Source organism: Mesoplodon densirostris, chromosome 2, assembly GCF_025265405.1.
Source record: "Mesoplodon densirostris isolate mMesDen1 chromosome 2, mMesDen1 primary haplotype, whole genome shotgun sequence".
In the NCBI taxonomy this organism is placed as follows: domain Eukaryota; kingdom Metazoa; phylum Chordata; class Mammalia; order Artiodactyla; family Ziphiidae; genus Mesoplodon; species Mesoplodon densirostris.
This window is the reverse complement of record NC_082662.1, coordinates 120,065,879-120,200,660: the sequence shown is the minus strand read 5'-3', so window position 1 is coordinate 120,200,660 and position 134,782 is coordinate 120,065,879. Positions and strand designations below refer to the sequence as shown.

Genomic DNA, 134,782 nt, shown 5'->3' with positions numbered 1-134,782 from the left:
AGCTGTGTATTAGGAGGCAGCTTCGACAGCTAAATTGCTAGTTAGGACCAGTTCACTCTGACAGCCTGGGAGGCCAGGCAGCCCTGCAGACACTGTCCATTACTTCCCATCCAAGGATCCCACTCTCATCATTCTACTGAGTTCCTGATTGAGGCTAGTCAAGTACAGCTGCTAAGTCAAGACTTGACTTTCCCCTTAAACACCAAATTATTTTTCTTGACACTGCTTTGTGACAGCTTTGTCACCCCACCAAATATCACCCTAAATCCCAGTCCCTGTAGTGTATGCTACAGAGAGGCTGTGCACTTCCCCTAAAAAGCACAGGCTAACCACACATCTTCATGTTGGCATAGACTTCAGATCACAAACCTCCAGGGGATGGCTTGAATTGCAACTTTCAGATTTAGAAACACTAGGGGGGCGTTGAACTCTAGACCTCAGTGAAAAGAGGGCAAAGAAAACCTCTCTTCTCATATTAGGGCTGAAAGAAGCAAAAGGAAAGAAGATTGAATTTTTTTTTCCTTTTCTTTCTTTCTGAAAGGCTGCTGTGGTCACAGTCACAACTATCTGAGGGACAGGAAACCACTTTAGTTCATCTGCAGCCCCCAGAGTAGCTGAATTTTCCAGGATAAACTTAGTGGACATGGCAAACAAAACATAGTAGTTGGCACTAATTGGCTCCCTGGGCGAGAGCTTTTGGTAGGAGCCAGCAGAGCTCCAACTAAAGATGAAGATCTAAACTGAGATCTCGGCTACAGGGTCCTACCCTTTCACTAACCTTGTATCCTTGACACTTCTCATGCTAGTTTTCTGAAATACTCTAAAATTAAAAAAAAATTAAATTTTAAAAGAGAGAGGGAGATAATAACAATATCTAACATACAATGAGTGCCTACTCTCTGTCAGGTACTGTTCTCAGTACTTGGCATATATTATCTCATTTAATCATTAGAACGACCAGTATTGCCCCCATTTTGCAGATAAAACACTGAAGCAGAGAAAGGTTTAGTAAACTTGCCTGAGGCCGCATGGCTAGTAAGCAGTAGAGCTGGGATCTGGCATATAGCTGAGATGTTGGATTTAACACAAGATCCTGGGCACTAGGAAAGGGGTTGCAGACAGCAAGCCTGTGATGTCACTGCCCATACTGACTTCACTTAGAAAGGAAGATCCTTGTCTCTGGATGCCTACAAATGCAGTCAAACAATGGAAGAGGTCTTTCCCAGTCTGCTTTGACCCCCACGGATGCACAGCGTTCTTTGAATAGAGGAAATCACAGTTAATGGACTGGGTCTGGCTCGGATGACCACGGACCCTGTGGAGACTCGGGGTGTAACAAGCACTGCAGAAGGAGGTCTACTCTTGAAGGGGACATCTCCCCAGGAGCCAGACAGGCCCCCACTACAAGGCTTCTGAATATCAGAATGGTCCCTCCAACGGTTGGTTCTTGATTGAATGAGTGGAGGGTAGGATGCCACCTTCCTAAAAGGGGCGAAGTGGCCACCCCAGGGGACGAGGGCTGGAGTTCTCCGTTGAATGCTACATAAGGAGTGTAAAAGCAATACAGCCCTAGGAGAGGGAAGACAGAAGCTAATGTTTTTCTCAGAAGTCTGGGGAGTGAAGGGAAGCTCAAGTAACTTCGGAGCAGTAAGACCTATGCAGAAGGCAGTATCCTGAGGATAAAACTTACGACCTGAGATCTCAGCCCTCCCATTCTACAGTCGATTCCAGTCCCCCAGAATCTCTACCGACAGTCAGGGAACTTAAAGCCTCCCTCTTCCAATCGCTCCCCAGCACTCCAAGGTGGGAGCTTTCCCAGAGAGGCAGGGGGCGTCCCGGGAGGATTCTCAGCGGCTCTGGGCTGCAGCACCCTCCCTCGCAGCCCTGGGACCCCGAGCCGCGGCCTCCCCGCGCCGCAGCCCTAGTCCGCAGCGGCGGGGCCGGGCAGCGCCTCTCACCTCGCTCATCGCGGCGGCCAGACGGGACGCGCGGGGCGCGACACGTGCAGGGGAGACAAGGGGCACTCAGGCTGCTCGGGCGACGGCCGCGAGTTGCCGGGCTCTGAGGCAGGGGCCCCGCTGACGAGGCGAGGAGAGTTAGTGCGGAGAGCCGCTGCTCCAGTGCCCGTACCCCAGCTCCAGGCGCTCAGCTCCCTGCTAGGAGTCCCCGTCCGACCCTGTCCTGTCAGCCGGTCCGCGAGCCTCCGCCGGCCCCACCTTTTATAGTCAGCTCCCTACCAGCCTCCAGCCCGACCAATAGGAGCTCTTCCTGCCGCAGAGTGACAGCCCCTGACATCCAATGGTGGCAGGCTCAGAGGTCTGCTGCATTTCCAAACTAGGGTAAGACAGAGAGCGGGAAGGAGGGGGAGACCGTCGGGGGATGAGAAGATGGAAAATGAAGCAGGGGGAGCAAAGAAGGAAGGAGAGGAAGGAGTAGTACACGAAGGAAGGAGAGAGAGAGGGAGGGAAGGAGTGTGTGAGTTTGAGAAAGTGAAGAAAGAAGAGCTGGAAGGAGATCAAGAGGGTGCATTGTGAATCAGGAAACTGAATGAAAGGGTAAAAGCCAAGAGATGTTACAGATTAAGATTTAGTAATAGGATGGCAGTCTGAATAAGAGAAGGACAGAAAGGAGGAAGGGAAGGAGAGGGAGAGATAGAGACAGAGAGGGACAGAGAGAGCAAAAGAGAGACAGAGAGATGCAAGGGGACGGTATTCTGTGGCAAAGAACAGGGAAATTTAGAAATGCCTGTTTGATTTGGAAGATCATAGATCTAAGGAGTTGAAAGACATTTTAGGTTTCATCAATTCTACCTCCCACATAATGCGAAAAATCCTTCTCCAACAAAATGATGGTCCCCTAGCGTCTACTTGAATAGGTAATGAGCTCCCCCCAAAAGTTAATTTACAACTGTTTACTCATTCAATCTCAGTCTGACAATTTGCGCTCCACTGTGCTCCACTGTGGTGGTGAAGCTATTAAAAAAATGAGAGACACACACACACACACACACACACACACACACACACGCGCGCACATTATGACCTTGCACCTATTGTTGCCATTAAAATAGATTTCAATATGCAAGTCCTATCTCCTAGAGTCTAGGACTTTTCTTCCTGCAATTCAAGTAGGAACCCATTTGATGGTATATGTTTGAGTACCAAAACTAGCAAGTGAATTCTGCCCAGATGTAGGGAGCTGATGTGTAAGATGAAGCCCACAGTCCAATCTATATAGATTACTTTTCAATAAGAAGGAACTTTACTAAATAATCACTATGTTGTATAAGTTTTAAGAAAAAAATATGATTAGAGCAAGATGAAAAGAAATAGAACACCTAGGTAAAAGTCAGGAACTTTCTGATAACTTCAACTGCTATTTCTAAATATCTAGCTTTCATTTCTACTTTAAAGAAATCCTTTAAATGCTCTTGCCTGTGATACTTCTAGGCATTGTAAAACCTTTTAGCCTACTTAAAGCTTCAGTCAGCCAAAGCCAAACACTTTCAGCTTTAGCTGTTACACCCTTTTGATAGTTTCTTTCATGGCCTGTAATAACTGAGTCATTAATAGCTGAGCTTCTCTCAGCCAGCAACCACTGATTCCTTCTCAACAACCAGATTCAGATAAGACCTCAAATACCCTTTCTCTAGCTAGACCTTCCGTGTGTTTACATTTTCTCTGCTACTTCGGAAACAGAGAAGATGGAAAAGAAGATCACATCTTTTCCCCCATCTACCTGGGATCTTCTGACTCTCACTTTCCAATGCGAATCTGGTTGCCTAAGTTACTAAATTCTAAGTAGGCTAGCTCCTACTTACTCTATGCAGCCTACTCTCTGGCTTCCCCCACCTGTCTAAGGAACAGCTAATTAGCCTTGAAAAGATTGTCTTTAGTGAAGCAGACCTCTCCAAAGTTCTTGAACAGTGATGCAAAGATTATACAGAGAATTCAAGATCCTAGATCAGAGGTTAGCAAGCTTTTTCTGTAACAGCCAGAGAGTAAATATTTTAGGCTTTGTAGGCCCTATAGTTAAACTACGTGAGCCTCCCATTATAGCTTGAAAGCAGTCATAGACAATATCTAAACAAAATAGGTGTGGCTATATTCTAATAAAACTTTATTTATGGACACTAACATGTGAATTTCATATAATTTCCATGTGCTGTGAAATATTCTTTTTCTTCTTTTACTTTTTTTAGTTTTTTGCGGTACGCGGGCCTCTCACTGCTGTGGCCTCTCCCGTTGCGGAGCACAGGCTCCAGACGCGCAGGCTCAACGGCCATGGCTCACGGGCCCAGCCGCTCCGCGGCATGTGGGATCCTCCCGGACCGGGGCATGAACCCATGTCCCCTGCATCGGCAGGTGGACCCTCAACCACTGCACCACCAGGGAAGCCCTTCTTTTTCATTTTTAATGTAAAAACCATTCTTAGTTCACAGACTGTGCAAAAACAGGCAGCAGGCCAGATTTGGCTTACAGGTCATAAACTGCCGATCCCTGCCATAGATGATTAAATGCCCAAGTATGCTACAACAGTAAGTTGTATAACAGTAAACAGTATAGGTCTAAGAAGAAAGACATTGTCTAAGACTGAAAGAATCAAAAGCTTCCTGGAGAAAATGGGATTTGGGTTGGATAAAGGAAGGGTAAAATTTAGACAAATGTTAGAAGGAAGCGGGGAAGGAGGAAAAGGTGTCAATCTGACATCTGGGTGATAACAAGAAAAAGATGGTGAAAGAAGACTGAGGTTTATGATAGGGAAGTGGCAGGAGATGTGTGAGGGCCTTGAATGTCAGAATAAGGAATTTAAACCTTACCCTTGTACAAATGGCATTTTTAGATTATTCTTGCAAGGAAAACATAGGACTGATTTGACAATAGAAAGACCAAGAGCAGGGAGAAAAAGATGGGGATGTCATAATTGTACAAAGTGCAATAGTCTGGGTGACTATAGTGACAGTAACAGAAGAAAAGGGACAACATCAAGAAACATAAGGCATAAGGAATCAATAACAAGATTTAGGAGAGGATTCAAAGTGACTCTTGGAATCGGGACCAGAAAATTGGGAGTTGTTCAATTATTCACTGGCTATTAAACACACATTATGGCCAGGACTTATGCTAGGTGTTGGGAAAAGAAGACCCACATGACATAGAACCTACTACAGTCTAGAAGGGGAGAGATGGGGAGATATGGTCATGTGAACATGAAGGTGCAATATTATTATGGGTGCTGTGGTGGAAGTCTGGGCAAGTGCAGTGAGAGTCCAGAAAAAAGAATAGAATGAGAATAATAATCTGAACAGGCATCATAAGAAGCTACTAAGAAGAGCAAGATCCCATGCATGGAACTGGAGTTAATTTGTGAAGACATTCACGTACTAGAATGAGGATAAATGAAATCAGGTATGTAAAGGCACTCTGTAAACTGTGATGTTAAAATGTGAGCTCTTTTTACATTTTAACAGAGCCTTGTGACTAGATGAACTATTAGGGAAGAACATAGAAGAAGAAAGGTGAGGAGGTTGAAACTGAGCCTTAGAGAAAAACCCATAGTTTTCCATAACCAACAGCCTTAGGAAAAATGAGAATCCAATAGAGGAGAAAGAAAAAAGAGCTACTAGAAGTACAGGTTGAGAATCAGGAACGCGTAACATCATGGAGGCTAGGGAGAAAGACATTTCAAAGAAGATAATGTGGTTGTCAGGGAGTCAAAGCAATAGGGAGGTTGATTGGGAGAAACATAAGAGAAAGCCCATTGAATTCAACAGGTCACCGGAGATCTTTAGTGAATTTAAAGATCAAAACCAGATTACAAGGTACAAAGGAAAGGAGGTAGCCTGAACCCTTCCTATTCAAAGAAGTGTTTGTGCCAAAACTTGGGAGGCCAAATAAGATAAAGCAGGCCCAGACTGGAAATTTGGCTCAGTGGACAGCTGAGTGAGGTTGACCATATGTCAACTGCAAACATGTCAGGTAAGAACAGCAGGCAACAATTTTTCAGAAGTCAGAAACGAGTGAGGAATCAGACTAAAAGACTAATGAGTATCCTGTCAGAAACTCAGAACAGCAAAAGATAATCAGCTATGAAAGACAGCAGCTAAGAGGGAAACAGGAAATGTACTCAGATGACATGAAATGTACCTTATTAAAAAATGCCTGGAAAAATAGATACCCATTAAGTATTTGTTTAATGAATGAATGCATTCTCAAATAATAACATGATGCCACATAGAATGAGCATGAGTTTGGAATCAGACCTTAATTCATATCCCAGCCCATTTATTCACTCTGTAAACATTTATTATCTGTGCTTGGAGTATTCAAGACCCTAAGGATCCAAAAATAAAAGATGCAGCTCTTGACTTCAACTCACAGGTGATTGACAGTCAGAAAGTGACAGTTGCTCTGCAATGTGATAAGTGCTGTGACAAATGTGTGAGCAGATGTGTAGCTCTAACCCACAGGCTCCCAGAGGTGATCTGCTGTACTCAGGCCCGAAGGGCCAAAAGGATCAAGGGGACCTGGTGGGGGCGATGTGTGGTGGTTTGGAAGTGGGGTGTGTGTGGCAATTCCAATCAGGTTGAATAATAAGGGCAGATGTTCAGAGGTGTGTTAGCATAGCTTGTTCAGGGAACTTTGAGTGCTTAAGCACAAAGTATGATGTGTTAGGTCAGGGGAGGGAAGTGGGATAGATGAAGGCAGAGTGATAAATAGGGGCCAGATCACAAAGCACTTTGTGTGGCCTGCCAAAGAGCTTGGATTTTATCCCAAAGGTGATGAGAAGCAAATGAAGAATTTTAAGCAGGGGAGAGACATGATCAAATTTGCATTTTAGAAATAGCAACAGCATGGAGGATGGGTTGGAAATAGATGAAGCTGGTCTTAGGGAGAATAATTTAATTTAATTATTTAATTCCACTACTTGCATTGATACGTGGAAAATGATGAGGGCCTGAATTCAGCTAAGAGGTAGTGGACATGTAGATGCCAGGAGACAGGAATGACAGGGCATGGCATCTGATCTTTTTTAGTGAGGGAGAGAAAAGGGGCTAGGTGACTCCCTGGCTTCTGGCTTGACATCAGGGAGAGGGTAGCAGTGGAAAAGAAGGAAAGGAAGAGTGTAAGAGAATGAATATGTATTGACTTCTTTCCACATTCCAAGCACTGTGTAAGGAAGTTTACATATATCACTTTATTTAATCTTCACAACAAACCCAGCTAGTGGGTATCATTAAACCCTTTTTTCCAGATAAGAAAACCAAAGTTCAGAGAGTTTAACCTACCAGGCTACGATCAACACAGTTGTTTTTCAAAGCCTGACCTAGGACATGTATGTTGGAAGAGGGTAAGGACATCAGTTAACCCTGAAAGCCTGTTCATCATGAATGCCAGGGGCATCCTGCAGCACATCCCCCAGTCTCAGTCTGCTCAGTGGGAGAGACCATGAAGCCTGGGGAGCATTTCTGTACATAAGAAGAGCAAGGTCAGAGAGGTGTGTTCCTAAGACAGCCCCATCTCAAAGAACTGCAAGGTGGACTTCTCCAAGAACAAGAAGGCTCAGGGCCAGGGAATTCCCTGGCAGTCCAGCGTTTAGGTCTCTGCACTTTCACTGCCGAGGGCACAGGTTCAATCCCTGGTCAGGAAAAAACAACAACAAAAAAAGAAGGCTCAGGGCAATCCCTGGGCCCCAGGTGAAGGGGCAGCCCTGGGCCAGAGCATCTCTCCTCTAGCCTGAACTTCTCCCTAATTCAGTACTGAGCTAGGAAAAGGAAGTCAGCCTCCCCTCGCCAGTCTGGGAATGGCCCAGTCTGATGATATCTGACTCCCATGGAGCTGGGTCTCAGTGACTTCAAATAATTAGGAAAGGAACCAAAAAAAAAAAAAAGTAATTCAGCTAGCAAGAGCTGGAGTCAAAATCTGAACTTAAGTCTGTATGACTCCAAGCCACACGCGCTTTCTATTGCTTGGCCAAAAAGTTCATTCGGGTTTTTCCATAACATCTTACAGGAAAACCCAAACGAACTTTTTGGCCAACCCAATACTTCCTCATGTTGGGATAGTCACCAAGTTAGGTTGTGTAGGAGAAATTAGTTTGTGGGAGGTGACAATGATTTCCATTTTGTTTTTATTTTTTCCAGTTTTATTGAGGTACGATTGACATGTAACATTGCGTAAGTTTAAGGTGTACATCATAATGACTTAATATGTATATATTGTCAAATGATTCACCTCACAGCTACAGTTTTTTTCCTTGTAATGAGAACTTTTAAGGTCTGCTCCCTTAGCAACCTTCAAATATACAATATAGTATTGTTAACTATAGTCATCATGTTGTGTACTACAACCTCAGAATTTATTTACATTATAGCTAGGAGATTGTGACTTTCGACCAGCTTCACCTCTCCCCCCACCTCTGCCAACCACCAGTCTGATTAGATCTGATCTTTATTTCTATGAGTTTGGGGTTTTTTTTTCTTGGCTGCCCTGCGTGGTATGCGGGATCTTAGTTCCCCCAGGGTTCAAATTGGTGCCCCCTGCAGTGGAAGCGTGGAGTCTTAACCACTGGACCACCAGGGAAGTCCCCGAGTTTGGTTTTTTTTTAGATTGCACATATAAATGAGATCATACAGTATTTGTCTTTCTCTTATTCCCTTAGCATAATTCCCTCAAGGTCCATCCATGTTGTCAGAAATGGTAGCGTTTCCTTCTTTTTTATGGCTGAATTAAATATATATCATATATTAAATAGATATTATATATCTATCATCTTCTTTATCCATTTATCTATTGATGGTCACTTAGGTTGTTTCCATGTCTTGGCTATTATAAATAATGCTGCAAAGACCATGGAGATACAGATATCCCTTTGGGACAGTGATTTTGTTTCCTTCAGATAGGTACCCAGAAGCAGAATTACTGGATCATATGGTCGTTCTATTTTTAATTTTTTGAGGAACTTCCATACTCTTTTCCACAGTGACTGTACCAATTTACATTCCCACCAACAGTGCACACAGTTTCCCTTTTCTCCACATCCTCACCAACAATTGTCATTTCTTTTCTTTTTTGTGTGTGTGTGTGTTTATTGAGGTATAGTTGATGAACAGTATTACATAAGTTTCAGATGTACAACATAGTGATTCACAATTTTTATATTTCTTGTCTTTTTGATGATTGTCATTCTAACAGTTGTGAGGTGATATCTCATTGTGGTTTTGATTTGCATTTCCATAAATATTAGCAATGTTGAGCACATTTTCATGTACTTGTTGGCCATCTGAATAGCTCCTTTGGAAAAATGTCTATTCAGGTCCTTTGTCCATTTTAAAATTGGATTATTTGGGTTTTTTGCTATTGAGTTGTATGAGTTCCTTATTTATTTTGGATATTAACCCCTTAACAGATGTGTGGATTGCAAATATTTTCTCCCATTCTGTAAGTGGCCTTTTCATTTTGTTGATCATTTCTTTTGCTATGCAGAAGCTTTTTAGTTTGATGCAGTACCACTTATTTTTTTTATTATGTTGCTTGTGCTTTAGGGATCATAAAGCTTCACTGTAGATATACTGAATTTGAGATGCCTATGTGACATCCAGGTGAAGTCATCTAATAAACTATTGGGTATAGTAATCCTTGTACAAGTTATTTAAACTCTCTGGCCTCAGTTTTCTCATCTGTAAAGTGGTGATATTACTTATGTTTCAGGGTTAACACTGGTAAGGATTCTTACACAGTACGCTGCTCATAATAAGAACAAATTAATGAAGCAATTAATACCTATAATATGATACATGATCTTTACCACACAATTTAGAGTTTGATTATATATTTCCTTGTAAGATCTCGGAGTTCCATTTACTTATGCAATCTCCATAATCAGACAGTAAATTCCTTGATAATAGGAACCCTCTCTTTTATGCCTTTCCATAGTGCCTCACCACAGAGTGGGTACTTAATAACTTATTGCTAGAGTAGATCTGCAACTGTGGAAAAGGATAAGGGTCCAAGTAGGGAGGGCCCTATACTCCTGCTGTAGTCTCTCTCCCTGTTGGTGGTACCACCATCCACTCAATCACCCATGCTAGGAACCTGGAGTCATCTTTAACTCTTCCTCTTTCTCAACCTAGACATTCTAGTTATCACCAAGTTCCAATTATTTCACCTCCCATGTATTTTTCAAAACCCTCTCCTGCACTCACTATATCCTACCACTATCCTAGAGCAGGCTTAATCCCTCACCTACTTTATGGCAAGAGTTTCTAACTGGTTTCTTTGCCTCCAGTCCTGCCCCCTCAAATCTATCTTCCAAACAGCCAGTAGTTGGATATCTAGAATAGATCTGACCATGTCATTTCCCATCTTACCCTTTAAAAGCTTCCTGATGGACTTAAGCTGCTTTCTCTGGCACACGAGGGCTCCCATGAACTGGCCCTGCCTACATCTCAGCCTCATACCCCATTTCTCTAGACTTTTCTCTTCCCACTCCAGTCTGAAATGTTATGCTCCAGCAAGAAAGACCTGTTCGTGGTTCTATCATATTTACTTTTTTGTATCTGGCTTCTTGAACTTCTCAGTTTGTACCCTCTACCTGAACTACCTTTTATTTGTATCTGGCTAACTCCTTCTTATCCTTTAAAAATCAACTCAGCTGTCACTCCTCCAGGAAGACTTTCCTGCCTCCTACTCAACACCTCTTTGCCAAAGCAGGATTATGTGCCCCTCTTCTGTAGTCTCAGAATGCTCTGTGCATAGCGTCATCAGTGATAGGATTATATTTCTTTTCTTTCTTTTTTTCAGCCGTGCCGCCCGGCATGCTGAATCTTAGTTCACCAACCAGGGATCGAACATGCACCCCCTGCAGTGGAAGTGCTGAGTCTTAACCCCTGGACCACCAGGGCAGTTCCTGATTATATTTCTTTATATCTATTTAAAGGTCTGTCTCTCCACTAACACCTTTAAACTCCATGAGGGCAGGAGAGCATCTTATTCATCTTTTTTATCCTTAGTGTCTAATACATAGTAGGTTCTCAGTATTTGTCGATTGAATGAGTTAGTATGAATTCTCACAGAGTCTCACTCAAGCAAAGATACCAACAGATGCATATGCATAAATATGCTCACCGACTCCCAAGGACCAGATGCAATCACCTGTGTTCTCTGGCGCTCAGCTTACTTCAAAATGCAGTAAGTTAGGGCCTCCCTGGTGGCGCAGTGGTTGGGAGTCCGCCTGCCGATGCAGGGGACGCGGGTTCGTGCCCCGATCCCGGAGGATCCCACGTGCCGCGGAGCGGCTGGGCCCGCGAGCCATGGCCGCGGGGCCTGTATGTCCGGAGCCTGTGCTCCGCAACGGGAGAGGCCACAGCAGTGAGAGGCCCGCGTACAGCAAAAAAAAAAAAAAAAAAAAAATGCAGTAAGTTATACATAGTTGGATGTTACACCTACTTGAGATGAAGGGGACCTAAACAAGGCTCTTTTAAACCCAATCTCTCCTCTCTGTCTCTGTCTCTCTAAGTGTATTTTTATGGCTCTAGCCTCCACTTGGGCTTTTAACTCACTGTTAGAGCATGATTAATTATAATTTAACCCTTAACTGAAGAAGCAGATGATATGCCGAAAAAAAAGAGAAAAAAACGCTGTATTCTAGTAGGAGAAGACTATATTAGTGCAGAAACAGCAAACACCCAGGGAGATGTACAGTGAGAAAGACCTTTCAAAGTGAAAGACTGGGATTTGGATCTTATTCCAGTGTGTGGGGGATCGGATTTATCCAACATAGATGTATCCAACATGTTACCCATCCCCAAAACATCCAAATAGCTTTTGAAATTACTTTTTCTGTTCATAAAGGTTGGGAGAGAGAGTGCATGTGTATGTGTATACACACATACCCACTTTTTCTTTTAGAAATTCCCACTGTTTAAATTTTTTTTAATTTTTATTTTATGTTGGACTATAGTTGATTTACAATGTTGTGTTGGTTTCAGGTGTACAGCAAAGTGATTCAGTTATACATATATCAATTCTTTTTCAAATTCTTTTCCCATTTAGCTGATTACAGAATACTGAGCAGAGTTCCCTGTGCTATACAGCAGGTCCTTGTTGGTTATTTATTTTAAATATAGTAGAGTGTACCTGTCAATCCCAAACTCCCAACTTATCCTTCCCTCCCATCTTTCCCCTTTGGTAACCATAAGTTTGTTTTCTATGTCTGTGAGTCTGTTTCTGTTTTGTAAATCAGTTCATTTGCATCATTTTTTTGTATTCCATATGGAAGCGATATCATATTTGTCTTTCTCTGTCTGACTTACTTCACTCAGTATGATAATCTCCAGGTCCATCCACGTTGCTGTTCTCCATAGTGGCTGCACAAATTTACATTCCCACCAACAGTGTAGTAGGGTTCCCTTTTCTCCACACCCTCTCCATCATTTATTGTTTGTAGACTTTTTGATGATGGCCATTCTGACTGGTGTGAAGTGATATCTCATGGCAGTTTTGATTTGCATTTCTCTAATAATTAGCGATGTTGAGCATATTTTCAACTGCCTCTTGGCCATCTGGACACATACATATTTTTTACACTTGAAAAATATTCTTCAGTGTCTATGGAGCACTAGACAACCCCAGTGAAGGCTCCTACTTCTGATTCTTAAACTTATTAATTAGATGTCCTTCATCTTGGCTCCATACAAACCAGGTACATAATTTGCAGGGCCCACTGAAAAATGAAAATGCAGAGCTCCTTGTTCAAACATCATTAAGAATTTCAAGACAGGACCTCCCTGATGACACAGTAGTTAAGAATCCACCTGCCAATGCAGGGAACACGGGTTCGAGCCCTGGTCCGGGAAGATCCCACATGCCGCGGAGAAACTAAGCCCATGTGCCACAACTACTGAGCCCGAGTACCACAACTACTGAAGCCCGCACGCATAGAGCCCATGCTCCGCAACAAGAGAAGCCACCGCAATGAGAAGCCCACGCACCACGACTAGAGAAAGCCCATGCGCAGCAATGAAGACCCAGTGCAGCCAAAAACAGATAAATAAATTTATTTAAAAAAAAAAAAGAATTTCAAGACAGTGGCAACATCAGAGCATTAAACCAAGCCCAAGATCCCTCTGAGCACAGAGCCTGTGTGACTGCACAGGGCACACTCCCATGATGCCAGCTCTGGTGCAAGAGCCCCCAGATCAATCCCATATATCTAATGTTTTATTTTTTAATGTTTTTATTTTTTTGCGGTATGCGGGCCTCTCACTGTTGTGGCCTCTCCCGTTGCGGAGCACAGGCTCCGGACATACAGGCTCAGCGGCCATGGCTCACGGGCCCAGCCTCTCCGCAGCATGTGGGATCTTCCCGGACTGGGGCATGAACCCGTGTCCCCTGCATCGGCAGGCGGACTCTCAACCACTGTGCCACCAGGGAAGCCCTATCTAATGTTTTAGAGGCCATTCTGATTTAATTCTCAGCCCTCCCTTGTTGGGAAGTGGGACCACCTCTTCTAGCTCTTTACATAAGCCCTTAATTAGACCCCAATCTCTTTTGAAAAACTTTCCTTTTGGGAGCTTTGTACAATTGTTATGCCTATTCTTTTACTGTTGACATCCTGCATGTGAAAAAGCTTGCTCTCTCCCTCTCTCCTCAGCAATAGGGAAAATCTACATGGATCTGATAAGGAGCAGTTTCTATCCTTGTTTTCCAGATACTGAGGGCTGTAATCCCTAACTCTAAACACTAGCAGCTCTTGAGCTCAAGGGGAAAGCAGGGTCAGAGTGGGAAGAGAAGGAGGTAGGAAAACTTTCGGGGCCCAGAGACTAAAAGCAATAAAGTGCAGATAATGTAGGGGGTCAGGCCGAGGGCAGGTTTGGGAAGAGGCTCTGCAGAAGGGGAAGAAGGTCAAGGGTGGTCCAGAGCTGACTGATAACCCCTCTGACATTCAGGGGCCTGTGACAGCCACTGCAACACCTGAAGCCATGGCCAGTGAGGAAGATGAGCCGAGGAATTGTGTGGTGTGCAGGAACTGAGCCACAGGCTATCACTTCCATGCCCTGACTTTTGAGGACTGCAAGGGTTTCTTCAGGTGAGAACCTCCTCCCCAACAGAAACGCCCTCCCAAACTGCCTGCCAGGCAGCCTTTAAGCCCTGGCACATGCCCAAGCTTGTCCAGTTACATCACTCCTGCCTCCTGAAGCCTAACTACCCTGTGGCTAGCACGCTGCAAATTGCCAACCTTAACACTTGTATAAACATGAGGCAAAATAACAGAGGGAAAGCTGAGTGCTTGTCCTATGGACACAACCCCTTAGTCAAGGGTACTCACTACCTGCAAAGCACCAAACTAGTACAGCACCAACTAGGCCTTCCTGACTGATTCTGTGCCCCCATGGAAATGCTTGAGATGCATTGTATCCTCTCTACCCCTAGGGACTTCTGGGCACAGCTCAGAGTAGCCTATGTCACCACAGATTTTTTTTTTTTTTTTTTTTTTGCCACTTGACTTGCGGGATATTAGTTCCCCAACCAGGGATTGAACCCCAGGCCCTCGGCAGTGAAAGCACATAGTCCTAACTGAAACGGTACACCTCAGATCGGGACTCGAACCCAGCCTAGACCCAGATCGGGACTTGATCCCTCTCGGCCAGGACTTGAACCTGGCCAAAACCTACGGTCTTCCAACTGAGATCACATACCTGGTTTCAGGACTTAATGAAGCTCAGGTTCTTGATGTCTCATCGCAGAAAGAATTCAGTGAGAGACAAAGCGATAGGTAAGAAGTGGATTTATTTAGAGAGAAGCACACTCCACAGACAGGGTGTGGGCCATCTCACAAGGTGAGAAAGGCACCAGGGTATGGGATTGTCAGTTTTTATAGGGGTGGGTAATTTCATAGGCTAAAAAGTGGGAGGAGTATTCCAGCTATTTCGGGAACAGATGAGGATTTCCAGGAATTGGGCCACCACCCACTTTTTGACCCTTATGGTCAGCCTTGGAACTGTTATGGCACCTGTGGGTTTGCCATTTAGCTTGCTGATGTGTTACAGTGAGCATATACTGAGGCTCAAGGTCTAGTGGAACTCGACTTTTCTGCCATCTTGGACCCATTTGGTTCTAATCAGTTTATGTCATGTCCTTGGGCTATGTCATTCTTTCAAAGGTTGTGCCCTGCCCCCTTCCCTCCTGTTTCATAACCACTGGACTGCCAGGGAATTCCCACCACAGTTTCTTTTTGACCATTTCATTTCAGCCCCTCACATACCTACCTGCTCGCTGCCATCCCCAACCCTCACAATGTCTCTGTCCTCTCAGGCGAACAGTCAGCAAAAGCACCGGTCTCACGTGCCCCTTTGCTGGAAGCTGGAAGGTCAACAAGGCCCAGTCTGCAGGTTGCAGAAGTGCCTAGATGCTGGCACGAAGAAGGACAGTGAGTTGGCCCCTTTCCATCCCGAGAATCCACTATGTCCCTCCAATGACTATGCTTTGCCCTTGTTCCCACAGCGTATTCTCCACAGGGCAGGCAGAGTAAGCTTTTTTTTTTTTTTTGCGGTACGCAGGCCTCTCACTGTTGTGGCCTCTCCCGTTGCGGAGCACAGGCTCCGGACGCGCAGGCTCAACGGCCATGGTTCACTGGCCTAGCCGCTCCGCGGCATGTGGGATCCTCCCGGACCGGGGCACGAACCTGTGTCCCCTGCATCGGCAGGCGGACTCTCAACCACTGCGCCACTAGGGAAGCCCCAGAGTAAGCTTTTTGAAACAAGTCAGACAATGTAACTATTCTGCTCAAAAACTCCAAGGGCTCCTCCTCTCTCTTATGGTCCATGATCTCACGGTCCAGCTCCTCCATACCACCTCTCAGATTTCACTTCCTACTCTTCCTCTTGCTCAACCCATCCCAGCCACACTGACATCAATGCCATTCTCAGACACGCCAAGCACACTCTTCTCAAGACTGTTGTAACTTATACTTGCACGTGCCGTTGCCTCTACCTGGAATGCTCTGCCCCTAGATGTTTATATGCTTTGCTTTTACTCTTCCATCCCTCAAATATAGTGCCTGTCACCTAGTAGGTACTTGATAATTGTTGAATTATTTTTTTTTCTCTGTGCCAGGTAATAAGGCTCTGCCCCCAAAAGATAAGGTAACTCGTAATCAACTTAAAGTAACAGAAATCAACTTGTCCAAGTCCACTCAGCTGAAAAGTTGTAGAGTCAGTATTCACCAGACCCTTGCTTTCTCCATGACGTCACACTGCTTTTCAATATGGAGCAGTGGAAAGGAAACTGTAGAAGTCAAAAAATCTTGAATTCAGTCTACATCACATAAGTATTTTGTGACCTGGGACCTGTCACTGGAATGTCAGTCTGTTTCTGAAAAATATGGATAATAACACCTGCCCTCTCCACCCACAGGACTGTTTCATTCAGTGAGACTTATCCTCAGAAGCTTTGAAATTATAAAGCTATGCAAACATAAGGTGATGTTTTTGGTATCACGAGCCCTCCCTCTTCAGTGCTCCCCCAGAAGTCAAACATCTCCTTATACTGTTCCCACTTTATTGTCCATCATTTTTTTCCTTCCCACAGTGCATTGTTTTCTGCTGCAGTGCCTCACAGGTCGGGGAAAGTGTACAGGAATCCCCTACCACCTGGAGCCCCTGGGACTTCAGCCAAGCCCAAGGAGCCCTCAAGAACTCTCCTCCCTCCCCGCATCCTTCATTACGCAGTGTCTGAGGGCCCCAGACCAGGGGCTGACAGAGAAAGGTGCTCTCTGCTAGTCTCAATAGTTTTGTCACATCCCTTCCCCGGGCACAATGATCCCATCGGCAGAAGCCCGGGCGTTGCGGTGAGCAAGACAGGCCCAGCTGCGGGCACAGCAAGCATCGATGCAGCTGAGGAGAAAGAGCTAGTCCAGACACTGCTGGGGGCCCAAACTCACCACATGGGCGCCATGTTTGACCAGTTTGTGCAGTTCAGGGTGAGCATTTACAGGATTCAAGTTGAAATATGACCAAAAGGGTGCCCAAGGAGGCTGGCCTGAGTGAGGGGGCTGTGTGCCACGCACCAATAGAGGACAGGACTTCTCCAGAACCCCAGCCGAGGCAGACTCCTTAGCCCGGAACCCTTCCAAGATAAAGCTGGAGAGGCCTAAAAGAGATCCCTAGGACCGGGGCCTCTCACCCAGGCTCTGATCTCTGCAGCCTCCAGCTCATCTGTTCATCCATCACCAGCGCTGCCCACCCAGTTCCCTGTACTGCCTCTGCTCACGCATTTCGCAGACATCAACACTTTCATGGTACAGCAAATCATCAGGCTTACCAAGGATCTGCCCCTTTCGGTATGTGACCTGCCCTTACCTTTCAGGAAGAAAACACTCCAGCAAATTATAATCCCACCCTCACCACCACCCCTGCCCCCCAAAAAGTCACTAACCAAACTAACCCATCCCTCAGCCTTTTCAAGTACCAGGTCTTGAATTCCCAGCTTTTTAAAGTGTCTCAATCAGAACTGGGAGTTCCTCTCCCTCTCTGAAGTTCAGACTAGAGTCTAAAGAGCAGGTTTCCTGCTCTGGCCCATGGAGGACCAGATCTCTCTTCTCAAGGAAGCAGCTGTAGAAATGTCACATTGCACTCAGTACCACTTTCTGTCTCCAAACACAAAACTTCCTCTGCGGGCCTCTTCGCTACACAGTAGAAGATGGAGTGCATGGTGAGATGGTGCTAGAACAGTAGAGGTCATGCATCCCTTCGGTATGGTATGTGGCGAGGTGACCTGAAGGCTCCTAAGCCTGGTGGTGCAGTGGTTAGGAATCCGCCTGCCAACGCAGGGGACACGGGTTTGAGCCCTGGTCCGGGAAGATCCCACATGCCGCGGAGCAACTCAGCCCGTGCGCCACAACTACTGAGCCTGCGCTCTAGAGCCCGAGAGCCACAACTACGAAACCCGCGTGACACAACTACTGAAGCCCATGTGCCTGGAACCCACAGTGGGGTTCCAGGAAGAGTTTTTGGCGTTCTCTTCGGCTTCCATAGGACACTGCGCCAACTGCAGCTCCAGGAGCCTGGAGTATGTGTTCATGGTTGCCATGGCCCTCTTCTCTCCTGGGAAGCATCCATCAAAGCCCAGAAGCTTTTGTTCCACCACCTCTGCCCAAACTCCCAGCTCCCTGAATCCATCCATCCAGGCCTTTTAGTCTTCAAACCTGTGGAATGGGTCTATCCCAGTCTTGGCTCCCCAGGGCACCATGCAGGCCACCCGCAACCTCCCACCTTGTCCTTCCCCACTCCCTATCTTATAGACCAGCCTGGGAGAACCCAGAGACAGGGGACTGATCAGTTGCAAGAGGAGATAGCGCTGACTCTGCAGAGCTATATCAAAGGCCAGCAGCAAAATCCCCGGGACCGGTACAGTGGAACTGGGCACGTGGAGGCTGCACCAGGGTGGGAAGGAGTTAGGGAGACACTGAACTCAGGATGAGTGCTTTTACTGTCCTTTCCTTTGGGAAACCAGGGCCCCTGGGGGTCTAGACCTTCCCTCCCATCTCATAGAGTTCCGGCATTCAAATTGCTCCTACTGCTGTTTCATCTCACTTTTTCCAGATTTTTTTATTCAGAAGAGATGCAAAGTAGTAGCTCACAGGCTCGGTATAATAGCATTCCTGAGATTGATGACATCCATCACCTCACCAATCCAACTCCTCCAGACTAAAACAGCCTTTCAAGAATCTTGTTCACTCTCTTTCCTTGGCCCTTCCCCTCCTCTCCATTGGTCCAATCCCTTTAATTTTTCATTCCCCTTGAAGTTATGGTCATTCAGTTTCATGGCCAACGCCAGTCCCTGGTTCAACAGTCCATGATCTAACCAGGCTCTGAAGTACACTCCACTTCTGTTTTGCTTATTCCTCAATGTGCCAGTTTGGCCAGAAGAGGGTTGCTTTATACCATAGAACACACCCACCTTCTAGAACCTGCTCTAGAAGGCCAGATCCTCAGATTCCACACAGCTGAATATCTGGCAAAGTCTGGGGCTTTCTTCACACTTGGCCCTCTGAGCTCTGGGTTTAAGAAAAACGGCATGGTGAGAGAAGTCAGTGTCAGACAGAGGCCCCACTGGGGACCTTTGGAACTTTTGATACATTTGTCACATCAGAGCATATTTTCCCTAATGTTCAGACCTAGCTTCACAGAGAGGCAGTTTAGGGGGTCAGGGCCTCAGGACAAGACTCTCAGCTGCCTATCTCTCTCCTCCTTCCCTGGTGACCCCAAAGGTTTCTATATGCGAAGCTGCTGAGCCTGTTGGCTGATCTCCGAAGCATTAACAATGCATGTTGGTACCAAATCGAGAACATCCAGGGGACTGTCCACCATGGTGCCACTGCTCCAGGAGACCTGCAGCTGAGGCCCAGTTTGCCTCCTTCCCCAGCCCACCTGGACACGCTGGACTGGAAAGGGGAAAATGCTCGGACCAGAGGCTGGAGCCAGTAAACAGGGAGCCCACTGGTTGCAATGAAAGATTAAAGCAATATCTGCCTCTTCATGCGGTAATGGGGAGAATGAGGGGTGGCCATGGGGACAAAGTTGTTCTCTGGAAGCACAGAAGATGGGGAAGGAGGAAGCCTCAGGGCTAAGAGGTAAAGAAGCTCCATCTGGGAATAGGTGGGCCCCACTTTCTGAGGTCAAAGATTTAGCCCTTCAGCCCTTCTTTCCCAGCCTTGGGAAACTCTGGGATGGAAAACAGGATGGGGAGCTAATCCCATGCAGATTTTTCTGCTCTGAAGAGGAAGAGGCTAGGAGCTTTAATCCATAAGGAAATGAAGGAGGTGGGAGTGAGGGGAGAAAATGCAGCCAGACAGACCCCTTAATCCGCCTCCCTTAGTCCAGAGCCATAAGAGTACGGGAAGATGAAACTGGGGCTGATGGCAGAGGGGGGAGCCTCAAACCACTGCCTCAGCAGCTGCCTCTGTGGCAGCTCCAGTTCTGAGGAGGGCATGTATTGTCCCCACTCTGCTCCTGGGACCTAGAGGTCACCCAACAAGGTGGGCTCTTGAGAGGGGCCTAGTTCCTGGCCCCAGGGCACCTGACTCAGAGGTTCCAGCTGTTCTGGGGGCTGGCTCTGGGACAACCTCAGCCCACAGTGATGCTGAAGCCACAGTGGAATCTGTTGCGCCAGTGATTAAGGAAGGCTCCAAGGGCCAGGGTGACAGGCAGGGGGGGCATCTTCTTCTCCAGCACAGCACCCACACACCAGTTACTATCCACCAAGCCTGTTGGGGAAGAGAATATACACTAGGTTATCTAACAGGGCTCGGAGAAAGGAGCCAGCAGAGGAAAGCGGAGCTTCCCTCCCGCTGTCGCCCACCCCAATCCCTCAGCACCTTCGAATGTCATCTGAATAACCCTCACCTCTAAATACCATGTTGGCCTGGGGCAGAGTCAGGTGGTAACCAAAGGAGAAAGTTGTGTCTTGTAGCCTCGTATTTGCTTCAAACTCCACTCCAACCTGAACCTGAGAACCATGGGCAAGGATGGGAGAGGGATCTGTCTCAGTGAAGACTAGAGGAGTCCTGACAGGGGTTCAGCAGAATGAAGGTGCATATGAAACGTATATGTAGCGAGGGTAGGAAGAATAGTGGGTCAGCAGGGCCTGTGGAGGTTGGGAGGGACTCGTTGAGGCAGGGGATGGGATCAGTAGGCTCACCTGTTCGTTTGCCTTGTGGTAATAACTTGCATGGGCCCCACCTGATCCCACATTCAAGGTAGCTACCCAGTGTACAGCTGTCAAAACCAAAGCACAAAAACACAAACACACACACACACACAAAAAAAAAAAACCCAAAGTACAAGTGAAAAGGAGCGTTACTGTAATAGAACACAGGCCAGGACCCCAGCCAAGTCCAGAATTTCCCTCCCTGTCACTATTCCTCCTCACCCCATACCCGAGTACTTCCCAGCCAGCGTCAAAATGGCGCCCTCTTCGCCTGGCCGCCGGTGATAAACTAGCTCTCCTCCCAACACCAGCCGATGAGTGAGGCTCTGCAGGAAGTGAGCGACCATGATCACTGTGGGGTGGGGAGACATGGAGTCACTCACAGAGACAGGCCCTCTACCTCACCCCCCAGCAGCCCCCAACCCCAGCCTGCCCCAGAAAGTTTCTTTTCTAATCCCTGAACTGTTCAGACAAGGAAGAGGCATAGCCAGCATTAGCAAGTGGGCAGCGAAGACAAAAAGAACCCTGTACCAATTCCTCACCCGATTCCCCAATCAGGTCAGGATTTCCTAGGGTCAGAGTGGCTGTGTAGTCATCTCCCCGATACTCGCCATCAAACTGCCATGTCAGGAACTTGGCCTGCTGCGTCTGGGGAGGGAGAGGGAGAAGTAAAATCTCCCTCTCTCTTTATGATCACTGTTGCCTCCGCTCCTCCCCCTGAGCCCCCAGAGCAGGACACTCATGGGGGAGAAAGAGGAAAGGCTTCAGTAGATGAAGGCAGGAACCATAGGTCACCTGGAAGACAGCCTTGGCTCGGAGCCGCTCTGCCAAGAGGAGCAGGACCTGGGCGTTGAGGCTGCCACTGCTGTCCATATCCCCGACCACAGTGGGGAACACCTGTTGAAGAGTGTCCAGAGTAAGACTGAGCTGGGTGGCACCACTCAGCCTAAATCTGAATGTAGGATTTCTTTAGCGGTACCCAGTGCCCCCTAGTGGAGCCACAAGGACAAACTCCCAGCTCATCACAGAAATGTTTCCCCACCCTCACCCAATTCAGCAGAAACACAGAGGAGGTGCCCTGCCCATTCTTCCTCATAACACACACATTTCCTCCTCCTCTACACCTGGGTCCTAGCTGGGCGTTTAGGGAGATAACCCAGGTGTGTGGAGCCCTCACCTCAGTTGGGCTAAGTTGCCAGTCCCCTGCATAGGCCGCATGGAGGTGATAGCCCGGCAAGCCCAGAGCACTCATGTGCACAGTGTGAGCCACCTGAGGAAAGAGAAGTTAATGGAGGAGAGAGCATTTCTGCTCTATTTCAATCCCCCATCCCACCCTTCATCCTGTCCCCATCCAGCAGGTCTTTTAAGAATCCCAAACATTCCAACATATACAGAGGGTCACCAGATTAAAAGCAACAAGTCCCAGAGGCAAAGGAAGTAAAGAGAGCCCCCATATTCTCTCTCTTTTGCCCCATATAGCCTGGCTAAGGCTGGAGCACAAAGGAAAGAAGAGGATCCAGAGACAGGCAGGGAGGAATTGAAAGGAGGGGCCAGAAAAGTGGGAGCACCTGGAAATGGCTGCTCAGAACCTTGTTGACAACGAGCTTCACTCCCTCCATCTGTGCTGGGAATACATCTGAAGCGGGTGGAGGGGAGGGGAAGGGAAGGAATAAGCACAGACAAGGAACCCCTACACCATGAAGTAGTCTCCCCCTTTCAATCCCATAGAAACTGCTTTGGAGGAATTGACCTCCTTTCAAGTCCTGTAACAGGAAGTGCTCCGCTCCACTGAGCACCTGATCCTCCCTGAGGCTGCACGCCCCAGCTGTGATCTTCCCTTTTCTGCTCCCATCACTGGACACCCACCATTCAAGACCCTCCCCTTCTCTGCCCCTTCAACTTGAGACACCCAGATGCCAAGTTCTCACCTTTGCATAGCCGGTGCAGCTCATCAAAGCTCCCAGGGTTGGGGAGAGGTTCCTCTCGACGGGGGCTCCGGCGGGGCAAAGCCCCCATCGGTGCCAGGCCCAACGTGTTCCCCATTTCAGTCCAGAGGTCAGGGGAGGGGCCGGGGTTCGCCTGGGAAAGGACGCTATTGCTCCCTCTACCCCGCACGGGCCCCACCCCCCATTATCCGGCTCCCCAGTCCCAGAAACTTCCACATGGTCCGACGCTAGACCTGGAAAAGGAAAAGTGCGGGGAGAGGGCACCGGTGGGGAGCTTGAACCCCAGGCACACTCCCATCCCATCTTTAATCCCTCACCCCCACCTGTCACCCCTGTACCCTCCCCCATTCTCTAATCCTAGCCTCCACCACAGACCTCACCCAGCTTCCTAGCCTTTCTGCTCTTCATTCCTATGCCTTAAGGCGAGGCTTGCAATGGAGCAATAACCCTTACCGTCTCATACCATCATGCTGCCCCTTTCCCCCGGGCACACCCCGGTCATCTTGATGGGGGCAGCCATCTTGAATGATGGCAGAACTGCGGCTTCACGTTGCATTCCCAGCGTAGTCATGAACACCATCTTGGAACCGGGCGAAAAAAAGATTTCAGAGACCCAACCCTCCCTTGATTGGGCTCCGCCCAATCAATTAAAAAAAAAAGCTGCCTGGCTGCTGAGCATGGGCCAGTGGGAGAGGAGGACACAAAGGAATGGCAGACCTCTCATCCTGAGAGCTCCAACCCCGGCACTGCAGAGGCAGATGGGACTTGTTGGTAGCTGCTTAGACTTACTCAAGTAGATGGCCTTAGATCGCCCTGCCTTTCCAAGGTCGGGAAAAACCTTCGAGCGTGCAAGACACTAGAGGGAGCATCTCGGAGCTTGAGCCACTGAAGTTCCCTCCATCAGATAGCCTGGAGACGCATTTTGTGAAGGGTGGCGGAGGGAACGACTGTGAAAACTTCTTTCGAACACTGCTTCGGAACGCCCCTAGGCGCCCCCACCCTCCCAGGCCCTGGGGACTCCCCCTCACAGTCCTGAACAGTACACAGTACACCTCCAAATGAGTTCGACGCACAGGTACAGCTCTCCGTAGGAAAATGGACCTACACTTCCCTCCTAGAGGTCTGCACCTCTCCAAGTTGGCGCTCTTGTCTTCTTGGTAGAATGGGAATGCGTGTGAGAATTTGGGGTAGAGGAGCAGGGTCTGCAGCCTTAATTCTAGCAGAACTATTCCCTGAAACAATTGACCCCTGAAGTTAATCCTTCCTTCCCTGGTTCCTTAGGCAGAGTTGGCAAATAAAATCGAGGAATATGGACTCCTGCCCTCAATGTGCTCCACTCCAAAGCTACAGACAAGTCAATGGAGTGCCCTTCAAGAACTAAGTGCTCCACAGGGGAATAGTTGAAAATAGAATAAGATTTCTTAGGCTCTGGTCGCCTCCCCACTAGCTCTCACATCACCACTCCCATCTCTCAGGAATGCTCTACATATACTTTGAGGGCAAAAGGATGAAAGATACAAATACTTCTGATATCTATTTAGCTGATTTCACCCAAATACCTTGGGCCTGGGGAATGCACCTCTGCCTTCCCTCACAGTCAGGGCTGGGACAAGGGTCAGGGCCTTGGTCAGAGGGATGCTATGGCTCCTGCTGATTCATATTGGCTGACCACTGCCTAGAACTGGTAAGGTGATCAAATGCCCAGAGACCTTCAACCTTTATCCTTGGTAGAAGCCTCTCATCCACCTCTTCTCTTGCCAGAGCACTCCAATTCAGGGGGAGGGCAGCGGCTGCTTTCTGAATTTGTTTTATTGGGGGTGGGCTGTGCTCACTGTTCAGCACTCAGGAAGGTCATTCTGGGCTCTAGTGTTTTCTCTCCCATCTCATTCATTACACATTAACTCAAAAAGGTACAGAGTCAATCACACCTGGCCTCTGGCCCTAACCCTTATTGTCCTAACCTGCATTCCCCTCACCCCTGTCTCTGATATTATGTCCTTTCTTCTGTTCCCCAATACCTCTCTGCCAAGTTGGAGTGATAGGAGATAGGGTTGGGAGATGAAATATACCCATAATGGGACAAAGGTTCCAAGGGCTGAGGGCTTGATATGTCAGAGCTTTCCAGGGAAAAAAAACCTAGGAACCCTGCTTCTTGAAGCATTCAAATCCAAGGACTACTGGGCCCTGGCCCCAAAGGAATGGATCTTGAATAAGCCTAAAGTATACCCCTTTGGCATCCATTAAGGCCCACACCCCCTGCCTCCTACTCCGTCACCGTGAGTCCTCTACGTGCTGTCCTTTCCTCCCCCCATTTCTCTAACTTGTTTACTCCAGTATAGCCCCTGCCCCACTGGACTCCAAAGTACTTGTCACCTGACAGGGGTGTGGGGAAGCATACAGATATATAGCCCCTGCCTCCCTAGCCAGGCCAGGCACAGACGGCAAGGACAGCAACGCTGACTAGGTAAAGTAAGGGAGTAAGAGGTGTGGGCAGCATCCAGAGATTTAACTGTAGAAAGGGAGGGAACCAGGTTGGCGTGGACATGTAGGTAGGGGTCTCTGGGGAGGGGCTGAAGCCCATTCGCTTCAGTGACCTTCCCTGCCCCCACCTGTTCGCAGGCCACTTTCCCTTCCATTAACACCATGAAGCTGCTTGCAATGACTGTGTTGCTCCTTACCATCTGTGGCCTTGAAGGTGGGTGTGATGTGAAGAGGGGTCCCAAGGAGGAAAAGGTGCTTGGGTCCTAGCTGCCCATCTGTCTGTTCTCCTATGCCCAGGTCTGGCAACCAGAGAGCTTAAAAGAAAAATAATTCCCTCTCTAAAGCCCAGAAAGTGCATCCAAAGACCTGGAGCTGGATACCTGTTTGGGGAGAGAGCTGAGAGCTGAGGCTGAATACTGGCAGAGATGTGGGACTCATTGTTGGGGACTCAGCTGAGGATGTGTGTGTGTGTGTGTGTGCATGTGTGTGTTTCTGTGTATGTGCAGGGGCTTTGGTTCGGAGACAGGCAGAGGAGCCGAATCTGCAGAGCCTGTTCTCTCAGTACTTCCAGACTGCGACCGACTACGGCAAGGACCTGCTGGAGAAGGCCAAGGGCTCAGAGCTTCCAATCCAAGCCAAGTAAGTCTCAACAAAGGGGGTTCATGGACCAGGAGGCTATGGAGAGAAAGAGGGGAAGCTGGGAGGTCCTACAGAAGACTGAGCTAAGGGGTGGGGGTTAGGGAGGATGAGGTTTAAATTGTAGAGGAAATTCCTTCATCACCCCACAGATCCCATGGACCTCTTGGACAGATGGGGGTAGCAGGAACTGGGCTTTGAATTTCTATCTCTATGGTCTGTTCCTCTGCCCAGCGGAGGGCTTGCCTCTCCTCCTGGGAGCTTTGCCATGCCAGGATAGACCAGGCACTAGAGTTTGGGGACTTGGGTCTCACCTCCCACTACCAAGAAGGCCCCTACCAGTCCCTCATCCTGACTTCTAATCCCTCACATACCCAGGGCCTACTTTGAGAAGGCACAGGAGCAGCTGAAGCCCCTGGTCAAGAAGGCTGGAACTGATCTGATTAACTTCGTGAGCAGTTTTTTGGACCTCAAAACACAGCCTGTTGCCAAGTGCATTGTCTAGACTGTTGTCTTCCATCCCCAGCTGGCCCCTGGAACACCCACTGGCCAGACCTAGAGCTCCTCTTCCTACCTACTCCTTGTTTTCTACAATAAATATTGAAGGAATCAAGTTGTGAGCCTGGTATGTTTTGGGGACTGGGAAAAGTAGGGGTAGTGGAGGAGGAGGAGGAGGGAGAACAAAGAGAAGTCTGCTTCTAACAGGAGAGGGGTTTTGGTGTGAAGAGGTGGAGAAAGGGTTGAAGAGACCAGTGATGGAAATGACAGGGTAGGGGTGCCTGTGACTCTTCCCCAAACCCCAGGAATTTTTCTACAGGCCTGGGAATGGCCCTGCAGGAGAAGCTAAAGAGACTTTGCCGTGGACATGGTACCTTGAAAGGCATGAAAGATTCATGAACTGAATCCCTAGACTCCTGGAGGTCACTGGAAATGAGAGCACCCTTCAGAATTTCCTCTGTCATACTATGAAGAGGAGAAAGTTTCCCAAAAATGAGCCCAAAGGGGTCACCCAAGGCCCCTCCCTTCCCTTCTGAGCCAGGGGAACACTGTGCTTCCCCCCATCCTGCAATAAAAGACTCCTCTCCCTGAAGGTGCTCTCATCTTTTCATTTGAAACCTCTCACCTAGACCCCCTGTCTGGGAACACCCATTCCAAGCCTCTCCCCCACTATTATCTGGGTGCTATTCATGGAACTGGCCCAAGTTCTGGTAGCCATCTTAGAGCCTGGAGCTAGTAGACGTGGTAGCCAGTTAAAGGCCTAACAGGTCTCCAACTTGATGGACATGTGGGACTTTAGAAATTTTGGTAGCTGTGATACCTGCATTAAATCAAAATGGAATGGAGGTCAGGCTGAACTGGTGCAGGAGGCTCACAATCCCAAAATGGGAAAATGGTCATTTTCCAATAAAAGTTTACTTCCACTTTATATTTAAAATAGTTACTTCTCTACCCTGACTCATTCCTCATATCTCATCTGAAATCACCTTTTCCCCAGATACCGAGATAGCTCCAATTTCTTCTGTATATATATATATATTTTTTTTTAATTTTTATTTTTTTTGGAGTTTTGTTGATTAACAATGTTGTGTTTCAGGTGTACAGCAGAGTGATTCAGTTATACATATACATGTATCTGTTCTATTTCAAATTCTTTTCCCATTTAGGTTATTACAGAATATTGAACAGAGTTCCCTGTGCTATACAGTAGGTCCTTGTTGGTTATCTCTTTTAACTATAGCAGTGTGTACATGTCAATCCCAAACTCCCAATCTATCCCTCCCCCGCTCTTCTGTATACTGATCAACCTCTTCAGTCTGGGCTTTAAGACCCTTACCACTCGTGATTATTTTCTTCCCCTTTCTTTCTCAGTATCTTTTTTTTTTCCTCATGTGATCTGTCCATCACTTGCAAGATGACATTGGACAGGTTAATTAACTTCAAAGAGCCTGAATTTCCTCACAGTGTTAATGAGTGGATCAAATGGTTCGACAGGATGGAAAACACATTGAAAAGTGTAAGTCACCATGCAGTACAAAGTATTGCCCAGCATAGGGGGTTGCTAGGAGTAAGCCTGTAGACTCTGGACCCATTTGGACAGGGCTGCTGGATCAGAGGTAGAACTGGCAGCATCAGATGGGATTCAGATACTACCAGGGAATCCTGCCTAAAAACAGGACAGGCACTGAGAAGGGGGATTCCTTCACCACTCACCCATGCAGTTGGAGGACCTGGCCTCCCATCTGGACCTGACTTGTTCCCCTTTGCCTTACCCTCCTCCAACCCAGACCTGGCTCCCTCAGGTCCCTCTTGCCCCAGAACACACTGAAAACACTGTTCCCATAAAACCTTCCATTGGGAGCATCACACAAGCTTTTGTCACACCATCCCTTCTGCATGTTTGGCTTTTCAGCTATGCTAATGCCCTTATGCATGTATATTGCGAGCTGTGCTCACACTGCTCCCTGAAGACCACTCTGATCTGGACTGGTGACTATTTGGGGTCGGACAGCCAGGCTTCTCCGCAACCCAACCTTGTTTCAGTTGTCAGACACAGAGGGCCAAGCTGGGTGCGGAAGTCACTTCTCGGGTTCAAATGTCTCTGAATGTGCCTAGACTCCCAACACCTTACTCCCTGCTCCAGCACCCTGTTAGAGAGCCTGGGGGTCAAGGGTCTCATCCTTCCCCCTGTCACAGTCAGCATTCATCCCTCAATCAAGCAGAACAGCTCTGGTCTATTAGACTATGAGTTATGGAAGGTCAGGAACTAAATTTGCCTTGTGATATCTTCAGTACCCAGCCTAGGCTAGTAGAGGCTGAGTAAATGTATGTTAAATGAATGAATGAATAGAGTCCAGTCTGTGGGAACTTTATTGATGTTAGTCCCTTCCCTTCCCATCGTTTAGTGGGAGTTGGGGACGGGGAAGCGGAGAAGGTTGGCATAAAGTGGTGAGACTAGAATATAAACATTAATGAAGAGCATCTGAGGTCTTTGACAGGGAGGAGGAACCACTGGTGTCTATTAATGGGGAGCATAGTGTCATTACAGGGATAGGGTCAGCTGGCATTAATGGCAGGGAGGCATGTGTGATGCCAGCTACGAGGGCTGGGAAGAGAGTGGAAGAAGGACGTGACCAGGGGCATCTGTTCTAAAGTTATTGTGGCGGTTTCTCATGCTTCAGGGTCTCATAAGTCTCCTGGTTCCGGGTGCTCAGGCCCTGGAGGTGGAAGTCAGAGGATAGTCAGGAGCTTGAGCCCATCACAGGGCCTCCTACCCACCCCCAGAGGCCCTACCCCTTCCAAAGTTCACTCAAAAGCCCACCCTCTTCTGCTGACTTCCTGGGACTGGGGTTGGGAGGCAGGTTCACTCACCGTGTAAATGCCATCTGATTTCTGCAAAGGTAAAAGGGGTAAGGCATTAGAGACCCACATCTCCAGGGCCCCTCAGCATCTTCTTCCCTACCCAGGGAGGTATGTGGCCAGGGGTGGCTGGCCCCCTTGGGCTAGAGGGCACTCCCATGGATACTCTGGGGCATGAATGCACATTTGCCCATATGGCTACCAACATACATATACACACAACATACAACTCTCTCATGTACTCCTTGTCACTCTACACTTGACTCTTCCTCGTCACCTGTTGAATATTTTACTTGTGATTTGGCTAGGTGGCAGGGTGGGTAGGATGAGGTAGGAGGGGGACCTCTGAAGCGTATACAGATCAGCACATGAGTCCCATGCCCCCCCAGAGACCGCAGATCCCAAGGCTAAAGCCCCAGAAGGGCTGAGAGACTGAAAAACTGTTATACCCAGTTGAGGAAGGGTCCATACCTCATAGTTGGCTGTAGCTGCCTTTCGCACCTGCAGCTGGAGTAGGGGAAAGGCCATTAGTAAAGGTGAAGTTAGTGGCCCAACCCCACCTCCAAACGTTGTAGGGGAACCCCTTTTATTCCCTCTCTTTGGAGCCATGCTGCCACCACCCTCCCACTTCTCCTTCCAGCCCTCACCCCACGCTGCCCAGCCTTACCTTGAGTCGACAGTAGAGCAGGGTGAGGATAATACCATATAAAAACAGGATCGCATCCAGGATATAGCAGAGCTGAGGCTCTCCCAGGGCCGCTGAGGGGACAGAGGGTACCCATAGGGTCAGGGGCAGCAGGAAAGATCTGGTGCTCAGAGGAGAGAAAGAAAGGGCTCTGGGAGGTAGGACGGGACTTGGAGGGGCACCGTCCCAGGGAAGAAACTTCATCTTCCTCTCTAGATTCCTATTTCTCTCACCTCTCCCTCTTCTTCCTCACCCTAGGGTAGGGGTAGGACAGGAAGTGTGAACAGTTCTGTTGTGATGGAACTTACAGGTTCTGAGAGTTGAGAGCTTGCCCCTCAGCCCCCAACCCTCTCTTTGTAGCACTGTGGGTTCCTCAGGCACCACTGAGCATTCCATAGCCCTCAAGGGACCCATTTGAGTTCACTGAGCCAAGACCAAAACCTCAGCCCAGGGGGGTGGAGTGGAGGCAGTGAGTAATTTCAGCGAAGAAACCACAGGGGTGTCTCTGCTAAGTCCTGTGACCTGTGGTTAAGGGCTGGACAGGAAGGATGTGAGCTGAGGAAAGGAGGGAAGGCAATCACTCTGTTATGGGTCATCTAGCCTCAGCCACATCGCTTTCTGTCCTCCCCAACTAAGACACTTCAATATGTAAAAACAAGGTGCCTGCTTTCCTTGGCCTTATAGATGCCGATGGCTCTGCACATAAGGCTGAGTGAGTGTCTTAGCCCAGGCTCAAGGGAATGATCACAAGCTGTATGGATTCCGGCTCCGGGTACTCTGCCCTGTTACTCACTCTGGGCCACTGAGAGAGGAAGTTTTGTGCAAGGAAAAAAATCAAATAAAGTCTGAGCTCCAGCCTCTATCTGCTCTGACCCCTATCAGAAGGGCTCATGGGCATGTGACATATGAGTGAAGTATGTTTTATTCTGTGACGCTCTTTCACACACGGTATTACATAAATCTCAAAACTACCCCGTGAGGGAAACATCATCGCCATTTTGTAGATGACGAAACCAAGGCTCAGAAAAGCTAAGTAATTTATTTAGGGTCATAGCGTGAAGTGCCAGAGCTGGAATTGAAATTCAGGTTTTCTGCTTTCCAGGTTTGTGCCCTCTTTTATGCCTCAGTGTCCCTGCTCCCTCATCCCATGGCAGCAGACTGGCCGCTCACTTAGTCCTTCCATCTTCACAGCTGGGCTGGTGGAACTCCATCCCAGTCCATCTCTTTCAATTTCCCCACTTTCCCTTAAGTTTCACTAACCTCTTCCTCCCCGAACCCCAGCTGTAACTATCCCTCTTCAAAACACAGACAACCCATGGGGCTTCCCTGGTGGCGCAGCGGTTGAGAGTCCGCCTGCCGATGCAGGGGATGCGAGTTCGTGCCCCGGTCCGGGAAGATCCCACATGCCGCGGAGTGGGCTGGGCCCGTGAGCCATGGCCGCTGAGCTTGCACGTCCGGAGCCTGTGCTCCGCAACGGGAGAGGCCACAACAGTGAGAGGCCTGCGTACAGTAAAAAAAAAAAAAAAAAAAAACCAAAAAAACCAAAACAAAAACCACAGCGCAAACAGAGTGAGAGTTTAGAGAATGCCTGGAGCCTCAGAGCTGCAGAGGACTTCCCATTTCTGCCTCCACTGACGATCAGCTCTCTGGAACTGGGCATTGCATGCTGCCCACCCTCACATCAACTGTGCCTTCGTGATGACCCACAGAAAGAGCAATCACGTGTTTGACTACCCTTACCTCACTCCTAAACACAAGGACAGGCCCCTGCCTTCCTAAAGGGGGCTTTATAAATATTATTTAACCAGCTAGAGATCAGCTCCCAATGGATAAGACCAAAGGCACCCCACAGAAAATGCTGATCATGGGAAACGGAATTTTTCCCCAGACCAGCTTTTCATGTCATACACCCACTCCCCTCCTCTGCCAAACTGAAGACTTACGTGTGTATCGGTCCTGAAAAAGTAAGAAGGGGACAAGAAAGGAGGGAACTACAATTCCTGCACCCTGACAGAGACTGGACAGGAGCAGCCTCAGGGTCTCTGTGCCCATCCTCCCAGCGCCAGCCTTCCTCTGTCTGTCCCTGCCTCAGCCCTCAGACACATGCCCTTGATTCCCACCCTGGAGCCCAGCTCACTGTCCCTCACCAAACCCTCTTACCTGCTTGTTCAACCAGGAGTAAGAGCAAGACCACTGCTGGAAACATCTTGTGCAGGGGCCGAGGGGCCACGGGCTGGGGATCGGACGCTCTGATGGCACTGTGCAGCTGTGCTCTGCGAGCGGCTCCCTGACCACAGAGTTGCCCCCTTCCTGCCACGCCTTCCTCTGAGCTCTGGCCCCTTCCCCTTCCTGCACTAGAGACCGGGCGGCTCCCGGAAGGGCCAACTAAGGGAGCTAGGAGATCTGGTCTCCTATGTCTCCGTCCTTCAGTTACCAAGCCCCTGCTACCATGGAAAGAGGCAACACCCGTGCTTGGGAAAGGCTATCTAAACCCGCCATCTCACTCTAGCCCTGTTCAGAGACAGAGCTCTGATAACGTGCCCCTCAAAATTCCCTAAGACCCCATGATAGCCCCTTTCTCTCCCACCTGGAACTTTGTACCCAGTCTTGATTTGAGGAGTTTACCAATTAGTGTGGGCAGCAAGGTTTGGGCAGGGAGGAAGTAAGGGAAAAAGAGGAAATGGGCAATGGAGAAGTGGAAAGGACAGGGTCACAAAAGGGGCGGAGATGAACAGGAAAAACTGCTAAGGACTGAGTCTAATGGAGAAGTAGAGAGTTAACACTCCTAAGTTTCCCATCGAAGTGAAAGACAGTAAGATACTGAGAAAGACATATCACAAGTTTGGGCTTGGGGCCAGAAGGCGGCTAATTTATTATAATTTCTCCTTTTCCAGTACATGCACAGAAAGCCTGACAGCTAAGCAATCATGTACGTGTACACACACACACACACAAACACACACACACACACACACAGAGTCCCATTCCCAACGATGGACAGGCTTCGCAGACGAAGCAGGTAGGTAGGGAGGTCCAATGCTGTTCCCGTGCTCACCGATCTACTTCTCCAAACACAATATCTTGGGTACCTAGGAGGTCAGAGGGAGGAGGAAAAAAAGCAATGTTACCAAGAATCTAGAATTCATTACTGTGCTCAGGAAACTGAGGATTTGAGTCCATGCCCATAGTCTATGTTGAACAGGAAGTGTTCAGTTTCTGTCCCCAATCAGAGTCTCAAACTCCCTTGCCTAGAACACCTCTACTACACAACAGGCCTTGTACCTATGATGGCAACGACGTCCGCCAACATGTGTCCCTTAGACATCTTGTCCAAACCAGCCTGCAGAGATTAAGACAGCAATAGTGTTAGGCAAGATTAGCAGGGCAGAAGGAGGAGGAGTGAAAGTTCATAAAAATCTCAACAAGGCCATTAATTACTGGATTCATGTATTAGCGTTAGAATCTTTGGGGTTGGTTCTTACCAGGTGGGCAAAACCAGGAGCCTTGATCTTGCATCGATAAGGGCGGCTGCTGCCATCAGACACCAGGTACACCCCAAACTCTCCCTGTCCAAGGAAGAAGGTTGGCTGCCTCCATTAACAGGAAGAACCCTTTCCTCTGCCAACAAAAACCTCTCTATTCACCCTCACATCCTCTCTCTCACTGACGAACAAGCATTTATCTGAACATCCATCTCCAGTCACCCACTCCACATACTGTCCTTTCCTTCCCCTTCCTGCCTCACCTTAGGAGCCTCGATGGCAGTGTATGTGGCCCCTGGAGGAACTTGGTAGCCCTCAGTATACAACTTAAAGTGATGAATCAGTGACTCCATAGAAGTCTGGAGAGAGGAAAAACGGAGCATCAACAAGCCAGATCCAAACTGTAATGGCAGGTGTACCGACACACAGAAAATCATCTCTACCCCCAGGGAGTCTAAAATCCCACATGTAAGTCAATGAGCAGAGAAGTTATAGAAAAAGAGAGGAGGCTACGGGAGGTTAAGAATCTTATACAGTGAATTCTTTGAAAAAGGAAAACTGAAAAGTAGGATTTAATCCAAAGATACTCCTCCCCAGGTGCTGCCCCCTTTCCCCCTTTTCCCTCCCCCTATAGCTAACCTTCATCTCTGCTCGTTTTGGTGGAGACACTTTGGCATCATCAACCTTGATCTCCCCGGGAGGCATCTTGTTCAGACACTGTAAGATGATTCGAAGGGACTGGCGCATCTCCTCCACCCGACACAGGTACCTGAAGTAGACGAGACAGACTCAGAGCAAGAGAAGGGCAGCCAGAGGATGAGATGTGAGGCTGGGAGGATGCCCTTGGCTGAATTGAAGAGTGCTAGGTAACTTTCCTCATTCTTTTCTCCTAGTACAGCATCTCTGTTTGGCCTGGCCACCCATATAAAACCTACAGTCTTCTGATTCGAGTACTGGGCCCTCTCCTAGTTTTCTCAGACCAAATCCTCTTCTAGCTTTCTCAGACCATGTCCTGTAGTATTTCCCTCTTTAATTACCCTCTTAAAACATTTTTTGGAGTATAGAACAGGTGAGAGTCAAAGTGACTCAATAAGAAAACAGTAGCAAATTTTTCTTGGGGTCAGTAAAGAGGAATGGAATTTGAAGCTTAGAATCTAGTGGAAATAGCACTGGATCAGGAGGATTCTAGTCTCAAGCACTACTAACAGAATAATATCCCAGGCTAATCTCTAACTTTTATGCTTCAGCTTTCTCAGCTATAAGATGCAGCCTAAACTAGTTCCATCTAAGACATAAGAAGAATGTAAAGGTAAAATAAAATGTCCCATATGTGCAAGTGCTTTGAAAAGCAACCTAGTTTAACACACACAAGAGCTCCAATAGATACTGGAAAGTATGAGAAAGAAGAAAGTAGTTAAGAGAAAAGTCAGACGGGGGAAACTAGCTGGACAAAGAGCTGAGAAGGGATCTGGGCCTCACCTATCATAGCAGTCCCCTTGAGAGCCAATAGGAACATCAAACTCCACCTGGTCATAAACATCATAGGGCTGGGTCTTCCGCAGGTCCCACTGGATGCCCGAGCCCCGGAGCATTACCCCGCTGTAGAGAGTATAATAATGGGACCAAGGGTCACTTATCACAAAACAAGAAAAGAGGCATGCTCTCTTCCTTAGTCTCCCCTCTCCCTCCCGCACGCTCTGGGCATGGGATACAAAGACAGCATGGCAAAGAAGGTGCCACACCTGAAGCCAAGAGATTAAGCTGGAACCCACCCGCCCCTAAGGAGAGAAGTCTTATTCCTCACACCTAAAACCATAGTTAAGTGCGTCTTCTGCTGTTACAACCCCAATGTCGACTGTCCGATTTTGCCAGATCCTATTGTTGGTCAGCATCTGTTGAGCAAGAGAGCTGGTGTGTGAACACTCTTCATGACATTCTTCAAATACTTCTGTATTTCTTTATAACTGGGGATTAAAATCCCACAGATGCTCTCAGGGTAAAAGAGGGCTTATTCCCACTGACTCCTATCTTACCTCCTCCAGCTCATCAATGCGAAGAGAGAAGTTCTTAGAAAACTCATAGATGTCATCCATAAGCCCCAGGGGTAGGTCCTAGACAAATGGAGAATCGATAGTGAGTGCAGAGTCTCCACTAAGGAGAGCCAGCTCTGCCTCAGGGATACAGGGTTAGCGCTTCCATCAGCCAGGGCTGCCCTCCAGTGGCCACAGAGGATACAAGCAAGGACTGGACATTAAGAGAGGCAGGGGAGCCTGCTCACCTGGTGCACACCTCCTGGCCGGACATAAGCAGCATGCATCCGAGCCCCAGACACTCGCTCGTAGAACTCAAACATCTTGATAGGACACACTGGGAATTAGTGACGAAGTCCTGGGCCCGTAGGTCCAACACCACGATGGTCTACTCCCCCACCTCCAGCCTTCTGGTGCCCAAGCAACCCCTCATGACACAGAGCTCCTCAAGAATATAACCCAGGTTAAATATACCTTCTCCCCCTAAATGTTCTCTCTCCTTTTACTCTCGTCTCCTTCATACCTTCTCTACCTCTGGCACTTCCTTCCCTTTTCCTATTCTTTCCTCCTTCTCATACCTTCTCCCTTTCTTCAAACATCCAGAAGAAAGGGGTCATGGCCCCAATGTCCAGGGCATGTGTGGTCACAGCCATGATGTGGTTCAAAAGCCGAGTGATTTCTCCAAACAGCACTGGAGAGAGGTGAAGACAAGAAGAGAAGGATATAGGAGCCAAGGATCCAGGCTGACAGAGCAGTTCTGGGCAGAGTCTGGGGTCTGCATACTAAGCTCCGGTTCGGCGCTCCTAAGATGTGGGGCAGAGGCACTATGCTGTACTCTCAGTGGGCCACAGGAAGAAGGGGATGGGGCGTACCTCGGATCCACTGTGCCCTAGGAGGAGGCTGGATGTTGAGCAACTTCTCCACAGCCAGTGAATAGGCCTGTTCGTTACACATCATGGACACATAGTCTAGCCGGTCAAAGTACGGAAGGGCCTGGGAAGAGGGAGGAATCAGGATCACATCTAACAGGCCAACGAACGCTCAGTCTGGCTGCTAGAAGCACTGCTCTCAGTGGGCATCAGAGGTCAGTGCTACATAAACCTTCCCCATCTCAGGAGCCTCAGAAAGGCAGGATGAAACACACGGAAGGGGTGAAGGTGGGGGGACCCCGATTTGTCGTGCTTGCCAATTTCCATGGTGAAAATACTAAACTACCAACATTATGTAACTGACCACACACAGCGCTGGGCCGAGTAGCACACCATTACACAATATTTCCACTACACAGATAGATACAATGGAAGTAAATACTTAAAGAGCACAGCGTAGAAAAATGTGGTAAAATAATGAAGGCATGGACTTTGATACTTCTTACCTTGATTTTTAATATATTAAAGCGCAAGATAGTATAATCTGATTTTTAATTAACAGCTGTGTTTAACAACTGGCTCACAAAATTCTTGAAAATTTAACAGTCTGTTCTTGTGAGCCAGTATGAGTTAGCTCCAGCACACCACTGCCAACCAAGTCTTCTGGGCCAAGTGACGCCTCTGTCAAAGAAGAACGCCTCTCTGAGATACTGCAGGAGAAAGGTAATCTCAGGAGGAAATTAAGAACACCAAGAAGAATGGGATTTGTTTCTGTAGGAAGAGTCAGGTAGTAATGGTTCTTCCCCAGAATACCAAGAAAGCTAAGTCCCAGCTGTATGCTGAACCAGCTTCAGCGTCCAGGAAGGAGGCGGAACTAAGACGCCTCTCTTTGGAACAGCCAGTTCTTGCCCTGATGTCAGTGTGACGTGGGATAAAGCTACAGGGGTTAACTCCATGGACTCTGGGACCAGAAACCATCATTGCCTGGACTCTTTGCGGGAATCACATGCTAGTCAGCTGGTTCTAAATCCTAACCCCATCGTCCTCTGTTATCAAGAGCTTTCTTCATGATAGTAAGAAAAAAACTTCAGATTCCTATCCCAGTTCCAATTTCTTCAAATCTGACCCTCATTATTTGGGTCACAGAGTTCTCCTAAAAACAGCAAACTCTGTTACAAACTCCCTCCCAGTCACTCTGACTCACTGAATATTTCGAAAACAAACTTAGAATGCTGGAAGATACAAGAATCAGCTGTTAAACCTGAGGAGTTGACGTCTCTCTCCTCTTTCCCTGACCCCAGGGACACCAGCTTTGACGTACTAGTATGACATAAGAGCAGGGAAACTGAGGCACTCGAGTAAGGATAAAGGGGTCAGCCAAAAGTCAGCCAGAGAACACCTAGGAGTGTATCTCCAGCTCCAAAGTATTTCTGTTGGATAAACCAAATCCACATGATTCAAGTCAAGCATCCCCTGCCAAATCCCTCCATCCTCCCAACCAAAACTGTCCTAATAACCTCCACAGGCTACTCCTCTCAACACCCTCCTCCCTTGGGGTTTTGGGGCAGTGAACTGGCAAAGTCCCAGGTTAAAGCATCCCCAGGTCCTGTCAACAGGTCCCCGTTCACCCCCCACACCTGCAGATAGGTCTTGTATTCTATGAGCTTCTCAGTGCCTCGGTGCAGCAGCCCGATGTGAGGGTCACACTTGCGCACCATCTCCCCACTCAATTCCATCACTAGTCGCAGGACTCCATGGGCTGCTGGGTGCTGGGGCCCAAAGTTCAGGGTCAGGTTCGACACCAACGTGTCCTTTGGAGGGTCCACATCTGAGAAGTGGGAAATAGTTGAGCCAAATGGTAATTCCTTTGAGAACCCCCAAAAGACAGCAAGGAGTTAGCATCTCCCTGGAGACTTTCCATCTCACCATTCCATACCCTGCTGATTTCCTAACCTTTATCATAACCAGGAAGACCATCAGATGGGAAAAAGGGAAGGGAGACTAAACTTTCTGATGAGAGGGACCATGAGCCTCACTCTTTCCATGTCTCTCAGGATACCTTTAAAAAAATAATAATGATAGATAACACTTATACAGTCCTTATTATGTGCCAGGCACTATTCTAAGCACTTTACTTATTTTAATTAATTTAATTATTTCAACAACCATATAAGTAGTTGATACTATCGTTATCCTCATTTCATTGGAGAAATTGAGGCCAGAAAGACTAAATGAAATTGTCAGTTAGTAAGTGGCAGAGTCAGGATTTAACTCAGCCTGGTCAGCTCCAGACTCCACACTCTTAACCACGAAGATACACTGCTCTCCAGATGTATCTGCTGAATGGACAACTAATTGGGAAATGTATACTGAATTCTTACTACTACTAATTGACAGTTTTTACCCTCAAGAGGCTCACAATTTAATTCGGGAGATAAGTACATGTGAGAAACTAGTAACACAGGTCAAATTTACAAGTTGCCAAGTAAGCTGCTTAGCCGTTAAGTATTTAAAGAAAGGAAAGGACACTGTGAAGATCTCGTGGAGGCAAGATATGAGCTGGTTCTTAAACACAGGGAATGATTCAAATAGGTAGAGAGAAGAGGCATCCCATGCTATGGAATGAACACATGTCAAATCTCAGAAACAAGAAAGTAAATATCTATGGTACTCTTGTTTGCCAAGAGACAGAAGATTAAGTGTTGGCAGGCAGTAGGGGGTAGGGGGTACTGGTTCAATTATCAGTATTATTTATTTATTTAAAATTTATTTATTTTGGGCTGCACTGGGTCTTCATTGGTGCACATGGGCTTTCTCTAGTTGTGGAGAGCAGGGGCTACTCTTCGCTGCGGTGCGTGGGCTTCTCTTGTTACGGAGCACGGACTCTATGCGCACGGGTTTCGGTAGTTGTGCTTTGCAGGCTCAGTAGTTGTGGTGCACGGGCTTAGCTGCTCCACAGCATGTGGGATCTTCCCGGATCAGGGCTTGAACCCATGTCCTCTGCATTGGCAGGCAGATTCTTAACCACTGCGCCACCAGGGAAGCCCCAATTATCAGTATTATTAATAACACTTAGGGAGGACTTAGCATGAGCCAATCACTACATTACATGGTTTATGCTACTTGTATCTCATTTAATCCTTACAATAACGCTATGAAGTAGGTACTTTATTCACTGGTAAATGGAGAGTTGAGATCTGAAACCAGAGTCTACCTATGCAACCAAAATTCTTCACCATGGGCTTTGGAGTCAGACAGACCCACGTACAAATCCACCTGTATCCTCGACCACATTTTAATCTCTCTACACCACAATTTCCTCAAAATTGGGATAATATTAGTATCACTCTCATAGGGTTGTTGTAACAACTAAGTGAAATAATGCATACAAAAACACTCAGCACATGGTAAGCACTCAGCTGTTGTTACTGTTAAATTTTTGAAAGGTTAACTGGAAGTTCCTTTGGAGGTTTTCGAGCAAAAGAATGAATGACATGCTAAAATGATGTCTGGGGAAGACAAAGGCATAGACACTGTATAGGATAGCTGGAGGGAGACTATATCAGTGGCAAGAACCCATCAAAGAGACTTCCGAAATAATCAAGGTCTAATACAAAATAAATCAAAACAACAAAGGGAGAAATGACCAGATATGAAACATTATTAAAGAATCTGCACGTTATTGGACATAGACATGCAGGGCAAGAGAGAAAAAAAGAGCCAAAGATGACTAAAAATTTCAATCCTGAGGGATTAGGAGAGTGAGGGAGTCACTGATCAAAATTAAAAATCACGGGTTTCCCTGGTGGCGCAGTGGTTGAGAGTCCGCCTGCCGATGCACAGGACACGGGTTCGTGCCCCGGTCCGGGAAGATCCCACGTGCCGCGGAGCGGCTGGGCCCGTGAGCCATGGCCGCTGAGCCTGTATGTCCGGAGCCTGTGCTCCGCAACGAAAGAGGCCACAACAGTGACAGGCCCGTGTACCACAAAAAAATAAAAAAAATAAAAAATAAAAATCACAAGGAAGAGCTAGTTTTGATGGGGGAGAAAATGTTTCGTATTTAGAAATGTTTCATTTGGGTGCCAGTGGGAAAAATCACCTTGTCAAGAGGGGGAGATGGAAATATACTGAACCTCTGGAAAAAGCTGAAGCTAAAGATATAAATTTGATAGGGATCTTCAAGGGTTGACTGGGACCTTCTCTTTCTTTTCTCTTGGAATATTCCACTTGACAAATACCTCCTATTATCACTATTGTCACGTTTGTTGAGTTGCAAGGTTAAAGAAGCAAAAAGAGTTGGCGGCTAAAATCTGCCTCACACGGAGAGGTCAAGAGCACTTAGAAATCAGCTTGGGGCATGGAGGGGTGTGGGTTGGGACAGTGGCACTGGGCACTCACCATTCCAAGGTGGAGGCTTCCAGTGGGCTGTTTCCTTGGTGGGGTACATGACAGCACCCCCAAACTGCTCTGCCCATTCCACATCTGGCTGCCATTGCCGAGCACCTCTGGGGAGGTAATGACAGATCCTAGACAAAGGGCCTGAACAGTGCTTGGTTCCTCTGTTCCCATTCACTTTCAGGTGGGTCCAGGGAAGGGTGTCTTGGATTCTTCAATGCCAAGTCACTGACACAGGGTTGTGTCGCTTTGGCAGAACAAACTGAACTCTAGAGGTTCCATCCTTACTAGCAACTTATTCCTGAAATCACTTCACCTATCACCCGTACGCATGCAAAGCTGGGGATCCCAGCTCCTTTAAATTCTGGTCATATTCATATTCCCATCCTGGTGAATATGAACTCAAGAAAGGTGTGTTTATTCAAGGTCAACCCAAGAGTAAGAAAAGAAAGGGGGGTGGGGCATGCTGGCTCCTTGGCTCTGCTCAAGTATGGCCAGAACAATGCACTGGGGCCAACCCGGGGATTCTTGGTTTATGTTCCTCCTTTAAGTCTATCGGGGTTGCTCTCCTCTTCTTCCACAGCGTCTAAGGAGACCTTTCACCAGTCGCGCCCACCCGTGAAGGGGTTTGGGAAAAGCAGCAGGACATAAAGGGAGGGGGACGTTATCACTAACTCTGAAGCGCAGAGTCTCCCTCCAACTGATTTCACCTCTGGCAGATCGAGCTCAAACCCTTTTTCCTCCCTCGGCCAAGGCAGGCACCACTGGATCCTGGAACTCGATAGAGCAGGCCTGGGCGAGGGGTCACGGGCCTGGGTCATTCTTTCCTATGGGGTCACAGGGCCCGTGGAATCCCCGGACTCGAGAAACCCAAGCCCTGGGGACAGCGCATCGAAGGCTGCCCTTGGTCTCACCTGGTGGGCTGAATCGGCAGTCGGGCCCCAGCCCCGGGCCGCAGCACCAGGGCCGCGACGCCCCGGAGGCCGCATAGAGACCTGAGCGTCGCCATCTTGCCCCGCCACAGACTGCGGGAGTGGGAACCGGGCGGAAGTGCCTCTTGCGCGCCTCCTTGTGGGCTTCTCGCCTATTGGCACCACGCAGCCGCCCTCTTGGAAGCTGGCGGGGTCGCCGAGCGCGAACCTGACAACATCCGGGTTCTGCACTCCGGCTTCACTTTCGCTTAAATACCGGAGGCAGGGGCCCTTGCTTCCCACCGCTCCTGGTGGGCTCTTCTAAGGCTGAGCAGGAGAAAATTGCAGTTACTTCTGTGGGCAGCGGCGCCCCTCGCGCATCGTCGCCGAGCCGCCTGCGCGCCTTAGGAAGTGCCCTGCCGCCCGGAGCCAGGCGGGCACTCACACGGGGGCCCTTCCCCACTCCTCGCCTGAGCTGCACCGCTGCTGTAGCCCTGCCCTTCTGGGGTAGACCCGGGCTTTGCCAGTTACCTCCTTAAACCCGAATCCAAAAGATTCGGAGCCGGGAGAGCTAGCTAACTTCCAGACGGCCTAAATGGGTTAGGGAAAAATGGGCCCAAGTGGGGCTGGGCGGGTCTGAGAGCTCCTGCCAAAGTAAAATGAAAAAAGAGTAGAATGCGAAGGCCACCAGCATTGGAACGGGCTGCTGGGGTGTGTAGGAGCCACCTCATGAGGAGAGGAGGTCCCCTATGGGTGACTCTGATATCTGCCAGGCTTCCAGAACCCACAGAATTACAGACCCAGGAAGTGCCCTTAGCGATGCCTCGCACCCCACTTCCATCCTGGGTCAGTCTCTTACCTCATATCTTTCTGACCCGGCCTCTGTACTGGCCAACGGCATAAAACTGTAGCACCACCAGGAGACTGATCCTAATCCTGTGTCGAAGAGACAAAGAGGAGTTCCAGCCTTGGAGCTAGTTCCTGTTCTCTCTGCTTCCAAGCCCAGCTCCAGCTGGGCCACCCGTTAACTCTGCACATCCCTCCCACTTGGGGCCTGGAAAGAGGCCTTCCCCAGATCTCCTCCAGACAGGGTGCCTGGGCCACAGCTCACCAGAAGTACAGCAGGGTGGGGCAGACAGACCAGGAGAGTGGCAGAGACAGGGAATTCTTAGCTACAAAGAAAGAGGGGAAAGCCAGACTTCTAGCCTGGGAGTTGACCTAATGGGAACTGTACCAAAGGGTGAGGCCATATCCCTGGCTGTGGGAACTGACTGGGACACCTGGGTGGGCTCGGCAGCCCTCACAGAGCCAGGCAGAGGCTGTGCCTCCCTGCCCCCCTCATTCCCCACCGTCTCCCTGGGCCTTCTCTCCCGGTATAGCTGAAACACAGTGAGTGTGGTGATAGTGAGGGAGGACGATGTGGGGACTGCATTTATTTGCCCTAATCCAGCCTAGGAGAAGTCAGGATAGACTCCCGGCTGCTTGGCCCTAGGGGCAACTTGAGCTGGAACTAGGGTGAGGGATCCTGGGGGGCTGCCTAGGACACTGCATCTTTTGTGCCTTCTCCCTGCTGCCAACACTCCCCCCACACACACTGCTGCTGTAACTCTAAGGCCTTTTGTCTTTCACTGCTTACTCGGCCCCTTTGTCCTAGTCTCAGATGCGGGTGCAGAGGGGCAGTAAGAGTCCTCTGGTGACAGCTCCTCTTGCTCCTGCCCCTTCTTGTCTCCCATCCTTTGTCTGACTCCTGCAGCACCAACCCCCTCCCCTTAGGACCAAGGTCAGGGCATGTGGTGGGTCAAGAGGTGGGTCCTGCAGTCAGAAGAGGGTGGGTGATAGAGGAAGTGATGGTCACCAGGGCAGGTATCAGCAACCTGAGCAGGAAGGGAGTGGAAAAGGAAGTATTCTGGCGGATGGGATGTGGAGGACAGGAGGTGACTAGGCAGAGAGTGAATAGAGGAATGGGGGCAGGGGCAGGTGGTCTGCCTCTGGGAAAGGAAAGTGCTGACGGTACTCTCCTTCCTGGGGATATCCTGGGGAAAGGAGTGGCCATAGCATGGGGTGAGCAGAAATCGCCCCTACTTCTGAACCCTTTCCTTCCTTGTCTTGAGAATCCACCCCCAAGACTTCTTTGCTGAGTTCTCTCCAGTCCCAAGCCAAGGGAATCATTCTGCTTCCTTTCCCTAACATTACCTCTTCCTCCCCAGGCACTCTCTCCATCCCAGGCACTGGGTTTCTGTTTCTCTCAGTTCCCTAATTTTCCTGTACACACAATGCTGCAACCACCCTCTCCCTGTCCCATGGGGAATGAGAAATAAAAGATTACTAGATATTCCAGGAACCACTGGGTTCTTAGGACAAGGTGGGGCCGAAAAGGGGAACCAGGTGGGGATTCCCTCTGATGGATTGACATAGGGTACTTCTGGGTTCCTGAGAGAGCATGTCTTTCCTGTGCTGGGGGCTGGCTGACTTAAGGCTGGGGGAGGGTTTAGGGCAGTTGGGAGTGGGTAGGAGCAGGGCCAAGAGCCTGGGGGAAGCTACTGGGAGCTGGGCCAGGGAAATGGGGAGTCAGGAAGTGGGGAGGGGGAGCTCTGGGGGGAGTGGAGGCTGGAGGCAGAATGGCTGTCTGGGCTTCTGAGGGGGCGGGGAATGGTAATTCAGGAAAGGGGATCCTGAGGGAGAGGAGAGACGTTAGGGAAGAGGAGGTGCCACCCTAGATCTTCCTTCTATAAAAGGAAGAGTCGTTAACCCCTCCTGCCTTGTCCTCTGCCGGCTCCATGTGCCCATTCTAAGCAGACTCATCCTACCTTTGGGCAGTACACTCCCTGATCACTGTCTCCTTGCCTGCCCCTTCTCCTTGCCTCCCGTACTCTCTCCAGCTTCTTGGTCCCATCCTGAACAGTGTCAAGCTACCTCCTTTCTTTGTTCTGCCCTCTTGATGCTTCCTTACCTATTCCCCACCCTCTTTCCCTGGCAGCTCACTCAGTTCCCTCGGCCCTGGAAACCAGCCTCTAGGGGCAGAGGGCATCATGAGGGATCCCTGAGAAAAGGGAGGATGTGCCAGGTTAGACAGTGGGAGCTAGAATTCTCCTGGGACCATGGTCCTTTCTTCACGTGTTGTCCAGGCCCTTTCCCTGACTTCCTACCCTTCCTGAGGCTCTGTCCCACCAAAAAGGGAAAGAGACAGCTGAGAGCCGACTGTGGGGTTTGGGAAAAGACTATGTCATCAGCTGGCCCGGTGCCTATGATCCATCCGGCTGCTAGAGATTCCCCTCCCCTGGGCAAGTCCCATTTTTTTTTTTTTTTAAAGGAAAACAAAAACTAGATTTTTGGGAAGCAATGAAACACCCATCTGAGTCCTACCACCAGAGCTCCTGGCTGAATGGCTTACAGCTCAGCCAATCATAGTGGCTCAGGATGCTTAAAAGAGCTGGCGCGGAGAAAGGCTGGGAAGAACTCACAGGGAGACCCACAGACACATAGACACGGGAGAGAGAGGAGGAGAAAGACAGAAACAAAGGCACGGCGGAAGGAGGCAGAGAGAGGACAGGCACAGAAGCGAAGCCAGACAGAGTCTGAGGGAGTGCAAAGGGAGAGGCCAGAGAAGCTGCAGAAGACACAGGCAGGGAGAAACAAAGATCCAGGAGAGGAGGGTGTGGGAGGAGAGTTTGGAGGAACCAGACCACTAGGCACCTCTCCTAAGCCTAAGGGCCAAGTTTTCTCCATCTCATCTCCTCTGAAGGTCCCCAGACCCTCTGAAAATTCTGCCTCTGACCCTGGCTGGAGTCCGAGCCCCCAGGCTGCAGAGAGGAGCTTTCCAAAGCCAGGGCGGGGAGGACTTGGTGCCCAGACGGCCTCAGTCCCTCCCAGCTTCAGCACCAGTGCCATGTCCCGGACGGACTCGCAGCCCGGGAGGGGCTTGGCGGACTGCTGCCTGTGGGGAATCCAACCCCGCCTGCTGCTCCCCACCGTGCCCGTCTCCGGGCTGCTTCTGCTGCTGCTGGCCTCCCTCCTGCCCTCAGCCTGGCCGGCCAGCCCCCTCCCCCGGGAGGAGGAGATCGTGTTTCCAGAGAAGCTCAACGACAGCGTCCTGCCTGGTTTGGGCACCCCTGCCAGGCTGTTGTACCGCTTGCCGGCCTTTGGGGAGATGCTGCTACTAGAGCTGGAGCAGGACCCCGGCGTGCGGGTGGAGGGGCTGACGGTGCAATACCTGGGCCGGGCGCCTGAGCTCCTGGGCGGGGCAGAGCCGGGCACCTACCTCACTGGCACCATCAACGGAGATCCGGAGTCGGTGGCATCTCTGCACTGGGATGGGGGAGCTCTGTTAGGGGTGCTGCAGTATCGAGGGACTGAACTCCACATCCAGCCCCTGGAAGGAGGCACCCCTAACTCTGCTGGTGGGCCTGGGGCTCACATCCTACGCCGGAAGAGTCCTGCCAGCGGCCAGGGCCCCATGTGCAACGTCCAGGCTCCTCCCGGGAACCCCAGTTCCAGCCCACGAAGAGCCAAGGTAGGCAGCCCTGGAGTCTGTGTCCTGCAGTGTCCTCCTGCCATGTCTGTCCTACTGACCCCTATTCACCTTCTCTCCACCCACTTCCACTTCTGGCCAGTCTGCTGCTTCCCTCCCTTCTGCCTGCCTCTTCTCTTTCCACTGGCCTCCTTTCCTGGGAAGGCTCTGGCTTTTCCCTGCCCCAACCCTTCTCCTAGCCAGACCGCTGATCCCAAGGGGATTCCCAGAGGTGGGTCAGAGACTCTGTGCTGGGAATGACCGCTCTCTTTCTCCATCCCGGCCCTGCCTGGTCATGGCATCCTACTGGCACAGTCCCCAACAATGAGGCCCTCCTGATAGCCCCTTGGCCTTGACTCTTTTCTGGGCCCCAAATTTGATTTTCACCACCAGCTAAAGGAGTGAGGTTTGAGGCCCAAGAGATTGGCCTCTGGCTTCTGATGCTGTCTTCAAAATTGTTCTGGCAAACTGCAAACTAGGGCAGGAGTGGACCGGGGAGGAAAGGCATCCTGAACCCCCTTCTGGTCCGTCCCCTTCCCACATTGTGGACTGACTGCAAGGCTGCCTGAGGCTCCATCCTTTCCTCCCTCCCACTCCCAGTCTCCCCCCTTCTTCCCTTCCTTCCTCCCTCCCTCTCTAGCTTTAATCCAGACCAGACGCTCCCTCCACACCCGCCACGCTGAGATCTGGCCCTGGCCCTAGCTGCTGACTGAATTGTTCCTCCAACCACACAGGGCAGACACGTTGCAGCCCAGCCCTCTAGCCCCAGTCCTGCAGCCCCAGACACACTCAGCCATGGGGGACCCCAAAGTCCCTCCCAGAGGCAGTCCCAGCTGCTTTTCACCTCTTGGGCCCACATAGCCCTGGGACGTGGCATCCCCATCCCCTCCCCTTCTCAGAACCAGCAGATGATTTCTCAGCGTTACCACAAAAGCCCTGGGATTTGGAGTTGGGGGGGAGGCCCCACCGAGACCCATCAGGAATCCCATGGGATGTATGTGGCCCAGCTGGCTCTGCTGAGTTCCAGACCCAGGAAGTAAGGGAGGGGAGAAGTGATCCATGGGTCTGGGAGGCTATTTCAGGATACTCCTCCCCTTTTTTCCTCTCCAGCGCTTTGCTTCACTGAGTAGATTTGTGGAGACCCTGGTGGTGGCAGATGACAAGATGGTGGCATTTCACGGTGCTGGGCTAAAGCGCTACCTGCTGACGGTCATGGCAGCAGCGGCCAAGGCCTTCAAGCACCCAAGCATCCGCAACCCTGTCAGCTTGGTGGTGACTCGGCTAGTGATTCTGGGGCCAGGTGAGGAAGGGCCCCAAGTAGGGCCCAGTGCCGCCCAGACCCTGCGCAGCTTCTGTGCCTGGCAGCGAGGACTCAACACCCCCGAGGACTCGGACCCTGACCACTTTGACACGGCCATTCTGTTTACCCGTCAGGTGAGGCCCCAATCAGCACCTCAGGCCATGCACTGCACAACTCCGAGAAGCACCACGGCACAGACTGTGATGTAAATGGTGCCCCTGGAGTTGTTCAACATGGTGCCTGGTCCCAGCCACACTGCCAGTGCTATCTGGGCCCTGACAGTGCTGGATACGCAGTGCCCAGGTCTCCACTAATCTGGATCTCAGCTCAATGGACGCTGGTGTCTTGGTTCCTCATGTGTTGTCTCTGATCTCCCTCTCCACAGGACCTGTGTGGGGTCTCTACTTGTGACACTCTAGGCATGGCTGATGTGGGCACTGTGTGTGACCCAGCTCGGAGCTGTGCTATCGTGGAGGATGATGGGCTCCAGTCAGCCTTCACTGCTGCTCATGAACTGGGTAAGGTAGGGGTGGGGTCATGGGGCACCTGTGATGAGTGAGAGAGCTATCAGGGGTGAGGTGAGGGGACAGTGAGCTCACCAGGGTACAAATGCAAGTCACAAGGTGTTTCTTCCTTTTCCCCAGGACTAGGTCCAGGGCCATTACCCTTCTCTGCTCCGGATGTAGACAAACATTTAGGTTTTTCTATTAAATGAGATAGTGTGTAGAAATCTACTGTGAACTGTGTGTGTGTGTTTGGAGGGAGGTGGCACAGTACTGAGAGAGATTATTCACAAGAGTCAGTGACAGAGTGGATGGAATCAGGGTTGGGAATGTTGGCTATAAGGAAAAGTGGGTAGGGAGGGGCCCTGAGTGTATCATGGGGAGAGGGGAGACAGAGCAAGGGGGGCTACATATTGAGAAGCCCTTGGAGCACCAGAAAGACATTGGGGGCAAGTTGGGATGGGAAATGGATCTGACCATCCATAGCTGCAATCAGGCTTATGATGGGCCTTCAACCCCTTGAGGGCACAGGGATGAGACCCTTGGACCATAACAGGGCCTCTGCTCCCACAGGCCATGTCTTCAACATGCTCCATGACAACTCAAAGCCATGTGTTGGTCTGAATGGGCCTGGGAGTACCTCCCGCCATGTCATGGCTCCTGTGATGGCTCACGTGGATCCCGAGGAGCCCTGGTCCCCCTGCAGTGCCCGCTTCATCACTGACTTCCTGGACAATGGCTATGGTAAGCAGATGGCACTCGCCTTTCCCTGTGCAGGACCCAGTTCCTGCCCCCCACTGTACTTTCTCTTCTGCCGCATTTCACATGGGCCAAATTGACTCCTTCCAATGTGCCTCCTCTGCAGTGTGGGATGGGGTGAGAAATGCTGCTGCCTTTGTGTGGTTCCCACTTCCTCTCAGAATAAATAGCACAGCTACAGGAGGCAAGTTTTGGCTCAGTAGAATTAGAACTGACCTTCTAAGGGCCACAACTGTCCAACACTGCAAGGGGCTAGTTGTGAAAGAGGTGACTGCCTTGTCACTTGAGGTGTGCATGCCTAACAGTATGACTATGATTGGGCAGGGCTGTTGATGAGAAGCAGACTGAAGAATTCTGTAGCTGGTTAGAATAGGTAGGAAGATCTAGTGCTTTGAGTTCCTATCCTGATCCTGTTCTTTAGATGTGGGTAGATGTGTGACTGTAAGTTACCTCACTTCTGTGTAGCTGATCTGTAAAGTATGCCTAATAACGGTAACTACCTCATAGGCTTTGGCCATGATTAAACACGATACTGTTGGTCAAGCAGTTAGCCAATGTTCATCACATAATAAGCATTGAATAAATTTAGCTACTATTTAAAGCTTCTTCCAGTCCTAGAATTTGGATTTGAGGATCTGTCAGGCCCTGGGGAGCCCAAGGCTGGCACCCCTTCAACCTATTGGTGACTTCATACCCCTACCTCTTTTCCCAGGGCACTGCCTCTTAGACAAGCCAGAGGCTCCCCTGCATCTGCCTGTGAGTTTCCCCGGCAAGGACTACGATGCGGACCGCCAATGCCAGCTGACCTTTGGGCCTGACTCACGCCATTGTCCGCAGCTGCCGCCGCCCTGTGCTGCCCTCTGGTGCTCTGGCCATCTCAATGGCCACTCCATGTGCCAGACCAAGCATTCACCCTGGGCTGATGGTACCCCCTGTGGGCCCGCACAGGCCTGTATGGGTGGCCGCTGCCTCCACATGGACCAGCTCCAGGACTTCAATGTGAGATCCCAAGGGCAGGGGAGGGGCAGAGGGCCTGGGGGAGGAGTGAGTGGCCCTGAGCCCAAGAGAGGATATTTATCCCACTCTTCCATTCTGTCCTTCTGCAGATCCCACAGGCTGGTGGCTGGGGCCCCTGGGGATCATGGGGTGACTGCTCTCGGAGCTGTGGAGGTGGTGTCCAGTTCTCTTCCCGGGACTGCACACGGCCCATCCCCCGGAATGGTGGCAAGTACTGTGAGGGCCGCCATACCCGCTTTCGTTCCTGCAATACCCAGGACTGCCCAACTGGCTCAGGTGAGGAGTGGGACGGATGGGAGCCTGGGGAGGGATTGGTAGGACAGAAAGGACTGTCCCTTGAGTTCAGGGACCAAAGAGGTGTTGACTGTCCCTGCTGTTGAGGGGCGTGACTCTACCCTTCAGGAAAGTGACAGGTAGTCTGTGGGGGAGAGAGCTGCCATGCTGTCTGGAGGTCTGAGAGGCTAGGTGGAGGGGCTGGTGGGGCAGCGTGAGGAGAGAGGGGCTCTGACTGTCCATTTTAACCCTACAGCACTGACCTTCCGTGAAGAGCAGTGTGCTGCCTACAACCACCGCACTGACCTCTTCAAGAACTTCCCAGGGCCCATGGACTGGGTTCCTCGCTACACAGGTGTGGCGCCCCGGGACCAGTGCAAACTCACCTGCCAGGCCCGGGCACTGGGCTACTACTATGTGCTGGAGCCACGGGTGAGGACCAGGATGCCCCAGGGCCCTGTCTAAGCTCACACACTGCCCAACCCGCCCTCTACTTTCTGATGGCAGAGATCCAAAACAGCACTATTGCTGGCGTTCCCACAGCCATGCCCGGCCAGCCCAGGGGTCCACTCAGACTTCTCTGTCCGTGGGTATTTAGAAAACTAGCCCTGGACTCTGGATAAGTTGCCAGTCAGGCAGCTCTAGCCTGTCCCATTTCCCTTGGTTTCTTTCCCTCTCTCTCGCCCATCTTCCAGTGCTCCATTTTGTGAGAATGGAAGTGTGTGGACTTTTGGGCACTTCTCTGACCCTCTTCCCATGGGCTCCTCTGGCAAATTACAGTGGTGGCCTCATTGAGCTCATGGATGGCCAGTCCCTCACTGGACCGGCCTCCTGGAGACAGCCATGTCCCTGCACCCCCTCTCTGTGATAGGGCCCTGGGTTGAGGCTGAAGAAGGAAGAACAAGCCTAGCAGTTTTGCATCCTTCACCCCTGTTCTGGGGAGAATGCCTGCAGGTTGACTGCCCTCTAGTGTCCAGCTGGGACGGTACCACCAAGATTTAGGGCTTGGGATTGGGACTCAGACCTGCAACTCCCGTGTTGGCTTCTCTGCTTGCCAGCTGTGTAACCTTTGGGCAAGCTCTGAATCTTTCTAAACCTCAGTGTTCCATCTCTACAAACCTCAAATAGTGGTTGTGAGATTTATATAGCACTTAGCACAGTGCCTAATTCATAGTGAGTGCTCTGAAAATGTTGGCTTTTATGATTATCATCCCTTACAATGGCTGGGGTTCCCTCCACACTCCATCCACATCCCCTCTCTCACCCAACTTTTCTGGCATCCCCTCCCTGATGGGATATGGGTCTTGTTCGACTTACCAAGCCGTTTTGACTAAGGAAGACCCTTTCATCACTCCCTCTCTTCTCCTCAGGTGGTAGATGGGACCCCCTGTTCTCCAGACAGCTCCTCAGTCTGTGTCCAGGGCCGCTGCATCCATGCTGGCTGTGACCGCGTCATTGGCTCCAAAAAGAAATTTGACAAGTGCATGGTGTGCGGTGGGGATGGTTCTAGCTGCATCAAGCAATCTGGCTCCTTCAGAAAATTCAGGTTCATTCACTATTTATTTCCTCCTCCCACCTTCCTGGACGCTGCTCTGGGCCCTGGGGATACAGAGGTGAATGAACTCAACACCGCTTCTCCTCTCAAAGAGCTGATGTACAGTCTAGTAGGGGAGACGGACAAGTTCACAGTTACAGCACAGTGTCCCACCTGCTCAAAGGTGTCAGCCTGGGCTGCTGTGAGGGCATTTGTGGGCATCAGGAAAGGCTTCCCAGGAGGTGACCTCCCTTCTGGAGGAAAAATAGGAATTGGACAGGCACCAAGGAGGCGGAGCTTAGATGGGCACCTCAGTAAGGGGGCAGCAGGTGTAAAGGCCCAGAGAGAAGAGGAAGGAGGGCACATTTGCATGTAGCTCAGATCTAGGCTGGACAGCTCACGTAGGTCTGAGGAGACAACCTTCTACACACATACAGTCATACAAACACAGATAAGAAAGGCTGAGAGGATTCAGGAAGATGCTGAGTTCTCCTCTACTCCTTGCACACAGGTACGGATACAACAGTGTGGTCACCATCCCCGCAGGGGCCACCCACATCCTGGTCCGGCAGCAGGGTACCCCTGGTGTCCGGAGCCTCTACCTGGCCCTGAAGCTCCCCGATGGCTCCTATGCCCTCAATGGTGAATACACGCTGATACCCTCCCCCACAGACGTGGTCCTGCCCGGGGCAGTCAGCTTGCGCTACAGCGGGGCCACTGCAGCCTCGGAGACACTGTCCGGCCACGGGCCCCTGGCTCAGCCCTTGACGCTGCAGGTCCTGGTGGCTGGCAACCCCCAGAACGTACGCCTCCGCTACAGCTTCTTCGTGCCCCGGCCAGCCCCTTCAACGCCACGCCCCCCTCCCCAGGACTGGCTGCACCGCAAGGCACAGATTCTGGAGATCCTCCGGCGGCGCTCCTGGGCGGGCAGGAAATAACCTCACCGTCCCGGCTGCCCTTTCTGGGCACCGGGGCCTCGGACTTGGCTGGGAGAATAAGGGGGCTCGGCAGCTGCCTCGCACCGAGACACAGTTGGGGAGGGGCTGTGAGGTGAGCCCGCCCCTTCTCTCTGCCCTACCGAGCAGGCTGGCCCTGCCCGGGTTTCCTGCCCTGGATGGCTGGTGGATGGAAGGGGCTGGGAGATAGTCCCCTATCTAAACTGCCCCCTCTGCCCTGCTGGTCACAGGAGGGAGGGGGAAGGCAGGGTAGACCCCGGTTGTATTTATTTAGTATTTATTCACTTTTATTTAGCACCAGGGAAGGGGATGGGGGCTAGGGTCCTGGGGAAACTGACACCCTGCCCTCATAGCCCTCACCCTGTCTAGGAAATCCAGGGTGGTGGTGATAGGCGTAAGTGATCTGTGTGTGTGTGTGTGTGTGTGTGTGTGTGTGTATGAGGTTCCTCCTGCCTAGCTTTCCTCTCCCTGAATTTTCTTTTCTGGGAGAGGAAGAGTCAAGGGTAGGATAGGCCTTCAGGGAGTAAGGGATTATCATATTTTTAAATATAAATTGAATTCTGCTATTTATGTGCTCCTTTTGGAGTCAGACAGATGTGGGTTGCACCCTGGCTCCACATCTCTGAACACTAGTTTCCTCATTTGACAATAATAATACCTCCCTTGGAAATTTGTTATAAGGATTAATGTAAATAAAGAACTAGCATAATGCCTAGCACTTGGTAAGTGCTCAACAAATGTCAGCTGCTGTCAGTTATTATCACCACCACCTTACCGTCCTCGGCTCCACTGTCCATGGAGTCTGCAGTGCATTTGAAGGTGGCAAAGATCTGCATCAGTGGTGCCTGCCCTTGGCCCCCAGGCCCAATTCCTTTGGTTGGCAGAACCCTAGCCTGGCTTTTGAAGGACTGTCAGAGAAAGGACAATTCTGTCCCTGATCTCTGGAGGCTCCCATCCACATGGAGGCGTAATAAACACTTGGCTACAAGCACAATTGACAAGAACATGAAAGTGAAAGATAACTAGAACACTACCGTCAAAACAAACAAGCGCTTAGTAATGAGAGTGCTAGTTGAGGGGGTTGCGGGGAGCTGTTATAGAAAGAGCACGGGAGCGGGAGCCGATGGGTCTGAATCTCAATTGGGGTTCAGCATCTTCCTAGCTGGTAGTGGTGGGTAAGTCACGGATGCTGAGCCTTAGGTTGCTCATGTGTGTAATGGGGCTAAAACATACCTGTTCCCACAGGGTTGTTCTGAACAAATGTTACAATATTTTCAAAATAGTGAAGGCTGCACCCATGTGAGAGGTTATCCTCATGACTACTGAGTGACTGGTACAGGGTCCCCAGAATCAACCAGTGTAAACCCAGCAGACTTCTTTGAAGATGTGATGTTAGAATGGAATTTAATAAGAGGAGTAGGGGAGAGTCAGGAGGGCAAAAAAAAAAAAAAGCACAGAGAGGGAGCTGAGGTGAGGGGGAGCCAGGTGTTCAGTGGTGCCGGAAATCAGTTCTACTTTTCCTTCTGAGCAGGTGACTTTGCTTAAGGGAACAGGGTTGGGAAAGGGCGGCAGGTGGACCCTGCAAGAATTTAGAGTCTTGACTGGTAGTAGCAGGACTGCTAGGGATTGGGGAAGGGCTGAATGTGGAGGTGAGGAAGGAACAATAGGTAAAGAAGACCCTGAGGAGGGAGTGGAAGAGGGGGAAATGGGGGAACTAGGGGTGCTTCACTCTGCCGTAGTGGCTCTTAGCTGGGCTGCCCAATACTGCTCGGGATATAGTGCTGGGACTAGGGGATTAAGGCAAGCCATGGAGAGTGTAGCAGTTGTGTGCACTCTGCTCACTGGGGCTGGGCTTCGCTGCTCAAGTTCTGTACGAGGCAGCGCCTTACACAGTGCCCTGGACTTTGTACCACCAAGTATGGCACGTACTCCCTTGGCAGCACTGGGAACAGGGCAGCCCCCTACTCTGCTCAGCCTCTTTTCTTCCATATGCGTGGCCCCCACCTCTGTGCTTGGGCCCAGGCCCTTCCTCCTGTCCTCCTACCAACCAAGCTAGAGGAGGGAGAAACAGGAGAGTGGGACAAGGCCAGAGCGATCTTCAACTATTTCATCTGATTAGCAAAACTGGACCACCAATAACATGTTTATAGACAGACCTTAATACTATGAGCTGATGGTACAATAAGCAGAGTTCTGTGCTAAGTAGATGTAAAGTACAAACGCAGACAATACACAAATAAAGATGCTCACTGCAATCTGGGAGAAGGTTCTGTACTATACCTCCACAAAGAGAAATATTGGGTGGTACAAAGAACTGTATGATAAGGGCAAACTGAACTGTACAGAGGTTGATGCCTGGGCTTAATGGGCTATGAGGGTTAAGGAAGGTGAGTCTTGGGTTGGACCTTGAGGAACAGGTAATCATGATAGCCCTTCTTACGTTTCTTTAGTGCCGACGGTAATAAAACACTTATATACATTATTTTAAGAGAAAGCCCTTTACTCACTGAGAAGGCTTCTGAATGCCATGAAGCAGTTTTTCCCAGAAAGTTACTGAGTTTAGAGGCCACCTGTGTGATTGGATGGGTTGGTGGGGGGGAGGCATACAGTGAAAGAGAAGAGAGAGCTGCTTGCTCCTCAAAGAGAATTGATGGGTATCCTGGCCCTAAATCCCTAGCAAGGCCTCACCCCTTCCTGGAATGTTCTCGCCCATACCACCCTTCCCAGACCCAGGCTGTAGACTGCCTAAATATCCTGATGTCAGGGGTCCAACAAGTTCTTGCTATGGATGTGGGGAGGGCATACCTCCCTCAAAGAGCCAAGATGAGCTCTGATTCCTCAGTCGGCCTACTTATTGCCTTTATGGGTCTGAGCTGGGGTGTGGGTGTACAAGCAGGAGGAGAAACGGGAATAACAGGAAGGAAGCAGGCATGGAGACAGTTCAAGTATCTGGTCCTTAAGGGAAAAAGAAGGGTGATGAGCTGGAGGAAGAAGAGTCGGTGACTGCTGAGAGGGCGCCATCCCTGCAGAAGTTCAAGGAGAGATGGACAACTATTTTATGGGATGGCAAGTGTGCCTGTGTGTTCAAGGTGGGGGAAGAGGTCGAAGCAGTAACTGTGAGTTGGGCCAATTTCTTTAAGTTCTTTCTGTCCCTGAGATTCTCGACTTCAGTGATTAGAGCGGAGGAAATCTGGGCATTTGTCCAACCCCTATTTGTGTGGTGGGGGTGGGAGAGCCAGCATTCCTGAGGGGTGCCGTGGGACCAGCTACTCAGTTACATTTCTACTCCATCTCTGGCTCCACTTTAATCTCCATACGGTATTACAGTGTTCTGTTTTCTAAAATACCAGGTTGATAGTAATTGACAAAACCAGCATCCCATTGGTCAGGACTTGTGGGGGAGGAAGGGGGAAGAAAGGAGAACTTAATGTAGTAACATTTTGTTGGCTCAGAGGATGCTTCTGAACCAGTTGAGCACCTTCCCCATTGACTGTCGCTGGGGGCAAAGCTAAAATCATTGGCAGCAAGAGAAACCAGCTGACAGCTGCAGGAAACCACCAGTTCTAAAAATGCTCAGAAAGAGGCAGATGAGGGGAGGGGGGGAACAACAATTCCAAACAACTTCCTCAGATAGGACCTTATATGGGGACAGGCCCAGAGTACTTAAGTAGCTTTAGGAAGGAAAGGGAGAGGAGGAAGTATAGATTGAAGGCATCCCTCACAGTCTTTGGGCAACCAATAACAGGCCCTACAAACCCAGTAATAAACAAATACACAAACAGTGACACACATTGACATACACATGAGCAACTCCATAGAGATACATTAGCACATTCTCTTGATAATGTAGATGCAAATAAGCATTGAGAAGCTGAAAATGTGAGAACTGGGGCCTGAAAATGGGTCAGAGGAAATATATTAACTGACCTAATTCCCCAGTGAGAATGAATTGTTCATCCCACTTATTTGTTCAATAAATAAGCCATTTTGTTATAAACTAGAGTCAAATCATTCTCTCACAGTGTCTGGAAAGGACACAGATTTTTGGAGTCAGACTGAATCTAAGCTTTGCAAGAGCCAAGATGTAATGGCATGATCTTAAATTACTTGATCTCTGTGAGCCTCAGTTTCTTTATCTGTAAAATGGGTATATTACCACCTGTGTTATGGAGAGGTTGTCAGAACTTAAGAATATAATGATGTAAATGCTTGGCCCTGTGTGTGGCTCCTAGTAAGTGTCAATACATGCTGATTCTCTTCCCCTTAAATCTCTTCCGTTCCCTGTTCCCTTCCCACTCCTGCATTGGCCTGAGAAAATAAGTATACCAAGGAACTTTCTAGGTCAGATCTAAAATGGGCTATTTTGTAGAATTTGTGCCAAAAGTTCTAGGTTACTTTCAGGGGATAATAAAAAGGAAGACATGGTCTCTGTCCTCAGAGAGTTCATAGTCTGGTGGCTAAGACAATCAGGTAAGACAAAGATTCCAGACCTGTATGATAGGTGTCATGATAGAAGAGGCTCATAGAATATGGGGTCAAGGAAGTGTTCCTGGAGGAGGTGTCTGCCTCCCCTTCTAGAAGTAAGTATAACGGCTTTTGGAGAGTAGGGTAGTGGTGGAAGAAAAAAGAACTTCTGCTTGCTAGGTCAGCTCCCAGGCTCTGCTCTGTTATGCAAAATCAAAGTAAGGTGAACAGACTTGAAGCTGGTGGATAATACTGTAAGCAACTGAGTCGAGTTGGAAGGAGTAGTTTTGGGGAGGAGCTACCATCTCGGTAGAAAATGTTAAGTGGGGGAGAGAGGATTTTAAAGACATTGAGCTGTGTATTAAAATGTGCTTCTGTCCAACGTTTAAGACTCTGTGGTCTCGGGCTTCCCTGGTGGCGCAGTGGTTGAGAGTCCGCCTGCCGATGCAGGGGACACGGGTTCGTGCCCCGATCCCAGAAGATCCCACATGCCGCGGAGCGGCTGGGCCCGCGAGCCATGGCCGCGGAGCCTGTGTGTCCGGAGCCTGTGCTCCGCAACGGGAGAGGCCACAGCAGTGAGAGGCCCGCGTACAGCAAAAAAAAAAAAAAAAAAAAAAAAAAAGACTCTGTGGTCTCAGTGCAGGGAGCCCAGGTTCTATCCCTGGTCAGGGAACTAGATCCCACATGCCACAACTAAGACCAGGCACAGCCAAATAAATTACTTACTTACTTACTTAATTAATTAATTAAAAAAAAGAAATCTGGGAGTCCTCTTGGAGTTTTCTAACTCCCTGACTTGACACATCCAGCCAATCACCAAGTCCTATCTGCCTCCTAAAAGTTCTCAAATGTATCCTCTTCCTTCCAGTCCCACTGATATTACCTTGTTTTGCATGAGTTTCATCTCACTCCTGGATTACTGCGGTAACCTCCTTGATAGGTCCCTGCTTCCAGTCTTGACCACTCCAATAATGCTCCACGTTTCCACCGGAGGAAAATTCCTAGTTCTGATCGTAGCACTCTCTGTTTAGAGCACTTTAAGGCTTTCTTCCTGCCCACAGGATAAAACTCAATCTCTTTCAATATGGTTTATGGAGTCTTTCATTATCTGGCACCTATTTACCTCTTCAGTTTCATCTTTCACCATTCCCTTGACTCTATCGTTTAGCATATTGATCCATTTTTTAATTTCCCCAACTCCACAATTTCTTCCTCATTTCCAGACTTTTGCACTATGGTTTCCTGTGTCTAGAACACTATTCATCTGTTAAAAGATAATTTTCAGGGGCTTCCCTGGTGGCGCAATGGTTGGGAGTCCACCTGCCGATGCGGGGGACACATGCAGCGAAGCGGCTGGGCCCGTGAGACATGGCCGCTGGGCTTGCGCGTCCAGAGCCTGTGCTCCGCAACTGGAGAGGCCACAACAGTGAGAGGCCCACGAACCGCAAAAAAACCCCAAAAAAACAAAAGATAATTTTCAGAAAAGGGTAAAATTATGACTCTCACACTGTTAAAGGAAAAATTATTCTGACACTTGTTAAAATGGTAAGAAAGACTTTTATTCAGGACTATTGCAATAGGTGCCAAGGCTATCCCAATCAGAGAGAGATTGGGTTCAACTCTGAATACAGTAAGGACAGCTGGATAGTTATAGCCAATGAGCAGAATGAGTCAGTAGATGGAAAATTACATCAAGAGTAGGGAGACTCTTGCTCAACCAACTTAGAATTCTTGCTAAAGGCAGGCCAGGATGATCAGAAATTAAGGATGAGGGGATTCTTGCTAAACTGACTTAGCAAGATTCTTGCTAAAAATGGCTATAGGCCCAAGGATGAGGTCTATTAGAAAAGAGGGCTCAGGGGAGCCCGTCTAAAATTTGGTCAAGGAGAGAGTTTTTGTCAATACATGTATAAAAATGAACACCTGTTAAAGATTTTATTTAACTCATAAGGAAACCAGCAGATGTTATAACTCGTTAAAAAAAAATCTGAAGAACAGACACATTTACAGATCAGAAATACAGAAATATGAAAATGGAGGCAAAATTGTTTTGTTTTGTTTTTCCCACAATGCGGGGGGGAGGGGAGTAGGGGGTTAACTGAACCTCTCTCAGACAGGACAGAATTTGTATGTGGATCAGTTAACCCACACAGAATTGTAAAATAGCTCCATGGAGACTGAATCTTACAAAACAGAAGGACATGCTATAGACAAGTCCTTCAGGTTTCCCATTAGCCATCACTTCTTCTGGGAAACCTTTCCCAAACTTCAACTTGTGAATGAGGTGCAACTTTTAGGCTATCATATTTATCACACTATATTGTGTACAACTACCCTGACCCCCTTCACCCCCACCCCGACCCCACACAAAAGAACATGAGCTTTTTGAGGCAGACACTGCGAGTTATTTAAGTTTCCTCAGTGTGATGATCTGCTTCTAAGGAGCACAATATGCTAAGGGGGTAGTAGAAGCCACAAGATAAAACATATTGCATATTAATGAAGCGTCCATCTTACTCTAACATCTGGGGCAACACATTTTTACATTAAAGCGGACGCTGCCCTTCCCTCCACACTCAACGTTTCCTTGTTTTATTAAGCGTTTCTATTCCAAGGCCTGCGGAATACCTTGGGGATACAAAAATGCGCCAGAGCAGTCTGCAACGATGTACCCTGAGCAAGAAATAATTTTGATAAGTGGCACTAGGTTAAAGGGGGCGCCGCTGACACACTGGGAAAGGGGCTCAGGTCAACTTGGGGCGATAGCGAGGTCTTCCGATGCACCGGCCTCTCAGTACGTCTTGGCTCCGAGAAAGGTCCCGGTTTGACTTGATGTTTTCACAAGTCTGAGGGGTGAGGGGTGAGGGGTGGAATCCCGTTGGAAGTCGGTCCGATGGGGATGAGCCCCCGCGCCTTCTCCCGAGGAATCGAGCCCCGAGAAGCCTGCGCAGTAGCTTCACCCGGACCCCCCAGGCCGCGCGGTGCTCAGACCCTGCGCTTCGCGGGCCGGGGCGGCTCCACCCGAGGCCCCACCCCGTGACGCGAGGCCCCGCCCCCGCAGCTCCCGCTTCCAAGATGGCGGCAGAGGTTTCTGTCCGGCTGTCGGGGAGGTGGTGACGACTGGCTGCAGAAGGTCAGGTGTGTGGTCTGGGGCTGGTGGGGTGAGAGGCACGGGAGAAAGGTTCGGGAAATTGGGAAGGTGAGAAGTTTTGGGTAAAGGCTGGAGACAGCCTTGAGCAGGGAAGGGGGACGTAAGTGCAAGTATGGACAGAGGCCGGTGGGCTCACATTGCAAGGTAGAGCAAACACAGGAGGAGACTGGGGTGGGATGACGGTGCTCCGAAACAACTGGGCTGTAACCCCCTGCAGAGCGCTGACCACGCCCTCTAGGTGAGCTAGCCCAGGTACCTCTGACAGGTTCTGCCCAGCCCTCCCTCTCCCTATCTCATTTCACCAATAACCCCTGATCCCCACCTCCGATAGGACTGGGGAAAGGTAGAAAAAGGTAGGGGATGCTACCCCCAACCTATTCCCCGCCGCGCTCCGAGGTTGTTTGCATGCAGCTCCCAGGTGGTCACGCTCCCTGCACCTGCGGAGCTAGCTCCCAGAAACGTGAAGAACGGAAAGGAACCAGTTTCTTCCGCCTCCCTGGGTTCTCTTGAGGCCACCCCACAGTCCTGTTAAGACTGCCTCACCCCCTGGCGAAAGTAAAATCTCCGATAGCTTCCCTGTCCCCACTCTCCAAACAGGTTGGTCCTGCTGGGGTGGAGGATGGTTAAATATAGAGTGAATCTGACACACTAGAGGGTTATGGGGGAGAGGCCAGGGACCTAGCATCTGCTGCTTCACCCCTCTTCTCTCCAACCACTTTCCCTCCCTTCCCCAGCTGGGAAACCAGTTTCACCCTGATCCTCGTCTCTGCCCCTCTGTGGGTGGCTGGCTATCCTTGACCACTTCTGTTTCAGCTGGTCCTAAGATTGCTGTTGGAGTGCTGGATGGAGCCTTTCTCTGTCCTCTGTGACATTTCCAATTTTATATAATGCCTCACATCTCTGCTCCCCCGGGGCCCCGTGGAGTCCCCATGATCCTGAAGAAGGCAGCTTGAACCTAGGTGAGTCTATCTCTACCCCCTCTAAAATTGGAAGGGAGGTTGTCCAGAGAATGCTCTGAAATGGCCTTGGGACATGAATGATGTAAGCATTCTTGGGGACTGATAGTAGGTGATAGCAGTGGTTTGAGGGAGGGGTGGAGGAGAGTGAAACTTGGGCTGGAAGTGACAGGTGGTAGGTCTGCTAGTGGTAGCATTCTATTTCTTTCCATACATCTGTGTGCTCCCTTCTGTGACTTTGTTCTTTTCCTCTTTACCCCTGGCACCACCTTCATCCCTGCCCAATGACCTCTTTTTGCTGGCTTGCTCTCTTCCTGCCTGCCCCAGCACTCTCCTCTCTCCCTCTCCAGACTACACCCCAGGATGCTGCGGAGGCTGCTGGAGCGACCCTGCACTTTGGCCCTGCTTGTGGGCTCCCAGCTGGCTGTCATGATGTACCTGTCGCTGGGGGGCTTCCGAAGCCTCAGCGCTCTATTTGGCCGAGAGCAGGAGCCAACATTTGACTACTCTCATCCCCATGATGTCTACAGTAACCTCAGTCACCTGCCTGGGGCCCCTGTTGCCCCAGGGGGCCCCCCAGCTCCTCAAGGTCTGCCCTACTGTCCAGAACGATCTCCTCTCTTAGGTGAGTGGAGAAGGAAGGCGGAAGTGAAGGCAAGGCCAAGGTGTGGGGACAGGGAGGCTTGAACAGGCATAGGATGGCAGGAGTGGGTCTTAGAACAGGAGGGTCACGTAACTGGAAGGGAGGCTGAGGTTGAGATAGAATGGACTCTAAATTTGGAGTTTCGACTGGGCTCTTGGGTTGAACCACGGCCCATTTATGGGCTCTTCTTGCCTTGGGCTAGGACTTGCTTCTTTTCTAGATCACTCCTAGTTTAGTGAGTTAGTTGGAAGTCCGTCTGTTCTCTCCATCCCCTAACTGTAAGCTTCTAACCTTGTGAGGCAGGGGGTAGTTATGGAACCCTAATAAGAAGGTAGGCTAGGTAAGGAGCCTTCACCTTCCAGACTTTGCAAAGCTGTCCCAGTGATGGGGAACTCAAGGTTTTGTGAGATTTTTGAGCAAGCCCTTGGGGGAGCTGAGCCCCAGAATCAGACTGCCAGGGACAGTTCTTCTTGCCCTTCTAATCCCTGACCTTGCCATTCCCTCCCAACAGTGGGTCCCGTGTCCGTGTCCTTTAGCCCAGTGCCATCACTGGTAGAGATTGTGGAGAGAAATCCCCGGGTGGAACCGGGGGGCCGGTACCGCCCTGCAGGGTGTGAGCCCCGGTCCCGAACAGCCATTATTGTGCCCCATCGTGCCCGGGAGCACCACCTGCGCCTGCTGCTCTACCATCTGCACCCATTCCTGCAACGCCAGCAGCTTGCTTATGGCATCTATGTCATCCACCAGGTACCCCCAATTCCCATACTCTTCTGATTTTCTTTCTTATAAGGAAGCCTCAAACAAATTCCACTCCACTCTCATATAATGGATCCCTGAAATAATTTTAAGAGGGTCAGACAGAAAAAAAAAAAAAAAAAAAAAAAGAGGGTCAGACTGTTGAATGTGAGAAAGCAGGGGGCTTCCCTGGTGGGGCAGAGGTTAAGAATCCGCCGGCCAATGCAGGGGACACAGGTTTGAGCCCTGTCTGGGAAGATCCCACATGCCACAGAGCAGCTAAGCCCGTGCACCACAACTACTGAGCCTGCACTCTAGAGCCCACGAGCCACAACTACTGAGCCCGTGCGCCTAGAGCCCGTGCTCCGCAACAAGAGAAGCCACCGTGACAAAGAGTAGCCCCCACTCCCCGCAACTAGAGAAAGCCTGCCTGCAGCAACAAAGACCCAATGTAGCCCCCCACAAAAAAACAATATATATACACACACACACACACACACACACACACACACACACATATATGAAAAGAAAGCAGCAGCTGGCACTGCTCTGCCAACGTGTTAGTCCCTTACTTCTCCTTAAGGATATTCCCACTGTCCTATAATCTTCCATGATTTTTCCATTCTTGAATTTGGAAGTGGATAGATTTGGGCTAAAATTCTGGGTTCTGCCACTTGTTCCATATGTCACCTTGAGCAAGATACCCAACCTGCTAAAATGAGGCAAAGAGTGATAACTAATATACCACCTGTTCCACATGGTTTGTTTGTTGTCGGGATTAAATGCTAAATAGCAGCATGTAAGTGTCAGGCACATACTGATGCTCAGAAATTTTTTTGTTGAATGAAAAAACAAAGAAGTTGTCTTTCTCTTCATTCTCCTTGTCCCATATCCCGCTTTGATTTCCCTCTTTTCACTTTTATGCTTCTTTTCCATGCTACCTATAGACCTAGTTTGGTCCTCCGCCATTATCTTCCAGGCTGGAAATGGAACATTTAACAGGGCAAAGTTGCTGAATGTTGGGGTGCGGGAGGCCCTGCGTGATGAAGAATGGGACTGCTTGTTCTTGCATGATGTGGACCTCTTGCCAGAGAACGACCACAATCTGTATGTGTGTGACCCCCGAGGACCCCGGCATGTTGCTGTTGCCATGAACAAGTTTGGATACAGGTAGAGGGCACGAGAGGGTACTGGAAGCAGGAATTCCACCACCCAGTGGAAGAAGGAGGGATGGCCCCCCAGAAGACTTGTGGAATCCAAGGGTGTTTCTCTCCCCAGCCTCCCGTACCCCCAGTACTTTGGAGGGGTCTCGGCGCTCACTCCTGACCAGTATCTGAAGATGAATGGCTTCCCCAATGAATACTGGGGCTGGGGTGGTGAGGATGATGACATTGCTACCAGGTCAGACTTCCTGCCTCCACCTCCCTCCCTAACCCCAGCCTAGATCACTGTCCTCTGAGACCACCCCTAGCCATAGCCCTTTACCACTAACTTTTAGCTCCCTGGTGCTGCACTGTGCCCATTCCTCTCCCTTAGTCTTTTCGGTCTACCCAGGTCAGGCTTTGCATGCTGCTCCCCATTCTTTTATCCTTCAGTCTCTTAGATCTGGTTAGTTACATTCCTGGGAGAGAAGATAAGATCAGTAGGCTATAGTATCACGGGATTCCAGGGCTGGAAAGGGGCCTACAGACAGTTTAGTCCTGCCTCTGCTAGGGTTGCATCCAAACCATACTTCCTTTCAGGGCTGGGAGAGGAGAGGCTCAGCTCCACATAGCCCAGAACCACTTTTTTTTTTTTTTAGAGTCTGTGCCATTGGCATGATGCCAACTTATTTTTAGCGTGTGAAACATTTTGACCTTCAGCCTCAGCTGACCCAATTTTCTATCTGTCATTTGACTATTTGGGCTTGATATACTGGACCCATTGCTTCTCCTCCCGCTTTGTCCTCTGATATGACATCTCTATGAATTCTTTTATTCCGTATGTGTGTAAAGCACCCAGCAATTTCTAAATGTATGTATTCTTTTCAGTACCTTCCCAGGCTATCTTCACTTCTTGCTTCTGTGTGTCAGAGTGGGAGTTTGTTTCTTTCCAGGTCCTGATTACTTGGTTCCACTCTTTTCTTAATGTGGGTGAAGGGGCGGGTAGGGGATGTGGCGGAGCTGAGGCAGCTCAGCTACTCATCTAAATAAGAATTGCTGAGCTTGGGTCTGTGACTCCCAGTCTTGCCCTCCCTTTTGGAGAAAATGGCTCCTCTCCCGGTCCTTTCCAGACTGCAGGGGCAGCTCCTGGGAGCCACTTAGGAAACAAAGGTGGGAGGTGCAAATCTACCTCTGCCAATTGTTTAAAGCCCCCAGGGTGCCTGGCAGTAGGCCCTGAGGATCTGGATACATCCAGGCTTTTACATTCTCTTCAGCCATTTCCTTCTTTCTGTTTGACTTTCTCTCCCCTTCCAGTACTTGGCACTTTTTTTGCCTAGTTAGTAATAGCTGTTCTTTGTGTAAAGAAACGTGCAATTCCGTCCTTGCTAGCCTTAGCTCTTCTTGCTCACCTGTCAGCAGCTTTCTTCTGCTCTGGATCCTCCAAGTTGCCCTCGCTTTTTCCATAGGGTACGCCTGGCTGGGATGAAGATCTCTCGGCCCCCCACATCTGTGGGACACTATAAGATGGTGAAGCACCGAGGAGATAAGGGCAACGAGGAAAATCCCCACAGGTAGGATGAGAGGGCTGCCCGGGAATTATTACTGGATCCTCAGGATTCTGCACCCTAGCCAGGCAGCTCCTGAAGTTTCCTAGATTCCTGGCTGTTCCTTTCCAGGTCTTAGTCTCCAATCTCTAATCCTCAGATTTGACCTCCTGGTCCGAACCCGGAATTCCTGGACTCAAGATGGGATGAACTCACTGACATACCGATTGCTGGCTCGAGAGCTGGGCCCTCTATATACCAACATCACAGCAGACATTGGAACTGACCCTCGGGGTCCTCAGACTCCCTCTGGTCCCCGTTACCCACCTGGTTCCTCCCAGGCCTTCCGTCAGGAGATGCTGCAGCGCCGGCCCCCAGCCAGGCCCGACCCTCTGCCTGCTGCCAACCACACAGCTCCCCATGGTTCACACTGACTCCTCCTTAATCATGAAACTGAATCAGAAGAGTTGTGTTCTCCCCACCCTCAGCTCCTCACTGCTCTTAGAGGGGATGTGGGGGAAATGAACTCTACTGCCATGCTGGGGGCAGGGGCCTCTCCTCACTGCTGGACTGGAGCTGGGCTCCTCTAGCCCTGGGGGTCCCTCTTTCTAGGGTCACCAGCCAGGGCTTATGACTGTGAATCCTCGATGTCATGATTTTCTGTGATGACTCCTAGGAGTCCCCTGCCCATGGGGTAAGAGCAGGGCTGGACCCCAAATCCCTTCCTCTTCCATGGAGAGAAGAGTGTTCTGACTTCTCCCGGGACCTCTGTGAATATTTATTCTATTTATGGTTCCCAGGAAGTGTGTTTGAAGGAAGCCCCTCCCAGGGTACTTTCTGCCAGTGCTGGAGTAGCTCCCTCTTCTGGACCTTGCTCAGGGGGCTGGGATTTTGATATATTTTCTAATAAAGGACTTTGTCTTGCCTCTGCTCCTGCTTTCTGTATCCTAAGCACCCTTTACCTACCTTTGCTCACCCACCCCACCCACGCCCACAGGAGACAGAACAGCCAGACCAAGCCAAGCTCCAGCAACTTTTATTTTCATGGGTGAGAGAATCTCTGTCAGCAGGGGCAGGAAGAAGTGGGGTTTGAAGATCAACTGTTAGGTTCTGTGCCCAGGACACGGGCTGCTGCCTGGCGCCCACTCTCTATACAATCATTGACAGCAACCCCCTCATATGAGGCTCCGGCCAGAGTCAAAGGCAGCTTCTGAGCAGCCAGGAATTGGGAAGCTGACTCTGGGAGGAAAAGATGGAAAGGAATGTTACAGCTGGGGGTCTATTTTCATAGCTCTTCTCAGCCCAGCTGCTTTCCCAACTTACCCAATTTTTGCCAGTGGCCTAAAGTATACTGGGGGATACAGTTCTGGGGAGAGAAGAGGGGATACAGGGAAAGATTACTACCGATGTCCCAGGCCTGGGTAGACAATGACAAATGTACTAGTCCCTGCCTCCAGTGGGTAGCTGAGGAGTGTTTACCTTGTGTAGATGGACCAAGCAGTGACTTGGTGGCTCCTTCAGTCCTAACTGAGTGGCAGCTGCTTTCTCTGCCTCCTTTTGGAACAGCTCCTGAGATAAGACACTGCCCCTGGCTTCTAATGTCCGTAACCAGGAACCTCCCAACATCACCTAAGGAGGGAATACGGCACTGACCAGCCTGGCCTTACTACACTGGGGCACAGAGGAGCTCTTGGGAAACTCCCACTAAGCAAAGCTGCCTTCTCTCACAGTCACTCTGAGGCCAGGGGGGCTCCCATCCTGCTCAGGGAAAGCGACTGAGTCATACACGATTCCCAGGATGCCTGGGTCTTCTGAGGATGGCACCAAATGTCCAAATCCCTGGAGAAAAGGAAGAGACTGGGTCAGGAGGGAAGAGTTCCAGTTGAGCCCACGTCTCCCCTTCTTCTGTGTCACACCTGGACAGGCAGACGAGCTCCTCGGTACTGTAGATTCACCACAGCCACAGACACAGCAGTGATGGTACTCAGAGCACGAGCCAGCGGTGCAGCCTCAGCAGGGAGCAGCTTGCTGAGCACTGGAGGAGAGCAGGCAGAGGCCTGCCTCAGGAGGCATTCACACTACAATTTTACCAACCCTCCTTGGGATTAGACTCCCACAGGGTTGACCAGTTCAGGGGCATGGCATGGTCCTGTTGGCCCAGAAAGAAGCTACGTTGCCTCAACCTGGTTGGAGAAGGGGAGGGTGACCACCACATTACCTGAAGCTGGAATGGCACTAACAATGTGGTCAGCCTCCAGGTTGCTGTCCCCTAGAGACACCTGAGAGGAAGAAAACATTTAAAAGACACAGAGATCATGGGAATTTTGCCTTAGTTTCCCAGGCAGGAGAGAGACTGGGTGCTGAGTCAGGATGAAGAGACTAAGTAGTCAGCACAAAAATCATCCCCCCATTACTCCAGGAAGTGGGCCAGACAAAAGCCAGTGGGCTACTCTGAAATGTTTAGTGGAGCTCAGTGGTTCTTTCCCCTAGCTGGGAGCCACTTATATATATTCTATCCACAGGTTTGGATCAAACAGGTCTTGGAGGAAGGTCCAGAAATAAGGCCTAGGAATGTGGAGTAGCCCATATTTAAATAGTTTCTAGGACAGGAGAACAAGGAGAAACTCCAGTCCTGCCGGCTAAAGCATTTAGACAAAGTTGGAAACTCTAACAGGTTCATTACACTCCAGGGGACTCTCCTACCTTCCAGCACCCTTCTGCTTCGAGGCTGAGCCCACAGACTGGCTGGCCTCTGAGAACACTGACACCCCTACTAGTCAGGTGGGTGTTAAGGGCCTGAGGCAATGTCTCCAGCCCTCCACGGAGTGACCACTGGCTCCAGCGCTCAGCCCGAGCCTGGCGAATAAGGGCTGAGTCTGGCTGTGGGCCCCGCCCTGCAGAGGAGGAAGTAGAGAAAAATCATTAAAATAGCACCCCTTGCTTCCAGTCCCTCACTCTGGCAGTCCTTAATATCTTCAACCCTCGAACCAACTCCCCCCTCACCTGCCCCCAGCAGCAGCCCCAGTAATATGGAACGATGGGTTTGCTCAGCTTGGAAGAGACTGGGAAAGCAGGACCTGATGCTGAGCTCACGGCTGTTGCCTGCAAACACTCCACGGCAAAGACTGTCCATGGCTAGAGACGCCACCTTAAGGGTGAGACTGGGATTGAGAGGCCAAGGAATAAGCTGCACTAATTTCCACTGTCCCTGCTTGGCAGAGAATAGGGGTGGGGTGGGGTTTGGTTGGAAAGCAGTCCCACTATTACAGAAGGATGGAAAGGAAATGAAGGCATTCACCCCCAACACTGAGTTTGGGGGGCTACTGGGTATGAAGAGAAGAGGGCATTTTCAGATGGTACAGAAGAGGCCCTAGTGGTAGGTTCGAGTATGGGGATCTGCAGCTGGTTTAGGAGGGGAGGGATTTGGGGGCTTCTGGGCGGTGTTACCTCAGGACCAAGGCGGCGCTGGGCGAAACTGTGCACAGTCTCATCGGGGTCTTTGCCCCGGGGCGTAGTCAACTCCTTCAGCCCAGCCCAAAACAGAGGTTTGGAGAAGGGAGGGGAAGGGCGGAGTAGCCCCCTGCGTGGAGGAAGGCACAGTGAAGAGGGAGCTCTGATTTAACCCCCCAGCTCCAGGGGGTCATTTCCATTCATTTGGCCCCATTTGCTGGGAGGGCTGACAAACTGGAAGATGAGGAAATGGAAGGGATATGAGGATGGAAGCAGAGGAGAAGGATGGCAGTAAGGAGGTGAGAGCATTACCTGATGCCAGAGGGCAGGGCGTGCAGGGCGCCACCTACATACAGGAACCTGTTCTGGGCAGCTGCATGGTCTCCCCGGACAGGCAACACTTCTGAGTCCAAGCCAAGCTCGGAAACCTGCTCCACACGTCCTCAGAAAGAGCATAAACTAAGGAAAGGACTGACCACCAAATCTACTTGCTCCCCTTCACTCTATTCTCTAGTGAAGGTCCCTCCACAACCTCTCCTAGGCATTCCACAAGCCGCTCACCATGAGCAGGGTCCGGGCTCCCAGGACTCCCGCTGGCCGAATTCCTCGAGGTCCAAGTTCAAAGATAGCACCATCTGGCCCTCGTACCGAGCGGATCCAGCCTCCCAGGCGCTCGCTGCCCTCCACCAATACCACCTGGGGACAAGAGGGAGCCACTGCAGCCTATAGCCGCGGCCGCAGCCGCGGCGGCGTAAAGGGTCAGGAGGGGAATGGGGCGGTTCATTCCCTCTTGCTGAAAATGGGAGAGGAGTATTAAAGGAGGCTCTCTCTGGCACGGAGGCGGGGGCCACTCACCTTGGGGGGACAAGGTGCCCGGCTCAGGTGGTAACTAGCGGCCAAGCCGCTGATCCCTCCGCCCAGCACGACCACGGTCCGGCCCATGGTGAAGCCTGCGGGTGTGGAGGCGATAGGGACAGGCTGACCAGAAGCACCCTGCTCTCCAGAAGACCTGCGGGTTCCGCGTTCCACCCCCGGCCATTCGCTGCTTTAGGAGAAACTAAGGCAGAGCCCGCGGATGGGTTGGTGGAACTGTGAGGTCCCCGCCCAGGGCCTAGGACTCACCCACGAGAGGAACGAGAAAAATTACGGTAAAGGAGGAGACAGAGGTCTCAACACATCACGCCGCCGGCGTCCCAGGGGCGGGGGCTGGGAGGTGGATAAGGGCCACACCCACGCTATCTGCTAGCGCAGGGCTCTGGGCTCCGGCCTGCCGCCGGTCTTCCGAAGCGCTTTTCCTCCCGCCCGCCCCCACTAGGCCTAGAGTTTCAGTCCGCTGCCTCCACCGCCTCCCCTCCCCTCCCCCCAGTTTTTCGGTCTCTCCGACTCTCCGTCCACTCTATTCTCGCGGCACACTCCTGACCTTACCTTCCTGCTCCTGGATTGGTGGGTCCTGGAAGGCCCCGATCACACTCACCAATGAAACACTGAACAGGCAGCGGCTCCTCCTCCCGCAAAGGCGGGGGGCTGGCCCCTGTAGAAGGTTGCTCTCTGGAGCTGGAGGTTAGTTAACTGGTTCGATGCCAGTTTGGAGAGAGCAGCCATATCCATCACTGACTTCGCCTCAAGGCTGGAGCGGCGAGAGCTGCGTGCTGGTTAGCATTCCCCAGCTCGAGCTCCCAGGCCCAGCTAGGCTGAGAACCCTGGAGGGAGGGCCTCATGAGCTTTGGTTGTAGGGAGAGTAGATAGGGACACTGGAGGCTGGTCCGTGGGGAGGTGGCTCCATAAACAGCTCCTTGATGTTAGCAACAGCCTGGACCTACGGGAGTTAGGGCGGCCCGGCAACGTACCGTGTTTATCAACAGGGGTCCTTGGGCACCTCGCTCTCGAGGGGGCAGCCCCCTACGCCGGCAGAACCCGTCTACCCAGTGCCTGCGCTCTAGCTCCAGGCTTCCTTACAGCTTCACGAGTCTCAAACTCGCCTTCCCTTTTCCTCCCAATGTAAACCTTCACTGCGTGGTCAAACCTTGGCATTAACGTGTCCTGGTCCGGCACCTCTATCCCCACTCCCACCCCCACGGCTTTGAGCGCGCCCCCATCTGTTCAGAGAGGGAACTGAGTCCCAGGAAGACTCCAATTCGGCCTAGTTCTGTATCTCCACCCCCCTTAAGCACAAATACAAATAAGGACATCATTCTTTCTTAATAAATTTATTCACAAAAAAAAGTGAGACTGTAGAGGGTCTGGGGGCTGTACACGGGCAGGGGCCTGGGGAGCTCTGTACATGGGGCTGGGAGACAAGGGAGCCTCCAGGTAGAAGGGTATTTTTTAATAAAAAAAATAATGGGAGGTACAACCACCCCCTCCCCCCTCCCCGATTAAAAAGACACAAAAATAGACGTCTCTGAGGTAAATGGGGAGCCTGGGGGCTTGAGGGTGTTGAAAGGGTTTCACAGGTGCCAGGGCTTAAAGGGGATGTCACAGGCACCGGGGTGGCTCCTGCATCAGTTGGTAGAACAGCACGTAGCCCTCACTGGATGCCACCTGGTTTTCACTGACAGGGGAGACACTAGGAAGAAGGGAGATGGGGAAGGAGGTGTGATCATTCCTGCATATTCCTCCCTCCCCACATGATCAACCTCACAACATCCCGGTAGTGATCAGGAAAGACGCCCCCATACCCACACACACACCCACCCACCGCCCGCCTTTTACCAGGCACTGTGCTCTCCTGGGGCTTCGTATTAGGGAAAGGTGTCAGGGCTGCAGCGGGAATGGGGCAGGAGTTGAATAGGAGGCTATTCTCACCGAGAGTCATTGTAGACATGCCAACCAGTCTGGCACCGGCACAGGGCTGTGTAGTGGCCATAGTGGACACTGCCCGAGTGGTTGCAAAGGGCATACAGCTGATATACGGGGCTTCCTTCGGGGTTAGAGATGACCAAATTCTATAGTCAGAGCTGTGCCCCACTCCCACTCTCTCCCTCCCCTTCATGGGAGCTCCTCAGGACCTTCCCTACAAGACTCACCGGCTTTATCACTGGCAAAGTCCCCTAGGCTCAGTCGCTGCAGCGGGAAGTCTACACCTACTGAACTTTTCTTGATGGAGCCTCGGGAGGCGGAAAATCGATTAAGATCTAAGCTCTGGTTAAGGAGAATTTGGGAGGCAGAGGGCCTCTGAGGGGGGGCTGAGGAATTGAATGTTGTCCACTCCCCTCCCTGAACACACATGGGGAGCTTGGTAGGGAAAGGTGGAGTGGCAGGCTTTTCCTAAGGAAAACTGAATTCCCAAATGTCCAACCTCTGCAAACATGGGGAATGAGGAAAAAGAATGAATAGGAGAAGTAAGAATTTGAAGATTAGGATACGGAGCACGAGGATTCGGGGGAATCTTTGTACTGTCAACTTTTTGGTACTTCGTGTTTTCTGCCGACATTGGTCACACACCTGAGTAAATGTCAAATAATATTATAAGGTTAACATGCTCCTCACCTCAGTTGGCTTTTCTGACACCCTGACTCACATACCAATTTACTATGCTCCCTATTACTTCTGGATCCTCTGGGCCACTGCCCTTTGCCCTGGGAATCCCAGGACATATCTGAAACTCCTACACAAACCCAGACATATAAGTGTTATTCTTCATACTAAGGCATCATGCAACCCCTTTTACCCATATGGAGCCCCCCCCAGGTCTCCCACCCTTACTATATCCCTTGTGAACCCACACATACTGGGGCATTCTCCGATTCTAGCTCTTCTTCCTTGGTGAAAAGGCTGAAACAATCCCGCAGAGACACCTTGCCCCCGGCAAATCCTTTCTGGGGGGAAAGGAGAGTGAAGGGTCAGCATGTTCTGAATTTCCTTTTTCAACCCTTCTCAATTAATCCAAGCTTCATTTCTGCTCCAGAGACCCACAGGGTTCCCTCCCACACTGGGGGTGGGTAGGGTTGGGTCACAGAACCCATGTCCCATCCACCCCTGGAATCTTCTGGAATCCCACCTTGGGGATGGGCAGGGACAGGTCACAAAAAACCTCGAAGGTCGTGGAGCGATACCCACAGGCCTGGCACTTGAGACAACTTTTCAACTGGCCCACAAACAGGTCTAGATAGAAGCAAAGGGGCAGGAGAAACAGTCATTGTGGGATGCCTGAGATGCTTCCTTGGATTCCCATCTCTTCCCACCTGTTTGCCTGACCCTTCCTTTCCCACCACCGACACTCCTCACAAACCCCTTACAACTTCACATTTTCGTCATCCAGTCTTGTTCCCACACCCCTGGACAGGATCGATTTTTTTCTGCCGAGCCCGCATCCCCCACACACTAACTCTCCCCATCACTTTGTCTCGTTCCATACCCACAATCTTGCTGTCCTCTCGCTCCAGGTAACGCTTCCACATTAGGTTGGCTCGGTCGTCATCGCTAGGACAGATCAAGGGAAGTGGGGAGCACCCATGAGACAGCAGGAACACCGGGCACCCCCAACACCACTGAAATGATCCACAGAGCCCTGTACCCCACCCATACCCCAGCTCCTTCTCTAAATTTCAAGAAAGAGACAAAGGAGTAATGCTTCAGAGGACTTTCCAGGGAAATCCAAGGTGAGAGGAAACGAAAGGAATGTCGACGAGGGAAGAACATGCCCTCTTCCTCCACCTGGCTTCAGACCCCTTAGGTACCTTGTAAATTAATTATCCCCTCCTCCGTCAATATGGTGACAGTCATAGCACTATCTTCTGCCTCCATCTGTGCCCCTCAGCCTCCCTCCTCCTGCCTTCTTCCTACTTCTGCACTGCTGCTCCAACCATTTTCTGAGCTAAGTATTTCCTTGGACCCTACATCCTCAATCTTGACTAGCTTACTTCTGTGAAGGATGACTGCTGCTGATAAACTACTGCGGAGAAGAAGGAGGGGAGCAACCTTACCTTAACTCAGGTTCTTCTAGCAGAGCCCCTCCACGGCGAGGTTGGGAGGGAGCTGGACTATTGGCCAGGACTGGCGGAGCCCGGCGGTCTCGTCGGTTGATTTCGAGGTGTAGCCGCTCCATGAGGAGCTTCAGAAACTCTTGGGCATCCTGCTGGCTGCAGTCAGACAAAGAACATGGACAACTGACCCCTGCCTAGTCCACAGTCACTAACCTCTGCCCAGACATCTGTCCCCAGTTCCTGGATGAAGAGCGTCTCAAGGCTCAGAATAATGCTGCTTGGCCCTACCCCCAGACAAGGCCAGAGAGAAATCCCATACCCTCCAGCTCTCCCACCTGTATCCAGAGAAGGAGGGAACATATTTCTGGAAGACAGCTCGGAATCGAGTAGGATTCACAGCTTCACAGGAGTCAGGGTGCCACAGGGCACCAATCACATCTGCAAAGGCTATTAGGGTGGGAGTGGGGAAGGGAAACAATGGTTAATGACTAGAAGAGGGAAGCAAGAGGAGGCTTAGAAGGTGGAAAACAACCTCTAGGAAGTCAGGCACTGGGAAAACAGATACAACTGCCAGCTTTCAGGGTTGGGGCCACTGGCACTGGCAGATGGACCTACAAGGGTTTGGGGAAAAGAGGACTTGAAAGAAGGGAGCAGGAGTTGTCGCCCCACCTTCAGTGAGCTCTTGGGCTCGGCCGCCTCCAGGCACCTCTTGCCGGAAGTCCCTTCGCAGACAGAAGTCCCGAAGAGGCCGAGTGCTGCTCAAACACTGTAGCACAGCATTCAGGAAGCACTGGAGAGCAGTAAAGACAGTGCCATTACCTCCCCAGACGAGTGCCTAGGAAGCCTTAGGAGAACTTCAGTGCTGTCCTTCCCCACGTTTCCCTCCCCATGCCTGGCCCCAACACCAGTTCACTTTCCTGTTAGGAAAGACAGGAGAATGGCTCTCACCGTGTTCCCCAGGTTTCGGAGGCCAACATGACCAGAGCCCAGAAGCAGTGTGTGATGAGCCTGGAAGGTCAGAGTACAGTCAGCACATTCCCATATATCCCAGCTGGCACTTTAACCTTTCGACAGCATGCTGCCCACTGCCTTCCCCACCCCATCCTTCACCCCCAAACTCTACACTTTTTCCGTCACTGGGTATTAGGGTCTCCCTACCTCAATGGCCGTGAGCAGTAAGCCTATCGCAGCTGAGTGTACCACGGACTCAGCCATGGCTGTCCCACCTATTCCCCACTTACTCCTCTGCCCGGCTAGCCGGCGATGCAGCTCCTGGGGCAACTCCCCAAGCACTGGCATGGTTGCCCAGCTGCTCCCCACCCCCACCTTGCTACCCCCAAGGCCCCTTCCTGCGCCCGTGGCCCCTTCCTGCACCCTCTCCTGATGGCTCCAACTACCATCAGCCTAGCTCACTTAGGTTGGGAAATGGGCAACCACACGAGCTCAGATGTTCTGAGCCCGCCCCTCTTCAGCTCCAGAGATTAATTAGGCCTAGGCAGCATCCTAGGAGACAAGGTACAGCAAGGGAAGGTAAGGGCCTGGGGACCCAAAGAATTCCAAATGGTTTATTCCTTGGGGACTGAAATGGCGCACCATTCTGGGGAGTCACAGACAACCCTGGAAAGGGTCTATGAGGCTTAAGGGTACTTAAATAAGGCAGAGCAGAGTCCAAACTACTGAAATGAAGGGGGTGAAAAAGGAACTTGGCAAAAAGGGGAAAGGAAAGCCATATGATGGCAAGAAAGCTGGAGGCATGGAGGAACATGGGCATGGAAGGCATGTGCTGGCAAGTCCTCACCATCTTGTTATCGGAGTAGAAAGGTTCAGAGGGCCGGGCAGATATCACGTGGAAGGAGCCATGGGAAGTAGGGGGCTCTGTCCGTATGCTGAGCAAGGTGGGTGGCCCAGGAAAGCCCCCAAGGCGTCGGAGAGAGGTGCTACGTCTCAAAGTGGGTGGCTCAGGCCGGAGAGCCAAGCGGCTCAGTGCAGCCCCTAGCTCTCCAGTGCCGCGGTGCCCTCCCAAGGCAATTCCCATTGGACGCAAGTCCCCACTGCTCACAGACTTGGAACGGGCTAGGTTGGTCCTTGATGGGAGAGGCAGAGCCACAGTTGGGGGTGGTGAGCCAGGCAGGGGAACTCCATGATCTGCCCGAATTGGGCCTCTGGGACGAGGGCCTGAGGTCCGTCCCCGTCCCAGCTCCAGTTTCTTGAGCCGTTCCTCAGGGGGACCTGGCCTAGGAGGCAGAGGTCGTAACACAGGGTTCGGCCCAGGGGCTGGGTTTCGGCGCTCCTTGCTCCGGGCCCTGGGAGCAAATGGTAGCTTGGATCCCACTCGGGGCTGGACATTAAGAGGTGGCTCTCGGGTCCGTCCCAGGCGGTGCTCAGAAGCCTGGGGCATTGTGGACACCACAGGCTGGACCTGGGAGGAGAAGAGACGATCAGCGTTTGAATAGAGGGAGGTGGGAACCTAGGCTGCCATACTAGCTACATGCATGGAGGGCAGGAACCATGTCCATCATATCAATCATTGTATCCCCAGTGCCTAGTATAGTGTTTGGTACAAAGTAAACACTGAGTATCCATGGAGTAAATGAATGAATGAATGATAGCAGGCAGGGCTTTGACTCTTTCTACATTCCTCACGCCCTTCCTGCAGAATACTGCTTTACTGGAGAGCCAATGATAAAGAGTTCCTATCTTGGCTGTCTTTATAATCTAGGTGCTCATGAAGGTTCCCCCATACCTGCCTAGTCAAGTGGGATGCGCTCTGGGTCACTTGGGACCTCTGGTCAAGTAGCGGTGTCGATGCAAGTATAACAGCCCCAAGGACAGCATTCCATTCTCAAACCCCTGCCCCTCCTGGCTGCAAATGAAGTACACTAAAAAGGTTACTTGCGAATCACTCCCTCCCCCACCTCTGAGCGCCAAAGTGGTATTGGGGCTCAGGGGCTGTGGCGAGGAGGGAGGACGAACTAACTCCCTGACCCCTAATCTCTGCACGTCTCCCACCACAGGAGGTTTCAACCGGGTCCGCCCCCCTCGAGGGCAGAAAGGCCGAGGCTGCTGATTGGCTACGGGGTCCAGCGGCATATTCTACACGATCCACGGATGCTGGTCCCTCCTGCCCAGTTCTCGCAGGCCTGCCGGGCCCCCAGCGTCTCTGCCTTTGGGATGGGCGATCTCTCGGGTCTGGAACAGTCTTCCCTCGGCACCCCCACGCCATAACGCCCCGGACCGTACCTGTCCCCGGGTGAGGCGGCGGGGGAGGCCAGCCGGGGCCAGGCCCCAGCTCAGGGCCACCCCCTACTACCCTCGTGCAGCGCCCCCGCGGGCCCGGCTGCAGCTTTAGCCGCAGCTAGTGCCCAGATCTCTCCCACCGCAGGGGCCGCCGCCATCTTTGTTGGTCCCGCCCGGCCACCGGCCGCCGGCTTCACTGTCTCCCACAGCGCCTGCGCACCCACACTCAGACTCCACCCACCGGCTTCCTCGGCGCTTGCGTGAACCCGCCCCCTCGGCTCCGCCGCCGACACCATGGAAACACAGCCAACTTTAGGACCGCCAGTTACCAGCTTTGGCAAGAACTGTCTTTAAACCATCGCTCCAAAGCAAGTCCCTAAAGTAGAGTCCCATCGCCCCACCCCGTGGCTCTAAAGGATATAGATCTGACAATCGTAGTATGGCCCCCCAGCTTGCAGCACAGATCCTTCCCAGGGAGCAGGGGTGCGAATGCAGGGCCTGGGTCCAGCCCACAGACCAGTGAAGTATCCACATAGGGTTGGGAAGATCCCTGGAGGGCAGGGAATACTGGCTCTGCAAAACCAGTCGTCAAACATCTTGCAGGCCAAAGCAGTAGGCTCCCTGCTAAAGGACAAAAGCAGATCTCAGCAGCAGGGAGAGCAGTCAGGATTTCCTTTCATTCCCCAGCTCCAGACCAGAGCATCCTCCATTTCCCCTTCCCTCCCGAACTAGTATAGTTGTACATGTGCCTTGGGTCTTAGCCTGCTGACCCTAAGCCTGCTCACCCTCTATTAACAGCCACCAATGAGAACCACAAGCCACAGGAGGAAGCAGCTTTTATTGATGAGTTATCTCCAGAAACCAAAAAGACTATGTACTCACTTTCAGTCACCCCCTATCCCTCCAGGACCTCACACTGCTCCACCTGGACAAGGGATATAAACTGCCTTTTGGTTTTTCAAGGCCCTAGTCTTTCTCCTTCCTGTGTAGCCCAACTTAGAAATTCAGCAGCAATACCGTTGTTTTTTTCCGCAGTGTCTGCTGCAACTATTGATATTTAGTAACAATTACGGGTGAAGGGGTGTGGGGGGGAAGTGGTTAGATGAGTAAAAAGAATGATGCACAGGAAAACAGGAACGTAGCCTATGGAAGGTCCCTCTGTCCTGCCTCAGTGGATTGATCCTTCATTGGCTGCATTTCTCTTTATGCTGAATCACTCCCTTCTGAATCAGATCGGGGATTTCCACTGCCAGCCACGGACCCAGCTGCAATACAAGGGAGACCCTGTGAGATTACTACCACCCAATCAATGCCTCTTATTCCATCAGAAGCTCCTTCCTAGAGATATTCTAGGAGAACACGCCCAAAGGAAAACACTGTTATTCCTTGTTTACTCTCAGTTACTTTTCTTATACCACTCAGGACCTAACCCCTTCTCCCCTTATATACCAAATCTCCAAACTTACCCCCAGAGCCATGAGATGAGCTAGTCCAAACTTAGGCACATTCCTGGCCCACAAAGGCTTAAAGTGATCAGTCAGGCATATTTTGCCGCCCCTATGAGATGGACAAGATGATCAGAAGGTGTTGACATGCAAGGTATACCACAAAGCACAGCAGGCTCTTGAGAGCACAGGAAGACTACTGGTGATCAGAATTGAGAACAAGGTCAGCTAAGTGCTTTGCCCAGACTTGGCAGAGGGAGACCTGGAGTCTCTCTAGGCCTGCAGACTCTGGTAAAACTCCTGCCTCAGAGAGTTCTTCCCCAAGGCCTTCTTTGACCTTTTCCCATCTCCTATTCAGTCCTACCTGTACATCTTTGCTGTTTTTCCATCCAGTTCAGGGACTGCGATTTCTGGAGCAGTAGTGGGATATGTGATAGGAATCTGGAAGAATTAGAAAGCTTTAATAAAACAGAATCAGAATAGAAAGGAACTAATTAATCAGATATACACATTTCTTGGTTGAACTGAAATGTTCTATAAACTCATCAAGCAGCAGTCACACACCAGGATTCTGGACATGGAGATGAATAACTATAACCTATGCTTGTTTCAAACCTCAGCTTTTCCCTCCCATTTAAAAAGTTATCTTGGGTCCCTCCAAGAAAGGTTAGCTTGTTAACAATCACCTAATTCCTCCTGTTCTACTAACCTCCATAATTCCCACTCCATCATACTCACGTCAAACTCGATGTCAAACTCATATTTGAGGAGGTCATGGATGTACCAGCATTTTCCAAACCACCTGTAACATAGACCAAACCTCAGTGCAATTTTCCCATTCTTCTAATACTCAGATGACATCTTCTTGGCTTAGGTGACCAGCCTGGGAGACTCGTGGGTTGGGAATTGGGGAACTCTGGAGTTGTGGGAGTGGAGACCAGAAAGGGGCAGGAAAGGCCTGACAGTGGGCTCTGGGACACCAAAATGCTCAAGCTATGTGACATCCCCACCCTCACACCTCCCAAGAGGGTCTGCCTACCGAGTCCCTTCCTTGTTGGACTCCAGTCGGAACCAATCATTGTCTGCATTCTTGTTGTTCTCCACGTACTAAAAGTAGAGAATGAGGTCTTTGAGGGGGGTGTTGAGGTCAAGGGCAGTCCCCCTTCCCTCAAAAGAAAAGTGTGTGATTACTTCCTCTCTTAAGCACCCATATGCTGATGACTTTTAAATCTTTATCTTTAATCTAGAGCTTTTCTCAAAGCTTCAACTCCATTATCCAACTGTGTATTGAAATTTCTACCTTCATTCCACAGGTACCTCAAACTTGGCAGTCCGAGTTTCCCTCTAGTCTTTCATTCTCCACTGCACCAATCTCAGTTGGCAGTATTAGCATTCAGTCACCCAGGCCAAAAACCTGGGAATCATCCTTGACCCTCCTTCTCCTTTATTCTACAAACCAATCTGCTGATTTTACCTTCTGAATATTCTTTAAATCTACCTCTCCTCTCTATCGTCACCATAACTCCCAAGTTTAGATCATCATCTTTCTTTTGCCTGGATTAATGACAGCCTCCTAACTTCAATCTTATCCCTGTCAATTCTATTTTCCTCTCTACTGCCAGTGATTGATCTAAACCCAAATCTCATTGTGTTACTCCTCCGCTTAACATGCTTTAAAGGTATCCCAATGCCTCCAAGATAAAGTGCTCAAATCTATTTGTCAAGCCTTATCTACCACTCCCTGCCACATTTTGATGCTCTAACAACTCTGATCTACTTGTGTTTCTTCATATATGTCATGGTGTTTCTAGCTTCTATGACTGCTCATGCTGTTCCTTTTGCCTTGAATGTTCTTCTCTTACCTTCATGTTTTATCAGGCCAACTTATGTTCACCCTTTAAGCCTCAGCTCAAGCATTGCCTCTTCTAGGAAACCTTCCCTGACCAGACCCAAGCTGGATTTCGGTATCTCACCTCCTGCTTCAAAACATCTTAGCAATTTCTCAGACTCCTTCTCCCCGTTTCTCCACATAATGTATTATCATGATATGTTTCTGTCCACCTCCGTAGGCTCAACTTTATTCGGCTTTGGATGCCCTTCCTAGGTACTTGGTATACAATAAATGTTTTTTTTTAGTGAATGAATACATGCATCAGGAAAGCTGCTAGCCTTTGAAACAGAGACCACCGCAAGAAAGTCAAATTTTCTTCTCCTTCCACAGAAGGGAGATTAGCTCAGAAGATGGCTCGTTCCTAACCCTGAGCTCAGCTCCTTGTCTCTCTGCAACTAATATCTACTTGAATTTTTAGCTCTAACGTGTATTCCTCCCTCAGGACAAGTGAAAGAGGGAGCGGAGAGACGCGGACCGGGACCCAGGGTTCCAGGAATTCCTGTTGACCACCTCCCCTACATCCAAGAGAGCAATCACCTGGGGCCAGAAGGACACGTCATCCTCCGGGGCGGCATATCCCCCAAATAACTGCTGCTTTCAGTCAGAAAGTCTGGCGCCACCGTGGCTCCTAACCTGAGTCTCTTAGGAGGCACCTCCTCCCCACCGCGCCTCCCTAAGTCCCCCAGCCCCGCAGTCGTCCAATATCTATGAATTCGTAAAGTTAAACTTTAAAACCGGAAACGGCTTCCACACGGAGCCTATTCTTAAGCACACCAGATTACCCGCAACACTTTTGCGACGCGGTTGGCAGTAGAAGCACAACTGACCCGGATAAGAGACTGATATTCCTCCTTGAGTCTCTGCACCCACAACTCCCGATCTCGAGGTCCGGCATTGGTCTTCAGAACCGGGATCTCAGACACGACACGCCGGGTGGCCTCATCCGCCATCTTGGACCAGGGCGCAAGAGAAACACGGAAGTGGTATTACCTGTAGTTTACATTCAGGGCGCCTCCATCTTTACTACTGGATGATGGGGAGTTGGGCTGCCTTGAAACTTCTTTGCATACGATCTTTATTTTATAGTAACGAAGAGAAATTTGTCACCTGATCACCTGCTTATGGGTGCAACGAGAAGAAAAGAATGGAAACGGATGTCTCTGTCCAGAATATAATTAAACCGCAGATGGCTCAAAGGGTGACTTCCGCTCATGCTCAGAGACGTAATCTCAGAAAACGCTTCCGGACACTGGAAGAGTTGTTACAATTTCAGGCAGTTCTAGGCGCCGTTCCGGCGCTGTCATCCTAAAATGCGCGATTCACATGTTTCGGCTTCGAATAAACTTCTTTAACTTCCTTGTAGTTCAGCTGAGATAGCGGGGGGCCAATGCAGTGATCCATTAGGAGGGTAGTAAACTCCTGAGAATTATTGGGAACTGTGGAGAATCAAAGTATATACAGGCTCAGCCCTGAACGGTTAACACAATTGAATTAGAAAATTCTTAATAAATGCCAAAGGAGTTTAGAGGTCACGGGAAGACTTGCCTTAGTGTAGCCTAGGCATTTTTGGGTCTGGAATGAACGCATCTAGGAAGAAATCATGTCTCTTATCTCTAGTGCATGGCACACAGTAGGTACCCAGTAATCCTTTTGCAAAATTTGTATCTTCCAGTTGGTTTTTAAACCTAAGCACATTATTTTTGGCCTTAACTTACATATCTTGTTTTCAGTGTTAATCGTTCCAACCCACGGTAGTAATTTTGGATCAAATCCCATTAATCATCAAATTATATAGTCTATCTACAACGTTAATTTCTAATGGCTGAAACCTCCAGTCCAGTGTTGAGAGCAGACAACCTTGTCTTGTTCTGATTTTAGAGGGGAAAGCACTGTCTTTTCCTTAAGTATGATGTTACCTGTAGGCTTTTCGTGGATGCCCTTTATCAAGTTAAGGAAGTTCTCTTCTCTTCCTAGTGTTGAAGGTTTTTATCATGAATGGATATGGATTTTTTCCCCAAATGCTTTTTCTTTATTCACTGAGATGATGATGTGGTTTTTGTCTTTTATTTTCATGCTATATATTTCTTTCTTTGAAATATTGAATATTGGATAAGGGTAAGGCAAAGCTTGTAATATCTCACTAGAGTTCTTTCTCCTAGAGAAATAAAGATTTATTTCATTTAGGGTGTAGGCTCTGTGGTGTGGTAGAGTGCAGAGATTCGGAATGAGGCTTGCAATTTAATTGTCATAAGACCTTAGAGACGGGGGAGAGAGAAATGGGGAAACGTAGGTCAAAGGATACGAACTCTCAGTTATAAAAAGAATAAATTCTGAGGATTTAATGTACAGCATGGTGACTATAATTAATAAAATGGTATCGTATGTTTGAAAGTTGCTGAGAGTAGATCTTAAGCATTCTTAACCACACATGTGTAAACTATGTGAAGTGATGGATGTGGATATTAACCTTGGTAATCATTCCTATATATATATCATATATATATGTATATATATATATATATATATATATATATATGATATATATATAAAACTATCACATGTATATGATTTATACGTAGATGTATATCAAACCATCACTTTAAACAATTATATTTGTCAACTATTCCTCAATAAAACTGGGGGGGGAAGACTTTGGAGAGTTACTCTGTGAACTGCATTTTCTCACCTATAAAAGGAGGATAGTAATGCTTATAGGGTGATTTAAACTATATATACAGTGTCTCTTCATTCATTCACATAATAGATTTTCAGAATGAAATTCACATTAAATATATGGCAGGGCTTCCCTGGTGGCTAAGTGGTTAAGAATCCGCCTGCCAATGTAGGGGACACGGGTTCAAGCCCTGGTCCGGGAAGATCCCACATGCCGCGGAGCAACTAAGCCCGTGAGCCACAACTACTGAGCCCATGCACCACAACTACTGAGCTTGCGCTCTAGAGCCCGTGAGCCACAACTACTGAGCCCGCGTGCCAAGAGCCCGTGCTCCACAACAGAGAAGCCACTGCCATGAGATGCCCACGCACTGCAACAAAGAGTAGCCCCCGCTCGCCACAACTAGAGAAAGCCTGCGCACAGCAACAAAGACGCAATGCAGTGACAAATAAATAAATAAATATATGTTTGTATGTATGTGTATATATATATATATATATATATATATATATATATGGCAGTAATTTTCAAACTTTTTGTAATACTGGAGCCAGGTTAACAACAACAACAAAAAATCTCACTTGGAATCTCAAATATAAAAATGATCAGTGCAGAGCTGCTCTTGTTCAAGTGCAGGCAGAAGACCTCTAGCCTTAGAACACTTCCCCTATGGTAACAACACATCACACTTTATTGTTTAATTGTCTTGAAAGACTGTAAGCTCACAGTAGAGACTGTGTGTCAGTCTTGTTCATACAATAATACTGTAATGCCTGGCACAAAGTAAGTGCTCAATGAATATTTTTAAAATAAAGGAAGATCTTGATGAGTTAGGTAAGCATCAGACAAGCTGTCACCTTAAATCTGCATCTTACCTTTTTTTTTTTTTTGAAAATCACTTTATTAGACCACTTTGTAAAGCAGAGTTCATAATGCACGACGGCTGTCTCTATTGTAAGCATAGTTGCATCTCTGGAGAGTGTATTTATTTTAGAGAAGTTTCTTTTTAAATTATCAATTTAGCTGATTCTTGCTTTAAGTAATTCTCACAAGAGATCAGAAGCTAAGGTTGAGAAGACTGAAAGAAGAGTGTGTAGGCCTGAGCTTCATCTTTTTTCAAAGGAAGGTCTCATTCATACACAATTCATGTGTTTATGGAGTTCTTACTACATTCAGGCATTGGAGATACAGTAGTGCACAAGGCAGGCAGAGTCCTTGCCCTCATGGAAATTGTCCTAAAACAGCTATAAAAAGGAACCTGACAGAATTGATTGGAAAACTCAATTCTGGGAAATAGGGCTTCCCTGGTGGCGCAGTGGTTGAGAGTCCGCCTGCCGATGCAGGGGACACGGGTTCGTGCCCCGGTCCGGGAAGATCCCACATGCCGCGAAGCAGCTGGGTCCGTGAGCCATGGCCGCTGAGCCTGCGCGTCCGGAGCCTATGCTCCGCAACGGGAGAAGCCACAACAGTAAGAGGCCCGCATACTGGAAAAAAAAAAAAAAATTCTGGGAAATACACTAACGTCAGACCACGGTTTTGATGGAAGAGTACTGTTGAGTACATGAGGGATCCTCTGAAAATAGTTGAAAATCCCATTGTCAGTCATCATGGAGAAACGTAGCTCCTGGGACAAAAGGAGAAATAAATATTGTATTAGGGAAATAAACCTTGGATTAGGAAATGAATTAAATTTTCCTCCTTCTGGTCTTTAAGGGGTTAGTCTGGACTCTGATATTCTGGAATATTACTCAGAATGGTGAGAGAAATTCTGGTTCTCCTACAGGGAGGGAGCCACCCTATAGGGCGCAGGGGTCCCCAACCCCCTGGGGCCGTGGACCGGTACCGGTCCGCAGCCTGTTAGGAACAGGACCGCACAGCAGGAGGTGAGCAGCGAGTGAGCAAAGCTTCATCTGCCGCTCCCCATCGCTCGCATTACCGTCTGAACCCCTCCCCCCCATACACCGGTCCGTAGAAAAATCGTCTTCCATGAAACCGGTCCCTGGTGCCAAAAAGGTTGGGGACTGCTGCTATAGAGGATCAGTGTAGATGGGTGGCCACTTCTGTAAAATTTTCTCCTTTGTTATTGCCTTTATTCTGGAGACTTCAGCAAAGAATTCTTGTAAACTGTAACCTGATCTCTGTTATGCTGTGGGGAATTAGTTTCACACTTAGAGAACCTGGTAAAGTGAATGATAAAAACTAACATTTATACAATGCTTACTGTGTGCTAGGCACTGTCCTAAACGTTTTTATAAATTAGATCCTTTAATTCTGGCAACAACCTTAAGATAATTACTTTCATTAGTCTCATTTACATTTGAGGAAACTGAGGAACAGTCAGGTTCAATGAAAGAAAGCCCTATATCACAAAGCCACTAAATGGTAGAATTGGAATTCAAGCCCAAGCACAGTCTGGCTCTAGAAATCACATCCTTAAACAGCTTTCTACCAGTTCCAGGCCAATGTGAAATTAGCACCAGTGATCTGAGGGGATGGAGGTGGTGGCAGGGGCTATTCATGGCCCTAAAAGGGAAGACGGCTATCAGTAATGAACCAGTGTTTCTGAAAACACAGAGACTGCAGGAACAAACAGTAGAGCTTCAGGAACATAAATGAGATAACAAACCCCCTCCCTGGAATGGGCTGATGTGTGCACAGGACCCTCTGAGGTGTTGGTATCATCCGTAGAGATTTTGCAACTATGGACTTCGAGTTTAACTGCAATCTACTAGCTAGTAAGATCTTGGCAAGGGTTGGGAGTGTCAGAGGATTTGGTTAACAAAGATGAAAAGACGTATTCTTTGGGGAGGAAAAACTAATAAGCAGTCAATTACCATAAAATAAAAAATCTCTATTCTGGAGGTATACAAAGTACTGTCTGAGTAAGTATTCCTGAGAGAATCAGGTAAGGCTGTTAGTATTTGAACTGGAACTCTTAGGATGAGCACATTGAATGTGCGGGCAAGGAGAGAGCAGGCTAAGTATGGCATTCTAAGCAGAAAGAAGAACATGTGTAAGGCAGGAAGGCATGAGGGAATATAGTATTATATTAATGACACAAAATATCTAGATCATTATTTATAACAGAAGAGGGAAGAAAGCTCCTGGAAACTGTTAATGTTATATTAACTATATGGAATATGCTATAGAGAAATATTTATAAAGTAAGTGTAAAATCAGAACACAAAATTGTACATAGATGTGGTTTTAAAATATTTACTTTTGAATAGGTAATACATACACCTGCTCAAAATTCAAAAGATACAAAAGGATATAGAATGAAACATTGTCTCCCTCTTATCTCATTCCTTGGCTACTGAGTTCCCTTCCCCAGGGGCCTCTCCCCTCCAGCTAGTTTTTTGTGTATCCTTCCAGATATACTCTATGCACTTACCAATATGTACACACATACACATTCTTTTAAAACATTTTATAAAAATCATAGCATACTATTCACATTTCTGCACATTGCTTTTTTCACTGAATAATATATCTTGGAGGCTGTTCTATATTAATACATACAAAACTACCTTATTCTTCCCCCCCTCCCCCTCTTTCTTCTTTTGTAGATGCATCCCATTGTATGGATCTACCATAATTTATTCAACAAGACCCTCAGGATATTTATTTAGGTTGTCTTTTGCTATTATGAACATTGATACAGTTAATAGTCTTGCCTATTCATCATTTTGTACATATGTAATAAATATTTAGATATGGAACTGTTGCCTCAAAAGATTTTGTATTTTTATTATTTTTTAATTTGTATATTTTAAATTTTGTTAAATATTGCCAATTTGCCTCTAGAAAGATTAAACCGATTTGTATTACTATTAGCAATATATGAAATGACAAGTTTCCCCCCCCCAAAAAAAAATCAGTGTTAACAGAGTTGTTTTTGCCAATTTCATGATTGAAATGGAATCTCAAGACAATTTTAATGTCCATTTCTCTTATTATGAGTAAGGCTGAATATCTTTTCATATGTTTAGGATCCATTTGTATTTCCTTTTCTGTAAATTCTTATATCCTTTGCTCCTTTGTAATTGTCATTCATTTTTTCTTACTGATTTGTATGAGTTTTAAAAATATTTATATTAAAGAGATTAGCCGTTTGTGATGAGTTGTAAATACTTTTCCCAGTTTGGCATCTGTCTTTGCTTTTGTTCATAGTATTTTTAACCATGTGGAAATTTTTCATACATGAGGTCAAGTCTACCAGTCTCTTTTGCTTATAACTTCTGGTGTTGAGTCACCACAACAGTCTGTATTATTAAAAAAAAAAATTATCCCATGTTTTCCTCTAGTACTTTTTCTCTTAAAATGAAAATGGCTTTGTTTGTTCCAGCTTATTTAAGCAATACGGAAAAATAAAATTTTTTCAAAATCCTACCCCAAGAGACGAAAACTGTTATCATTTTAAGTATACATCCCTCCAGACATCTCTATGTGCACATTTTCTTTCTTCTGCTTTCTTTGGGTTTAATTTATTGTTATATAGATTCTTTTTTAAAATTAATTTTTACTGGAGTATAGCTGCTTTGTGTTATATAGGTTCTTGAAATGGATGCAAAGCTTATGAACTTTCAGCTTTTTTTATTCCTAATATGTGCACTTAAGACTATACATTTTCCTGTAAGCACAGCTTTAGTCACATCTAAGTTTTGGTACGTAATATTTTTATTATCATTCATTTCAAATTATTTTCTAACTCCAATTGTGATTTTTTGGGGGGTTACTTAGAAGTAGTGTATTTCATAACTTCTAGTTACTTTTTTGTTACTGATTTGTAGCTTAACTACAAGTCAAGAAACACACTTTGTATAATTTTAATACTTTGAAATTTGTTAAAATTTGCCTTATAGCACAATATGGTCAGTTTTAAAAATGTTCCAAGTGTGCTTGAAAATAATTTGTAATTTAAAGTTTTGGAGTACAGTGACTATATATCTGCTTGTTGAATCAAATTTTCTGCTCACGTTTAAGTTTTTTATATCCTTACTAATTTTTTGGGGGGGTGTGTCTACTGGTTCTGAAAGAGGTATCCTCTATCAGTGGATGACAGCAGTATGTTAAATCTCCTATTATGATAGTGAATTTGTCTATTTTATTTCCTTGTAGCTCTGTTGCTCTATGTAATTTGAAGTGCATACAAATTTAAAACTTCCTGGTAAATTGGACTTGTTGATATTAAGTGCCCTTGTTTATTTCTAGTAACGCTTTTGCTTTCAAGTCTACTGTATCTGTTATTATATAATTTCCTTTTGGTTTATATTTGCACAGTATATCTTTTTCAATTCTTTTACTTTCAACCTTTTTGAACCATTGTTTTTTTTTTGTGGTACGAGGGCTTCTCTCTGTTGTGGCCTCTCCCGTTGCCGAGCACAGGCTCCAGACGCGCAGGCTCAGTGGCCATGGCTCATGGGCCCAGCCGCTCCGCGGCATGTGGGATCTTCCTGGACCGGGGCACAAACCCGCGACCCCTGCATCGGCAGGCGGACTCTCAACCGCTGCGCCACCAGGGAAGCCCTAGGCCATCAGCCTTTTTTTTTTTTTTTTTTCCGGTACGCGGGCCTCTCACGGTTGTGGCCTCTCCCGTTGCGGAGCACAGGCTCCGGACGCGCAGGCTCAGCGGCCATGGCTCACGGGCCCAGCCGCTCTGCGGCTTGTGGGATCTTCCCGGACCGGGGCACGAAGCTGTGTCCCCTGCATTGGCAGGCGGACTCTCAACCACTGCGCCACCAGGGAAGCCCTATTTTTTTTTTTAATAAAACTTTTAAAATTAATTTTTGGCTGCATTGGGTCTTCGTTGCTGCGTGTGGACTCTCTCTAGTTGTGGCGAGCGGGGGCTACTCTTCGTTGTGGTGTGCGGGCTTCTCATTGTGGTGGCTTCTCTTGTTGTGGAGCACGTGCTCTAGGCGTGCGGGCTTCAGTAGTTGTGGTACACAGGCTTTGTTGCTCCATGGCATTTGGGATCTTCCCGGACCAGGGCTTGAACCCGTGTCCCCTGCATGGGCAGGCAGATTCTTAACCACTGCACCACCAGGGAAGTCCCTGTACCGTTACGTTTTAGATAGTTTCTAGTATTTTATATTAATTACGATTGGCTATTAATACATGTGGAAGTAATTTTAAAGGGTATGTATAATCTTTCCACTGATCTAAGGTGACACCTTTATCAATACAAAATTTCCTCACATATTTGGGTCTATCCAAGAACATGATATTATTTTCCGTTTGATCAAGTTCTCTTTTATGTGGGTAGCATTTTATTTTATTTTATTTTATTTATACATTTATTTATTTAGTTTTGCTGCATTGGGTCTTGGTTGCTGTGCATGGGCTTTCTCTAGTTGCTGAGAGCGTGGGCATCTCATTGTGGAGGCTTCTTCTGTTGTGGAGCACGGGGGCTCTAGGCACATGGGCTTCAGTAGTTGTGGCTCATGGGCTCTAGAGTACAGTCTCAGTAGTTGTGGCGCACGGGCTTAGTTGCTCCATGGCATGTGGGATCTTCCTGGTCCAGGGCTCGAACCCATGTCCCCTTCATTGGCAGGCGGATTCGTAACTACTGCACCACCAGGGAAGCCCGTGGGTAGCATTTTAAAATTTCATTCATACTGGGAATTCCCTGGCTGTCTAGTGGTTAGAGCTCTGTGCTTTCACTGCCAAGGACACAGGTTCAATCCCTGGTCAGGGAACTAAGATCCTGCAAGCCATGCAGCACAGGGAAAAAAATTTTTTTTCATTCATGCAGATCTTGCCCATTCTTGTTAATTATTCCTAGGCATTTTATCTGACTTGTCACTATTGGGTCTTTTTTTTTGATTATACTTTTAACTTATTGTTTATATATAAGGGATATTTATTTCTGCATGTTATTTCCCCTCCCAACCACCACTTTACTAAATTCTATTATATGTAATAATTTTAAAGTTGATTCTCATGATTATATCTATGTAAATAAGCTATCATCTGCAATAATGATAATTACATTATTATTTTAGCTATATAAAAGGTTTATAAATAGCTAAAGCTTGGAAGAAAACATTAAGGAATGAGGTAAAATGAGTTAGGAAAAGTCTTTTTGTTAGTTATAAGTTCATTAATGATTAGCTAAAATGGTAACAGGATTCTTAGCATTTTAAATGAGTTCAGGGCCTGGACACATGGTATTCTAGAAATCAGAAATATTTGTAAGTGAAATTGTTTTCTGTCTAGGTCATCTGAGGAACACACAATATAGCAAATGTCCAAATTTTCAAAGAGGGAAATTCTAGATGGTGAATTCTGGAAACTAAAAAACTAAGATTATTGATTCTTAGTAAAACTGTAGAAGTTATTAAAGAGTATTTTATGAATAGAAAAGAAAGCAGTGATCCCCAGATGCCTACAGTGGTTCATGGCGATGTGATTCAGTCTCCCAAGGTGTCGGCTGTTCCTTGCCTTTGGGCCTTTAGCAGGTATCCTCTCAGCCTGGGATATTCCTCCCTTTTCTTCAAGAAGGCTGGCTCCTTTGGGTCCTTTGGGTCTCAGCTTCCATGTCACCTCCTCAAAGAGAGCTTTCCCTGATCATTCATTTCTCTGTCACAGCATTCTGTTCTTTTCCTTCATAGCACCTATCTCAATTTAAAATGATATATTTGCTATTTTCTTTCCTTAGTGTCAGTCTACCCATGTAAACTCCATGAAGACATGGACTATGTCTGTTTTGTTTACCACTGTGTATCCTATCCTATATGCCTATCACAGTACTTGACATTAGTAAATGCCTAACGTATATTTATTAAGTAAATGACTGAATGACTTTCCTTGTCAGTGTTACTAGATTAACAGACTAGAACATCATAGAGACAGTACATCTTGACTTCAGGAAAATGTAACAGTTTCCTGATATGTTCTTTGAAAAAGATAGTGAATTTGCTAAAATATAGAATCATTTTTATTTGACTGAACAACCAACCAAAGAGAATTAATTCTCTAATTAGCTGGTGGGGTTGGTAAGACAGGGCTGTTTTTTGTCATGGCCTGCCTGTGGGATAACCAATGACTTGGAAAAATCATCCCCATGGGGGCAGCAGAGAGCATTAATAAAGAACCTCCTGAATTTCTGAAACCTGGTGAAAATTGTTATATATAAATATTAGGTAACATTTATCCGCTGCTTACAATGAGCTAGGCCCTGTGTTGACACTGCACATATATTATTTAATATAATCATTAAAACAGGGACCTATGATATGGATGTTATTTTATATTTGCCCTTTTTACAGATGAGAAAACAAGCTCAGAGAAGAAACTTGCCCAAAGTCATATTAGTGAGGGTCAGAGCTGGCAAATGAAGGGAACAGGTTAAGAAGAATTTTGGACAGCAGATCATTAGGATTCAGTGACTGATTGTGGTCCCTACTCTTCTATTCAGGAGCCAGCAGACACTGGAATTCTAGCTAAGGGCTTACAGCTAGGTTTGAAGTACAACTGAAATTAGGAGCAAGTATGATGCTTGGGTGAAAATGAGTAGCTAGAGCAGCTTGGAGTTAATGGGAAACCAAGACCTAGAGAGGACTGTCAGGTCAGCAAGTCATTGTAGGATAAAGTTCAAGAGGAAAGCCCAGGGAGGGACATAGGGATCAGAGTGGGTCTGGAAGAGTCAAGAGGATACTTGTGACAATAGGTTGCTAACAGGGTATAGAATTCTTTAAGGGAATGTCTGGTTTAAAAGGATTTTAATTCTGGCAGAGCTGGGGAACAGCATGGACTGGGACAAGCAGCCTCAATAGAGTATTCAGATTAAAAAAGATAAGAGATCTACTATAATTTGAATTGGTAGTACCATTGACTGGGAAAAAAATATTTAGTAGGGACATAGTAGCTATCTGAAGGGCTGACATTTAGCTCTGATGTGTTGATCCAGAGGAAAAGAAAACAGGAACAATAAATGGAAGTTACAAAGAGATTTTTCCAAGTCCAGAAAAAAAAAAAAGGGCGTTTCTAACCACTGAAAATTAGAGTGAATTGAGAATTAAGTGCAGGACATACTGGAAATGGGAGCATGTGAAAGGTAGCCGAAGGATGTCAGTTTAATGATTCTAGTGAAGGAAGAGATAATTGTGGGAATAGAGTGTATTGAGAAGCAGAAAAGAATGGGATTCAGAGTCCAGTTGGAGGGGCCCGTCTTTGAAAGCTGGAGGGATGTTATCTCAGCTGAGGCTCCAAGGAAGAGACAGGAACTGATATAAAGGAAGGGACATGAAAAGCGGAGGAGCAGGAGAATCCTACATAGGGTTCTCAATCTTCTGAGAGAGTTTTCTCGAGTTTTTAGTTGAAGTAAGGAGAGGGTGGAAAAAGAACATCAGGCAAGAGATGAAGTTTTTGCTTTAACTGCAGAGATGATGTACAGTTTAAGCCAAAGGGGAACAGCTACTTAGCGACAACTAACAAAAAATCTTAGTGTTTGAAATAATTTTTCTCAGTGCTGGGCATGAGAGTGCCTGTCTCCTTGGTTTAATTAGTATTTATCCCATTTCACCTCAGGAAATCTGCTCAGCTCTCTTTATTGGCATTATGATCTCTTCAGCACCTATTATATCTCAAGGCTTCATGTTTTTTGTCTGTCTTTTGTTTTGGCCACGCAGCATGGCATGTGGGATCTTAGTTCCTTGACCACGGATCAAACCTGTGCCCCCTGCGGTGGAAGCATGGAGTCCTAACCACTGGACTGCCAGGGAATTCCCAAAGGCTTCATGTTTTAAGAGTAAATTGCCAGGGTCCCCCAAACAGAAAACTTTCCTACAAATGCAGTCATGAATGGACTAAGGAACAGCTGGCCAGGCAACTGTCCCAATGTCTTGAATTTGTAAAATTTAGTTAAGGTTTGGCCCCAGGGAAAAGGATTAGGTCCTTCCAGTCCTATAGAGGAAGAGGGATTACTTTGAAGGCCTAATGAAGAAAAATCCCAGTCCTTCCTTTAGCTTTCCATTCTGAGTGAAGAAGGCAATCTATCTTTTCCCCAGAGGCTGCAAAGAGCAGATAGGACACCATACTATTAGAGAAGGCAGTCCTCAGCATGGACTCTCCTCTCTAATCCTCTAAATGGGGTTGGGTTAAGTTTAGGAGACGGGCTCATGGAAAGGAATTACTACCATGATGTCAAGATTGCTAGGTATCAAACCACTTCTGGATATGGGTAGGGAGAGAACATGACTCTATTTTAAGAAATAGTGCCTGCATCTGCCTCTTTTGTGGGCTTATGTGGGTGGGGCACATCCCCCTTCCATATATCACAGCTAGCTACCTCTGTCCTGATGACTCATCCACTAGGAAAAGTTAGGGAGTAATCTGTGAAGAAAATGAGAATATAGGGGAGGCTGTTTACAACAGAACAGAGTACCAGTATGGGGTGGTGGTGAAGCGGGGGTAGACATTTTTGACTTTTTCTAATGGATATCTCTTCCCTTCAACTGTGTGAAGTAGAGGTTGTTCATTCTTCCACTCCTGTAGGAAAGGGTGGCAGGGTATCATCCTTCTCTTTGCAATCCACTGCTACTTTCAGATGATTGTGCTCTCATCCTCTTGTAAAAACTCTTCCTCCTTTAAAGCTTATGCCATTTGGTTCTAGTACCCTTTATCCCTCATGCTTACTGAGAACTCCAGTGCCTATTAAATAACCTCTCTGTGCCAACTCTTCCTATCTGGGTGGTTTTAGGAAAATCCATGTGATCATTAGCTAGTTTTTGACCTTCTTAACTCTAACTTATACTCCTACTTTCTTTTTTTAAATTAATTATTTTATTATTTTTTATGTTTTGGTTGTGTCAGGTCTTTGTTGCGGCATACAGGATCTTTCATTGCAGTGCGCGTGGGCTTCTCTCTAGTTGCGGCATGCGCGTTTTCTCTCTCTGTAGTTGTGGCGCGCAGGCTCCAGAGCACACAGGCTCTGTAGTTTGCAGCATGCGGGCTCTCTAGTTGAGGCGTGCAAGCTTAGCTGCCCCGCAGCATGTGGGAATCTTAGTTCCTCGACCAGGGATCGAGCCCATGTCCCCTGCGTTGGAAGGCGGATTCTTTACCACTGGACAACCAGGGAAGTCCCTACTCCTACTTTCAATTCCTTAACTTTACCATTTCTGGCAACACAAGTTTTTCTTGCTGGCAGCTTAAGGGCCATAGTAAAGAATGGGAGAGGAAGCATTCTTGACTGTGGAAATATTAGTGGTGCCAGAACTGGCTGGTGTTGACTTCAAGACCCACTGAAAGACTGGGACTGGCAACCACGACACATAAGGATGGAACAACATGGGGGTTGAATTCCACGTGATGTTTGGTGACGGTTCAAGATCTGGATTTGACCTTTATGCCAAGTTCCCAGGAAACCTGAGTCTGGAGCTAGCTTTTAACCTTTCTTGTTAGCTGCCTTTCTGGGGACATCTGACACTTTTAATACCTTCCATCCTCTTGAAACACTCTCTTCCTTCTGATTCTGTGACAATTAGGATCCAGTGTTTTTCTTCCTCACTGGTTGTTCCTTTTCAAAGATTCTCCAAGGGCTCTCCTACTTGTGCCTGCCTTAAACGTCAGAATTACCAAGGCACTCTTCTTAGCCCTCTGCTGTTCTCTGGGGAGCTTATCCAAATCTATGGCTTCAACTACCACTGAAATGTTCATGATCCCGAAATTCTGGCCTATACATCATCGGAGTTTTTAAAAAGCAGATTTCTATAAAGGTAATATATGTTATGTACACAGTAAAACAAATTCAAACAGTAAAGATGAATCTAAAATAAAAAGCATAAGTTTCATCCCTCCCAGGCCCACTCTTCATAGTTAATTTTTTAACGCTCGTGTAAATATGTAAGTATTCTTCTGCACTTGCTTTTTTTCCATGCCATTTGGACATTTCCATCTGGCTGTCCCACATATCTAAAACTCCTTCCCTTTCTTTGTAATTCTCCCTCATGCTATACCCTACTGCTAGCCTCTTTCTACGGTCAACACCGTGAAGAAATTGTCTTTACACACTGTGCTTTGCCAGTCACTCAATTTACCTCAATGTTGTTTCTACCCCCACTGTATCTCTGAAACAGCTTTCTCCAAAATTACTAAACGACTGACTTGTTGCAAAATCCATTGGACACATTTTAGTCCACATCTTACCTGATCTGTTATGTTTGACACTGACCAGTTTCCTTGATACTTCTCTCCTGGTTTCTTCTTTCCTTTCCTTCTCAATGTCCTCTTTTCCTCTCTCTTCCCTCATGTCATCTCAAATTCCTCTTTCTAGGCCATCTTAGTCACTTCCATGGTTTCAACAACCTTCTATATTCACACACTAGGGCGCCACCCCGCCCCCCAAACTTTCCTTTTGGACTCCCAACCCACCTTATCTAATATTCTATTGTCTAATGGATATCCCACAGGCACCTAAAACTCACTCTTCCCCCACCCCAAACAACAATGAAAATGGCATTATTCCCCAGGTGCCCAAGCCAGAACACTGGGAAATACCTTGGATTCCTCCCTCAGCCTCATACCCATTTCCGATCAGTTTTCCCCATCTGCACTCCCCACTTCTAGAGGACAGACCGCTGTAGTCTCTTACCAGGGTAAGAGCTTCCCAATTGTTCTTGCCTCTAACTTCACGCCCTCCAATTCATTCTCCTCATTGCAACCAGTGATCTTTCTAAAACGCAAATATATTTGTTCACACCTCTGCTAAGACTCTCCAAAACCTATTCATTACCCTTAGGATAAAATAAACTAATTTACAAGGCCTTGCGTAAACAGGCCCCTCCCAACCTCCGGGACTCATCTATTACCTCTCTTTTAACCAAACCAGGCTGCTGGCAGCTCCGGAAGGTACCTAGCCCCCGACCCCCAATTCCCAACAGTCCAGTATTCAGCTCAGGCGACACTTCCTTCATGAAGTGGGTGCTCAAAAACCAAATGCTCAAAAAGTGAAATCCGAGAGGGCATCTGAGCAGCACTTTCTGTTCCGGACCCAAGTTTACGGAACGTCCGGGTTACCAGGAAGCTCAGAGCAAAGGTCAAACCCAGATCATGAACCTTCCCCCAAGTTCGCTGGGCAATCCGACCCCCGTAATATTCCGCCCTTATGCGTCATGGCTGCCAGTCGCAGTCTTTCAATGGATCTTGAAGTCGACACCAGACAGCTCCGACCCCACCAACGTTTCCACACTCAAGAACGCAACCCTCTCTCATGCCTTACTACGGCCCTGAAGCCGTCCTGAAGAAAAACTTGCGTTGCCAGCTTGCCCCAAAGCAAGATGGCTGCCAATCTCTATTCTCCGCTACCGAAATGAAGCTATCCACTCCCCGTTTAATGCCGCTGCCAGGCTGCCCTCAACTAGCATGGCTACTCCGGCTCATGCCTCACTATGGTCTCGAAGCCGCCACTAACCGGCCAGGTTCCGGGAGGCGCTGTTCAGGATGCAGCCACCCCCGCCCGCCTCTCCCCTCCCCCACGCCCGCGGCGGCGGCGGCGGCGGCTGGAGCCCGGATGCGGCACCGTGAGACAGGCCCGGGAGAGCGGCGCGGATGGATCCAACATGGCGGCGCCGAGCCTGAGCCGAGAGTGAGGCGGCGGGGCGGCCGGAGTGGGGAGGGGGAGTCGAGCGGGACGGGGCGGGGCGGGGCCGGGCGGGGCCGCAAAGGGCTTGGGGAAGGAAAGTGGAGGGGGAGGCGGTGGCGACGTCTAGCCTGAGAACCTGAAGAGAGGGAGGTGACGGGACGCTGCAAGGTGGGGGAGGGGAGCGGCCAAGGGGGGCGTGCGGGGGAGGTGGCAACTGTGGGAGAGGGCAGGGTCGAGGCGGAGGAGTGGGGCAGGGGAGGGGCGTAAACAAGGGCCGAGGCTGGACCAGGCTAGGGGTATTAGAGAGGCCGAGGTGGGGAGTGGGGCTGCGGTCCCGCCCGGCTGAGGGGGTAGGAACGGGAAGGGGGGGCCGACGGTGTGAAGGGGAAGGGGGCTTGTGGCATGTGGTTGGAAGAAGGACTGGACTCTTGTAAGGGGTGTTGTGGAGAGGTGGGAAAAGGTGAAGATTGGATTTGAGACGTTTGGGGGTAGGTTCTGAAAGTGTTAAATTGGAGGTGGGAGGGGGAAGGGCCTAGGGGAGAATTTGGGTGGAAAAGGAGAGGACGGAGGTTTGGGGAATGGAGAGCGTGTCGGTGTGACGAGGTAATGGAGAAAGTGAGAGACTAGGAGGAAAGTTTGGGAGGAAGGGGAATGGGATGGGAGATAGGACAGTGTAGCTGCACGAGTGATAGAGGTTCAGGGGTTTCCCTTTCCCCTGTAGAAAGGAAGAGAGAGCAGAGTTAAGCAGCATCAGTTACAGCCAATTCTAATTGCCAGGCCTTTAGCTTTTACTAGGGTGGGAAGGGCAGAAGGGAATGGTCATGTGGATTTGGAGAATTGGGGTTGGATGAGGGTTCAACTGGATTTCCAAAAGCTGCCTAGCTTACTGCTCCCTTGTTTTTCCTGGTTAAAAAAAGAAGAGAAAATGGGGAGCCTGGTATCGCTGGAATGTGGAAGGAGTAAAGGACTTTTCTAGTTTTAAACAATTAGCAATGCCAGAATGGGGAAACAGCCATGCTATGTTGGAACGCTGTTTGCAGGGAACAGAAAACACAGGATGGTGTGTGTCTAGGCAGCCATGCTAATTAAATGAGTGCTTTCGTTTCCAGACCCTTCTTTTGCTGTTTAAGTGCTAGGAGCGGGGGTCAGTATCCATACCTAAAAGATGCTCCCTGGTGAAATGTAGATGTTTGACTGGATGCTGCCCCAGTGGATATTTTGTTCTCACTGTGTGTGAGAATTTGGAGGATAGTTCTGGTCTCATAAGTGAAGTAATGGAAAGAAAGTGCCTTCTTTGACTGTAACCACTTTCCTCCTAGTTCATCTAAAGATGAAAGTCAATGTTAATACTGTAACAAAGTAGGTGAGCCTCATAAGGAGTTGAGGAGTCAGGTGAGGTGTCAGAGGATAATTGGTTTTCCCACAAGTTGTTGAATTTGGGACCTTTCTTGCCCTAAGCCACTGAGACTGGAAATTCTTGGAGTTGGTATTGCGTTGTGAATTGGGTAATAGAAGGTTAGGGAAGCCTGGGCACTTTGATGGGAGTGAGTTCTCTCATTTAGCTTGGAGTGGATCATTTCAATTTAAATGGCTTTAGGCTTGTCTGTATATTTTTGCAGCTGAGATTGACTACCTCTTTGAGGTTTCAAAATAAAGCTTGAAAATTGACGCTTCCCCCTCTTATTTGTTTTTGCTTTGCTGCTGGCTTTGAACCTTGTGCTAGGAAGAGACCTGGGAAATTAAGTTTCTTGCAGAGGTAAGTCTGGAACTTTTTATTGTTTTCAAACAATGGAAGGGAATGGAAATGGCATGAAATGGAAATGGCATATTGGGAGTTGAGCTCAGTAATGGGGTAGCTGACAGGGAAAATGGGTTTTCAGTGTGTAAGATCTGTTGCAGTCATTGTCCCTTTGGGCCACTGGAGATTGGTAGGAGGGAAAGAACAGAAATTAGGTGTCTTAGGGCAAGACTCCAGCCTTGTTTTGTTATTATCTAGCCTTCGTGGTCAGCTCTGAGAGAAACATTTTTTTTTTTGCGGTACGCGGGCCTCTCACTGTTGTGGCCTCTCCCGTTGCGGAGCACAGGCTTCGGACGCGCAGGCTCAGCGGCCATGGCTCACGGGCCCAGCCGCTCCGCGGCATGTGGGATCTTCCCGGACCGGGGCACGAACCCGTGTCCCCTGCATCGGCAGGCGGACTCTCCACCACTGCGCCACCAGGGAAGCCCTGAGAGAAACATTTTTAAACATATGGAACTTTGTACTCTAGTACAGTGTATACTAAATGTTGCCCTTGGAGGGTTGCTGAGGCACCTGCCCTGGGAAGGCTTTTCCTCTAGCTTACTCTTTCTCCTAGTTGTTCTGGAATCTTCATTTTGAAAACACAGTTTGTAATTCTGACTTCCAGATATTTGGTTACATTTTCTTGGTCCTACCAGCAAGAAGGCTCTTTATGTAGTCGTCTTAGTCATCTTTAAGGTTTTCCTTGTCCTTTACATTTCAGGTTTCAAGACATCACTCTTTTTTAGATTTTTCACGTGACTTTCCCTCTCACAGGGCTTCTGAGAGAGTCAGATACCTCTAGTTCTTTTGGGATGAAACTAGACTGTTGTTTTCATTTCAAGGCATCACTCTTTATTTCTTCCACATGACTTCTAAGGGCTTCTGAGAGAATCAAGTACCTCAAAAAATACAGATCTCATCCCAGGTTGGGATGAGACTAGACTTTGCATGGAAGTAGAAATCTAATAGATAACGGTTAGTCAAGAGGAAGTCCTGTAGATACATATAGATTGTTTGTTGGCCCTTGGCTGGCTTGGACCTTCCAAAAGAAAACGAACAACAAAAAATCCTGCAGCTCCAGGAAATGCAGCAATCATCAGAATAAAGAATTAGTCTTGGGAACCTATTAAGGGTGATCCATATACGTTAGGCTCTCAAATAGACCCAAATCAACCAGCAGGATCAGGACTCTTGTTTACTGGAGTGTTTGTCTCTTGGTGTCTGGCAATATTTCAAGCACCAAGATTCTGAAGTTCTTTCTAATCTTCAGTTTTAGAGGGGGTATGTTCTCCTCACTGCTCTGATACTTTTCACCTAGGATCTCTATAATTTAAGCTGAGTTCCTTCGATTCACTGCCACAGAAAGCTGAGTATATTTTGGTTTAAGAGGAAGTTGGCCACGTTCTTTTAGTGCTGAAGTTAGATCCATGGAACCCCCATCTGGGTTGCTGAGTGAGTGAACTCACCATCCTAGATGATAATTAAGTGGGGAGGGCTGCCTATTAGTCTGCATGCCAGCCTCCTGACATTTCTCCCAAGGACAAGCATGGCCTTGGGAAACTTCTGCCTCTTCTGCATTTTGCTTCATTGCATAAGCAGTATAAGTCTGATCAGCGGCCTAACAAGGAAGGGTCTGCTTTTGGTCTAGTTTTGGGACTTTAAAGATGGCTGCAAGGTTTAAGTGCAGGATCCTCTCTGTCTGTCTTGCAGAGGATGGCATTTCTCTGATCTGCACAGAAATTTAGATTGAACTAGGTCAAATTAGACCTCCTGGGATGGGGCGGAAGGGAGTGTAGTCCTGTCACCTGCTGTTCACCTAAATGGCAACAGCAGGTGATAGACAAGCCAAGGTTGGAGTGGGATGGAACTCTTTAGTTAAGTTAAGTGAGTCTTTGTCTGACTGGCTTTTCTTCTGGAATATTGTTTGATGGGTTTGGGTTGGAGGGACCAAATTACTTCCTTTTCCAGATATAGGATGGAAGCGACATGCTGTCTCTCCTTCTGACCCTTCATCATGCTCCATCTAGAATAGGATTTCTCATCTTTAGCATTATTGACATTTTGGGCCAGATAATTCTTTGTTTTAAGAGGCCGTCCTGTGCATTATAGGATGTTTAGCATCATCCATCGCATTTACTCACTGTACGCCAGTAGCACCCTCCCAGTCATGACAATCTAAAATGACTCCAGACATCGCTGAATTCCCCTGCAGGGCAAATCGCCCCTGGTTGAGAACCACTGACCTAGAAGCTCTGATAATTCCTGTCACTTTGATCCAGCCTAGGATCTACGACTTAATGGTGGCTGTTTTTTCCTCAAATCTGGGGAGTTAACCCTCAGGGTTGAAACCTATTGTAGAATTGCATCCATTGATACATAATTAGGACCACAGTGCTTTCCTGTATTCTTCATTTTCCAGTGACCAGGTATGTGGGGACAATATTTCCTAATTTCCTGGGGTTTGAATTAGGGAGTTCTGAAGCAGCCTGCTCTTCTGATTGGTTGAATGTGAAACCTGCCCATCTGTTTTTTATGGGACCCACATAATGAACAGCTGGCCAAGGGGAACAGGTGGGATAGGGAACAAGGAGAAGTTGTAGGGGCTCTAAGGAGACTCAGTTTTCTCATGTTACCTGCTATGAGCAAGAAGTTGTTTTCCTTCAGTCCCCTCTGTTTGTAGCCGGTGACTGCAGCAGGTGAAACAAGAGAGGAAGAGACAAGGAAAACCAGTCAATAGTTGAATTGCTATTTTCCCTGTTGTTTCCCATGCTTTGGGTGGGACATCTGGGCTCTCATAACTAGATACGGGCTATATTTCCTGTCCACATATCTGAACCCATGGTATGGGGCTAGGTGATTACAGGGTGGCCCTCCCCTTTTCTTATTTGTTTATTTATTTATTTTTGGCTGTGTTGGGTCTTCGTTGCTGCGCACAGGCTTTCTTTTGTTGCATCAGGCGGGGGCTGCTCTTCGTAGCAGTGCGCAGGCTTCTCACTGCAGCGGCTTCTCTTGTTGGGGAGCACGGGCTCTAGGCACGTGGGCTCAGTAGTTGTGGCTCGCGGGCTCTAGAGCGCAGGCTCAGTAGTTGAGGCGCACGGGCTTAGTTGCTCTGCAGCATGTGGGATCTTCCCGGACCAGGGCTCGAACCCATGTCTCCTGCATTGGCAGGTGGATTCTTAACCACTGCGCCACCAGGGAAGCCCTCCCCTTTTCTTAAGGGTATGAGTCTCTGTGCTTTCGTTTCAGGATTAAAGGAGAGAACCAGGTCCTACTTGCTCTTCAATTTTCTGAGTCCCCAACAGCTTGACTTTTCTGAAGTAGTTTATAATTTTATTCTCTTTCTAACCTAGCCTCAGTTTCTTGGAGTATAAAATGGACAGAACGGCCTGTCTCGCTGTTGAGTAGGGTGCTATGGTATGGGTAGTTTTGCAATGTGGGGGAGGCTATAGCCAGTTAGAGTATATGCATGATACCTGAGTTGCATATACTTTTAATTGGGTCCTCTCACTCTTGGATTTTTGTGAGTTTTTTTCTTAATTGGTGTTGCTTATGGTGATCTCTTGGAGATTCATTTCAGTTCAACAACAGGTTACTCCTACTATATGCCAGCCTCCATCCACTGCTAGGCACTAGACACATAAAGATGAATATGACCTAGGCTCTCTACATGAGTCGCTTAAGATCTAATAGGATAATAAATACACAAATAATTTTAGTACACTTCGATAAATGGTTTAAGGGAAATATGTACAGTGTTCCATAGGATCACAGAAAAGGACTACTTATACCAGCATGGGGGTGTAGAGAATGAATTTGAAGATGGCATCTGAGCTGATTCTTAAAGGATGAGTAGGAGTTAACCATCTGAAAAAGGGTGGTAATGGGGGGTGTGGAAGAGAAGGGAGAGGGGCATTCAGGCAAAGAGACTAGTCTGAAGAAAGTTACAGAGAAATGAATTGTATGATGTATGTGAACTGTAAACAAACGGATAATGTTAGAGAATAAAAAGTGAGTTATGAGGTTGGCAAAGTAGGCAAGGCCTGATCTTGGAAGGTTTGGTGTGTTGGGTAAGGAGTCTGGAGTGTTCTTATTGGTAAGGAGGGGACTGTAGCGAGGTCTTAAGCCGAAAAGTGATGTGGTCAATTGTGCATTTTAGATAATTCAGCTGGACGTGGGGGATTGATTTAGGCAGGTTAGGGTTGGTGGCTGCAACAGCCTTAGAGAGGCTGTTGCAGTAATCCAGGTGAGAGATTACTGGGGCCTGAACCAGCGTGGTGGTGGTAGACATGGAAGGGTGAGGCAGATTTAAGAAATAGAAAGTAGCATCAACAGGAATTTATAATTGATTGGGTGATTGGAGGTTGTGGTCAGATGGTGGAGCAGTACTGGGTGGTACTCCCTGCCAGGGCAGTAAATATGAGTGGCTAGAGAGGAGGTGAAAGTTGTTGGACTTGAGGATTGGTTATTGGCTGGGTCACTGATATTACCCAGGATGATGGAGGAAATTTGTGAATTAAATGACAAAATATATAATAAATGTAGGACTGGGATTGGTCATTGACAAGGGATTGGTAAATGACAACCATGAGGAAAGGTTAGAAGGTGACATATCCAAATGGTGTGTGAACATCAGGCGAGTACAGGTGGCATAGGAGACTTACAAGAATGCTCAACCTAGGAGCTTAGTGATGTTTGTTGTTTTAAATCCATGAGTTTTGGTGGATATTTAATTAACTTTCTTAGCATTTATTCTCCTGGACTTGGTTTGATTGTAGGAAAAATGAGGTTAGGTTTGTGGAGGGATGAGTCTGGGCTGCAGAGGCCAAGGATGCTTATCTCTGAAATCTCTTAACCACTTAGGTAAGTTTTACAGTGATTTCACATGCATCTTCTCACTGGATTCTTAACTCCGAGGAGTAGTTTCTTTCATCCCTGTTTTGTAGATGGGGACAGTAAGACTTTCAAGTTAAGTGACTTAAGGTCACACAGCTACACAGTTTGTTAATGACATAGGCAGAATTTTTTTTTTAAGTCCCAGTTTTCTTTTTTCTATTTAGTTATTTATGGCTGCGCTGGGTCTTCGTTGCTGCACATGGTCTTTTTCTCTAGCTGCGGCAAGCAGGGGCTACTCTTTGTTGTGGTGCGCGGACTTCATTTTGGTGGCTTCTCTTGTTGTGGAGCATGGGCTCTAGACGTGTGGGCTTCAGTTGTTGGAGCTCGCAGGCTTAGTTGCTCCGCGGCATGTGGGATCTTCCTGGACCAGGGATCGAACCTGTGTCCCTTGCATTGGCGGGCGGATTCTTAACCACTGCACCACCAGGGAAGTCCTGAAATAGGCAGAATTAAAACTAGTTCTAACCCTAAAGGCTTTCAGTTTCCCTGTTGTCAGCCCCTAAGTTCATCTGATGCAGCTTCTATATTAGAATTTAGACTGAATTCTCTACTTCTCCTCATTTCACCTACACTTAAGGGATGAATTGATTGGGGGTGCTGGCAGGGAGAGCACAAGGGACCAAAAGCAGTATTTTGGAGGCCAGAGGAACAATTGGGGTAATATTTAATAGAAAATTCTGCTGAATATGTAGTGCTAAAATTGCAGTTAACAAGTCTTACTTAGCAGAAGTTACTATCTTTCTCCAGTAGGATATGGACTTAGGGCAGCATCTGTTGGATATACAGAGCTCTAGGCTGTATTTTTTTTTTTTCTTCTTTTTTTTTTTTTTTTTTTCTTTTTGCGGTATGCGGGCCTCTCACTGTTGTGGCCTCTCCCGTTGCGGAGCACAGGCTCCGGATGCGCAGGCCCAGCGGCCATGGCTCACGGGCCCAGCCGCTCCGCGGCATATGGGATCCTCCCAAACCGGGGCACGAACCCGTATCCCCTGCATCGGCAGGCGGACTCTCAACCACTGCGCCACCAGGGAGGCCCTAGGCTGTATTTTTTAATAAGTACTTTGTAGGGACTTCCCTGGCAGTCCAGCAGTTAAGACTCCGTGCTTCCAATGCAAGGGTCGGGGAACTAAGATCCCACATGCCGCGTGGTGCAGTCAAAAAAAAAAAAATACTTTGTAAAAGTTAGTAAACGCTTATTAAGCACTGCACTGTGCCAAGCATTGTGTTGGGCTCTGGGAATATAGGAATGGATGACTAATTCCTGCCATTGAGTGGTTCACAGGTTCTTTCCTTTTCCTTATAGTATAGTGGGGATTGCAGCTGCTGAGCAGGGATTCTGGAAAGCATTGTGCACCTGAGCCCCCAGCATGGCGGGCCTAAAGCGGAGGGCAAGCCAGGTGTGGCCCGAAGAGCATGGTGAGCAAGAGCACGGGCTGTATAGCCTGCATCGCATGTTTGACATCGTGGGCACCCACCTGACACACAGAGACGTACGAGTTCTTTCCTTCCTCTTTGTTGATGTCATTGATGACCACGAGCGTGGCCTCATCCGAAATGGACGTGACTTCTTATTGGCGCTGGAGCGCCAGGGCCGCTGTGATGAGAGTAACTTTCGCCAGGTGCTGCAGCTGCTGCGCATCATCACCCGCCATGACCTGCTGCCCTACGTCACCCTCAAGAGGAGACGGGCTGGTGAGGGTGCATTGGGGGCTGGGGACACTGGAATCAGGGAAGAGCTGTGGGCGGCCTTGTGTGAGCAGCATGGGAGGCCAAGCAGAAGGAGGCATTGACGCTGGGGAGTACTGAGGAGAAGAGGTTATGAGGCCCATTGGAGGGTTGGACTAGAAGGGAAGGGTGTATCTTTTCCTGAGTGAATCCCTCTCCCCCTACAGTGTGCCCTGATCTTGTAGACAAATATCTGGAAGAGACATCAATTCGCTACGTGACACCCAGAGCCCTCAGCGATCCAGAACCGAGGCCTCCCCACCCCCCTAAAACAGGTGAGACAATATTAACTCCCCCTAATTTCTATAATCAAGAAAGAGGACACTGGACCCATCTTTTCCCAGTTTTGCCAGCCTAAATGAAAGGACAGTGTTTCCCCCCCCCATATCTGGCCCCCCCCAAATCAGATGAGGTGTTAATGCTTCATCTGGGTCCTGTAATTGTTCCCACATTGTGTCCACCTTTCAGGTCACATTATTGATACTGCTTTTAGTGCTAAGTCTAAATGATCCTTCCTCATTCCAAGTGAAGTGTTTGAATTTCTGCTTTTACCCTACTATGTCTCCCTTTTTACCCTCTGGTCAGTGCCTCCCCACTATCCTGTGGTGTGCTGCCCCACTTCGGGCCCTCAGATGTGTAGCAAGCGGCCAGCTCGAGGGAGAGCCACACTTGGGAGCCAGCGAAAACGCCGGAAGTCAGTGACACCAGATCCCAAGGAAAAGCAGACATGCGGTGAGGAAGTTCAAGGGTTCTAGAGGTAGAGTAGACTTGAAGGGAAATACAAAGAACTGCTGGAATACTGGGCAGTTATTCTATTCAGTGTGAAGGCTCCGTTTGATTGCTGTTGCCAAGTGAGATTGAATGGTATAGTCTCTGGGAGGAGGACTCCTCTACCTTTGTGGCAGAGTACATTTCAACTCTTTCTAGGTAATACTAGATGAAAGGGATGCTGTTAGGACATCCTTATTGTAGGATGACCCAAGTCATGCTAGAGTATTAAAGTGAAATTCTGTGTCTGTTAATTAGGAAAATATCTCCTAGAATCAAGGTGCTACTTGTGAGTGATGGAAGTAATCTGACCTGGGCACCTCTTGAGTTCAGGCAAGGATTTCGGAGGTACATATAAAAGAACTAGTCCTGGGAAGAGGTCGAGAAGCTGTCAAGTGATGTTCCCAAGTTTGCTACTCTGCTCTTCTATTCAACCTTTCAAACTTGGGTGTAAACTGCAACCTCTTCTGCATATCTTCTTTTCCCCACAGACATCAGACTGCGGGTTCGGGCTGAATACTGCCAGCATGAGACTGCTCTGCAGGGCAACGTCTTCTCTAACAAGCAGGACCCACTTGAGCGCCAGTTTGAGCGCTTTAACCAGGCCAACACCATCCTCAAGTCCCGGGACCTGGGCTCCATCATCTGTGACATCAAGTTCTCTGAGCTCACCTACCTCGACGCATTCTGGCGCGACTATATCAATGGCTCGTTACTAGAGGCACTTAAAGGTGTCTTCATCACAGACTCCCTCAAGCAGGCTGTGGGCCATGAGGCCATCAAGCTGCTGGTGAACGTGGATGAGGAGGACTATGAGCTGGGCCGACAGAAACTCCTGAGGAACTTGATGCTGCAAGCATTGCCCTGACCTTTTTCCCCTTCTCACTTCTCTGGGGACTTCTCACCACCCACCTCTGGAGCTTACATACCGTTCTGGGGTTTGTTCTCTACCCTTCCAACCAATCACACCCCTGCCTTTTTTTTTTAAAGGAAAAGACAAATGAAAAATGGAAGTGGTGTTCCCCACCCCTCCCTGCACCCATGTGCCTGGGCTTCCCTTTGTTTCCCTTTTCCACTTACCCCCCTCATGTGTGTCTCTACAGCCACCTTGCCACTGAGCCATAAGACAAATGTATAGGGAGAAGCAAAGTCTATAGAACATAGTCTTTGTAAGGAATTGAAGTGATCACTGCTTTTGGGTGCAATGAGGGGTTATCAGTACTTCTGGCTTTATGAGGGCTCTTAAATTTTGTCTGAGAAACCAAAGGGCTGTCTGTAGGGAGCTGTGTGGACGGTGGGACTCTGAAGTGTATTTTGGAAATTAATCACCACCCTCTCCCAAATTATAGAATTTTTAAAAAACAAAGAAGCTGTGGCCCTTTCCACTCTCTCCTGGCCTCTGGTGCTGCTCCTCTCTGCCTCGTTCCTCCATTCCATGGCTTGAAATCTCGGCCTGGTGTGGCTCCTTTCTTTTCCCTCTTTGTCAAACCCTCTTCAAAGGAGTAATAGGTAAGCGGACTAGGTCAGCCTAGTCACCCTCCCAACTGTGGTGTGTGTGTACACACATACACAGGGTGGATGGAGAAGAGGTTGCTGATTAAAATGCACTCCCCCTAAAAAGGGGAAGGGGGAGTGTGACACTTCCTTTCCATGTTCGAGTGAAAATAAATATGTACCCTGCAGCCCTTTTCCCCTTTGCTTTCTTCTGGCTTGGGCAAAGGGCATCATAGGTGAAAGTGAAATGATTCAATATCAATTCCTTTCTTCTTTTTCTTTCCCCATCCTCTACCCCCACTCCCACCCCCAAGCTTGGGAGCATGGGGTTGGGACATGCACTGAGTGTTGCACTTTTATTTAGATAGGGAGGCATGTTGAATGAGTCAGGAGGCCTAGAACTGGAGTCTAGTCCAGCTGGTACAATACCACCTCCCCTTTCAGCTCCCAAAAGAGATATCCAGACACAGACTTTATGATTATTATATTTTTTTCATTGCCAGTGCTGCTCAGCCCTCAGCATAACTTCAGTTTTCATGAAATAAACAGTGACTATATAAAATTCCACCTTTCTAAAACTGAAATCTGAGCTCAGGTGAAAGTTTCTTCTTTCCCAAGAAGCTGAGCCTGTGTTCCAGCAAGAGAGAAAAGGTTCTCCAAGTGAGGGGAGCTGCACCTGGGTCCTGCCTACAAGTCACAGCAACACCAGCTCACAATGGGGGTCTCAACGGACAGAAGTCAAAAGTCTTAAGACAGTGGGTGACCCAGATGGCCATAGAGTTCAGGCCTACGATGCTGGAACACGGGCAGGTGTTGGCGCAACCGTCGCAGATAACTGAGGTCAATTCGGGCAAGGCAGAGGCCTGGTCCTTCAGAGCAGCGGGCCACCACTGTTCCCCAGGGATCTACCACCATGCTATGGCCATAACTTGCTCTCTTCTCATGGTGGCGTCCACACTGTGCTGCCGCCACTACGTAACACTGGCTTTCAATGGCACGGGCCCGCAGCAACACCTGGGGATGGAGGAGATAGGCGTTCACTTAAGTACAGGTAGCAGCTAGTAGGGAAGTGATAGGCCATGGAAATTACAGGCCAATCTACCCACTGTGACCATTCTGATAATTGCCTATGAATGATTTACTATGTTAACTATTCTGAGAGGCAACAATCTGGGGAAATGAATTTTCCCACTAGGTGGGAAGGAGAAGAAAATCTTTTAACTGGTAGAGCCAAGGGTGGAGAATGAGGTAAGAGAAAGCCCTTATGTTCTAAAGAGGTGTCCTCTTACCTCCCAATGGGCTGGGCCTGTAACAGATCCAAACGCTGAAGGGTAGGTAAGTATTTCTGCTCCAGCCTGAACCAATGCCAGAGAGAGTTCAGGGAACCGCATGTCATAGCAGATAGCTAGACCAATCTGGAATGAAAATAGCCTATTTAGTCCCCCACCCTGTTTTTCACAGCATCTGGTCATAAGCCCGCTACTCCACTCCTTAGGGCTTTCTATCCTCTACTACCACTTCAAAATATTCCTATTCCCCTCCCTCTTGTTCCTCTCCCACCCTCATCCTTTCACAACTCCCACCTTGCCTGCTGGTGTGCTGATAGGAGACTCAAGGCTGGGCCCAGGTATGGTAGAGTTGCTTTCATGCATAGGCCCCTGCCCTGGAATCTCTACGTCACACAGATGCGTCTTCCTATACGTGGCCACTACTGACCCTTGAGTAAGAGGGAGAGAGAGTACTCAGTGCTGGTGCTCTAGAAGCCCAGCTTAGTTCCTCTCCTCCCAAAGAGGAGATAGCTTTTAGGCTAGCGACAGAAATACAAACGCCCCTAAAACCCTTGGCCAAGGAAACAGAGTTGAGAAACAACACAGAATTCTGGAGAATCTTAGATAGAAGAGCCTGAGAAGAGGCAGGCTGAAGTCTCACCCTTGTTGTTCAGAATCACATGACAATTGTAGATTTTCTGAGTCTGCTCCCAGTCTTCGCCACGCTCATGGAAACCACCCAAGGACAGCCAGAGTCCACATTCCCTGAGGGGGAGGGGACACCGACAACTCTTCTCAAGGCTCTACCCTCGTATCTGGCAATCCTGGGACATTACCCAGAAAGAAACTACCTCTCCCTCCCCCTTTCCCTGATACCTGGCAAGCTGGGTATATTCTCCCAAAAGGTTCCCACCCAGTGGCTCAGACAGGTGAAGCGTCTCTTCAGGGTTCCGTGCAATGAAGTCAAATGCCTCAGGCAGGAAAGCCAGACAAGCGCCCAGTCTGGCAGCCTCCCGAATCAGCTCAGCACATGTTATAAAGTTCTGCTCCTTGTCTGGTGTCGATGTTACCTGGCACACAGCCACCAGGGGTAGTTCCCAGGAGGAAGAGGAGATAGCCATGGCTCTGAGGCTGTGAACGGCACAGGCAGGACTCAGACCGACTAGCATGGGGAAACCCAAGTTTAATGATAAGAGGCTAAAATGGGGAGGCAGGAAGGCTGGACTTTCCTTTGAATCTGCTCTTACAGGGCACAGTGCCCCATGGCACAATGACCCACTGATCAAATGTTCTGTGATGGTTGGCACCCCAGTGTTTCCCGCCATCCATACATTTAACAAACATTTAGTGAGCATCTACTATGTGCCAGGCACTGAGAACACAACAAAACATGTTACCTGGGCTGAGCACAAAGTACTGAGAGTCGAGGTATCCGGAGTCCAGGACACAAAAGAAGGGACAGGAGCTGGTGAGGAGGCCTGATGATGAAGCCCAACCTGAAGAAGGTGAGAAATCAGGACACCAACCCCACTCTCAAGCAATAAATTTCTAAGATCCTCTGACTTCTCTCGTCATACTGTGAAGCTGAATCAGGGCCCCGCCTGTAAAACCCCCCAAGTCTTCAAAACACTCTGTACCATAAGTAATTATGGGCTACAGAAGAGCTCATAAAGTGGGAAGATGGAGGAAAGGGCTTTGATCTCACATTAACTTGAAGCCTCTTTCCTCAGTCAAATGTTTCCGCAGTTCACAAGTCATCTCCAAGATACTTCCTTGGTTTTCCCAGCCTCTGTTCTCGACTGTGCACCTGCACAGTTTTATTGACGCAAAGCATATTTCCCCCACCAGAGTCTCTGAGGAGAAGTTCACCCTCCCTCGTTCCTCATCACCCAGGGCCCAACCCGCGCCCCACTCTCCAGTTAACCCGTCCTTCCCCGCCTCTCCCAGGGGCAGCGTCTCTGTTGCACAAGTTAAAGCATGGCAGGTGAGAGTCACCGCAGCGGTTGGGATAGGTAGTAGGTCCTACATGAAGATACGGCCAAAAACGATTCGCAGGATCCGAACCGAAGAGCGGCCAGGAGGTGGGGGAGCCGGGGGCGAGAGGGCGGTAACTCCGAGGCCGGACGTGACGCAGGGCGGGTGGGCTGAGCTACGCAGGCCAGAAGCCCAGCAGGCGGTGAAGATGGCGGAGAACAGCGGTCGCACCGGCAAGAACAGCGGGAGCGGCGCGGGGAAGGGGACGGTGTCAGCAGAGCAGGTGGGGAGCAGGGAACGCGAAGGAGGGCAACCCGGCTGGGTCCGGAGTCGATGTGAGAACAGGGGGGAAGCCTGTGGCTGGTGCAGACCTTTACTCCAGTCCCACATTTGCGTGGCCACCCAGAGAGGGGAGGGCCCTTGGAGAAGCTAGCTGAGCCCCCAGGGAGAGAGTAGGCGGATTGGTAGGTGAAAGCCACGCCCCCTCGGAGTGTTGAGTGAGCCTGGGGGATAGAAAAGCTCTGAGAAGCAGGGTATGGGAGGATGCGCAAGTCTGAGGAAAGATGGGTGGGCACTTTCCCTATTTTCCTCCGCACCTTCAAACAGGGTATGGCTGGGCAAGGCAGCTCCTAACGAATCCCAGGGGATTAGTCAACGGCCGGGAGTGTAGTCTGTTACTGGACCCTGAAACCACGTTGCAAATCGTCATCGCTCTGCAGAGACACGTGACTCACATACTCGAACAGTCTAGTGTTTCATACTATTTTGATTCGGGAGTCATTACTAGATTGAATTTTTTTTAGAGACCAGAAATCCTTTACTAAAACTCTGAGCATGCATTTCCCCTAGTGCCTAGCACCGGGAAACGTTTGATAAATTAATCAGAAAAGCCCCTTGTGCCTTGGGAACCATGGTTTGCTAATAGTGGGGCTAGTGTTTACTAGGGGTGGGAAGAAGTCTGTGTAATAGGGAAACGTAGTCAGAACAACAGCTTTTTAAAGTATAGTTTCATTTATCAGTTATTTGTTGAACAGTTACTATAGGCAGAGGTATTTGCATAAAGATCTTTAAAACTGACCCCTTCAGTCAAAGAGCTTATGGTCTGGTGGGAAAAATATGACATACAAAATGCTAATGTGAGGCAGAAATATATCTAAGAGAGATATAAAGTGCTATGGAATTTTGGGGAGGAAAGAAGAGATAGTTCCTGACTTAGGGGGAAAAAGGCAAGGGAGAAGGAACTTAATACTTTTTGAGGGTCTGCCATGTGTCACACATTCTGCTGGGTACAGGGAAAAAGATAAATGAAATAGACCTTGTTTTCAAGTTAACACACAGACTCATTTGAGAAAAGACAAACCAAACAGTAAGTTATTTTTTTTTTGAATTTTACTTTATTTTTTATACAGCAGGTTCTTATTAGTTATCTATTTTATACATATTAGTGTATATATGTCAATCCCAATCTCCCAATTCATCCCACCACCACCCCTTCCCCACCACTTTCCCCCCTTGGTGTCCATACATTTGTTTCTCTACATCTGTGTCTCTATTTCTGCCCTGCAGACAGGTTCATCTGTACCATTTTTCTAGGTTCCACATATATGCGTTAATATACGATATTTGTTTTTCTCTTTCTGACTTACTTCACTCTGTATGACAGTCTCTAGATCCATCCACGTCTCTACAAATGACACAGTTTCGTTTCTTTTTATGGCTGAGTAATATTCCATTGTGTATATGTACCACATCTTTATCCATTCGTCTTTCGATGGGCATTTAGGTTGCTTCTGTGACCTGGCTATTGTAAATAGTGCTGCAATGAACATTGGGGTGCATGTGTCTTTTTTTTGTGTGTGTGTGGTATGCGGGCCTCTCACATTGTGGCCTCTCCCATGCGGAGCACAGGCTCCGGACGCACAGGCCCAGCGGCCATGGCTCACGGGCCCAGCCGCTCCGCAGCATGTGGGATCCTCCCGGACGGGGGCACGAACCCGTGTCCTCGGCAGGTGGACTCCCAACCACTGCGCCACCAGGGAAGCCCTTCAATTTATTTATTTTTTTCATGTGTCTTTTTTGGATTATGGTTTTATCACGGTATATGCCCAGTACTGGGATTGCTGGGTCATATGGTAGTTCTATTTTTAGTTTTTTAAGGAACTTCCATACTGTTCTCCATAGTGGCTGTATCAGTTTACATTCCCACCAACAGTGCAAGAGGGTTCCCTTTTCTCCACACCCTCTCCAGCATTTGTTGTTTGTAGATTTTCTGATGATGCCCATTCTGACTGGTGTGAGGTGGTACCTCATTGTAGTTTTGATTTGCATTTCTCTAATAATTAGTGATGTTGAGCAGCTTTTCATGTGCTTCTTGGCCATCTCTATGTCTTCTTCGGTGAAATGTCTGTTTAGGCCTTCTGCCCATTTTTTGATTAGGTTGCCAAACAGTAAGTTTTATAATGTTCCTCACGGGCCTTCTTAATGGCAGCTAGAGGAGGGACCTCTAACTAAGCAGGAGATTATGAGATTGGGGGTTGGGTGGGAAAGGGAAGTGTGGTATAGTGGGGTGGCTAAGAGTGTAATGAGTGCACTGGGTTCAGATAGATCTGTATTTGAATCACATTTCTACCTTTTACTACCTATGTATGACCTCCCATGAGTTACTTCTTTTGGTCTTCTTCTGTGGAAACGTAATGGTGCTTACCTCACCATATTTCAATGATGAGGCTAGACAACGCATACAAAGTGTTCTGCGCAGTGATTGGAATATACTACGCGCTTAATAAGTGTTACTTACTTTGTTTTGTAAAAATGATAATCCTTCAGCTCCATTCTAAAGGATGAGAGAAGTTAGTCAAGCAAAGAAGGAAATGGAGGATTTTCTAGGTAGAGGGAATAATGTGTTTAAAAATACTGTGGCATGAAACTGCCTGACATGTTTGGGATACAGGTGGACTTAAAGTTTGGGATGGACCGCAAGACTTGAAAGTGGAGAAAAAGGGATAAAAGAGGAGTCTAAGATGTCCCTCAGGTTTCTGTTTTTGATGGTGCCACAGGGAATATAGGAAGATGGACAGGTTTGGGGAGAAAAAAAGTTTGAATTTGGGTTTCTTGTGGGATATCCAGGTAGAGACATTTAGTAGGTGGTTTGATTTGTAATCTTGAGTTACAGAAAGAAATCTGAGTTGGAGATACAAATTAGAGAATTATACGTTTATGGATGGTAGACAAAGCCATGGCTGTGGATGAAATCACCTACAGTTTGTACAGAAAGTGAAAAAAGAAGTACAACAGGAGTGAAACCAATAGTTAAGGGGTGGTAGAGAAAAAGAAGCCCTCAAAAGAGACTGAAGAATTGTGGTAATTGAGTTCTGAGGCTTTCCTTGCTTAACATTCTCTGGCCTTTGTTTGTGTTCCAGAGAGAACACTGGGTAAAAAATATTATACTTATCACTGGTGCAAATTTGAGCCATATAGACAAGATGGAGGCAAGTGGCACATTGTGCTAGGCACTTTACTTGTTTTATCTTCTGTTACTTAATTACTGCCATTTGAAGTAGCAGTATTGTCCTCAAGATGTTTGAGTTTCAGAGGCTTTAGCTAACTTACCCAGAGTCAGTAACTGGGAGAGCAGGGCTTTTAATTGAGGGACTTGAGCATCAGACAGACCTATTTTTTATACCATAATCCTATTAGAGATATTTGAGCTGAGCCTGAAGGATTGGATAAATTTGAACAGGTGGCAGTAGAAATAGAATATAGGGAATAGGGTAAGAAGAGATCTGAGGAAAGCATAGTTTGACATGAAGCGCAGTGACTAGTTTAGCTAAATCATGAGTTATAAGTTAGAAGGATGTAGTCCTTAAAGCAAGCTGAGTCTTTGCATGGCAAAGAATTCAGGACTTTTTAATGTAAGCAGTGAGGGAGTCATAGAAGGATATATGTTATACTATTGATTTTTTTTCTTATTACATAGAATTATACACATTCATTTTAGAAAATGTAGAAAACACAAGAAGAAGTACAAAATAAGAAATAAATTACCCATGATCCTGCTTTACCCATGATCCTACTATCCAGAGGTAACTATTCTTACCATTTTGAAATATATCCTTTGAGGGGTTCCCCCCTCCTTTATGTTTTTGTATATGTGTGTGTAGTTGGAAAGGGAGGGCATGTATATTTTACATATTTAATTTTATAAAATTAGTATTATACACTATTTGCTGTTATGTAATCTGCTTTTTTCTCTTAAAAAAGATTTATTTAGGGCTTCCCTGGTGGCGCAGTGGTTGAGAGTCCGCTTGCCGATGCAGGGGATATGGGTTCGTGCCCCGGTCCGGGAAGATCCCACATGCAGCGGAGCGGCTGGGCCCGTGAGCCATGGCCGCTGAGCCTGCGCATCTGGAGCCTGTGCTCCGCAACGGGAGAGGCCACAACAGTGAGAGGCCCGTGTACCGGGGGAAAAAAAAAAAAAAAGATTTATTTATTATTTATTTAATTTATTTTAGGCTGCATCGGGTCTTAGTTGCGGCACGCGGGCCCTTTGTTATGGCATGCGGGCTTCTCTCTAGTTGTGGCATGTGGGTTTTCTCTTCTCTAGTTGTGGCATGCAGCCTCCAGGGCGTGTGGGCTGTGTAGTTTGCCGCACGTGGGCCCTAGCTGAAGCGCGTGAGCTCAGTAGCTGTGGTGCGCAGACCTAGTTGCCCCTTGGCATGTGGGATCTCAGTTCCCCGACCAGGGATCGAACCCCCGGCCCCTGCATTGTAAGGCGGATTCTTTACCACTGGACCACTAGGAAAGTCCCCGTAATCTGCTTTTTAAGCCTAATAATATATCACGAATATTTTTCTATGCCACCCAAGTGCTAAAATAATTAAATTAGCAACAATGTGTAGGATGGATTTGGAGAGTCCAAAAATGGGGAGATAATTTAGAAGACTGTTGCAGTAGTTCAGACAAGAGGTAATGAAGGCCTCAACTAGGGTGATGTCAGTAAGCCTAAGAAAAACTGCTGAGGTAGAGGCAATAAATTTGGCAGTTGATGGGATAAGGGTGTGTCCAAAGATGAAACCAGGGTTCCTACCAGGCTAGAGTCATGTCACTAGCAGAAATAGGGGAGACAAGAAGAAGAGCAGTTTAAAATGGAGTAAAAGAAAATTCAGCTTTGAATGACCTGAGTTTAAGGTATCCATAGGACATTTAGGTGGAGGTGTTTTATAATAATAGCAGGCACTATTTATTGACAATCTGTAATATGCTGGATATTGTCCTAAGTCCTTGATGTAATTAATGAATCCTCTCAACATCCTATGAGGCAGATATCTCCATTTTTTTTTGAAAAAACTTAGATTAAAAAGAGAAGTAGTCGGAAAAGATACTTGATACAATTTCAATTTTCTTAAATTTACCAAGGCTTGATTTGTGACCCAAGATATGATCTATCCTGGAGAATGTTCCATGAGCACTTGAGAAAAATGTGTATTCTGTTGTTTTTGGATGGAATGTCCTATAAATATCAATTAAGTCCATCTTGTTTAATGTATCATTTAAAGCTTGTGTTTCCTTATTTATTTTCATTTTGGATGACCTGTCCATTGGTGAAAGTGGGGTGTTAAAGTCCCCTACTATGATTGTGTTACTGTCGATTTCTCCTTTTATGGCTGTTAATATTTCCCTTATGTATTGAAAAAAAGTAACTTGGGAATTCCCTGGCGGTCCAGTGGTTAGGACTCGGTGCTTTCACTGCCATGGCCCAGGTTCAGTCCCTGGTTGGGGAACTAAGATCCCGCAAGCCTCATGGCCTGGCCAAAAAAATAAATAAATAAAGTGAATTGGGAGGTGAGGAAGTGGAGGCAGTGCATGTAGACTAGTCCTAAAATATTTGATGAAGAGAAGGAATGAGAATCCTCATTTGATGATGGTCAAATCATCATTTGATAAGGTCGAAGAAATTTTTAGAGTTGAGTATGTTTGTCAGAAAAGGGGGCACTGAACTGAAAAGAAGATATTTAGTGCAGCAATAGCCCAGAAAATGCTTTTCCAGATGCATCCAGTCATAATTCTCTACCTCTTTTATTCTTCCATTGAACCCAATAAGAGTAAATATCATGTAGATAAGAAGACCAAAGGACCTTTTGGGGATAAATGTAATGATTTTAGATTTTCCCCAAAGTTATCAAAATTATATGGTATCAATTAAACAAAAAAGAAAGAAAAGAAAACCAAAATAAATCAAGTGGAAATAGTTTGACTTTTTTGTTTACAGTTGTGTGATCTTTTTTTTTTAACTTGTTTATCTTATTTATTTTATTTTTGGCTGCATTGGGTCTTCGTTGCTGCACGCAGGCTTTCTCTAGTTGCAGTGAGAGGGGGCTACTCTTCGTTGCAGTGCCCAGGCTTCTCATTGCGGTGGCTTCTCTTGTTGCAGAGCACAGACTCCAGGTGCACAGGCTTCAGTAGTTGTGGCTTGTGGGTTCTAGATTGCAGGCTCAGTAGTTGTGGCTCACGGGCTTAGTAGCTCCGCGGCATGTGGGATCTTCCTGGACCATGGATCGAACCTGCGTCTCTTGCATTGGCAGGCAGATTCTTAACCACTGTGCCACCAGGGAAGCCCTGTTTGTTTGTTTTAGAATTAAATGAAATAAAGAGTCTAGCACAGGACTTCCCTGGTGGCGCAGCAAGGAAGACCCAACACAGCCAAAAAAACAAAAAAAAAACCAAAAAAAACCCAAAAAGAGGGCTTCCCTGGTGGCGCAGTGGTTGAGAGTCCGCCTGCCAATGCAGGGGACACGGGTTCGTGCCCCGGTCTGGGAAGATCCCACATGCCGCGGAGCGGCTGGGCCCGTGAGCCATGGCCGTTGAGCCTGCGCGTCCGGAGCCTGTGCTCCGCAACGGAAGAGGCCACAACAGTGAGAGGCCCGCGTACCGCAAAAAAAAAAAAAAAAAAGAGTCTAGCACAGTACTTGGCATACAGTAGTGTTCCTTTACTATGCAAACTGTGGAAGGAAGGCAGGTTATTGTCGGACTATGAAAGATAGATATTTTAAGAGAGGTTGTATTTGCATATTTTAAATTTCCAAAGAAGATAACAATAAAGATTAGAAGGCAGGCTGCATGGTGGAAAATAAGGAACACAATACATGAAAACAGAAAAAGTTTTCTATCAAAAAATGTAAGGAATTGCTATATGCTTACATGTGAGCCCATAGAAGGAGTTAACATGGGAGTTGGGGATGGCAAGAACTGCTCCCTAGAAGAATCTAAGTTGAAACCTGAAGAAAGAATTAGAGTTAGGGGGGTGGCACAGTGGTTGAGAATCCGCCTGCCAATGCAGGGGACACAGGTTCCATCCCTGGTCCGGGAAGATCCCACAGGCCATGGAGCAACTAAGCCCGTGAGGCAGAACTACTGAGCCCGCGCGCCACAACTAAAGCCCGTGCACCTAGAGCCTGTGCTCCACAACAAGAGAAGCCACCACAATGAGAAGCCCGTGCACCACAACGAAGAGTAGCCCCTGCTCGCTGCAACTAGAGAAAAGCCCTTACACAGAAAGACACAACGCAGCCAAAAAAAGCCTAACACTTAAAAAAAAAAAAAAAAAGTTTAAAAAAAAAAGAATTAGAGTTAGGCAGAGAAAAATGCAATGAGAGATGTTTGGGTAAGTGTGCCAGGTAGGGTTTGGGTTCTATGCAAATGCCTGAAGGCAAATGAATAGGGGAACTACAAGTGGTTCTACTGGGCAGTAGTGCTGACTGTAAGAGGTGGGAGAAGGACTGATTGGGAGAGGTCAGGAAGGACCAGGTCTTATAGGACTTCTTTTTGCTGTCTTCAGGAGTTTGGATTTTATCCCATGAGCAGTGGGAACCATTGAAGGTTTAGGCATAGGAATAATATGGTTAGATTTAAATTTAAGGTTACTTGTGCTGAAGTGTGGGGAATGGATTGAAGGGGGCTGATCTGGAGGCAAGTGTGGAACTCAGCTAGGAAGCTCCAGTAGTACAGGTGAGAGATGATAGTGGATGGATTTGAGGTATTTAGTGTTAGTAGATAGATATGATTTAGAGATTAATTGGGTGTGGATAGTGAGTTGAGGATGATTCCAAGGTTTCTGGAATTAAGATCTCTTCCTGCTCTAAAAATTATTATTATTATTTTTTTCTTCTTTTTGCGGTATGTGGGCCTCTCACTGTTGTGGCCTCTCCCGTTGCGGAGCACAGGCTCCGGATGCGCAGGCCCAGCGGCCATGGCTCACGGGCCCAGCCGCTCCGCGGCATATGGGATCCTCCCAGACCGGGGCACGAACCCGTATCCCCTGCATCGGCAGGCGGACTCTTAACCACTGCGCCACCAGGGAGGCCCTAAAAATTATTAAATTAACAAAGATAATATAAGGTACCATTAGGTACAATCATGACATTGCTGGTAGCACTGTAAAGTCATCTGGTCATCTTGGAGAACTTCATAGCAACATGCAGTAGAAACTATAATAATGTTAATACCCTTTCGACTCATTAATCTTACTTTGGGGAATATGATTCAAGAGAAATGGCTGTAAAATTTTTGTACTATTTGTCCAGATATTTAAAAGCAATGCTATTTATTACAGAAAAATTGGAAATAACCTAAATGTCCCAGCAAGAGAAGAATAGTTAGCTTTAAAAAATATATCAATAGGGTGTAAATGCTGTATAGCCCTTAAAAACTAGAAAACCATGTTCTGTGGGTGAACAGATAAAATGTCACACACACACACATACAGGAGAATATTATTCACCTGTAAAAAAGAAAGAAATTCTGCTATTTGTGACAAAATGGAGGAACCCTGAGGGCATTAGGTTAAGTGAAAATAAGTCAATGAAAGACAAATACTGTATGATCTCACTTGTATGTGGAATAAAAAAACAAAAACTGAACTCATAGAAACAGAGTAGATTGGTGGTTGCTTGGAGGGGGAGGTGGAGGAATGATCAGAGGGGGTCAAAGGGTACTTGGAGTTATAAGATGAACAAATTCTGGGGATCTAATGTATAGCATGGTGACTATGGTTAGCAGTACTGTACTATATACTTGAAAGTTGCTATGAGAATATATCTTTTTTAAAAAAAAATTAATTTTATTTATTTATTTTTGGCTGCATTGGTTCCTCGTTGCTGCGCAGGCTTTCCCTGGTTGCGGCGAGCAGGGGCTACTCTTCATTGCAGTGCATGGGCTTCTCATTGCGGTGGCTTCTCTTGTTGCAGAGCACGGGCTCTAGGTGTGCGGGCTTCAGTAGTTGTGGCACGTGGGCTCAGTAGTTGTGCCTCACGGACTCGAACGCAGGCTCAGTAGTTGTGGCACAAGGGCTTAGTTGCTTCATGGCATGTGGGATCTTACCGGACCAGGGCTCGAACCCATGTCTTCTGCATTGGCAGGCGGATTCTTACCCACTGCACCACCAGGGAAGCCCCGAGAATAGATCTTAAAAGTTCTTATCACAAACAGTAACTGTGAGGTGATGGATGTATTAACTAACATTATTGTGGTAATCATTTCCATATATATATAAAATCATAATGTTGTACACCTTAAACTTATACAATGCTATATGTCAATTATATCTTTCCTAATATAAATTTATTCATTTATTTATTTATTTTTGGCTGCATTGGGTTTTGTTGCTGCGCACAGACTTTCTCTAGTTGCGGTGAGCGTGGGCTACTGTTTGTTGTGGTGCGCGGGCTTCTCATTGCGGTGGCTTCTCTCGTTGCGGAGCATGGGCTCTAGGCACGTGGGCTTCAGTAGTTGTGGCACTCTGGCTCAGTAGTTGTGGCTCGCAGGCTCTAGAGCGCAGGCTCAGTAGTTGCGGCACACAGGCTTAGTTGCTCTGCGGCATGTGGGATCTTCCCAGAACAGGGCTTGAACCCGTGTCCCCTGCATTGGCAAGTGGATTCTTTTTTTAAAAAAACATCTTTATTGGAGTATAATTGCTTTACATTGTTGTGTTAGTTTCTGCTGTATAACAAAGTGAATCAGCTATACATATACATACATCCCCATATCCCCTCCCTCTTGAGCCTCCCTCCCACCCTTCCTATATCCCACCCCTCTAGGTGGTCATAAAGCACAGAGCTGATCTGCCTGTGCTATGCAGCTGCTTCCCACTAGCTATCTATTTTACATTTGGTAGTGTATATATGTCCATGCCACTCTCTCACTTCGTCCCAGCTTACCCTTCCCCCTCCCCGTGTCCTCAAGTCCATTCTCTATGTCTGGCAGGTGGATTCTTAATCACTGGGAACAACAACAACAAAAAGATGATCGTGTCTTGTGTAAAATTATTTGTACCTGCCAAATATGAAAATGTAAAGAGCTCTGCATAGTTGTAAGGCTTGAAGTTACTTTAGAATAGGAAAAATAGGGAATTACCTGGCGGTCCAGTGGTTAGGACTCCATGCTTCCACTGCAGGAGTCACGGGTTCCATCCCTGGTTGGGGAAACTAAGATCCCGCATGCTGTGCCGCACTGCCAAAAGAAAAAAAAGGAAAAATAGTTGGTATTTTAATTGGATTCTTTTTCAGCAGGATGTTTATATGTTAGATGATTTAATAGGGTTGAGAGAGTCAACAGTGACCTGGCCATCCCTACTCATGCCAGACTGCTTTAGGAGAACACGAAATAAGGGAAAGAGAAGGAAAATTAGGTCAAGCCATAGGGGAGAAAACCACTAGTAAGTGGTATTTTAGGAGGAAGAATGTGGGAATAGAGCATAGTCTCTCTGTCTTCATTACCTGGCACACCTCAGAGATGGCAGGTTAATATCAGTGTATTTTGCGTTTAACTAAAAGTTAGTTGTCATTTAGCTGCTAAGAGATTTCATTTCCTTCAAGTGCCATCAGTGGCTGAAATTTTCCATAACAATTGTGGATAACTCATACACTTAGATATATTTACTTTAGTTTGGTGTTGTAATAAACTCTATAACTGGACCAAGAGGAAACAGGGGTTGTTAATTAGCAAAAGTATTTGAAGAAAAGTTGGATTTAAAATCTTTTTGCCTATAGTTGTGTTAAATTGGTGGTTGAAAAGTAGATTCCTACTAATTACTAAGGAAAATGAGTTCAGGCCTCAGAAATTTTAGACGTTTAAGCTGAGTTCATTAATGTGTGTTAAATACGACATACATGCAGAAGAGTGGATGTCATTTGGGTGCTAGGAGAACATCTAGAGTCTAGTTTAGTTGTGGAATTTTCTTAGAGGAAAGTATTTTGATCTGTAACATTGACAGTGGAGAAAATGCTAATTATAAACGGAATAGTTTTGATATCGGCAATGAAGGTGAAGGAAAAACAGCTTGTAGATGAGTGAGATTTCCAAGGCATTTGCTGAAATGAGTGGATGAAGCAGACTGAGATGAAAGGATGATGGATGGGAGAAGGAAACAAGTTGCTGGAATGACAAGTTTCTAGTCAAATTTATTCCTTCATTTATTGGGCAGTAGAAGGGCTGTAGGGGTGGTGCGGGATAGTCATTTGGATTATATTAGCTGCATATGAATCTTGCAGAGAGAAAGAGTTAGAGATAAGGGATCCTAGTAAAGATGAGTGGTTAGTCATTGTTATATTAGCTGTATGTGAATCTTGTGGAGAGAAAGAGCTAGAGATAAGGGATCCTAGCAAAGATGAGGTGGTTAGTCAGTGATGGCAATGAGACTAGAGATTATGTAAATGAGAGTGAGAGATTTAGCAGTGGTTTGAATGAATGGGCTCACTGCTCGCAGTGGACCAGGAGGGTCCAAGGTACACTTTGGGTTTGGAGAAAAGGTCATAATAGTAATTAATGCACTTCACTGCTTACAAAGCCGTTTCACATTAATTCGTTCACGTGATACAACAGCCCTATGAAGTACGTATCATCTGCCTTTTACAGGTGAGAAAACTAAGGCTCAGAGAGATTAACCCAGTGGTTCTCAGTTCTGGCTGCACATCAGAATTTCATGGGAGATCTTTTTTTAAATACTGAGGCCTGGGCCTCACTCCCAGTGATTGTGTAATTGTTCTGAGGCTCCACTATTCACGTTTTAAAAATGGTCCCCTGATGATTTTAATGTGTAGCCAGGGTTGAATGAACAGGGCTAAAAGTCTGTCAGAGTTCATAAAGCCAATATGTGGCAGAGACAAAACTTGAAACCTGGTCTTTTGTCTTTCATCTGATATTTCTTTCCAAATACAGTCATCAGAGCCCTATACTGGAAGTGATGCTGCTGGTGGTATTAGTACCCTGTCTGAACTTCACACTGTTTAATTCTCTGCTCAGTTTCTGGGGAACAAGAAGCTGGTGGTAATCACTTCTCTGGGCCTTTATGTGTGTTATTATGCTTCTTTTGTACCACTACCCCCCCACCCCCACCCCCAGGTTCTAATCCTTCAGGCTTCAGTTAAGGCATTCTCTCTCAGGAAGCCTGTATCAGTTAGGGTTTAGAGGCTACAGATGCAGGCTTTGGGCAACTTATTTATTATTTTTTTAAAAGAGTGTTTTAGAAGGATGGTGGTAGGTCACAGAATTGAACACAGTGAAAAGGAACATTAAACAACTAGGCCACACAGAGTTCAATAACTAGGGCAGCTTTGGGGATTTCAGGAACAGGAATGGAGGATCATCTTTATAGGACAACTATAGGTGTCTTAGCTCCAGCTACCTTCTGTACCTGTTTGTCTCTACTCAAAATTCAATTCCTGTAGTATAGAATATAGGTCACTGCCCCTGTGGTCAAAGAGCAAGGGTCCTGTGATTAGTAGCCTCACAAGAACCCCAGTGAATTAGGAGGGGGCACTTGCCTAATGGGAGGGCTGCTGGACAGACCCAAACAAGAGTTACTCGTTACATAGGACTTCCCTGGTGGTGCAGTGGTTAAGAATCTGCCTGCCAATGCAAGGGACACGGGTTTGGGCCCTGGTCCGGGAAGATCCCACATGCCGTGGAGCAACTAAGCCCGTGTGCCACAACTACTGAAGCCTGCACGCCTAGAGCCCGTGCTCCACAACAAGAGAAGCCACCGCAATGAGTAGCCTACGCACCACAATGAAGAGTAGCCCCCGCTCTCCGCAACTAGAGAAAGCCCACGTGCAGCAACAAAGACCCAACACAACACAGCCATAAATAAATAAATAAAGATAGATAGATAGATAAAATTAAAAAAAAAAAAGTTGCTTGTTACAAAGCCTTTCCTGACAGCCCTCTTTACCTGCAAGTTTAAGCTCCACTGTAGGTGCTCCAGTAGCTCTCCACCCCCATTCCTATGTAACAAATGCCTAATCCTCACCAAACTAAGCTGCAAGATGGCCTAGCAAATATCTCACACCTAGTAGGCACTCAGTGTTGGGTGAATGGAATTCCAGACAGACTTAATTTAGAAACTGCAAACTGTTCTACTCCTTTTCCAAGATAGGTGTCTCCTACTGCATCTTCGTAAAGCCTGCTATCCTATGTTGACCCTCTGCCATTTCCACTGTCCCCTCTCTCACCTTTATCTCTTTCTCACCTTCTTAGGTAATTGCTGGCTTCAACCGCCTTCGGCAGGAACAGCGGGGCCTGGCATCCAAAGCAGCTGAGCTGGAGATGGAGTTGAATGAGCACAGGTGAGGAAGCCAGGAGAAGCAAACAACAGGAGAGTTGGATGGGTCCCCCTTTTTTTGGGGGGCGGATGGGCCATTTTGTAAGAGAGGGTTGCAGCGGAGTGGGACTGAATTCTCAGATCCTGCCTTGTCCTCCTACCTCAGCCTAGTGATCGATACTCTGAAGGAGGTAGATGAGACCCGCAAGTGCTACCGCATGGTTGGAGGGGTACTGGTGGAGCGGACTGTCAAAGAGGTGCTGCCTGCCTTGGAGAACAACAAGGAGCAGGTGAGCAAGAATCCCTGTGTAGATGCTCTGGGCAACCACGGAGTAAGGAAAGGGAGGCCAGGGCTTCAGGGAATGTCGGGGAGGAAAGTGTGGGTAGGAACTCGTGTTGAGGGCAGCATAAATAGCCTATTAGCCTATGCTCTTTAGCTATGCTACATCTAACTCCTTAGACAAAGGAGTTGCTGAGTATGCCTCTTTTCTGGCTGAATTGGGGGAGGGGAAGTGGTTAGAGTGGAGTTTCTCACAGTGTAGTCCATGGCTACGTGCATCCAAATCACCTGGAGGACTAATTTAAAATGCAGCTTCCCGGACCCTCTCCTGTACCCACTGATTCAGAACCTTTGGGGATGGGAGCCATGAAGTGGCATTTTAAAAATAAGCAGCCCAGGTGATTCTTATGTATACTACAGTTTATAAACCTTGTTTTTAAGAAAGGAATACTTTTTGTGTCTGGGCTCTACTATTAATACTTGGTTAAAGCTGAGGTTAGAGGTATCATCACTCCTTCACTTCCCCCAACCATAGTCTGTAACAGATGGGGGAAGGGAGTCCTGAAATCCTTACATAATCCCTTTCGTTTGCCCTCTAGATACAGAAGATCATTGAGACACTGACACAGCAGCTTCAGGCAAAGGGAAAAGAACTAAATGAATTCCGGGAAAAGCACAATATTCGTCTCATGGGGGAAGACGAGAAGCCAGCAGCCAAGGAAAACTCAGACGGGGCTGGGGCTAAGTCCAGCTCAGCTGGAGTGTTGGTCTCCTAGAGACCAAGGCCTTTGCATTTTTTTCTACCCTGATTCCCACTTCTTCTAATTTCTCTTTATTGTTATTGTTTTCTCTGCTATTGTAAATTTTTTTTGTTAATTAAATGTTTTGTTCAGAATGCTTAGCTCTAGCCTGAAGCTTTCACCCAGTATTAGGGGTAGAATTTGTGCGGGGCATGGGCAAGCATATGATTTGTGGTTTGGGGTCCATCTGGTTAATGGCTCACAATATCAAACTAGGTCCCATATTTTATCCTTTACCTTGCAAATACAGATGCATCTCTTTATTTACTTCCCTCCCCGCCAAAAGATTCAGAAACAGATGTTAACTCTCAGGTTGAAATTTAATCAGCATTTGAAATGAGGCAGATAGCACTGGTGATAACTAAAGCTTTATGAGTCTGCAACAAAACAGAGGCTTGGTGGTGTATCTTGGCCCTGTTCTTTAGATAAAGAGGTCCAGAATGCAAACCTGTGGACTAGCTGTCCTGCCATCCTCACCAAAACCCCCAACCAGGTAGAGCTGATCATTCCAAAGGCAGGTCCGATGGCCCACGCGTTTTAGTCCATGGTCTGCACAGGGGAAGTGGAACCACAGAGAAGGAGACTTTCCTGCTGGGTAAGGGCAGAGAGTGGTTATTGAGGCAGTACCACCTTGGCTCCCATGGGGCTCTTAACAAGACCAAAGATTTGCTCATTATTTTTCTCCTCACTGGATTTGTGGGCCTCTGCAAAATTTAACATTCTGTGTGTTCCTTTAATTGGTCGACTAAATCTTCCTTCTCCCTACCCCATTGCTCCATCCTCTTTCTTTCTGTAGTCTTCAGGTTCTCCTATCTTCCCACCTTTTCCCCTTCTCAACCATTAAGCCCCTTCTCACGGGTATCATAGATGTAGAGGTCATTGCAGATGGTGTCTCGGGCTCTAGTCAGAGTTTCTCCACCAAACAGCACAGCAAAGGGCCCAACCACAGAACATGAGTGATGCCGGAGTCCTCGAGGCCCCTGCCGGGACCCCTGCCCACTGCTCACGAGACTTGCAAGCTGTTCCATCAAACGGGGAGCAACAGATGGTTCCTCCTTGGGGGAGAGAGAAGGGACTGTCTGGAGGGATTTGGGCATCCCAATTTTAGCCCCCTTCCACCCTTTGCAAGATGTGAGTAGATAATACCTTAATCTTCCCATGACTCCAATGCCCAGCTACTTCTGGTTCAGCTGAGTTGCAGCCCCCAAAGAGCAATAGCTGGTGACCTGGGTGGGGCCCAGGACTTTGGAGCAGGGCAGCGCAGTGACCTGAACGTGAGACTGTGTGGCAGCCTTCTTCCTTATAGCTGTGAAATTCAGGCCTGAGTTGGGTTTTCTGGAAAATATAAGTGCTGTACTGCCTTTTCCCCAACCCCCGTGCCAAGGATAGAAAGGAGACATGGGACAGTGCCATATGTAGTTCGGTTGAGAGGGAGGGTAATATTGGTAAGCGAGTTCAGCTATCTTAGACATGGAAGATTCCTAGGAAAGGAGGGTTCTAGGGTGAGGATATTAGATAAATTGCCTGCGAAGCTGTTTTTCCGGAGTGTAAGTGAGGGAGCATGAAAGGTTTTGGGCAAGGGGTGTCATACCAATAGGTGCGGGCGCCAGGGTCCAGCCTTAACGTGTAGATGCTTCCGTAACGACGCTGAGTGCGAGTCCCCCCCTCCCTGCCTGCCACCCGCAGCTCTCGGTCGGAGATGCGGGTACAGGTGTGACTACTGAGGCCGGCAGGGGGGCAGCTGCCGGGGGCGGCGGTCCACGCCTCCCACACACCGCGCTCGGTGTCCAGGGCGCTTACTGTGGCCAGGCGGCGCGACCCATCCCAGCCGCCCACCACACAGAGCCAGCGCCCGCCCACCGGCGCCGCGTCGTGGTGGCTGCGCCTCGGGCCACCCCGGGCTCCCACCCGCACGGCCTGGCCCCCAGCCGGATCGAAGACCACCATATCACTGCTCGGCTCTCTCGCTCCTCCGGCTAGGAGACCCCCCACCAGATAGAACCGTCCCCGCAGTTCGGTGCATGAATGGAAGGCCCGCGCCAGTAGCGGGTCCCGCGCCACCGGCCGCCAAGTCCAGCCTGAGCCCCCTGTCCCACCGACCGCCCCGGCCATGGGACCGGGGAGGGGCGGGCTTCGGGGCCGGCGGCCCAGAGCACCCCTACCTGGGGGCGCAGGTTTCCCCGGAACCGCCCCTACACCCCTACCGGAAGCCTGTCCGGGTCGCCACCTCAAGCCACCTGCTTCTCTCCGCCGTCGCCCAGCAACCACTGCAGCGGCTGCAGCACGACCGCTGCAAACTGAAGGTCGCAAAGCACCGGTTACCGTGGAGACAGGAGACCTGGGCCGCCACCATGAATTAGACAGTGTTGTCACCATGGTGACAGGAGCCGTGCGAGGTCAATAAAAATCTTGAAAGTCTGTTAAATTCGGAAAGTCCGAGGACAGCCAGTTCCTCAGAAGGACCCATGTTATCCAAGATGTGAATTCACTTGGGACTATGACGTTTCAGGTGCAGGCGTTGCTCTGCAGGGGTTGAGGAGGAACCATGTCCTTTTTGGCTTTGGCGTTTTGGGCGTTTTTCTGATTCGTTCTGACCTCCCCAGGGATAAGCTAGGAAGGGGAGACAAAAGTCAGAGGGGAGGCAGTGAAAGTGGATTAAGCACTGACCTGGGAGTCAGGAGACTTGAGTTCCGGTCCCAACTATACCCTGACTCTCAAAGTGATTTTTTTCCTCTAAGCCTCTTCTTTCTTATTTATAAAATGTGCTGTTGGGGCTTCCCTGGTGGCGCAGTGGTTGAGAGTCCGCCTGCCGATGCTGGGGACACGGGTTCGTGCCCCGGTCCAGGAGGATCCCACATGCCGCGGAGCGGCTGGGCCCGTGAGCCATGGCCGCTGAGCCTGCGCGTCCGGAGCCTGTGCTCCGCAGCGGGAGAGGCCACAACAGTGAGAGGCCCGCGTACCGCAAAAAGAAAGAAAGAAAGAAAGAAAGAAAGAAAGAAAGAAAGAAAGGAAGAAAGAAAGAAAAGAAAGAAAGAAAGAAAGAAATGTGCTGTTGGCTTATCCCTTAGGTGTCTTCCAGACCAAAGACCGTAAAGTCTTGAAGGTCTTGATTGACTGGGTGGGACAGCCCTTTCCTCTCTGCCCACTAGAGGGTAGTAGAACCCAGTCTCTCAGGGCACATTGTAGAGTGAGTGAGTGAGTGTGTGTGTGTGTGTGTGTGAGAGAGAGAGAGAGAGAGAGAGAGAGAGAGAGAGATTGATTGGGTTGAGGGTTGGAGAACTTTTCACTATTGAGTCCTAGGAAGAGTAACTCCTTATTTCCTCTTGTCTCATAAGCTCATACAGCAGGAGGAAATTGAGGTACCGTGGCATCTGGAACTCAGAATTAAGGTCGGGGAGTTTCTCCTGATAAGATCCAGGGCAGAAGCTGCTTAGTCTTAGAAGCTGGATGGGGGTGAAGCAGGCGAGGAGTGAGAAAAACAAACTCCTGCCCCTCCCTGGTATCTTCCATTTATTCGAGCCAGGTCCTTGAGCTTCTTCTTAACTCTATCCCTCCAAGACCCAGTGAAGAATGAAGAGGCCCAGATCCAAGCTGACTAGTTTTAGCTACTGGTGAAAATGCAGACAGATTTCTACTCCCAGCATAGCTGGGGTGGGACAGAAACAGGACTTGTGTCCCCCGGGGCTGGTCTGTAAATGAGAGTGATGACTGCTTACTTTTGCCTTTGGTTTCTATTCATCAACTTGATCCCCATCAGGCCCAAGAAACTGAGGCCACAGAGAGTGGCTCGAGCTGCAGTGAGGCTGGACGTGTAATTCAGGGCAGGGCTTTTCCCACTCCAGATCCTAACTCTTGGTCCTTAGAGAAAATAGCATGAGGAGGGTATGGGCAGGAAGGAACATTTAGAGAGACTGGTAGGTACCAGGACCTGTTCCCCACCTATACCTTAAAGCCGAGACCTAGTAGTAGCTTTGAAAGTCTCTGCCCACCCAACTATAGCTTTCCCTGATTTTGACAAAGAGGATCCCCAGTTTTCCAGACCATGGTAAAAAAAAAAAAAAAAAAAAAAAAAAATCACTAACTTCTAACATCCTTGGCTGAAATCTGAAAGCCAGCCTTTTCCCTAAATCTTCTGACTGGCTAACCTCCCAATCGCTGGATTCAGATCTGTCATACTCCTAGGATACCAGCAAGGAGCTGCCTGGAGGGTGGTGTCATTTTGCTTTAACCGTACTGGCCTATATGCCCATTTTAGGCTCTTGCTTTTGCTTAAGTCTTTGACTGTTCTGCCAGACGCATTTTCTGCCTCTCCTGGATAGAACAGGGAGCTCCCCACCCCAAGGGCCTTTCCAGCTCCTCTCTCCCAGCTTTGTTTACTTCTCCTCCCAGCTGCCACTCTGACTCTGAGTCCTCAGCAGTTGTCACCTCACTTGAACATGGAGCCTGAACCTCACATTTCTCCTTGGCTGTTCCCTCCCAGCTCTGCACCTCCTCCAGTTCCACCTAGTAGCTAGAGGTGTCCATCCATTGCTGCTCTAAACATAGACCTGGGGGAGGAATCCTACCTCCCCTGTTTAGTCTGAAGTAAGCCCATATTTTGGAGGAGGCAGAAAAGAAACTGGGGGAGAAGGGGAAGAAGAAGAAAGAGAAGAAAAGAGAGGAAGAATGGGGCTGAGCTGGTGGCGCAGTGGTTGGGAGTCCGCCTGCCAATTTAGGGGACACGGGTTCGTGCCCTGGTCCGGAAAGACCCCACATGCCGTGGAGTGGCTGGGCCCGTGAGCCATGGCTGCTGAGCCTGTGCGTCCGGAGCCTGTGCTCCGCAACGGGAGAGGCCACAACAGTGAGAGGCCGGCGTACTGAAAAAAAAAAAAAAAAAGAGAGAGAGAGAGAGAGAGGAAGAAAATAAACCAATTTGTACTTGTCTGACAAACACTTGACACCCCAGGGCAGCATCAAAAGTGGTGTATAATGACCCCGTCAATGCTAAAAAACTGAAAGGGACAGGACAACCTCTGTCCAGGAGTGGGAGTGGGGGCTGATCATTCTGAAAGTCTCAGAATTCTGATGTGATCCTATGAGTTTGGTTTCCTCAGCTGGCTGTTTCTGGCAAGCAAGGATCCCTGCAGCTCAGCTTCTTAGTCTTAGATGTCTGCCCCAGCCCCAAATCTACACACCCTTGTCTCAAACCTTCACAAAACTTTTAGTCTAACTTCTCCTCCCCTTAACCTCATTTTCTGACCCTGGAACCATCCCTGGTTCTCAGCATTGTTCAGTACACACAGAAAGCTAACAATTGGACCCTAGGGGTCTTAGTCACACTCTCAAGACTCTCTCAATTCCCTCTGCCTACATCTCCCAGGCTGTCCCATCCTTCAGGCGGTCTCTCTGGCTCTTCCTTTATTGTCCTCTGGCCTTTCTACATTTTCCCCACAGTTCATTCTGCCTAGCTGATTACCTGGCCCCATGCCTTCTTGGCCCCAATTCTGGCGTTTTGCTCTCAGCTCAGCCAGAATAAGGACATGGGCAAACAGAAGGACAGAGGAATGACCAGGAAAAGAGATTTCAAGAGGCCAGATCTTGAGACGTGATGGAGACATGAGCTGAAAGTAGTTGGTGAGAGAAGTGGAGCTGTGAGCAGACTTGGGGTGGAGGGGAGTGGGAATCAGATGAGTTAGAGGATGATGGAGAGGTGGGATAAGGATGGGGAAAACCTTGAGTTTTTGAGGGACATGGCGATATTGAGTAGGAAAGTATCAGTGGGTCATTGTTGAGTGGTGGAAATTGAGGGTGGAAGAGGGAAGTGCCTGAGTGATCCCAGCAGTGGGCAAGTAGGCATCCAGAAATTTCTCTTTAGGTCTTTCTGTCTCTGTTTCAGATTTTGTCTCAGCTTCTTATCTCTTTGAATTACCCCCCTTCAATAACTCGTGTGTGTGTGTGTGTGTGTGTGTGTGTGTATCTGTGTGTTTCTCCCTCTCTGTATCTATCTCTAGGTTTCGACCTGTCTCATGGTGCCTTGAGATCTCTCTCACCATATCTACTTTGTGTTTTTCTCTCTGGGTCTCTGCCCTTCTGTCGCCCCTGCCCTCTCTGTCCTGCTGGACAGAGCCAACCATCTGACTTTTCTGCAAGGAGCTTTGGAACCTTCTGGAAGTGGCCAGGCTTCTCCCCTTTGGCTGTATGCTAGAACTGTAGAAACAGTTTGGGGTCCCTGGGCACAGTCATAGGGTATTGATTACTGATGAGGTCCTGAGTGAGCTTCAACAAAAGGGGCCTTTTCAGGGAGTAGGATTTCCCCACAGAGGACCTTAGAGCATGGAGGCCTGGGCCCAGGGAGAGAAGCACGCTGGCATGGGGAGATTAGACTCCAGTCTTTGTTCCTCTACCTTTCCTTATAGCCCATGGACCAATGCTTCCTGATCTCGCTAGTTTTCACGAGTGAGGGACTAGTTAGTTATCACTAGTTAGTTATCACACTAGTTATCATTAGCAAGGGACTCTTGCTCTGTATCTTGATCCCTAGCCCTTCTTCTTTTATGCTACTTCTAGAATTGATGGAAAAACTGAGGTTCAGGAAGGCTTCAGGGTGAGGCTGGAGGGCAGTTACTAGGGGTTCCTGCAAAGAAAGCATGAAGTCCATCTTGGGATGTATGGGGAAGATGCTCAGAAGGGACTCAGGGACATGCTCTACTCGGCTTCCATCCTTGCTTGTCCCACAGCCTGGGACCTACCTCCTCAATCCTCAGCTCAAAGGCTCCCAACTTTGCTATCTCTAGGACTGAAAACAGATGCAGGACAAGGTCCAAGTCTCTTAGTGCAGTGAGAGCAAGGCCAAGAACTAGTCCTGCTGCCCTGGGGCTTTGGGGGTGTCTTGGAACCTGAAGACCCAGCCCCTGCTTTCCAGGATGAGGCAGAGAAAGCCCAGGGCACGGAGACTAAGGCTCCTCTACAGCTGCACCACATCCTGGCCTCTGACCAGGGCAGCTATACCTGCCTACTGAGTGCTGAGCACTGATAATGGAAACAGGCGGAGCTGCAGGTTTGAGGTAACTTTGGGTTCTGGTGTGGAGAGAAAGGAGGGAATTAGAGTTGACGTGATGGAGAGGTGAATACTCCTGAACCATACAGAAGGAGGCCTCTGCTAACAAATTTCAAAAGAAAATCTACTCTCTAATTACGAGAATCCTCAGGTCCTACTGGTTCCCCCGATTCCCAACTGCTGCTCGTGTCCTCTCAGCTTCTACCCCTCTCCTCTAACGTCTTCCCTCAGAGTCCTTTCAACACTGGCCCTCTCCCCTTGGGGTCTTCCCCACTCTTTCCCCCAAGCTCCCACCTCTTCCAGGCTTCCACAGCCCTTGGGTCTCATGGTGTCTTTCTCCATCCGCGGCCCCATATTCTCCTCTGCAGCTGTCTTGCCTCCCCCAGGGCCTGTTCCAAGGGTGATGTTTGATCGCAGGGCCTCAGGAGGCTTTCCCTTAGGGAAGCCAAGTTGGGCGGTGGCAGGAGCCCAGGCTGATGGCCAGGAAGTGGCAGTCTTTGGTTTAGAGAGGAACCACACCCTCAAGCATCTAAGCTGGATACCTGGAGGTGAGTGCGAGAAACTACAGAGGCCAGGTGTTACCTGAAAATGCCCTGGTGGTGCAGGCTCTGCAGGCTGGGCTGGCCCTTGAGGGCTGCCTACATGCATGTTCCTCAACAGATGGGCTCCCTGGGAGGAGCCTGGCTCTTTCTGTGGTCAGGGGTGGGGACAGGGATGGGGAGAATGCAGAGGAGCACAGCTTGGGGTCCTCACTAGAATCCATTCTCTCATCAAATTCTTAGGATCCCACTTAAACTTTGCTCTTACCTCCTCCTAACCACTGCATCTTCTGCTGCTTTTGTCAGCACCTGGAAGACTCTGATTTCCACGAGGGCTCCTACTCTTGTCCTGGGCCAGCCAGGACCTATTTCTAGAGGCTTCTGAAAGTGCTAGCCTAACCAGAGACCACAGGGTCAAAGAATAAGGCATCTCTCTCTTTACCTATGCCCTGGCCCCTGATTCTATGACCATGTATTTACAGAAGTTTGGGGAGTCCATGGGGTGAGAGCAAGGAGGAGGGGGCTCTGCACACAGTGGCCTACTGAGATACAGGGCCCAAATGTGCCATATGTTCAGCTACTTCCTCACTCTAGCTTTAGGACTCTTGAGTAACAAGCAAATCCAGCCTCCTGAACTGTAAGTGACGTTGTTAGGCAACTAGAAAGCGTGGTTGTCATTAAGGGATGGGGCTGGGTACTGGGGATCAGTGGGCCTGCAGGATAGGCAGATAGGAACAGCACAGCACATGGCAATGTTTAGATGGAATCTCTTGGAAAGCAGGATGCCACCATCCTAATACTGGGCACAGTGACGCTCCAGCTGGTGGGGGGAGCAAAGGTGATTTTCAGCGAAGGAAAAGCTGCCGGAGTCCCTGTTTTCTGTGTGGGGATCACTTCCCAGCCCTCCATGGGTGAGGAGCATCCTCGGGAGGAGCAGGAAGAGGGACCTTGAAGCTTCTGCCTGAAATAGCCTTGGTCCTGGGGGATGGAATCAAGCCCCCTATCAGTAATCTTCCACTACAACGTCAGTCAACCTCCCAGCGCTTCTCTGTACAAAGAAGCCAAGGCAATAAGCAGATCAAGAATAGCTTAATATCACACAGAGAAACAAAGCTGTATAGAAATGGATTACAGACGTTTTGTCCACATCCATGCTTCCAACTAGTTCCACTCTGATTTATTATCCACTCTTGTCTCTCCCAAAGCCCGAGGGTCTCCCTGCCAGCCTCTGACTCTTTGACCTGGGATCTCACCGCAGACAAACAGGATATCACTCACGAAGAAGCTCTCTCATCTACACCTTCCCCCAACCCATCCTCCTGATACCCCGCCCCCAGCCCTTCCCACCTTGACCCACTCCCTCCTTCCCCCACTCACTCACTCTGACCCTCACTCTCACTCTTCTTCTTCCCCACACCACCCCACCCATTCTTGTCCCTCCCTGACTCACCTCCAAGTCCCATTGACACAAACAAAAATTTCAGCACAACCCACTCCAACCGGTTTGGCTGAGGTGTGCAGCCTGCCATGGGGACAGACACAGGTTACAAGCGGGTGCTCGGATACATGCAGGTGATGAACATCTGCGGTTATGCACATAGAGACAGCCCCGGGTATGGACACGGCATATATACATACAGAGACATATAGGGAACACATGATGGAGGGACATAGCATGTTATAGTTGTTTATGTGTCTGCCTGTCCTAATTGAGGACTCCTTGAAGGCAGGGACACATGTATTATGTGTCTCTGTCCTCTCCCTGGAGCCTGGCACGAAGAGGTGCTTACCTAATGTCTGTCGAATGAACTCAGGTATGCAGACCTGCATGCAGGGGTGCCACTCAGACAATTTACATGCTAAGGATGCTGCCTTGACTTGAATTGTTCCCGTTCTTAGGGCCCAGAATGCAGGTAGGAGGAGGGTAGGTAGTGAGGCATGAGGGGAATGGGGGTTCAATGAGGAAGAAAGAACAGACCCTCAGAGACCAGGCACTGGTCTGGAAAGTCTTCCCCAACCAGTATTTCCTTCTAGCTCCAACCCTGGCATTTGCCTTCTGCAAGCTTCATCCCAGAAGAGCCAAGGCAAGGCCTAAGGATGAGGGCGTATTCCCCAAGAGTATGGCCCTTGTGAGATGTGCAGGACTGAGGGCACAAGGGGCAGGGGGACTCGGAGACCAATATTTGTTAGATGAGGGGGAGGAAGATCCTTACCTCAAGCAGAGGGCTGGAATCACTGCCTGGCCCAAGTGCTCCCTTTCAGGCCCAGTGGTTCACGTAGCCCTCCCTCCAAGGCCACGTCTGGGGTCTAATAGGACCTGAACATACCCATGAAAAAATATTTGGCACAGCCTGGACTTAACACCTCTGGAATGTCCAGCCTTCCCCCAGGGCTCCACATGGCTGGAGTTGGGGGTGGGTGACTGAGGGTCCCAGCCAGAGGCTCACAG

General features: G+C 48.4%; 14 protein-coding genes across 24 annotated transcripts; 6 read left to right on the top strand and 8 right to left on the bottom strand.

The window, feature by feature from the left end:
* The first annotated feature begins 13,981 nt into the window (after positions 1-13,981).
* On the top strand, positions 13,982-19,400 carry NR1I3 (nuclear receptor subfamily 1 group I member 3). Its single transcript, XM_060090827.1, is given in 12 exon segments — positions 13,982-14,088; positions 15,315-15,376; positions 15,379-15,428; positions 16,817-16,892; positions 16,895-16,980; positions 17,204-17,231; positions 17,234-17,344; positions 17,561-17,618; positions 17,620-17,711; positions 18,301-18,406; positions 19,270-19,354; positions 19,356-19,400. Coding segments are annotated over 12 exon segments (906 nt in total).
* Positions 18,596-23,219, bottom strand: TOMM40L (translocase of outer mitochondrial membrane 40 like). The gene is made up of 10 exons (XM_060090826.1): positions 23,118-23,219; positions 22,637-22,787; positions 22,277-22,344; positions 21,886-21,978; positions 21,504-21,605; positions 21,251-21,356; positions 20,938-21,060; positions 20,700-20,776; positions 20,405-20,507; positions 18,596-20,265 (listed from the first exon to the last, which is right to left on the bottom strand). Exons 1-10 carry the CDS (start codon positions 23,208-23,210, stop codon positions 20,126-20,128), a joined length of 1,056 nt encoding a protein of 351 aa, XP_059946809.1. The 5' UTR covers positions 23,211-23,219; the 3' UTR covers positions 18,596-20,125.
* Positions 23,220-25,297: 2,078 nt separating this feature from the next.
* APOA2 (apolipoprotein A2) lies at positions 25,298-26,276 on the top strand. Its single transcript, XM_060077679.1, has 3 exons — positions 25,298-25,349; positions 25,642-25,774; positions 26,150-26,276. Exons 1-3 carry the CDS (start codon positions 25,298-25,300, stop codon positions 26,274-26,276), a joined length of 312 nt encoding a protein of 103 aa, XP_059933662.1.
* A 2,647-nt stretch (positions 26,277-28,923) lies between these two features.
* FCER1G (Fc epsilon receptor Ig) lies at positions 28,924-32,019 on the bottom strand. The gene is made up of 5 exons (XM_060088350.1): positions 31,974-32,019; positions 29,796-29,887; positions 29,600-29,635; positions 29,141-29,161; positions 28,924-28,986 (listed from the first exon to the last, which is right to left on the bottom strand). The coding sequence occupies exons 1-5, from the start codon at positions 32,017-32,019 to the stop codon at positions 28,924-28,926; spliced, it is 258 nt and encodes an 85-aa protein (XP_059944333.1).
* Positions 32,020-32,654: 635 nt separating this feature from the next.
* On the bottom strand, positions 32,655-41,629 carry NDUFS2 (NADH:ubiquinone oxidoreductase core subunit S2). The gene is made up of 14 exons (XM_060090825.1): positions 41,504-41,629; positions 40,593-40,699; positions 37,832-38,022; positions 36,198-36,318; positions 35,904-36,016; positions 35,574-35,648; positions 35,329-35,406; positions 35,102-35,187; positions 34,775-34,894; positions 33,935-34,064; positions 33,559-33,654; positions 33,296-33,379; positions 33,096-33,153; positions 32,655-32,902 (listed from the first exon to the last, which is right to left on the bottom strand). Exons 1-14 carry the CDS (start codon positions 41,596-41,598, stop codon positions 32,865-32,867), a joined length of 1,392 nt encoding a protein of 463 aa, XP_059946808.1. The 5' UTR covers positions 41,599-41,629; the 3' UTR covers positions 32,655-32,864.
* A 3,308-nt stretch (positions 41,630-44,937) lies between these two features.
* Positions 44,938-52,423, top strand: ADAMTS4 (ADAM metallopeptidase with thrombospondin type 1 motif 4). The gene is made up of 9 exons (XM_060090824.1): positions 44,938-46,010; positions 47,118-47,441; positions 47,693-47,825; positions 48,384-48,554; positions 49,282-49,568; positions 49,676-49,862; positions 50,116-50,291; positions 51,230-51,405; positions 51,905-52,423. The coding sequence occupies exons 1-9, from the start codon at positions 45,387-45,389 to the stop codon at positions 52,329-52,331; spliced, it is 2,505 nt and encodes an 834-aa protein (XP_059946807.1). The 5' UTR covers positions 44,938-45,386; the 3' UTR covers positions 52,332-52,423.
* Positions 52,424-59,871: 7,448 nt separating this feature from the next.
* On the top strand, positions 59,872-65,894 carry B4GALT3 (beta-1,4-galactosyltransferase 3). Of its 2 annotated transcripts, none has more exons than XM_060090822.1 (8): positions 59,872-59,951; positions 60,778-60,923; positions 61,271-61,545; positions 62,075-62,310; positions 63,278-63,468; positions 63,577-63,699; positions 64,907-65,011; positions 65,145-65,894. In XM_060090822.1, exons 3-8 carry the CDS (start codon positions 61,284-61,286, stop codon positions 65,416-65,418), a joined length of 1,191 nt encoding a protein of 396 aa, XP_059946805.1. In that variant the 5' UTR covers positions 59,872-59,951; positions 60,778-60,923; positions 61,271-61,283; the 3' UTR covers positions 65,419-65,894. The 2 variants fall into 2 exon arrangements, with proteins under 2 accessions (XP_059946805.1, XP_059946806.1); XM_060090823.1 differs by having other exon boundaries at positions 61,248-61,545.
* A 109-nt stretch (positions 65,895-66,003) lies between these two features.
* PPOX (protoporphyrinogen oxidase) lies at positions 66,004-69,764 on the bottom strand. Of its 2 annotated transcripts, XM_060090820.1 has the most exons (13): positions 69,557-69,762; positions 69,290-69,384; positions 68,996-69,130; positions 68,747-68,862; positions 68,432-68,564; positions 67,988-68,132; positions 67,688-67,878; positions 67,203-67,263; positions 66,901-67,019; positions 66,713-66,823; positions 66,464-66,613; positions 66,308-66,350; positions 66,004-66,223 (listed from the first exon to the last, which is right to left on the bottom strand). In XM_060090820.1, exons 2-13 carry the CDS (start codon positions 69,374-69,376, stop codon positions 66,081-66,083), a joined length of 1,434 nt encoding a protein of 477 aa, XP_059946803.1. In that variant the 5' UTR covers positions 69,377-69,384; positions 69,557-69,762; the 3' UTR covers positions 66,004-66,080. The 2 variants fall into 2 exon arrangements, with proteins under 2 accessions (XP_059946803.1, XP_059946804.1); XM_060090821.1 differs by lacking the exon at positions 68,432-68,564 and having other exon boundaries at positions 67,988-68,145; positions 69,557-69,764.
* A 902-nt stretch (positions 69,765-70,666) lies between these two features.
* On the bottom strand, positions 70,667-77,326 carry USP21 (ubiquitin specific peptidase 21). Of its 3 annotated transcripts, XM_060090815.1 has the most exons (13): positions 76,600-77,325; positions 75,158-75,778; positions 74,308-74,367; positions 74,029-74,149; positions 73,695-73,806; positions 73,360-73,515; positions 72,792-72,856; positions 72,435-72,538; positions 72,166-72,252; positions 71,800-71,878; positions 71,461-71,568; positions 71,240-71,354; positions 70,667-71,000 (listed from the first exon to the last, which is right to left on the bottom strand). In XM_060090815.1, the coding sequence occupies exons 2-13, from the start codon at positions 75,755-75,757 to the stop codon at positions 70,910-70,912; spliced, it is 1,698 nt and encodes a 565-aa protein (XP_059946798.1). In that variant the 5' UTR covers positions 75,758-75,778; positions 76,600-77,325; the 3' UTR covers positions 70,667-70,909. The 3 variants fall into 3 exon arrangements, with proteins under 3 accessions (XP_059946798.1, XP_059946800.1, XP_059946799.1); XM_060090817.1 differs by lacking the exon at positions 71,240-71,354 and having other exon boundaries at positions 76,600-77,326; XM_060090816.1 differs by lacking the exon at positions 74,308-74,367.
* An 89-nt stretch (positions 77,327-77,415) lies between these two features.
* On the bottom strand, positions 77,416-81,140 carry UFC1 (ubiquitin-fold modifier conjugating enzyme 1). 2 transcript variants are annotated; one of them, XM_060090819.1, is made up of 7 exons: positions 81,040-81,140; positions 80,760-80,882; positions 79,081-79,148; positions 78,780-78,843; positions 78,406-78,482; positions 78,063-78,153; positions 77,416-77,861 (listed from the first exon to the last, which is right to left on the bottom strand). In XM_060090819.1, exons 2-7 carry the CDS (start codon positions 80,880-80,882, stop codon positions 77,781-77,783), a joined length of 504 nt encoding a protein of 167 aa, XP_059946802.1. In that variant the 5' UTR covers positions 81,040-81,140; the 3' UTR covers positions 77,416-77,780. The 2 variants fall into 2 exon arrangements, with proteins under 2 accessions (XP_059946802.1, XP_059946801.1); XM_060090818.1 differs by lacking the exon at positions 81,040-81,140 and having other exon boundaries at positions 80,760-80,916.
* A 14,832-nt stretch (positions 81,141-95,972) lies between these two features.
* DEDD (death effector domain containing) lies at positions 95,973-107,033 on the top strand. Of its 4 annotated transcripts, none has more exons than XM_060090809.1 (6): positions 95,973-96,191; positions 97,912-97,944; positions 104,162-104,550; positions 104,751-104,858; positions 105,169-105,315; positions 105,843-107,033. In XM_060090809.1, exons 3-6 carry the CDS (start codon positions 104,226-104,228, stop codon positions 106,217-106,219), a joined length of 957 nt encoding a protein of 318 aa, XP_059946792.1. In that variant the 5' UTR covers positions 95,973-96,191; positions 97,912-97,944; positions 104,162-104,225; the 3' UTR covers positions 106,220-107,033. The 4 variants fall into 4 exon arrangements, with proteins under 4 accessions (XP_059946792.1, XP_059946795.1, XP_059946793.1 ...); XM_060090810.1 differs by lacking the exon at positions 95,973-96,191 and adding an exon at positions 96,295-96,356; XM_060090811.1 differs by lacking the exon at positions 95,973-96,191 and adding an exon at positions 96,658-96,676.
* Positions 107,034-107,314: 281 nt separating this feature from the next.
* Positions 107,315-110,201, bottom strand: NIT1 (nitrilase 1). 3 transcript variants are annotated; one of them, XM_060090808.1, is made up of 7 exons: positions 110,109-110,201; positions 109,511-109,609; positions 108,990-109,244; positions 108,775-108,878; positions 108,429-108,562; positions 108,135-108,260; positions 107,315-107,859 (listed from the first exon to the last, which is right to left on the bottom strand). In XM_060090808.1, the coding sequence occupies exons 3-7, from the start codon at positions 109,232-109,234 to the stop codon at positions 107,593-107,595; spliced, it is 876 nt and encodes a 291-aa protein (XP_059946791.1). In that variant the 5' UTR covers positions 109,235-109,244; positions 109,511-109,609; positions 110,109-110,201; the 3' UTR covers positions 107,315-107,592. The 3 variants fall into 3 exon arrangements, with proteins under 3 accessions (XP_059946791.1, XP_059946790.1, XP_059946789.1); XM_060090807.1 differs by having other exon boundaries at positions 110,140-110,201; XM_060090806.1 differs by lacking the exon at positions 110,109-110,201 and adding an exon at positions 109,819-110,085.
* A 61-nt stretch (positions 110,202-110,262) lies between these two features.
* PFDN2 (prefoldin subunit 2) lies at positions 110,263-124,853 on the top strand. The gene is made up of 4 exons (XM_060090814.1): positions 110,263-110,370; positions 123,615-123,703; positions 123,845-123,968; positions 124,558-124,853. Exons 1-4 carry the CDS (start codon positions 110,296-110,298, stop codon positions 124,732-124,734), a joined length of 465 nt encoding a protein of 154 aa, XP_059946797.1. The 5' UTR covers positions 110,263-110,295; the 3' UTR covers positions 124,735-124,853.
* Positions 124,854-125,179: 326 nt separating this feature from the next.
* Positions 125,180-127,225, bottom strand: KLHDC9 (kelch domain containing 9). The gene is given in 5 exon segments (XM_060090805.1): positions 125,180-125,346; positions 125,615-125,813; positions 125,905-126,064; positions 126,350-127,119; positions 127,121-127,225. Coding segments are annotated over 5 exon segments (1,401 nt in total).
* Positions 127,226-134,782: the final 7,557 nt, after the last annotated feature.

What these genes read in the sequence shown, in the direction of transcription:
- APOA2 (XM_060077679.1), top strand. Translation starts at nt 25,298, where the DNA reads ATGAAGCTGCTTGCAATGACTGTGTTGCTCCTTACCATCTGTGGCCTT. An exon ending in TACCATCTGTGGCCTTGAAG is followed by an intron (nt 25,350 to 25,641) that starts GTGGGTGTGATG and finishes GTGTATGTGCAG; the next exon opens with GGGCTTTGGTTCGGAGACAG. An exon ending in GAGCTTCCAATCCAAGCCAA is followed by an intron (nt 25,775 to 26,149) that starts GTAAGTCTCAAC and finishes TCACATACCCAG; the next exon opens with GGCCTACTTTGAGAAGGCAC.
- NDUFS2 (XM_060090825.1), bottom strand. Translation starts at nt 41,598, where the DNA reads ATGGCGACGCTCAGGTCTCTATGCGGCCTCCGGGGCGTCGCGGCCCTG. An exon ending in CTGCCGATTCAGCCCACCAG is followed by an intron (nt 40,700 to 41,503) that starts GTGAGACCAAGG and finishes TTACCTCCCCAG; the next exon opens with AGGTGCTCGGCAATGGCAGC. An exon ending in CAAGGGGACTGCTATGATAG is followed by an intron (nt 34,065 to 34,774) that starts GTGAGGCCCAGA and finishes CGTCTACTTCAG; the next exon opens with GTACCTGTGTCGGGTGGAGG.
- NIT1 (XM_060090806.1), bottom strand. Translation starts at nt 109,871, where the DNA reads ATGACTTGTGAACTGCGGAAACATTTGACTGAGGAAAGAGGCTTCAAG. An exon ending in GTACTTTGTGCTCAGCCCAG is followed by an intron (nt 109,245 to 109,510) that starts GTAACATGTTTT and finishes TGCCGTTCACAG; the next exon opens with CCTCAGAGCCATGGCTATCT. An exon ending in GAATATACCCAGCTTGCCAG is followed by an intron (nt 108,879 to 108,989) that starts GTATCAGGGAAA and finishes CCTCCCCCTCAG; the next exon opens with GGAATGTGGACTCTGGCTGT.
- USP21 (XM_060090815.1), bottom strand. Translation starts at nt 75,757, where the DNA reads ATGCCCCAGGCTTCTGAGCACCGCCTGGGACGGACCCGAGAGCCACCT. An exon ending in TCTACTCCGATAACAAGATG is followed by an intron (nt 74,368 to 75,157) that starts GTGAGGACTTGC and finishes CTGACCTTCCAG; the next exon opens with GCTCATCACACACTGCTTCT. An exon ending in CCCTCCTTCTCTGGATACAG is followed by an intron (nt 73,516 to 73,694) that starts GTGGGAGAGCTG and finishes GTCTGACTGCAG; the next exon opens with CCAGCAGGATGCCCAAGAGT.
- UFC1 (XM_060090819.1), bottom strand. Translation starts at nt 80,882, where the DNA reads ATGGCGGATGAGGCCACCCGGCGTGTCGTGTCTGAGATCCCGGTTCTG. An exon ending in AGTTTGACATCGAGTTTGAC is followed by an intron (nt 78,483 to 78,779) that starts GTGAGTATGATG and finishes TAATTCTTCCAG; the next exon opens with ATTCCTATCACATATCCCAC. An exon ending in CTCATCTCATGGCTCTGGGG is followed by an intron (nt 77,862 to 78,062) that starts GTAAGTTTGGAG and finishes CTTGTATTGCAG; the next exon opens with CTGGGTCCGTGGCTGGCAGT.
- TOMM40L (XM_060090826.1), bottom strand. Translation starts at nt 23,210, where the DNA reads ATGCAACGTGAAGCCGCAGTTCTGCCATCATTCAAGATGGCTGCCCCC. An exon ending in TTCTGAGCAGCCATTTCCAG is followed by an intron (nt 21,979 to 22,276) that starts GTGCTCCCACTT and finishes CTCTTTCCTCAG; the next exon opens with GTGGCTCACACTGTGCACAT. An exon ending in GAGCCAAGGCTGTCTTCCAG is followed by an intron (nt 21,357 to 21,503) that starts GTGACCTATGGT and finishes CTCCCTCCCCAG; the next exon opens with ACGCAGCAGGCCAAGTTCCT.
- ADAMTS4 (XM_060090824.1), top strand. Translation starts at nt 45,387, where the DNA reads ATGTCCCGGACGGACTCGCAGCCCGGGAGGGGCTTGGCGGACTGCTGC. An exon ending in CTTCCTGGACAATGGCTATG is followed by an intron (nt 48,555 to 49,281) that starts GTAAGCAGATGG and finishes CTCTTTTCCCAG; the next exon opens with GGCACTGCCTCTTAGACAAG. An exon ending in GGACTGCCCAACTGGCTCAG is followed by an intron (nt 49,863 to 50,115) that starts GTGAGGAGTGGG and finishes TTAACCCTACAG; the next exon opens with CACTGACCTTCCGTGAAGAG.
- FCER1G (XM_060088350.1), bottom strand. Translation starts at nt 32,019, where the DNA reads ATGTTTCCAGCAGTGGTCTTGCTCTTACTCCTGGTTGAACAAGCAG. An exon ending in ACTCCTGGTTGAACAAGCAG is followed by an intron (nt 29,888 to 31,973) that starts GTAAGAGGGTTT and finishes CTGTCCCCTCAG; the next exon opens with CGGCCCTGGGAGAGCCTCAG. An exon ending in TGCTCTACTGTCGACTCAAG is followed by an intron (nt 29,636 to 29,795) that starts GTAAGGCTGGGC and finishes CCCCTACTCCAG; the next exon opens with CTGCAGGTGCGAAAGGCAGC.
- B4GALT3 (XM_060090822.1), top strand. Translation starts at nt 61,284, where the DNA reads ATGCTGCGGAGGCTGCTGGAGCGACCCTGCACTTTGGCCCTGCTTGTG. An exon ending in AGAACGATCTCCTCTCTTAG is followed by an intron (nt 61,546 to 62,074) that starts GTGAGTGGAGAA and finishes CCCTCCCAACAG; the next exon opens with TGGGTCCCGTGTCCGTGTCC. An exon ending in GCATCTATGTCATCCACCAG is followed by an intron (nt 62,311 to 63,277) that starts GTACCCCCAATT and finishes ATTATCTTCCAG; the next exon opens with GCTGGAAATGGAACATTTAA.
- PPOX (XM_060090820.1), bottom strand. Translation starts at nt 69,376, where the DNA reads ATGGGCCGGACCGTGGTCGTGCTGGGCGGAGGGATCAGCGGCTTGGCC. An exon ending in GAGCCCGGACCCTGCTCATG is followed by an intron (nt 68,863 to 68,995) that starts GTGAGCGGCTTG and finishes CGTGTGGAGCAG; the next exon opens with GTTTCCGAGCTTGGCTTGGA. An exon ending in GAGCTCGTCTGCCTGTCCAG is followed by an intron (nt 66,824 to 66,900) that starts GTGTGACACAGA and finishes CCTTTTCTCCAG; the next exon opens with GGATTTGGACATTTGGTGCC.
- PFDN2 (XM_060090814.1), top strand. Translation starts at nt 110,296, where the DNA reads ATGGCGGAGAACAGCGGTCGCACCGGCAAGAACAGCGGGAGCGGCGCG. An exon ending in ATGGAGTTGAATGAGCACAG is followed by an intron (nt 123,704 to 123,844) that starts GTGAGGAAGCCA and finishes CTCCTACCTCAG; the next exon opens with CCTAGTGATCGATACTCTGA. An exon ending in TGGAGAACAACAAGGAGCAG is followed by an intron (nt 123,969 to 124,557) that starts GTGAGCAAGAAT and finishes TTTGCCCTCTAG; the next exon opens with ATACAGAAGATCATTGAGAC.
- DEDD (XM_060090812.1), top strand. Translation starts at nt 104,226, where the DNA reads ATGGCGGGCCTAAAGCGGAGGGCAAGCCAGGTGTGGCCCGAAGAGCAT. An exon ending in CCTCAAGAGGAGACGGGCTG is followed by an intron (nt 104,551 to 104,750) that starts GTGAGGGTGCAT and finishes CTCCCCCTACAG; the next exon opens with TGTGCCCTGATCTTGTAGAC. An exon ending in CAAGGAAAAGCAGACATGCG is followed by an intron (nt 105,316 to 105,842) that starts GTGAGGAAGTTC and finishes TTTTCCCCACAG; the next exon opens with ACATCAGACTGCGGGTTCGG.